The 125350-nt window shown below is 42.5% G+C and overlaps 1 protein-coding gene across 2 annotated transcripts; it reads right to left on the bottom strand.

The window, feature by feature from the left end:
* Positions 1 to 451: 451 nt before the first annotated feature.
* Positions 452 to 72609, bottom strand: LOC126235655 (cytochrome P450 9e2-like). 2 transcript variants are annotated; one of them, XM_049944371.1, is made up of 8 exons: positions 72222 to 72609; positions 67324 to 67461; positions 60090 to 60298; positions 59811 to 60003; positions 47678 to 47902; positions 38622 to 38891; positions 1164 to 1245; positions 452 to 518 (listed from the first exon to the last, which is right to left on the bottom strand). In XM_049944371.1, exons 1-8 carry the CDS (start codon positions 72604 to 72606, stop codon positions 506 to 508), a joined length of 1515 nt encoding a protein of 504 aa, XP_049800328.1. In that variant the 5' UTR covers positions 72607 to 72609; the 3' UTR covers positions 452 to 505. The 2 variants fall into 2 exon arrangements, with proteins under 2 accessions (XP_049800328.1, XP_049800327.1); XM_049944370.1 differs by lacking the exons at positions 452 to 518; positions 1164 to 1245 and adding an exon at positions 15303 to 17515.
* Positions 72610 to 125350: the final 52741 nt, after the last annotated feature.

Consider the following 125350-nt stretch of genomic DNA (forward strand, 5'->3'; position numbering starts at 1 on the left):
GCCCTTTATAGGAAGCCTGCTCACACTGACTTCTGCGGGGTAAGAGTTGTCACCATCTGGCTCAACGTGAAGGTGTACTTTTTACCTTGGTTAACAGAGCCCCTGTCACCTCGGACCCTGAGCGATTGTCAGCTGAGTCAGCTCATCTGGAGGTCACCTTTCGTCAGAACGGTTGTAATGAATGATTGATTGATTTTTATTGTTGTAGAGACCTCAGAGATCATCTGAGGCATTAAGAAAGTCAGTATTACACAGTATAAATGTTACACAAATAATTACAAAAACAAGAAAAATATTACACAATATAAATATTACACAAATAATTATAGTACCTTCACACAAATACAAAACAGAGAAATTTCTTGTGCAACTGATACTGCAAAGTAAATTTAGCCAATTACAGACTTACTCAGATATAGAAGCATATAGAAACTAATCACATAAAGTGTAGTCATACCAAATTCTTTGCTCTCTTAAAAATTCACCAGGTTCATAAATGCTGAGCTCAAGAAGAAATTCTTTTACTTTTTTTGACTTATTGAATTGAAAGACCCCTAATATGTTGGAGTAGGATATTAAAAAAAATTATGGACTCATGTATGAAGCACTTTTGTGTTTTTTTTATAGTTACATTGGAAAGGAACTATGTCCTGCTTGTTTCTAGTGTTATAATTATGTTGCATGTCATACTGTTGATAACTGGAATAGTTTCCCTTAATAAGCATTATACATTGTAGTATAAATATTGATGGTAGGGTCATAATCTGTAATTTTTTAAAGTTTCGCCTAGAGGGAGCCCTGGGTGCCAAGCTACACATCAGTCTTATTGCCTTCTCGTGTAGTTTGAAGACATTAGCAGCCTTGCTTTGATGTCCCCACAGTATTGTGCCATAGAAAAAGTGACTGTGTATTAAAGCAAAGTAAACCACTTCAACTACTAGCACATTGAGACAAAGACGAAGCTTCCTTAGAGCAAATATTCCTATGCAAATGTTGCTTCCCACCTTTTCTATATGGCTACCCCAGGATAATTTTGAATCAATTGAGATTCCAGGGATATTAACAACATTTGAGATCTGCTCAAATTCTGAGTTATTATTCCATGATACATACAGGTCTTGTACTTTTTTCGGTTGGCACAAAGGGAATCATCTTTACACCAATTTTCAACTTTGACAGTGCATTGGTCTGCTTCATATTTCACCTTCTGTGCTGTTTCTGCAGCTATACAGACTGCAAGATCATCTGCAATAAGTAAGCCCTAGTTGACAGCCTAACTATGTTACATGGTAAGTCATTTATATAAATAATAAATAGAATTGGACCAAGTACAGAACCTTGTGGGACACCCAAGCTTACAGGTGAGTAATCTGATTGTGCACCATTAAAAGCCACATTCTATAGATCAAGAAAAACTACTTTAACACAGGGAAGACATTAAATTGAACAACAGGGTGCAGCATTTCAGGATGTAAGGTTACACAGACTGTGTGGAAAGGGGCAGTTATTTAACAGTGATACATACTGTAGATACACAGTGAAAGAAGTTGCAGGTGAAAAGAAATCAAAGGGAAAGGAAATTCCAAATGGAAGAAGGCTGCTGTTAATGAGAACATGAGTTCTTCAAGTAGACAACTGCAGGAACATTACGCATTCAGCAGAATTGAACAATACTATTCAAAAATTTCGTCAAGAAGAAGTGAGAAACACAACATAAAATGGTAAGAGAATCGACTGAACTAACAAGGACATGAAGAATTCAACACAGAAATCACTGTTGGATAGAGACCACATTTCATCAGTTAAGATGGCAAATGCCACAGTAATTAACAATAGAAAGGAATTTATACAAACAGTCCAAGATTTTTAAATGTTTGTGTAGTTCAAGAGATGAATCACAAACACAAATAGTTAATACTGAAGATAAAGACATTCTTTAAGAAATGTCAGATGAGATATTTAGAGCCATTCAAGGTCTAAAGAATACCTCAGGAAGAAAATAATTCTCCTAAACTGAAGAAATACACTCCTGGAAATGGAAAAAAGAACACATTGACACCGGTGTGTCAGACCCACCATACTTGCTCCGGACATTGCGAGAGGGCTGTACAAGCAATGATCACACGCACGGCACAGCGGACACACCAGGAACCGCGGTGTTGGCCGTCGAATGGCGCTAGCTGCGCAGCATTTGTGCAGCGCCGCCGTCAGTGTCAGCCAGTTTGCCGTAGCATACGGAGCTCCATCGCAGTCTTTAACACTGGTAGCATGCCGCGACAGCGTGGACGTGAACCGTATGTGCAGTTGACGGACTTTGAGCGAGGGCGTATAGTGGGCATGCGGGAGGCCGGGTGGACGTACCGCCGAATTGCTCAACACGTGGGGCGTGAGGTCTCCACAGTACATCGATGTTGTCGCCAGTGGTCGGCGGAAGGTGCACGTGCCCGTCGACCTGGGACCGGACCGCAGCGACGCACGGATGCACGCCAAGACCGTAGGATCCTACGCAGTGCCGTAGGGGACCGCACCGCCACTTCCCAGCAAATTAAGGACACTGTTGCTCCTGGGGTATCGGCGAGGACCATTCGCAACCGTCTCCATGAAGCTGGGCTACGGTCCCGCACACCGTTAGGCCGTCTTCCGCTCACGCCCCAACATCGTGCAGCCCGCCTCCAGTGGTGTCGCGACAGGCGTGAATGGAGGGACGAATGGAGACGTGTCGTCTTCAGCGATGAGAGTCGCTTCTGCCTTGGTGCCAATGATGGTCGTATGCGTGTTTGGCGCCGTGCAGGTGAGCGCCACAATCAGGACTGCATACGACCGAGGCACACAGGGCCAACACCCGGCATCATGGTGTGGGGAGCGATCTCCTACACTGGCCGTACACCACTGGTGATCGTCGAGGGGACACTGAATAGTACACGGTACATCCAAACCGTCATCGAACCCATCGTTCTACCATTCCTAGACCGGCAAGGGAACTTGCTGTTCCAACAGGACAATGCACGTCCGCATGTATCCCGTGCCACCCAACGTGCTCTAGAAGGTGTAAGTCCACTACCCTGGCCAGCAAGATCTCCGGATCTGTCCCCCATTGAGCATGTTTGGGACTGGATGAAGCGTCGTCTCACGCGGTCTGCACGTCCAGCACGAACGCTGGTCCAACTGAGGCGCCAGGTGGAAATGGCATGGCAAGCCGTTCCACAGGACTACATCCAGCATCTCTACGATCGTCTCCATGGGAGAATAGCAGCCTGCATTGCTGCGAAAAGTGGATATACACTGTACTAGTGCCGACATTGTGCATGCTCTGTTGCCTGTGTCTATGTGCCTGTGGTTCTGTCAGTGTGATCATGTGATGTATCTGACCCCAGGAATGTGTCAATAAAGTTTCCCCTTCCTGGGACAATGAATTCACGGTGTTCTTATTTCAATTTCCAGGAGTGTATAATAACTGTTCACACTTCACAAAAATGGCCAGACAAGACTTATAGACGTATCAACCTTCTCTTCGTGCTCCGTAAGATATTCATCAAAATTATCATTTACCGTAATGAATAATCATTTGGTTTTGATAAATCACGAGGACAAGATGGATTACAAGTCGATATAGCACGACGGATCGTCTGCAAATCGTTACCGAATTTATAGAACCGAGCAACGATTTTTGAGAAAGATGTTCACTCAATTTTAGCAGAGCAGTAAAGAATAAAAGCTGTAAACAAGCAGGTTATTGATTCAACCTGTGTCAGTTCCCGTTAGACCTCAACATGATACGACGAACAGTCATAAATTTTTAGTTATCACCTCGAAAAAAATCAAGCTACGACAAGGAAACTAAGCAGTCGCGTTAGTTCTTCTCTGGTTACTCATCCTTCAATGCAACACATTTTTCCCAACGACTGATGACATGGCAGAGAAAGGTTGTAGAAATCTGCATTTAGGCTTGTGAGGAAGTATTCCACCCCGAATATCACATGTTTTTAATTATGGAAAATCCTGCATCGCTGTGGTTTCGTCATCCGAGGAAAGAAGAAAAATTCATTGGGTGCCGTGTTAGGAGAATACGGGGCGTAAGGCAGTATTTGACAGCGCAAAGAGGCAGCATGTATAACTGCTGTGCAAAATGAGTTAGGGCGTTGTGGTGCAGAAACATCCCACTAGACATATTCATGCGACGAGCTGATTCTGTGTCTGTTTGACCCTTACGAGCAAAATCTGTTAGAACCACACCATGGCAGTCCCAAAAAACACTGTGTACCCTGTTGCCCTGTAACGGTTCGGTCTTCGCCATTTTCGGCGGTGGTAACTGTATGTTTCCACCACTTGTTATGCTCCTTTGTCTCGGGCTGATAAGGACCCATCCAGCGCTCATCCAGAGAGATCAAGTTATGTGGAGTGTCCTGAGACAGCCGCAACATTTTCAATGTTGCCTTCGTTCAGCGGACTTCTTAAATGAGTGTGAGCAATCACGGAACCCAGCGGGAGGGGACTTTTGCCATGTTCAAAATGGTGCACAAGTCCAATCTCCACTTTTCCCTATCGCCTCGCGTGTGATACGCTGATCTTCAAGGCCTACGTCCATCACAGGAAGATGGCCTACCATTCCGTTCTTTGTTATACGGACTTGTTCGACCACAATGGAAGTGTCTGTTCCATTTACGACTGTGACATATTACTTTACCTTCGGTGTGCGGGACAGGACATCTGCACTCTCTTCTTCCAAAACTTTGCAGCTTTAATCCCTTGTCATTGCATGAAAGCAGGTTTTCCGCTGTGCAACCAAACTCGATCCTCGGCACATGAGTGAATGTTCAGTAGCCTGTGTTTCTCCGCATTCACTGATCATCTACAGAGTAGCCTCACTTAACGATTTTATTTTGCATTTTGCGACTCGTGTCCTTAATCTGTTCAGTGCTGTCCATGTACTATACTGTAGTTGCTGGCCTTGTGTGATTTCCGCTTTGGGGTGCAGATTTTTATTTTGCGGAGAGTCCTACTGTAATCATACTTGACGGATGTTAGGTCGGTGTTCTAGCGGTACTGCCCGCTGGATAAAGTTCTACCTTGACTGCGTGTTGCAACTGATTGGTGATTATGCATCAAATGCCGTTGCCGATTAGCTGCTTTTTCATTTGCTAATTTGTATCTGATATTTAGTGGTACTGTGGCCGCAAGTGGGTAAAGTTCGTGGAGAGGTGTAGGCGTCAGGCGTCTGGTGACAATCCAGAGAGTCTCATTTACGGCGACATCTGCTTCTTTGTTGTGGCCAGACGCCTCCCATACTGGTTCCGAACATTCTCCGGCCTGAAAAGACTCCCAGTGCCGATCGAAAAAGTTCTCGTTGCGCTTTCCTCTTTGAACTAGTTGGTTTACGTATAATATTTTTCCTTTCATAAATTTTTCTTTTTAGATTAGTGCAGTGTTCCTTAACCCCGCTTCCTTAAAAAAGTTATACACATATGCTCTTTCGGGTGTAAATGAACCGCTGTGATACTTAAAGGGCATAATTATTATAAATTGTTAAAATTATTATTTTAAATGTAGGTTTATTTGTTACAATATAAACAAGCCAACATTTAAATAATTATGTAATTTCTTGCCTTCAGTGAGCAGTTACGCAACAGTGTTTTACTTAGCGTACAAACTTCAATCACAGCAAAAATTAAAATAGTTTTACTTAGAATTTCACAGTTGGGACAGTGGTACCTAACGTGAGCATTAAAAAATGTTTATTACAATCTGAACACTTCATTTGTGTCTTGTCGTCACAACTTCAAGGACAGAATTTGCATCCGGAACCTTTGCAGTTTTGGTTGCCACCGCCTAGCTTGGTGTTGAGGAACTTCCTGTATGTATTTTTCTAACAATGGCCGATGACAGCTCATTTTGTGGCAGCATTTTTCTCACTTCAATGTAAGGAGTGACTAAAAGACTTCGCAATTGTTAAAGAAATATTCTTCTCTTGTAAAGGCCTTTTTTTCGCCCTGGATTTGTTTCGCTCCGCAGCACAAAAGAATAGTAGACAGAAACATCAATAATATTGTAGAAGATAATCATAGACCAGTGGTTGCTTTTCCTCTTGCATGTGTAGCTGTTATTAAGCTGATCCAATGTGCCAACTGTTCCCTTACTTGCCCTGTAGTCCAATATCATTTTTGGTTTCTTATCTTCTCTGTTGCTTATTTCCTCACTGTTGTGCTCTGTGCTCATCAGGACAACCTGTTTGTTCTCCCTTGGAACGGAAAGTACGACCGTGGTGTCCTGAGTAAAAAAGAACTCTTAGTCTGAACATCTTCTTTGCTTGATACACTCCTGGAAATGGAAAAAAGAACACATTGACACCGGTGTGTCAGACCCACCATACTTGCTCCGGACACTGCGAGAGGGCTGTACAAGCAATGATCACACGCACGGCACAGCGGACACACCAGGAACCGCGGTGTTGGCCGTCGAATGGCGCTAGCTGCGCAGCATTTGTGCACCGCCGCCGTCAGTGACAGCCAGTTTGCCGTGGCATACGGAGCTCCATCGCAGTCTTTAACACTGGTAGCATGCCGCGACAGCGTGGACGTGAACCGTATGTGCAGTTGACGGACTTTGAGCGAGGGCGTGTAGTGGGCATGCGGGAGGCCGGGTGGACGTACCGCCGAATTGCTCAACACGTGGGGCGTGAGGTCTCCACAGTACATCGATGTTGTCGCCAGTGGTCGGTGGAAGGTGCACGTGCCCGTCGACCTGGGACCGGACCGCAGCGACGCACGGATGCACGCCAAGACCGTAGGATCCTACGCAGTGCCGTAGGGGACCGCACCGCCACTTCCCAGCAAATTAGGGACACTGTTGCTCCTGGGGTATCGGCGAGGACCATTCGCAACCGTCTCCATGAAGCTGGGCTACGGTCCCGCACACCGTTAGGCCGTCTTCCGCTCACGCCCCAACATCGTGCAGCCCGCCTCCAGTGGTGTCGCGACAGGCGTGAATGGAGGGACGAATGGAGACGTGTCGTCTTCAGCGATGAGAGTCGCTTCTGCCTTGGTGCCAATGATGGTCGTATGCGTGTTTGGCGCCGTGCAGGTGAGCGCCACAACCAGGACTGCATACGACCGAGGCACACAGGGCCAACACCCGGCATCATGGTGTGGGGAGCGATCTCCTACACTGGCCGTACACCACTGGTGATCGTCGAGGGGACACTGAATAGTGCACCGTACATCCAAACCGTCATCGAACCCATCGTTCTACCATTCCTAGACCGGCAAGGGAACTTGCTGTTCCAACAGGACAATGCACGTCCGCATGTATCCCGTGCCACCCAACGTGCTCTCAAAGGTGTAAGTCAACTACCCTGGCCAGCAAGATCTCCGGATCTGTCCCCCATTGAGCATGTTTGGGACTGGATGAAGCGTCGTCTCACGCGGTCTGCACGTCCAGCACGAACGCTGGTCCAACTGAGGCGCCAGGTGGAAATGGCATGGCAAGCCGTTCCACAGGACTACATCCAGCATCTCTACGATCGTCTCCATGGGAGAATAGCAGCCTGCATTGCTGCGAAAGGTGGATATACACTGTACTAGTGCCGACATTGTGCATGCTCTGTTGCCTGTGTCTATGTGCCTGTGGTTCTGTCAGTGTGATCATGTGATGTATCTGACCCCAGGAATGTGTCAATAAAGTTTCCCCTTCCTGGGACAATGAATTCACGGTGTTCTTATTTCAATTTCCAGGAGTGTATATATGATTAGCGGGGTTTGGGCTTATTTTTTCTTACTGTCACCAGCATTGTAAGATGTCTTTTGATAAGTCCTCGGCCTAAAGCATATGATGTGAAGAAGTTGTCACATGTGACACTTTGTCCTCTTAGTTCATGTGTCAGATGCACGATAAACTTCATATTTTGATTTTTTCGGTTGCTTGTCCAGATAATTTTCCTGTATAGATCTGTGTCTTCAAAACATAAATAGTAGCACTACCACACAATGTCCATTCTTTACCCAATATTGAGGGTTTGCTCGGCACAACGTCCTCAGAAAGCCACCAGTTGTTCATGCACGGTTGCTTACGCCAGGATTATAAGGGACTGAAAGCATTTCCACCCACTTATCCGACAGAACTCTTACAGGTATCAACTCGTCACTTACTCTTCGTGCTCTTCGATCATACTTGTCATCGACACGTGACACACGTGAGATGCAATAGGACCGTTTCAGCAATATTACGGCAGGAAAGAAGGCTCTACCTTGAAAGTTCAATCTATCATCAAAAATTGTAATTATTAGTATTAGCTTGGGGAAAGACGTACGGGAATGTGTAAAGCTCCATCTCTGACAGGACACTTTTTCTCTAAAAAAACTTAAAGGCCATTTAATGAAACTTTACTATCGTTATCACGAAATCTGCTATGTAGCCGTACAACTTGTATTATGAAAACCCTTACTCCGACATGTCAATATTCTGATAGATAACAAAACAGAAATTAATTACTCTTCCTATACATCGGAAAAAATCAGTTCTCTAGTATCTGACTGTGACTTCGCGAATATTCTCTAACATCTCCAAACAGTTATACCGCACGCAGCAGACAACGTACCTTATCTTACCGCTGCAACTGCATGAAAATATCGGATCCAGCAACATGCTAAAATATTTCAAAAGAAATACTACAATCCATGCAGAGTGAAATGCTGGACGCAACTACTGATCACACTTCCTTTGTTTTAGTTTTATAGAAGTTAAATGATCAGAGGCGTTTAGTCAACAAGCCTTAAGCAGTGTAAAGAAATGAATGAAATCAATAAAAACTTTTAACTTGTTATATTCGGAAAATTGGAGATTGATAAATTGGCAGCTTTACTCAGATCTTTCTTCTCCTTGGACAGTTTGTTTAGCAAAAACTTTAATTATTCCACAATGTCTATAATCAATAAGCACGTACCTGGTCGCAACAAAGACATGATTACTTTCAATGTAAGCGTACACAAATCTGACAAAGTCTCTCCAGTGCGCAAGCTACCAACTACTACGCGCAGCAGAAAGGCAAAGCACCAAAAAATTCTCAATTAATATCGAAATCTCCTCTGGCGCCACTAGCAGGCTGCGATGTGTCCTGGAGCGCGGCTTTTCTCCAGGACAACTGCTAGCAACTGTTTGCTCGCTACCTCTCGCGATAATAATATCTCAGTCTCAGAGTTTGTGTTTACATGCAACAACAAAATCAATAGCCAACGGCCCAGAAAAATATGAACGTCTAACTTTCAATCTGTCTCTGGATACCACAGACTCTTTGTTGATTCACCATGTGACTAATACACCAGCCCATAATAACAAGTCAATATAAGCTTCAAGCGTAATTTCATCTAATGCTTCCCAGCTATCCCCATAAACTCTTCGACTCTCAATATTAGTTATTTCGACCACAATGCTCTGATTATTATCGTTCGTCATAACTTGGAAAAGCTCTAAGTGATACTTTGTCTTTAGAGTGAGTCAGTTGTACAGCTTACACATTGTCATTTGATGTATCAATATCTGAAATTTCTTCTGTATGAGATAAAGCACGAACGTTGTCATCACTGGTGTCATTTTATTGTTCTGTCAGATGCGTTTACTAATGCTTCCAAATGCTCATCGGAAAGTATTCGTTTTGTCATTGTAACAATAAAGAAATTACTACGATAGGTACGTGAACTACGTCTCCACAGAACAACTGACAAAACGTAACTGTTAGAGATAATGTGCTACAATGATTTGAATGCAGTGAGCGACTTGCATTGTTACTTGAGCTTCGGACATTCAACAATAAGGAATCAGGTATTTGCTTGGCTACAAAAACAGTTATGCTTATATGTCAGGCTTGTACAAATAAAACTTGACTCTGACATTTGCACATTCTGTGAATGGCCCCCCGTGTCGTACTGACCCAAAGAATAAAAGTCTAACAAATTAAGTTTTAGCAAGGGGACAAGTATTTTTTTAAATTTGAGATTTAAGGCATTTAGAAAGTTTAGAAAAACAGTCACCAGGCTTGTAGCAATACCATTTAAATGTTAAAAGGTTATGGAAGAACAAATTCCTTTTCAGGTCATATTGACCTGAAGATAACAGCAAGATTAAATGACAGTGTCCCAGGTATTTTGGTTAGGTGCAGTGTTGCTCTCTAACACCTCTCCATTCCCATTACAAATGTCTTGAGGCTTCTCGCTTATGCAGAAGACACATTGTTTTTGCACACTTCTACCAACTGAGCAATAAGTACTCTATCTTAACTACTTTAGACGTGAACTATTGTTTTTGTAAATTGCAATGAAGAAACTAATTAATAATAAGAAAATTTTGATGTTGTCAGACTATAAGATGCTCAGGCATGCAGCAGATATCACACTGTCTGCTAAAGGAGATGAATGAATGAGTTAACTAATAGTAAATACTGTAAATATTGATTAACATTTTATTTAACTGGGTGAAGACAGCTGTAGGAAGATGGGAGGAATGGGTTGGACTGCTGAGGAAAACGCGAGTAGTGTGTTCTATAAACTGGAAGTTGTCTTGACCTGAAGCAGGGGAAGAGCACAGGGAAACCGAAGAAGTACTGACTATTAACAAACTTGTTTTTAAAACAGGAAGGGTGAACTGATGTATATTTGTGTAAGAAGTAGCGAGAAGAACGTCTCAGCTGATCAGTGATGTCCGTGACTTGCATCCTCTTGCAACCGGATGTAATCTGTTGCGGCCGAAGTAACCTTGGGGAACAATTGGCAGGCAGATTATTTTATTGCTGTGACGTCTGGCCGTTGTGAAGGCACAATCGTGTTCTGACTATAACAACATCGACCCACGTCCTGGAGCCAGTGCGAAACAGGAAGAACAGGGAGGCCGGATTTAGGCGGATTTACATTCGGTATTTTTTAAATTTCTTTGGCTGGTTTTATCTTGTTTACGATTGTTTACTCTTATGACATGGTTACTAAAGTATAACTTGGTGTATATAATTCTCACTCAATATTTAAGAGTGCAAAATAATTTTATATAGACTCGAGTCGATGCGTGAGTACACCCCGATCATGGGGCAAGTCCACGCACCTATGTGAGCACGTTTACGCAGACATAGAACACAGCTAATGAGCAAATAAAACGCACTACTAAACTTTTCAAAATATGTTTTACTGGCAGGAAACAAAGTTACAGTCTTTCTTACACTAATGAACATAGTAAAACAATTTGTCTGGTACCAAACAAATGTTTTGGCAAACTTCGACCTGATAGCGTAATATGCCCTACACAAAAATTTTAATCTTAATTAAAACCCTATTCATTATCACTGTTTTAGATGCAATTTATACACACCAAAAAAATGTGTTTCCTGTGGTACAATCATCGTGAGCTCACTTTTTACAAGTAAAGCCCTAGACCAATTCTTGATGATTTATTTTTGATTGGTTGTATTGTTTCAGTCACTAAATACAAAAGCAATTTTCATTCTCTTCATCAGACTACTCTAAGCTGTAAGAGAAAGAAAGAAGAACTGGATGGGATTTTCTTTGTTGAGACAGGAGTGCTTCGTAATAGACGCTTTGGAAGGACTAGTTTGTGGGAGCAGACTGAGACTACGCAGGAGATACAAGATGAAGACGACATGAAGAGAAGCGGAAATTACAATAACCAGAAGAGTGTCGCTGAAGATAGAAGCGTTACGATTTGAAAACCTGCCTTTGGTCAGAACACTAATGACATCAGATGTAGACCTATCCACATTTTTCCTTGTTCTTACTTTCAGCAAATTCTTTCCCTTATCAGTCCATGATCCCGTAGAATTTCTTGTTTGAGAATCACTGGATTCAAATAGCGTTTTTAGCAATTGCTACCTTTTATTCTCATGTGACCTCACATTTTTATATTGCGTTTCCAACTGATATTGTCTTAAAGTTTCCTTCACTGGGGTATCAGTTAGGACCGCAATGCAAAACTGTGTGGAAACATTCCCACTCCGTGTGACTTTTTTCTGTGGGGACACATTAAAGATCTGGTGCATGTACCGCCTCTACCACGTGATGTAATAGAGCTCCGGGAGACAGTACGGGAAGCGACTGCCACAGTCGACGATGCCGTACTGGAACGAATATGGCAAGAATTCAATTTCCGTACTGACGTCTGCCGGGTCACTCATGGTTCGCATATCGAATGTTTACAGTGTTTAGTTCTTGTGCAATAAATAATTGAAAATTTTCCCGGGCTTTATGTACACCCATTAGTAGTAATGTGATCCGTGCGTAAACGTCTTCAATTACTTTGTGGATGTATTGCAATCTCTGTCTTCTTCTAGAGTTTTTACTCCTTTCATTTATCTGTCTGAAATGTTTACTGCTGTCTTTAGCGTACGTGACTCATGTTTTGCTTCTTACATCTGTAAACGGCTGGTTCTGGGTGGCCAGAAAGTAGTCCACTATTTCATTTCAAGAGCTTTACTGGCTTCATGTCAATTCAGACAAACCAAAATATCTGGATGATGAGACTTTGTTGAATGTCTTGACATCGAAAAAAACAGTTTTGATTCGGACTGCACTATATCTGTAGAACATTACCGTTGTATTAGCTTTATAAATTCCGTCGTGGTTTCCATCAGATAACTTCTTTGAATGATCGAATGCACTCTGTAAAGTGTCTTCCTATCCTTGAAGTATGCACAGAGTAAAATAACAATTTGGTACCTTTATGATTACAGATCCTACATCTATGAATGATATGGTTTGTATGAATTTTATGTAGTTGGTACTAGGAACACTTACAGCACGTCTTCATTTATTAAAATTAGTCTGTATTTGTGCTTTCTGTGTTCATGAAAGTCAGCGAGCATTGGCGGCCTCTATTAGGTTGTTAGGATATTTATAATTTCCATTGTGAATTGTGGCAGCAATACTTTGAGAAACATCTCTACGATTTCTTCGCAGCTTTTACAATAAATTCTATTCGCACGTCCACGAAACGAATTTCCTGTGGGCCCGGGGCTATGCTGATCACTTGGATTGTAGGAAACGGGAGAGGGCAAAGGGCGAGCTTGTGGTGCCTTGAAAAGGATAGTTCGGCTAAAGATAGGAAACCCCAACAGAAAAATCCGACAGGTGTACAGGCCTAGAGATGGCAGCGCTGTCGTTGAACTATCCTGGCGAGAGGCTGACGTTCTTTCCTGGCGGAACTTCACCGCAGTGCTAGAATTCATCACAAAAACAGCCAGACGGAAATCAACCAGATTTATCTTTAACCTATTACGCTGTTGAAGGCTTACCACTGTATTTGTGTACAATCGCTTCTCCGGGGCCTCCACCGTAGTGCTTTAATGAACAGGTGTAGCGGAAACAAAAAAACAATTACGCCTGGAAAGATCGTTTCTCTCTTTTCAGGTTATTTCCAGAACTTCGTACCATTCCAGTCCGTCTCTTGTGGTTGCCACAGAGGCTGTATCATGGACCAGACAGAGCACCTCAAGACGACTTCACGTGTACGGTCAGACGTCATTCGGAATGGATCTTCGTGATTCCCAATTTTGTTTTACTGGTGCACTTCGCTATCTCATGCACAGGGCACGCGAACGCAAACAGCACGGATATCTCTGATTGTTTCTTCGCACAGATTTCCCCCCCCCCCCCCCCCCATTCAGTTCGAGATAAGAGATGGAGACGCCCACCGTTGGCCCAGAAATGCAAACCGAGCCACGGGTCGCTTGGACGACCCGTCGTTGTTGCACGGACACCAGCTCTGGGTTTTCGTTGCAGATTAAATCTTGGCGAGACTCGAACCCAACACTTTTGTCTTTCGCGGGCAAATGCCCAGCACGTCGTCCCCCTCCTATCTGTTGCGTCACAGCTTTACGTCTGACACTAGGGAGACTCAGGCACAGTTGCGAGGATTTCTTTCGGAATCTTTTTTAAAAAATTGGTTGGATTTATCGTGTTTAAAATAGTTTAACTTTACATCACGATTTTAAAGTAGAAATTGGAATACATACTTCTGACTCACCATTACATTTAAGAGCGCAAAACTATTTTACATAGGCTGAGGTCGAGTGCGTAAACGTACATCGGGTATAGGGCAGGATTACGCACTTGTGAGAGTCCATTTACGCGTATCATAGAACACACTAATGAGTAAATAAAACGCACTAGTAAAGTTTTTAAATTTATTTTATACAGGTTTACCTACATCAATTAACACAAAAAACACAAAAATTATAGTGGAAATTTTTTTTCTGCGAAATTCCAGCTGTTAGCGTGCTATGGCGTACTCAGAAGTCTGAATGCTAATTGAACGACCATTCATTACCGTTGTCTGCGCTGCACACGAAAAATGTGTTTCCTGCGATACATTCGTCGTGAGCTCACCTTTTACGTCTAAAGCTGTGGAACCATTCGTGATTTTTTTTTTTTTTTGATAGGTTGTATCTTTTCAATCAATAAATACAAAGGCAGCGTTCATTCTCTTCACCAGACTACTACTGGTTGCAAAAGAAAGCAAGAAGACCTGTACGGGACATTCGTTGAGATGAGAGTGCTTGTTAACTGACGCTTTTAAAGGACTGGTTCGAAAGAGGAGGCGGAGATGAAGGAGGAGAGACAAAATGATAGACGACATAAAGTGAAGCGGACCCGAAAAAGGTGGCGGAAGACAGGAGAGCTTGGAGAGTTACCTCGTGACAGACCCGCCTTTCGACAGAATTATAGTGACATCTGGAGGAGGCCTACCCACATTTTTCCTTGTTCTTGCTTTTAGCAAATTCTCGCCGTTATCAGTCGTTGATCTCTTAAAATTAATTCTTTCTGCTTGAGATTCATTACGTTCAAATACCTTTTTTAGTAATTTCTATCTCTTATTCTCCTGTGCTGCCACTTTTTTAGATTGTGTCTGCAACTGTCTTGAAGTTTTCTTGACTGGCATATCAGATTGGACGGCAAACCAAAACAGTGCGTAAACGTGCCAAATCGTCATGTTAGAATTAGTTTCGAAACTACAGTAGTAACTCTGAGGCTTTCACGTTGTACAAATGTATCTTGTAATGTAGCATAACCTCCTGTATACGCAGATACACTAATCAGACAGAACATTATGACCATCGACCAACTATCGATATAGAGCAGTCCGGGCCATAGCAGCGTCTCCTGGCGAGGAATGACTGCTAGTTAGGCCCACGCACTGTGCATGTGGTATCAGTGAGCGTTCTGTCCGTGTGTAGAACGGGGAAAGCGAGCGATCTGTCTGAGTTTTACCGAGGGCAGGCTGTGGTGGCCTGGAGGCGCGGCACGAGTGGTGAGTGTCTTCAACACTTGGTGAAGTCATGTAAAGCTGTCGTGGGGTTGAGCGGCCAGCCCTCATTACAGATGTTGGACGTCGTAGGCTGGGCAGACTGGTGAAACAGAACAGCCGGCGAACTGTGGCGAAACTGGCATCAGATTTTAGTGCTGGGCACAGTACAGGTGTGTCTGAACACACAGCGCGCCGAACACTCCTAACGGTGGGAGTCCGCAGCCGACGACCCTTGCTTGTGCCAGTGTTAACACCGCGACACCGGCAACTACGGCTGAAATGGGCAGAAGACCATCGAAACTGGACACTGGCGCGGTGGCAGAGCGTTACATGGTCTAATGAATTCCGATGCTTTCTTGCCGACGGGAGGGCGCGAATCTTTTCTCTTCTAGGTGAACAGTTCTTTCACACCTGTACTGTGGGAGAAAGACAAGGTGGCGGCGGCTCCATTATGCTCTGGAGAACATTCACGTGGGCATCCATGGGTCCAGAGGAGCTCGCATAAGGAGTATCGTAAACTGTTTGCAGACCACGTACATCCCTTCATGACGATCATGTTTCCCGACGGCAGTGGCATTTTTCAGGATGATAATGCTCCATGTCACGAAGCCAGGAATGTGACGGAGTGGTTCGAGGAACACAGCGGAGAGTTCCAGTTGATGTGGTTGAACGTGGCGCCAGGGCTCATCGGCCTTCTCCCCGGAATTTACGGGACCTAGGTGACTCGTGTGTGCTACTGATGTGCCAGTTCCTCCAGCGACCAACCGAGGTCTCGCTGCTTGCATGTCACGATGCGCCGCCACTGTTATCCGTACCAAAAGTGGACACACCGGGTATTATATTAGGTAGGTGGTGCTAACGTACTGGCTGATCAGTGTAAATTCACCTATTGTCAATTCTAAAGGTGGTGCTCCCTAGGAGCTTCGATATTCGAGTAGCAGAATTTACTCACCTTGCTCATACAAATACGATCTTCACACTAAAATGTTCATTCCGCTGAAGCCACGAAGCTTGTGGCAGTACTTATCAACCATTATCGGAAGCGCTTCAGCAAGAATGATTCCCGAGAAAACTGCTCTGCCTGAACGCGGACCGTGCGTAAACGTGCCAAAATCTCCCCTACCTCTCTCCTATTCTGGAATACTAATTTTTCCTCACTCATTTAACGTAACTCAGCGAGTATAATTTCCTGAAACTTATATCTTCATATAGCTCTCGTTGTGCGGTCAATTGGTTGAGCAAGTCTGATAATTTCCATACATTTCCCTTCTCCTTCCATATACTTCCATCCTGCTTGCCAAATACCGATCATTAACTATTTTGTAGGTGTTTACTCTTTATTACTTTTTCCTGAAAATCTTCGGACTGTCGCTGCAGTTTTAGTGTAGGTGAATTTCTGTAATGCCGCCAGCATTACCGGTAATACAGGGGCTGTGACTGAGTCTAAACTAGGCCCTGAGGTGCCCACTGACTGCCCGTCCACCTGGTAGAGCACCCACTTTCAAGCCATCACTTTTCTATGTTAAAAGAGCCCACCAGTAAGTAACGAGACTGGTGGGCTTGTCCGCTAGCAGCACTCTCACGTAGCGAGGTAATCAACAGCCGTCGTGTCCCTCCGTTTTACGGAACCGGGTGACAGGTAGCGTCTCAACGCGACTCCCCATCAACTCAGCCACCAAGACAAAATCTGTGAAACTCTATAAACCAGTTTCTTTATTGACAAGATAGCGTAATCTGCAACATGTAACACATAATGTAGAAGACTCTAATTACAGTCATAAAACAGGCTAGAGATTAACAAAGATGTTTGTCAAATCAGGAATATCTCGTCTGGAAGCAAGAAAACTAATTACCTCGAAAACTCATCTGAGTGAATAATATGGCGGTATTCTATACTTCGAATATCCCTGGCTAACGGCATAATATGAAACTTTTCTTTGATCCAGCAAGTAAATATTTCAATAAGTGACATCAACTTTCGGTTTCTCTTGTACATTACGCTTAATGTGACACACTACTGAGGTCGCCATAGACTAAGTTTCGTTTCCGCACTCAATCAGTCAAGTTCGGCGTCGAAGGCCCAGCCAAGCGCCACCTTGGATCAAGAGATTTGGCTTTGGCTGAATTTTGAGCGGCACTGGAGTCTTGGGAACTATTTGCAGGCTGAATTTGGACAGCATGTGTAGCAGTACCACCTTTGTCTCCATCAGTGCGAACCTCTGAGCTGCAACAACAAAACATGAGGAAGCAGGTGAGAAATATACGTAAAAACAGGAAAAAATTTCGATAAAAGAATATCATTCTCTCAGCTTCTTCCAATAGGGCTCGTTTTGCACGCAGGCGTGTGTTTTGCCATACTGAAAGGGGGAGAAGAACTCCCGGCTTTTCTTTTTATTGGAACTTAGGTACTATATTTATTCTCTGAACGCCATCTTATGTCGTATGGCGGCTGATACTGTTTGTAGAACGGTGGCTGGTAGGCCCCTGTGTGAACTGTGTCTAATTTAAAAGACATGGTCCCTTCGCGAGACAGGAAGGAGCAATGTGGGTAACTTTCTAGGAAAGAACGATCTCGGAATTTTAATAGCAAACAGTACCGTGATGCAAACGGCCTCTCTTGTAACATCTATCACTATAGTTGGATGAGCATCGCCGTGACGGTTTCTCTTATTAAAGATACCTGTGACGAAACGCGTTGCTCTTATTTGGATCTTATTTTCTCTATCTGCCCTACCTGTAAAGGATCCCAGACTGACGAGCAATATTCAGATGACGGTCGAACGAGATTTTTGTCAGCTGCCTTCTTCGCGAGTGGACTACCCTCCCTGAGGATATTTCTAATAAATTCCAGTCTGACATTTGCCTATCGTACAGTTAGTTTTATGTGGTCATTCCACTATAACTCGTTCCGTACGCTTATTCCCAGATATTTAATGGGTTTCAGAGTGATTCCGCTACAAACTTTCAGGTACGATGGAGGAGGGCAAATGTACCAATTTGAGATAAGGCACCCTAGGCCGAAAACGGCCGAGTCGAAAATTATAACCAAAAATCGTTCTCATACCTTTGGAATACTTGAACTGGTACTGTTGTCCCTAAAATTGTAATTTAGGCAAATTTCAGAGGTGGTAATATGGACCTAAACAAGAAAAAAGTGTTAAATAGGGGCTCTAAAATACATAACTTTGACCTATGTGCACTTTTTCGTCTTAGATACTGTAAACCATATCCCTTCTTCTGAACGAGTGACCACAGTTTTTGACGTATGCATTTTAGTGGCGATGTTTACCGAAAGTTTTTCGTTTTTTCGTCCTCAGTGCCTCCTCCAAAAACATGGAAACCAAAGAGCTTGCTGTAGAAGAGATGTGTTTACAGTGTCCAAGATGAACAAGTGCTCTTAGCTCTAAACGTATGCATTTTAGAGCTCATGCTTACTAGGCATTTTTTAATGGAAGTTGCCTACCCACAATGCCGTTAAATGTATTGCACTCTCAATGGTGGCAGAACGATTTTTGCATATAACGTTCGAAACGATCGTTTCCGGAGCAGGGTCCCTTACCTCAAACAGGCACATTTTCCTTTCTCCATTACCCCTGAAAGTTTGTAACATCGATACGGAATCACGCTGTATACGTCTTTGAAAATGTAGTTATAGTCAGTTACGTACATGTACAAGTATAGAAAATGAAACGTGAATATTCACGTAATAAAAAATAATTTAACCTTTAAATTGAGTGCACGTAACAAAGTGAACATTCTGGGTACTAATATTGATAAAAGACCATAGATATCTGATAGAACTCGTAATATCTTCAAGGCAAACCTGTGTACTAGAAACCTGACCTTTGATTAAGAAACAGTGTAGCATCTGTCAGCCATGATATGCAACTGAGCATTAAAATAAACTTGAAGTTTCAGTCCTGTTTTCTGATGGTAACTCTGTTGCCATTATACTTTATTATTAATTATCAGATTAAAATTAATCAGAATTGTTTACTTGATTCTCCAATAATCCCAACTTTTTTTGTTCTGACACGCAATGAAATATGGGTTAATGAACATAATACATGGTGGTCATAAAGTCTCGATCCATTTCTAAGAAATAATGGCTGCATTACATAATACATAATTATAATATATTTCAGTGCCTATTTTTTCTTTTTAAGGGTAATCGAGAAGAATGCTTGCTGTAGAAGAATGTGTGGCTTTTGTTACGACGCGATTGCACAGTCTGGAGATGCAACCGGAGTTTACTTCGAGACTTCACAAGCCAGCACCAACAAGAGGTGAGTCACGATCCAGAAGGCCTCCTGAACCACAAGACACTCTTCAGCGTGTCAGAGAAACAACCGAAACAAATCCTAATGCATCAAATCACCTTTAACCAACGAGTTAGACGTGCCAAAATCAACAATTTTGGATGTTTTGCACTTCACGCTAAAGAAAAAAGCGTACCACTTTGAGGTGCTTCACAAGTAGGCCGCGAAAATTATGGAGCTTGCCAAACTGCTTGTTACGATTTGACAGAAGTTGCGCACAACGAACATCTAATGGGTAATTTTTTTTTGTTTATTAACGAGAGGCGTGAGGTCGGTCGCTTGACGGCGCGGCCCTGCCCGTTGCCGGCGCGCCGTAAGGCACGGAGGCTCGCACTGGGGCGTATCGCTTCTAGTCCGGCGTGCCGCGGCAGTCCTCACAAGGGGAAGTGATGCGTCTCTCATAGCCTCTCCTTCCCAAGTGGCTCTTTCTGCCTTCCCGTGGTGCCAGACGTTAAGCTCGGCATTCTGCCTTGCGACAAAAGGGAGAGCTGCGACCCAACCCGATGCGAAAGCGAAGGGTGCGTGGCACAGGGGGAGCTGTGTCGAGGGACCGAACACCAGTCCCTTCTGTTCGCAGGGCACAGACCAGCAGGTGCTCTGCATGCCGGCGACCTCGTTTGTCGGCGTGGGATCGCGGCGCGAGTCGGCAAGGACGCTTCGTCGCGCCCCTGGGTAACCGGGGCGTCTTCTGCCAAACCCAGGAGGTGGTGACATCGCCTGGGCCAGGTTCGATGGGTCCAGACCGCTGAACGACTGGGGGACCGACCCACCACCTGAGTGGGGGTGGGTCCTTGGCCGAGAGGTGGAAGCTCGGGCTAGTAGGCGGCGAAGGACGAGAGGTGCATCCGCCTTTCCAGAGTGCGGGGTGCAGTTGCCGAGAAGCGTCGGGTGAAATCGTCGACGACGGAGCCACCGTCGGGGCCAGTGCGCTGGCAACGGCGCGCTGAACCCAGCAGTTCGAGGGTGCCCTTGGCCTTGGGGCGAGGCCGGTGGGCGAGCTGCATCAGTCCCCTCCCCCCCCCCCATGCCAGAGGAGCCGGTCCGGGGCAAGAGACGGGCTCCCAACCTTTTTCACTCGTCAAATCAATCATGGCTGACCAGCAGACGAGTGATTCGAGTGGAGTGTTCTTTCGAGGTGTTCGACACTTACTGTTCCCACCCCTGAAGAGGGCCTGGGGCAGGGCGCAGAAAATGCAACCGAATGGCATACTAGAATCAACCAACTATTAGATTGTAGTACAAAAAACGGGAAAATTAGTAATACAGTAGTACTTTCCATCAAAAAAGAACTCGCCACCTGGGCTATCGCTAGTGCAAAGCTCGAGGGGCGACTAGAAGAATTTGGAAAAGAGAGTGAACGACTGCGAAAACAGCCCACCAAAACATGGGCTGGGGTGGTCGCACAGGCGGCTACAAAAACACATACAACCAAAGAGACCATTGCAAAGGTGTCCAAAAGACCTGACACGGCAGTCTTCCTAAGACCCGTGCCAGGTCAGGACATCAAAAAAGTACAAGAACTCTTCACAACTACTGTAAACCCAGCAGCAGACAGGATAAAAATAAACAAGGTTAAGGCAACAAAAAATGTTGTAATAGTAGATGTTGCCACTGAAGATGACAGAGTTAAGATACTCAATCACAACAAACTTAAAAAGGTTGTTAAGTATGAACCGCCCAAATAGCGGAATCCGTTAGTGATCCTGTATGATGTGCCCACTACAATAAATGAAAATGACGTTTACGAAAAAATAAATCAACAGAACTTTGAGGACATGAGTCTGGAGAACTTCAAAAAAGAATTCAAACTGCACTTCAGAACCGGACCCCGAGAGCGTGACGTTGTGCATCATGTAGCCGAAGTTTCGGGGAGTATGTGGCGTAAGCTCACCACTATGGGCAGAATATACATGGGGTTCCACTCGATTAATGTAAGGGACTACCTTGTAGTTCCCCGGTGTCACAACTGTGGAGACCTCGACCATGTTCGCGAACACTGTGAGCGAAAGCCGGCTTGCTCCAGGTGCGGCGCTGAAGATCACACTAGGAAAACCTGTGGCGAAGCAGGCGTATGTATCACTTGCACAAGGAGAGGAAAAAAGGAACTGCAATGCCACAGGAAAGAACTGCCCTACATATAGGGTACTAGAACAAAGACTAATCTCGAGGACTGATTATGGCTGAGTCCATATCAGGTAACAGGAAGCCTGAAAGAAAGTCCCCGAGTAAAAGGGTAAGGGATGCACTAAGGGCCAGCAGATTTAGAGAATTCTTACAAGGAGCAACCAAAACTGAGACCAAAAAAGTAGATACGAAAGATGCAGGTATACAAACTGACCCCTGTGGACAGATAAGTGCTCCCTCTCCCCCAAACCGGGGACTAAGGTCGCTTGAAGAGCTGGAACGACCAAAAGGGCATCCTGTGGCAAAACAACAAATCGAAACACCATAAAAACAAAAAATACAAGTTAACACCGTAAGTAGTACATCATCCTCTCCAAACCCTTTTACACAAAAAGGTTCGGGCTTAGATCCCAATAGGGTATACCCAAACCTAGAACACGCATTACAATTAGCACGCCTGGAGGAGCCGGCGGTCCTCACCACAGCCCTGAGACATATGGTGTGGGTCGGTCATGAATACGGCAGAGACGTCACCTTCTCGGCAATGGAGGCTGTTGATAAAATACAGCTGAAGGCAATGAATCTTCCAACTGACTTCGGAGCCCTGCGTGACCTAGTCAAAAAAGTCTTTGAGAGGAGAAACGAGAAATTCGACCTCGACGAACTTTACAGTCAATCTGTCATTACAAACGGAAGACTAGCTCACGACTGAATCAAAAATTGGCCTGAATCACACATTAGAACATACTTTGCACGTGAACCATTTAAAAGTAGGACAGTTTAATTCACACAACAGTAAATTAGTCATGCAGGAACTCGACAGAGTCGTGGAGGAGAGGAGTCTGGATATGCTCTGTCTGCAGGAACCATACTCCCAGGCTGGGCGAATCCCATTTGCAGCAGCAAATTGGCAAGTAATTCACAGTGGAGTAGAACCCAGAGCAGCAATAATGATCATTAATAAAGCGCTAAGAGCCACAGTCCTTTCTCAGTTCTCCGACAACCAGTGCAACGTCGTGGAACTACAATCACCAGCCGGAGTACTGTACATCATCAATATGTACTTACAGTACGGCAGGGCAATAGATGAACTCTTAGACAAACTCACACAAGTAACCACGGCGCTGCGGGGGCGTCGATGTGTCATGACAGCAGATATAAACGCAAAGTTTCCCTTATGGTTCAGCGGCACACGGGATGATCGAGGAGAAAAAGCCGAGGAGACCATCATGGCGTTACAGTTAATGGTCGCCAACAAACAAGGGAACCCACCCACCTACGCAGGAGGTGGGGGCGAGGGCACGAACATCGATGTCACACTGGTCACGCCAAACCTCGCCACCAGAGTAACAAATTGGATGGTCTGGGATCAAGTAACAACCAGTGATCATAACCTCATTACATTCTCATTGGGACATGGGGTGGGAGACACAGTTAAACTACAACAGGGCTGACTGGGACCGCCTGTCAAGGGAGTGTGAAATACCGACATTGCCAGAAGGTGATGAGAATGTCGAAGGATACGCCGAAGAACTGGTGAAAGCAGTTGTTAGGGCGGTGAAAGCTGCCGTACCAACCAGGAGGAGAGCCGTAGCGGCCTCTCCGTCACCATGGTCAACCAAACTTGGACAGATGCGCCAGTCTGTAAGGAGGGCGAGGAGGTACTACCAGCGGAGTGTCGTCTGGGAGGAAAAGCAACGCTGGTTGCAAAGATACAGAGAGGCGAAGGAGCACTTCCAACAGGAGCTTAAGGCAGCAAGGCTACAGAGCTGGGAGAAGTATGTACAAACACAACTAGCTACGGACCCATGGGGCTTGCTGTACAAGTTAGTACGGGAAAAGATCAGGTCACCCATGGTGCTGTCTACCGTCAGGGATCAGGGCAAGATGACGGAAACCTGGCAGGAAACTGCTGAGGTCCTCCTCCGTGAACTGCTGCCTGACGATAGCGAGAATGACGACTCTGAGGCACAACAACAAATCCGGAGACAAGATCAAGAGGAATACCGGAACAACAGCATGGTATATCCCTTCTCCGAAGAGGAAGTAGCCGCTCAGATAAAAGCCCTTAAAAGAGGCAAGGGTCCTGGCCCAGATTGCATCACTGCAGAGGTGGTGCAATTCCTGCCCCTCCAACTGGTAGCACCTCTCACAAAGTTATACAACGAGTGCTTGCAGCTCGGGAAATTCCCCCAAATATGGAAAAAGGCCACAGTAGTAATAATTACGAAGGGCCCAGACAAAGACCCCCAAGAAGCGAAGTCTTACAGGCCCATCTGTTTACTGGACACACTGGGGAAACTTTTTGAGAAGTTGCTGGCAGACAGACTGGCAGCACACCGAGTGTTGTGCAGGATGAGCGACAGACAGTTCGGCTTCAGGTCCGGGAGATCGGCGTCTGACGCCATCGCCCTGGCTGTGGAGGTCTGTGCCTCAACCCCGCACAAATACGTGGTCGGCATCATGGTGGATATCAGTGGCGCCTTTGACAACCTGTGTTGGCCCTCGCTCTTCTCCCGCTTGCGAGAGAAGGAGTGCCCGGGATCGCTATATGACTGTCTCAGGAGCTATTGTGAGAATAGGGAGGTTTGGCTATCGTCCCCTAGCGGGAGAATAAGTAAAAAGATCACCAAGGGGTGTCCACAGGGATCTGTCCTGGGGCCACTCTTCTGGGATATTAACATGGAACCCATCTTGGACAACCTACAAAACAGCGATGATGTGCTAGAGGGCATAGCCTACGTGGACGACCTCCTCCTGCTGGTTGGCGGCCGCAGCCGCGAAGACTTGGAGCCAAAAATTGAGAGGGCCATATCAATCCTGAGTACATGGTGCCACATGACCAAAATGAAGGTCTCACCAACCAAGTCCACGTAGTTACTCCTGAAAGGACTATTAGTCAGGAATCCAACCGTAAGAATAGATGGCTCACCAATTCTTCGACGCCATGAGGTGCGATACCTAGGAGTAGCCGTCGATGAGAGGTGGACTTATACATCACACATTGACACTGTCATACAGAAATCATTAGAAACACTAAACAATCTAATAGCGATTGGACATAAACGATTCTACCTGCCACCAGAACTAATCAAACTATATCACAACGACATTCTGACATCAATCGTAGGATATGGGTCAGGAGTCTGGGCCCACAGACTCACGAGGGTCATGCCTGCCATGGCTGTGAGAAGAGTGCGGCGGAACATGCTTCTCAGATCAGTAGGGGCATACAGAACAACCCCAGGGGGAGCGCTAACAGTATTAATGGGGCTCTGTCCGCTCGATATAAAGATCAGAGAGCAAGCGACGTGGTATTGGGTTAAAAAGGGAAACAGGGATAATTGATCTAATGGGGATTCACGTGGGAAACAGAATGGAAATCGAACGCAGGGGGGAAGAACTCTGGCAAGAACAGTGGGACAATGAAGAATATGGTCGCAGAACATACGAACTGCTGCGCAATATCATGGAGAGACTGCAATTAAAATACTTCACACTGTCACGAGGACTGTTGCACTTCCTCACAGGTCATGGACCCTACCCGGCATACCTATGCCGGTTCGGGAAACGGGCTACACCAGCGTGTGACTGTGGGGCCACACCAGGCACCCCAGAACACGTGGTGTATGAGTGCCAACTCTTCGACGACGTAGCGGCGCGATTACGCCACCAGCTACCCAACCACGACACGTAACACCTGCTCAGGCATGAGGACCATTTTTCAATCCTGAACAAACTAGCAAACGAGATCTCACTTAAAGTGATAAAGGAATTTCTTAGGAACAACGATTAAGACTTCATCACAACCGATCTGACTCCGCGCACCTGTTCCGTTTCCGCCGAGGCGTGGACTTGGCCAGCCGCCTCACGGCTGGAATCCGCCACGTCTGGGATTAGGGGGAGGGTGCGCCCTATTACCGATCCAGACACTCACCGATTTTGACATTAGGTCAAGTTAGGTTAGATGTAGGACAAGCTAGGATAGCAACACTAGCAGAGTACTGCAGCGATCAGCAACTCCGGCCAGCCCGGTGCCAGGGGGACGTTCACCGGGACTAGCTCGGTGAACACGGCCGACATCGTAGGTTTACACAACGCTGGCACGTTTGTAACGCTGCAGGTAGAAGTAGATTAGCATAAGTAGAAATAGAACAACATAGTAAAGACATAACAGTAGTGCCCATAGTGAGAGCAAAATAACTAACATAAAGTAAGCTGTAGTATTAACCTTGAATTGTATCAATTAGGACCCACTAATTGCATAAGGTGGTGGGTTGTTATTATCATATATATTGAAGAATAAAGATTTTTCTTAATTAACGAGACCACGTTCCACATTTGCGGAAAGGTTGAGAACGTTACTGCCACATATGGGATAACGAGCCACCACACGCTGTCACTGAACGGAAAATAGGCACTCCACAAGTGAATGCGTTATTTGGATTAATTTTTGCGGAAAAACAGTTACAGGAAACATATACCAGGATATGTTGGAGCAACTCCTGAAACCACGACTTCAACAAGGAGGCATTGCTCATAATGTTTTTTTTCCAACAGGACGGCCCCATTTTGCTGTCATAATGAATACGTAAATGGAAAACTCGCCAGCAGATGGACAGGTAAAGGTTCACCAAGACTTTGGCGATCGCGTTCACCTGATTTGACACCCTCTGTCTTCTCTGCTTGGGGGTACATGAATGAAGAATGAACGAAACAAAGCGATCTTTAGACTCTAAGTGCACGAAACAGGGATGCAGCGTTGGTTATTAGATAAGGCACGCTTCAGATTACACTCATGTCTGCTCCTCAACGAAGGAAGGTCGTATTGACGTACGATGAAAATGTATACACAGATTGTCAATAAACTTACATGTGCATTGTGTAAATTCATGTATTATTTCTTCGTTGGACCGACGCTTCACCCTGTATTATGTGACAGTCCTTACAAGCGCTACCAGTTTTAAAATGTTTAAGGATGATAAAGAATGACATGAATGATCTATATATTCTTTTTAAAGACACCAAACTCCAGTACTTTCAGTCTAAATACAAAGCCTGTAGAAAAACCTATAGGGAAGCACTTAAGACATTAAAGGCACAGAAGTATGCAGAACAGATGAGTCAAACCTGTAATGTTAGCAAAACAGCGTGGAATATAGTGAAGAAGGAAAGTGGGGGGAATGACAAGGCATTGTGTAACAACATAATAAGGGGCAATGAAAAATTGCTTAGTGACCCAAAAGAAGTATGCGAGAGATTCATAGATCAATTTAGTAAGGAGGATGTGATCGTCCCACCGCAGGTGCTAAATCCCAGTATTGTCTTCCTGAGGTGTGTTACAGAACAGAAAATCCTGAGAACCATTTCCAACTTAAAAGCAAGTACATCCAGTGGCTGGGATGACATCTCAGCCAAATTTCTGAAAGTATGCAGTAATGAGTTAATAAAGCCACTGCAACATTTAATAAACAGCACTTTCAGACAGGGGTCATTTCCTGACTTGTTAAAAGTCACTGAAATAAGACCAGTGCATAAAAAGGGAAAAACTACTGATGTACAAAATTATAGGCCTATTTCATTGACATCAGAACTTAGTAAGTTGTTGGAAAGGCTATTTCTTGATCAAATGGAATCATTTTTCTCTAAGTACAATATATTAAAAAGTTCTCAACACGATTTCAGGAAGGGCAAGTCTACAATAACAGCCATAGCCACATTTATTCAAACAGTATTGAACAAACTTGATGATGGAAACAAAGTTATTGGCACCTTTCTAGACCTATCTAAGGCTTCTGATACTGTAAATCACTCCATTCTTCTACATAAGTTGGAAACTTATGGCGTCAAAGGAGTGGCATTAGATTTGTTAAGATCATAACTTGCGGACAGGAGACAATGTGTTAAGTTGTATCATACAACCGCGGGACTTATACAAACAGTAAAATCATCTTATAAACTGTGGAGTCCCTCAGGGAAGTACTATTGGGCCTTTTCTGTTCATTGTGTTCATTAATGATACAATAATTCCAAACAATGCAGACCTTGTGAATTATGCCGACGACACCTCCTTCATAAGCTGGCGCCCTACAAAGCAGCTAGCAGTGCAAAATAATATGAAGAACACTAGCCTCATCACAGAATATAAAAATAAATTGGCATTAAATAAGGAAATGACAATTCTAATGGAGTTGATGCTAAATTACAAATCAAGACAAGTGGATACTGAGCCAGAGTTATCAATTGAAACAACTGATAAACATAATTTCTGGGTATTATAGTTGATGAACATCTTACATGGAAGGGGCACGTCAGCTACATGTGTAAAAAAATCTCGTGTAATACCTACCTGCTAAAACGCCTTTCTAGCATAATAGCGTCACCAATCTTAAGACAAATCTATTTTGGTATTATACACTCCCACCTACAATACGGTATTGAGATTCGGGGCGGGGCACCAACGGTATACATGGATAGGGCTTTTAGAGCCCAGAAGAGAGCAATTAGGATAATAGCGAATATTAGCAAACGTCAGTCCTGTAGAGAATACTTCATTATGTATGATATACTAACAGTGTATTCATTATATGTCCTAAGGACTATACTGTTTGTAAAAGAAAATATGGAGCACAGTATAATAAATAGTGATATCGATAGTTATAATACAAGGAAGAAAGAGGATTACCACATAAAATTCAGAAATAAAAAAGCAACCGATCATAATCCTTTTTCTGCTGGAAGATTTTTTTACAACTGACTGCCAAATACCATAAAAATGTCAAAAGGAAACATATTTAAAATACAATTAAAGCAGCTGTTAATTGCTAAATGTTTGTACTCCATCAAGGATTTTTAATGTTGTATGTACTTTATTTCTACTGCTAAACTATTATTATTGTTTCACGTATGTACTGACTGACTATGTCCACGACTGTAAAAGTTATTATGGACAAATAAACCATTATTATTATTATTATTATTATTATTATTATAAAATAAATTGGATAAACTATGCAAATCATTAATTTTTGCTCTCACAGAAATATCGTTTTGTAGATATGACATAGTGATAAAACTATGTATAAGGAACAGAGCTAGATGTAGAAGAGATCCCAGTAAATGAAAAACAACTTGCCACGAGATTCTGTGACGAGAAACAAATATGGGACTAAAGTAAGAAAGTTTTATAAATAAACAGTTAATTTTTTCATAATATAACAACCGTTAACCGTTTATCAAAATTATATGATCGACGATTTTTAAAGAAATGCAGACCAAACATATATATGATGATAAGTATTGCCTATGGATGTCTAAGGAGATGACTGAAATAAATTATTTAAATGAATTGTACCTTGTAGGAGAAAAAGATATTTGTACACGATTTTTTGAACTTTTGAATCTATATTAACACACTGTAGACTTTGTCAGTAATAATTTATTAAATGAAACTTCTTGTAATTTGCAACACTCTGAACGCAAAAATGCCACTTTTAATACGATCTTAGTACCGCGTGGTTCAAAATGAATGTCGGGATTTTAAGGCTTTGTAGGATTTATTACATTCAACTTCCAATTATAAGTAATACATCGATTGAAGGAACAACTCATACAGTTTTTCTTAAAAGCATTCAATGTGAACACCCTTCGTCCGCCGACACACATCGAGTCGATATTTGAGTTCCTCTCAAGCCCAAATCAGTGTGTCTTGAGTAACTGTTGCAGCAACTACTACAATGATGTTTCTGAAGTCGGGTCGATCAACTGCTAGCGGATGCTCATACATGTGATCCTTTATGAATCTCCAAAGGTAAAAATCGCATGGTGTTAGAGCGAGTGAACGTGGAGTCCGTGTGAAACAGGCTCTGTCATCCGGCCCCTTCCAGCCACTCCAGCGCTCGGCTACAAACAATGTCGTTTAACCAGTCGCGTGTTGAGTGACGGCAGTGAGGCGGCGCACCGGCTTGCTGCCAAATAAAGTTCTGTGGTTCAGGTTCTTCCCGTTGAGGCAGGAGGTACAGTTGTAGCGCATCATGTTAAGAAACACCACTGACAGTTGCTTTACAAAAAAGGAAAGGCCGATAAACTTTCCGTTGGGACATGGCACAAGAAACTTCCAATTTAGGGGAGTCTCGTTGCAATTGTATCATCTCGTGGGGATTTGTTGACCGCCATATAAGCAAATTGTGTGTGTTCACATTTACAACAAAGCGTAATGGCGATGCATCACTGAAGAAGATACGATCCAGAAAATCTTCATTGTCAAGCAGCAACGTTTCGTTTGCAAAGTTGGCATGCAAACTGCAGTCTGTAGGCTCCAGACCTGTTAAAGTTGTAAACTGTAAGGCCGTAGCTTAAGCCTCTCCTTAAAAGTCTCGATACAGACGGCACTGAAATTGCTAATTGACGACTTGCGCTCCGAGTCGGGTTCTTGCGGCTGCGCGCGAAAGGCAGCTCGTTCGATACATCCTTTTGTCATTCTTGGTTGCCCTGCACTCTTACTTTTGCAAAGACAGTTAGTGTCTTCAAAATAATACAATCTATGGATGTTATTGTCACCTCGAGGATTATAATGGAACTTAATACACAACGCACATTGCACTGTAACAACATATTCAGCCCTTGCAATCTGTGAACGACAAAAAGCTTTTTGTTCACTAGTCGCCATATTTGGTACTATCGCTGTCTAACGGAAGACACAGGAAATAATGCATGCACGTGTGCACAGTATGCAGAGAAAACAATGTTATACCAGGTGCTTCGAAATGGATTATTGGGGTTTTAAGGCTATGTGGCATTTATTTCATTCAACTTACAAAATACTACATCAAATGAAAGAGCAACTCGAACAACTCAAGAGTGGAAGAAAAATACCAGAAGATAAGGCGCCAATGAAGTTGTTTCCTTTTTAAATCACTTCATAACGGAATTACTGCACAGGAAAGTCAAACATCTTTAAGTCTTTTGTGATTTGTGTTCATGCCAGAACAAGAATTATACTGTACTAAGATCTCTTAATTATCTTGTGAGTGAACTGATAGTTTTGAAGACATTGAAAGTAGCTTCCCCTATTACACGATACTATTTAATGCATTGTGATAGGAATATTGGACTGATTAACACAAATTCAGTAGCTGATGTCCCAATAGACTGGGTGCGGATCATGCTTGAAGCTCAGTGTAAACTATTGATGTTATTGTGGTCAATAAAAATACAAGGCTGGAAGAGATTTGTGGAGAAGAAATATTCGTTCCTAAGAACACCCGCCAGGCAGGTAGTCATCACAAAAAACATCTCCGCATCATTCAAAATCGAGAAACTTATAATGGAGCTTCGATTTCATTGGTGGTAAGAGCTTGATAGAGACTTCAAGAGCAGAAGTCTGGAGAATATCCATCTCCTGCTTACAGATGTAAACTATAAAAAATATAGTAAAATACACTCCTGGAAATGGAAAAAAGAACACATTGACACCGGTGTGTCAGACCCACCATACTTGCTCCGGACACTGCGAGAGGGCTGTACAAGCAATGATCACACGCACGGCACAGCGGACACACCAGGAACCGCGGTGTTGGCCGTCGAATGGCGCTAGCTGCGCAGCATTTGTGCACCGCCGCCGTCAGTGTCAGCCAGTTTGCCGTGGCATACGGAGCTCCATCGCAGTCTTTAACACTGGTAGCATGCCGCGACAGCGTGGACGTGAACCGTATGTGCAGTTGACGGACTTTCAGCGAGGGCGTATAGTGGGCATGCGGGAGGCCGGGTGGACGTACCGCCGAATTGCTCAACACATGGGGCGTGAGGTCTCCACAGTACATCGATGTTGTCGCCAGTGGTCGGCGGAAGGTGCACGTGCCCGTCGACCTGGGACCGGACCGCAGCGACGCACGGATGCACGCCAAGACCGTAGGATCCTACGCAGTGCCGTAGGGGACCGCACCGCCACTTCCCAGCAAATTAGGGACACTGTTGCTCCTGGGGTATCGGCGAGGACCATTCGCAACCGTCTCCATGAAGCTGGGCTACGGTCCCGCACACCGTTAGGCCGTCTTCCGCTCACGCCCCAACATCGTGCAGCCCGCCTCCAGTGGTGTCACGACAGGCGTGAATGGAGGGACGAATGGAGACGTGTCGTCTTCAGCGATGAGAGTCGCTTCTGCCTTGGTGCCAATGATGGTCGTATGCGTGTTTGGCGCCGTGCAGGTGAGCGCCACAATCAGGACTGCATACGACCGAGGCACACAGGGCCAACACCCGGCATCATGGTGTGGGGAGCGATCTCCTACACTGGCCGTACACCACTGGTGATCGTCGAGGCGACACTGAATAGTGCACGGTACATCCAAACCGTCATCGAACCCATCGTTCTACCATTCCTAGACCGGCAAGGGAACTTGCTGTTCCAACAGGACAATGCACGTCCGCATGTATCCCGTGCCACCCAACGTGCTCTAGAAGGTGTAAGTCAACTACCCTGGCCAGCAAGATCTCCGGATCTGTCCCCCGTTGAGCATGTTTGGGACTGGATGAAGCGTCGTCTCACGCGGTCTGCACGTCCAGCACGAACGCTGGTCCAACTGAGGCGCCAGGTGGAAATGGCATGGCAAGCCGTTCCACAGGACTACATCCAGCATCTCTACGATCGTCTCCATGGGAGAATAGCAGCCTGCATTGCTGCGAAAGGTGGATATACACTGTACTAGTGGCGACATTGTGCATGCTCTGTTGCCTGTGTCTATGTGCCTGTGGTTCTGTCAGTATGATCATGTGATGTATCTGACCCCAGGAATGTGTCAATAAAGTTTCCCCTTCCTGGGACAATGAATTCACGGTGTTCTTATTTCAATTTCCAGGAGTGTATTATTTTAGAATAATTTTATATAAAGCTAATAATAATCGGGCTGGTAGGTAAGAAAATTTTAAGAGGGAAATGGATAGGTTGAAGTTAGATATAGTGGGAATTAGTGATGTTCGGTGGCAGGAGGATCAAGACTTTTGGTCAGGTTAATACAGGGTTATAAATACAAAATCAAATAGGGGGTAATGCAGGAGTAGGTTTAATAATGAATAAAAAAAATAGGAGTGCGGGTAAGCTACTACCAACAGCATAGTGAACGCATTATTGTGGCCAAGATAGACACGAAGCCCATGCCTACTACAGTAGTTCAAGTTTATATGCCAACTAGCTCTGCAAACGATGAAGAAATTGATGAAATGTATGATGAGATAAAAGAAATTATTCAGATAGTGAAGGGAGACGCAAGTTTAATAGTCATGGGTGATTGGAATTCGAGAGTAAGAAAAGGGAGAGAAGGAAACATAGTGGGTGGCTATGGATTGGGGGAGAGAAATGGAAGAGGAAGCCGCCTGGTAGAATTTTGCACAGAGCATAACTTAATCATAGCTAACACTTGGTTCAAGAATCATAGAAGAAGGTTGTATACATGGAAGAATCTTGGAGATACTAGAAGGTTTCAAATAGATTATATAATGGTAAGGCAGAGATTTAGGAACCAGGTTTTATATTGTAAGACATTTCCAGGGGCAGATGTGGACTCTGACCACAATCTATTGGTCATGAACTGTAGAATAAAACCGAAGAAACTGCAAAAAGATGGGAATTTAAGGAGATGGGACCTGGATAAACTGAATAAACCAGAGGTTGTACAGAGTTTCAGTGAGGGCATAAAAGAACAATTGACAGGAATGGGGGAAATAAATACAGTAGAAGAAGAATGGGTAGCTCTGAGGGATGAAATAGTGAAGGCAGCAGAGGATCAAGTAGGTAAAAATACAGGGGCTAGTAGAAATCCTTGGGTAACAGAAGAAATATTGAATTTAATTGATGAAAGGAGAAAATATAAAAATGCAGTAAATGAAGCAGGCAAAAAGGAATACAAACGTCTCAAAAATGAGATCGACAGGAAGTGCAAAATGGCTAAGCACGGATGGCTAGAGGACAAACGTAAGGATGTAGAGGCTTATCTCACTAGGGGTAAGATAGATACCGCCTACAGGAAAATTAAAGAGACCTTTGGAGAAAAGAGAACCACTTGTATGAATATCAAGAGCTCAGATGGAAACCGAGTTCTAAGCAAAGAAGGGAAATCAGAAAGGTGGAAGGAGTATATAGAGGGTCTATACAAGAGCGATGTAGTTGAAGACAATATTATGGAAATGGAAGAGGATGTAGATGAAGATGAAATGGGAGATACGATACTGCGTGAAGAGTTTGACAGAGCTCTGAAAGACCTGAGTCGAAACAAGGCCCCGGGAGTAGACAACATTCCATTGGAACTACTGACGGCCTTGGGAGAGCCAGTCCCGACAAAACTCTACCATCTGGCGAGCAAGATGTATGAGACAGGCGAAATACCCTCAGACTTCAAGAAGAATATAATAATTCCAATCCCAAAGAAAGCAGGTGTTGACAGATGTGAAAATTACCGAACAATCAGTTTAATAAGTCACAGCTGCAAAATACTAACGCGAATTCTTTACAGACGAATGGAAAAACTGGTAGAAGCCGACCTCGGGGAAGATCAGTTTGGATTCCGTAGAAATGTTGGAACACGTGAGGCAATACTGAACTTACGACTTATCTTAGAAGAAAGATTAAGGAAAGGCAAACCTACGTTTCTAGCATTTGTAGACTTAGAGAAAGCTTTTGACAATGTTGACTGGAATACTCTCTTTCAAATTCTAAAGGTGGCAGGGGTAAAATACAGGGAGGGAAAGGCTATTTACAATTTGTACAGAAACCAGATGGCTGTTATAAGAGTCGAGGGACATGAAAGGGAAGCAGTGGTTGGGAAGGGAGTGAGACAGGGTTGTAGCCTATCGCAGATGCTATTCAATCTGCATATTGAGAAAGCAGTGATGCAAACAAAATATAAGGATATAAAATGTAGACTGGCAATGGCAAGGAAAGCGTTTCTGAAGAAGAGAAATTTGTTAACATCGAGTATAGATTTAAGTGTCAGGAAGTCGTTTCTGAAAGTATTTCTACGGAGTGTAGCCATGTATGGAACTGAAACATGGACGATAAATAGTTTGGACAAGAAGAGAATAGAAGCTTTCGAAATGTGGTGCTACAGAAGAATGCTGAAGATTAGGTAGGTACACCACATAACTAATGAGGAGGTATTGAATAGAATCGGGGAGAAGAGGAGTTCGTGGCACAACTTGACAAGAAGAAGTGACCAGTTGGTAGGAGACGTTCTGAGGCATGAAGAGATCACAAATTTAGCATTGGAGGGCAGTGTGGAGGGTAAAAATCGCAGAGGGAGACCAAGAGATGAATACACTAAGTAGATTCTGAAGGATGTAGGTTGCAGTAAGTATTGGGAGATGAAGAAGCTTGCACAGGATAGAGTAGCATGGAGAGCTGCATCAAACCAGTCTCAGGACTGAAGACCACAACAAAAACAATAATAATATTAATCATAATAAGACCTTGGTCAGAACAGGAGAATTGGAGTTACTTTTAGTTTAATTCTGTGATGGCCCAGACCGGAAAAGCAAGCCCGGTGTATTTGATAGTGTATTTGTTTATGAGTATACAGGGTAAAGTCGGTGACTTGCCTTACCTGGGCAGTGTGCCAGCGTCGCTGTCAATCGTCTGCAATGGGAACAAGGAACGGAGAGTGAACCACATTAACTGTGGACAGCTGACTGAAACAGGTTCATAGTAAAACAAGTGGATAAATTACAGGAGCGATCGGATAGCGGCTGTCACTAAACCTGCTCGATCTTTGCAGACGTCAGTAGGAAAGGTACCATATGAAGACGATGCTAAAAGTTCTTGGGTATTAGTCCACGTCATTCTTGCAGTATCTTCCGATCCGACGTTTTGGCCTATCGTTAAGCCCCTTTTTCCGGGAACACGCTGCACACTTTTATCTTTTGAATATTGTGCAATCAGTTTAACCTGCATTGTTAACGAAGTAGGTAGTCATGGTTGATGTTATTATATGCTGGATGCATTCATTCAAGAGTCGAGCCAGCAAAATAAACAGTTCACCTTATTTGCGAATTACCGTTATCTAATAGCCAGTATCAGGTTGATCTTTGACTTTCTTTTTCCTTAATCGATAACCGTACTACAATGTCCCAGTTCGGAATAAACACACGAGACAAATATTAGTTATCCTCAGGTGACACCACATTATGTTGTGTGGTCTTCAGGCCGAAGACTGATTTAATGCAGATTTCCATGCTACTCTGTCCTGTGCATGTCTCTTAGTGCCGCAACCCACATCCTTCTGAATCTCTTCACCGTATTCATCTCTTGGTCTCCCTCTAGGATTTTTACCCCCTACATTTCCATCCGGTACTAAATTGGTTATCCTTTAGCGTCTCGATATGTGCCCTATCATCCGATACCTCCTTTCAGCTGGTTTGTGCCACAATTTTTTTTCCTCACCCGTTTCTATTCAGTACCTGCTCATTAGTTACGCGATCTAATCTTCCGCATTCTTGTGCAGCACCACATTTGAGTAGCTTCCACTCAGTAACCAAACAAGGATCATGGAATGTAGTCGAACTAGACCAGGCGATGCTGAAGGAATTAGATTAGGAAACGAGACACTTAAAGTAGTAGATGAGTTTTGCTATTTGGGCAGCAGGATAACTGATGATGGCCAAAGTAGAGAGGATATAAAATGTGGAGTAGCAATGGCAAGAAAAAACGTTTCTGAAGAAGAGAAATATTTTAACATCGAATATAGGTTTAAGTGTCACAAAGACTTTCTTGAAAGTACTCCTAGGGGAGTGTAGCCATTTATGGAAGGGAAACGTGGACTATAAACAGTTTAGACAAGGAGAGAACAGAAAGCTATTTAAATGTGGTGCTATGAAAATTAGATGGGTAGATCACGTAACTGATAAGGAGATACTGAATAGAACTGGTGAGAACAAAAAATATGGCACAACCTGGCTGGAAGGAGGGATCGGTTGATAGGATACCTGTCGAGACATCAAGGGATCGCCAATTTAGTACTGGAGGGAAGTGTGTGAGTGTGTGTGTGTGTGGGGGGGGGGGGGAGAGGGGGGGGGGTAAAAATCTCCGAAACCTACTGCAACCTGCATCATTCAGAATCTGTTTACTGTATTCATCTCTTAGTTCAAAATGGTTCAAATGGCTCTGAGCACTATGGGACTTAACTTCTAAGGTCATCAGTCCCCTAGAACTTAGAACTACTTAAACCGAAGGACATCACACACATCCATGCCCAGGGCAGGATTCGAACCTGCGACCGTAGCGGTCGTGCGGTTCCAGACTGTAGCGCCTAGAACCGCTCGGCCACCCCGGCCGCCATCTCTTAGTCTCACTATATAAATCAAAGTGATACTTGCTACTAGATAAGGGTAATTTGCAAATAAGGTGACTTGTTTCATTTTGTTGGCCCGACTCTTGAATAAACACTTCCATTGTATAACAACATCACCCATCACGCTTCCCGCCACCGTTCCAAATGGTGCCAGACATCGTCTGTGTGACAACGATGGGGGTCGTTGAGCGGGTTATTCGAAGGGCGCTGCGATGCCTCAGTGTTCGTCGGAGCAGGAACGTATTCGTACAGCCCTGTGAACGTGGCTGTTGTCATCTTGGAAGACTGATGTGTCTGCAGCATGCTCATCATGAAGATGCAGAAAAAAGAGTAACACCGGATCATGGACGATGTTAAATTGACATCCTGGTTAACCTGAATAATCCTGGCTCGAGTCTTGGTACGAAAAACACGTCAGAAGCATCATAGACTCACCGCCGCCGCGAACTGCACTCTATAAACGGTGGATAAAATGTCTCATTGGGTCATCGATGCATTCGACGTCGGGATTACATATTACTCCTCCTTTTAGCTACCGAACATGTTCTGTCCTGTTTGCCTGATGACGACGTGGAACGTTTTTTGGCAATGTGAGCATTGCTCTTTTGTGTGGTTCCCGACTCCAGACATCGATTTACATACAGGTCCCTTCACAGTGGCCGCTGCTTGAAAGGTACCCCCGTTCAGCGGCAGTAGCATTACCTGTTGGGTTTGATACCGATTGTCACGGTTGAAACATGTAACTAGTATCAAGTTCCAGTCGGTTGGAGTGTTCTTACGACCACTGTCCTTAGGCCATGTCGCGTGGTTACGATTGGTACATCAGCCCTTGTAAAGGTGTTGGACAGTCCGTTCTGATACACGAAGAAACCGTCATCCACAGTATTGTCATGGGTAGGTCCAAATACGGTAATTCCTTTCTGCCAATCTGCCACAAAGCGAGGTGGCGCAGTGGTTAGCACACTTGACTCGCATTCGGGAGGACGACGGTTCAAACCCGCGTCCGGCCATCCCGATTTAGGTTTTCCGTGATTTCCCCAAAATCGCTTCAGGCGAATGCTGGGATGGTTCCTGTGAAAGGGCAAGGCCGATATCCTTCGCCATCCTTCCCATTTCCGATGTGACCGACGATCTCACTCTTTGGTTCCCTCACCCGAATCACCCAACCAACCAATCTGCCACGTCGAGCCATGTTACTGCACTGATTCCATTCAGTCTAGCGGAACTTACATACCATTTCGTTGCCATTACCTACATCGGTGACGGGAGGTCATGTGACCTGGTACCTCTTTTACACCATCTACAGCGCTCCAAAGCGCCCAACGTACTCTTTTAAAGGAGTGACTATTAATTTGTCTGGTGAATTTACTAGACGGGTAAACTCGCACTGTGTGTCTTGATACACACCTGTCAGAATTGTAGGAGTCGGTTGTGCATGTCTGAGACGGCCCCAGTCGTATGTTACACGGCATGGTGCTTCTGGAGTCACGTATTGAATCTAAACGAACGAGATATAAAAACAGGAAAGCCAGAAAAAAAAAAAAAAACTTACCAATGCAGAAACGTGGTCCACAGCCGAACGGAAAGTACGTGAACGGTTTGATGAGGTGCTTGTTCTCCGGACTGAAGCGTTCCGGGTCGAAGCGGTCGGGATCTGGGAAGTACTGAGCGTCGTGGTGGATGGCGTGCACCGGCAGCCAGATCCCGTCTCCGGGCCGCAGCTCCAGCCCTGGACAGCTCCCCCTCCCCGCCGCCGGCAGCCTGTAGGGGCGGACGCACTGGCGGTCCAGGGACGGCAGCGGCGCGTACATGCGCAGGGTCTCTGCGGACATGAATTACACCCAGCAGCTTAGTAGCGCTTGCACAGAGCTTCCATTTGGCACTGATGAAGACAGCAACGAGACGCAGATTGGACTCCGCGAGACGCTGCAAGTGATGGTGAGGTGGATGGGGCCAGGAAACACCCTGACTCGTGGTCACGCAAAGGTCGCGCAGAACATCGGAGGGAGACGGGTCGACGAACAGTCGGAGACTGAAGACAGATTGTAAGACTGCAGCCCATTGCCTCACATACTTTTCAGATACTTGAATTGTCGAGTTTATAACCATTTTTTGTAAATATACCTATTAATGAATTTTTTTCAGTAAGTAGTGTTTATCAAAATGTAATTGATAGGATAAGTATCATTTTTCTCAAATCGCTGTAGTAAACACGCTGGGCATGTCGGTAAAGTCAGTTGGCGCAAGTGCGCGCAGTCGTAGAGATGAGGGAAGAGAAGCTATTGCGAAGAATCTACATCTACATCGAAATTCCGTACGGCACATGGCGGAGGGTACTCCATACCACTACTTTTGATTTCCTGGCGCAGGTGGTGAAGGCCTCTAGCCTTTCGCGTGGGGTGCTAGCAGAAATATCAGTTCCCAGCATTGTGCAGAGTTGATCGGGGTCCTTTGGTCTAGAGCAGGGCTTCACAGCATACGTGCTCGCGGAGCAAGCTGTGAGCAGCAAGGCGCGAGCACGGAGCAGCGCGAGCACGCTCTCCCCACTACCGGACCAGAGCGGAGAGTGGGGAGAGTCACGTGGGGTACACAACAGCTGCCGCCAGTCGATGTAAATCCGCGGCCACCTGCAGGGATATCACTCACGAATTATTACTGTGACAAATGAAACAAATAAAGGAGAATGTACACGTGCCACATAATTTTATTAGCTTAGTGTATGCCTCTACCATCTGTAGACACTGAAACTAAAGAATTCCACGACAATCCTATATTTTCAACACTTTCTTCAACACTACTTAAAATATCACCTCCGGTTGTAGTGTTCTTCATGGCTACTACATCGAGGAGCTCCTCCCTCACCTGAAGATCTCTATTAACACCTCTAATAAATATGACAAGCTGCGCTGTTCCAGTGATATCAACACTTTCGTCCAGAGCTAGAGAATACGCCATAAAATCTTTACAGATATTTGCAAGCTGGCTCTGGACGTCGTCTGCCATGTCCTGTATGCGATGCATAATGGTCATGTTAGATAATGGCACAATCCGAAACTGTTCAACTTGATGAGATGGACACAAGTGTTCCACTGCAACTACCAAACATTCTTTTATTAAATCGCTATCAGTTAAGGGGCGCAGGGATTTTGCTAAAAGCAAAGCAATTTTGTAACCCACTCTGAGAGCTGCCTCACTTGATTTTTCTTCGTCGTCCAGATCTTCTTCGGATAGCTTCCTTTTAAGATTAATAACTTTCTGTCCACGATCTGGTCAATCACAGTTTCTACGTCCATAGTCTTTCGCGTGGTACGACATATAATGTCGCTGCAAATTAAATTTCGTAAAAGAATTCAGCGTTTTGTGACATACTAAACATTTTGCAACACCATCTTTTTCAGTAAACAGATACAATTCCTCCCAATGGGGGTTGAACTGCGAAAGCATGGTTGGGGTTACACAACGGCGACTTCACATGATTCTTAACCAGCGAAGTGACTGTCAAGAGCTGATCGTAGTACTTTAAACGTTACACAGTCGGCGCGAATTCAATAGGCACGCTGCGGCCCTATTCAAACGTGCGCGCGCAGTTCCCCTCCCTCCCCTCCCTCCCTACTCCACGACCTTGCAGCTGCTCGCGAGCACGTGCCTGAGCAGACGCGAGTACTCGCGCTCAAAACTGGCCAGTTGTTAAGCCCTGGTCTAGAGCCAAGTGGAAGGGCTCAACCAAACGTTTCTTCGAATCTGTGACTGCCTTGGACGCAAATTTGTTGGCATGAATTATGGAGTGCGCAAATGTAGGACTTCCCCTGACAGGTCAGCGGTGCGCTACTCAAAGGAAGGAGCTACTCAGGAAGCAGAGTACTTCCTGAAGGCACGCGGTTCTTTTATGTTAGGCGGTAGTTGGAGGTGTTCTGATCAACAACGCCAAACGGCACGCACGTAGACCACGTTGACTGTCAAAATTTTATCAGTAAATTGTCGAAGTATTCGTACAAAATTACAGAATTTACTGCCCTCCAAGAAAGTTCTCGCCCTCAAATTATTCTAGTGACTGAGAGCTAGCTGGAATACCAAGTGCAAAGCTCAGATATTTAGCGAGTCATGGATCGTATATCGGAAAGACAGTTTAGAGGCCATAGAAGGGGGAGTGTTCATTGCAACAGACAAAAATACTGTCTCCATTGAGGTCTAAGTTGAGTGTGACAGTGGAGTTATCTAGTCACCTATAATAGGTCTAGCTAAAACCAAGCTGATTGTTGGATGTTGTTACCGGGCACCTGATTCTGCTGATACGTCTAGAGTCATTCAAAGAAAAGTCTACGGTCACATCACGCAATATTGGTTGGAGGCGGCTTTACTCTACCCAGTATAGACTGGAATGTCTATGGATTCATTGCAGTGGGTATAAAGAGACAGTCGTGCAAAGTACTTTTGAACACGTTTTCCGAAAACTGTCTTGAGCAGGTAGTTCAGCAGCCCACACGCAAAGCAAATATTTTATACCTTGTAGCAACAAACAGTCCGGACCTTATCGACAACGTCAGTATAGAAACGGTGATTCGCGACCTTTATGTCATTATAGCAACTATGATTACGGAAGTTAATAAATGATTTAAGAATGCTAGGACAGTGTTTCTGCTAGAAAGAGCAGGTAAGCAGTTGTCAGCAACTCACTTAGACAATGGACTGGCACTACTTATTTCCAGTACGATAGTAGTTGAGAAATTACAGGTTAAATTTATACAGAGTGTAAATCGTGGACTGGAGAATTATGTGCCTAGAAAGTGGATTAAGGACGCAAAAGACTCACCATGGTTTAATAGTGAGATACGGAAGCAGAGGCTGTAGGCTGTTGCACTCTAGGTTCAAAAGAGAACGCGTGAATGCCGAGAATCAGATATAGGTAGAGATTCATGCGTCTGTGAAAAGATCTATGCGCGAAGCATATCATAACTACCACCGTCATACCTTACCAAAAAATCTGGGAGAGAACCCGAGAAAATTCTGGTCCTATGTAAAATCGGTAAATGGGTCTAAGGTTTCCATCCTGTCATTTACAGACCAGTCTGGTGCCGCGGTTGAAGATAGGAAAACGAAAGCCAAAGTTTTATGTTTCATATTCAAGACATCGTTCGCGCAGGAGAATCGTACAAAAGATACAGTCGTTTGACCATCGAAGAGACTCCCGTACGGACGATATAGTAAGAAGCATCATTGGCGTAGAGAAACAACTGAAAGAGTTGAAAAGAAAGAAGTCACCAGCTGCGGATGGAATCCCATTTCGGTGTTTCGGGGAATACTAAGCGCTGGCCCCTTAACTTAGGTTGCATTTACCGCGAATCTCTCGCCCAGCGCAAAGTCCGAAGAGACTGCAATAAAGGGCAGGTGACAGCTCGTATAAAAAGGGCAAAATAACGGACCCGAAAAATTACAGACCAATATCTCTAACATAGTTCTGCTGCAGAATCCTTGAACACATTCTCAATTCGAATATAATACGTTTTCTTGAGACCGAGAATCTTATATTCACGAATGAGCAGTGCTTCAGAAAGCATCGCTCGCTCGAAACTCGGCTTGCCCATTTTCACATGACATACTGCGAACTATGGATGAGGGGCAACAGGCAGATTCCATATTTCTATATTCCTGGAAATCATTTGACACGTAGCGCCATTGCAAGCTGTTAAAGAAGTTCCGAGCATATGGAATAAGGTCACAGATATGTGAGAGGCTCGAAGACTTCTTAAGTTATAGACTCGAGTATGTTGTTCTCGACTGCGAGAGTTCATCAGAAGCATGGGTACCGTCAGGAGTGCCCCAAGGGAAGTGTGACAGACCGCTGTTATTCTCTGTATGCGTAAATGATTTGGCGGAGAGGGCGGGCAGCAACCTGAGCTTGTTTACTGATGATGATTTTGTGTACGGGAAGGTGTCGGAGGTGAGTTAGGTTAGGTTAGTGTTGTTTTAACGTCCCGTCGACAACGAGGTCATTAGAGACGGAGCGCAAGCTCGGGTTAGGGAAGGATGGGGAAGGAAATCGGCCGTGCCCTTTCAAAGGAACCATCCCGGCATTTGCCTGAAACGAGTTAGGGAAATCACGGAAAACCTAAATCAGGATGGCTGGAGACGGGATTGAACCGTCGTCCTCCCGAATGCGAGTCCAGTGTGCTAACCACTGCGCCACCTCGCTCGGTTCGGAGGTGAGTGACTGTGGGAGAACATAAGATAACTTAGGAATATATTTGGCGCTCAAATTCTAGAACTCTAAGATTTTGGAAGTAATGAAGAATGCAGACAGAGAAACTTCATTGGCCCGGGTCGTTAACCATCACAAGGGTTTTATTTCTTCAGCATAAATTCTGAGGTAGTCCCAAGTGAAAGAAATAGTCAAAAGAAGCCAAAGGTGGTTAAATTTACAGTTGATTTTCAATCACTTATTGTGTTCAAAAGCAGTTGTAACTAAAGAGATTCAGAGAGTATTGCACTACTACTGCAGATAATTAGCTTAAATTAAAAGTGATTTAATTGAAATTCATTTTCAATTGCTGAAGTATGTTGGCTTCCTTGTAGTCAAGGTAGTTTTAGAATTTTATGTTGTATTTTGTAAATGATATTATGTCTTCGTCTAAGCAACTTTGGTACCGAAAAATAGCCATTGCCATGAATGAAAGTAATTAGGGCATTAATCTAAGACGCAGTCACTTGCAAAATAATAAGTAAAGAGTGATGAACAGTTTTTGTCACGTTCAGCTGTTGTTTGAGAGATAACAATCATGAATTACATAACACAGTACAGTTTCCATAAAGTGTTGCTAGTCATTGGTGATTACTGGTTATGGCTAACGGTAACTAACATCATTACATTCCAAATTGTCTCTTGTGTTCATGGCACATGTGTCTTTTACAAGTAAGCTAACGCATGTGCATTTTGTCAAGTTGCTACTTTCCTACATGTTTTTAGAGTCATTACAGTCCCTTACGAAAGATAAGTTTTTGCTCGTTTTGGAGCTGGCGACCATCTCATTCTGCAGTCTAAATTCAATCAGACCAAATTCTGGCATTCAAAATTCGGCTAATTACAGTGAAACTTTAATTTATTACCATTTTTTTTCCTTTAGGTCATTGTTGTACGCAGTAACCCGAACGATAGCGATCAGGCTGTGAGTATATGCGTTCTGTCAGTAAACACTGATCTTCGGATACGACATCTTGTCTCCACTAACCGCGTGACATTAGACACATGTGTCACAGTAAAACCTTACATACACCTTAATTCTAATAGGTACGTTATAAGGTGAACTAAAAGGCAAAAAGTAACCCTCATTTCTTTTGTTTGTTGCTCATACCATTATGACACGATTCGGTAGTGATGGTGTCGTGAATTGACAGTTCGTGAATGACGTAACCAGCGAAAAATACTTTTTTGAATGTTTTATTTTGTTCCCTTAGCCGGTTTAGGCCTATCATGCCCTTCTACAAATGGATAATATTTTTCATTACATAGATGTTTTGGTCAACAGCTTGTCGTCTGCTCCAAACTGAACAAGAATATTTGAGTATTTAGTGCCACTTTATCTGTTGTTTCGTTAATAAAAATACTCGTAAGTGCTGCAAAATAGTTTTCTTCGCTTACATATGTTGCAGTAGATGATAGTTCGTTTTGTGGTGTTCCATGTGGTTTTCTAGCTCGATGTTTATGTTCTTGAATTCCACCTATTGTTCTTTTTGGCCGCACGAAGTACTCTTGTCAAATTGTCTTTCAAGCCAAAATAATAATCATAAAACTTCTCTGGACACTGAGCCTTCATTCCGAGTAGAATTTCCTGTTTCTTTTGTTACGCTACCTTTCATTGGAGCCGGTGGAGTTTTGAGGACACTGTTGATTGGCGGCAGTGATTTACTCTGCTGAATTCCATCATGACTGATGAGAAAATCAGTAATTTTGTACTGATTCACCACTGTTTGCTTCGCTTGGTACGCTAGAAGACATGAGCCTATTATCCTGGAGACCACCAGTGTCCTAGTCTCTGCTATCACTTTCATCGAGGACAGCTTCATCTTCAAGTCACTCAGTAACGGTTCATTCAAAATTTCGATCACTTCGCTGACTTCAGATGATACGGATAGTGTGGTGTCCATGTTATAAATGAAGAATAAAAGTTACTATCCTGTTTATAAAAAAACCCTAACGCTGATCTGAAAGTATTTCGGCATTGACAATGAGGAATACACCTACCTTCAAAAGAGCACTCGGTTGTAGCTTTTACAATACCTTTGACCTCTCAGCAAAGAGTATAACTGTGCCTAACTGATAGTTGTCATCAGAAATCCAGCTACTTTAACGCACTATTCAGGTAAAAGGTATATAAACCTAGGAAAGACACTTAGTTTGCTGAGGGGTCTAAAAGACCCTGTCACGCGTTAGACGTGTAGGATTACTAAATTCAAAATGTAAATAAATTAATTGTGCTACAACAAATAATGCTTTTTATGAAGAAAGTCTATTGTCTTTCCCATGACTGCACTGGACATAAACTACAGTATACATATTTTAATACTTTTTTTGAGAAAATGAAACGTGGCTAGGTATAAAAGATGTTTTTTTGAAAACGAAACGTTGCTGGATCTAAAAGGCCCATGTTATGCATCCAAGGGCTAGAAAGACGAAGACCCTATGATATTTACGAGAGACAAATCCTCAGAGACACTCGCAAGAGATGTACAAATATCAGTAATGACGTAAGGCAAGAACTTCCGATGCGTAAAGCAGCCCGGGAGGGACTCACACACAACCACACCCGACTTGCTGGAGCGAAGAACAGATGTTGAAAGAGATTCACGAAACATGTTGAAGGCACACAGAATATGAAATGATGGGAGTTTGAATAGAATTGTGTAACTTAACAGCGTGTAAAATCAGCGAGCAACAAACGCATCTACCGGGCAGGATTAGCCGAACGGTCTAAGGCGTTGCAGTCATGGACTGTGCGGCTGATCCCGGCGGAGGTTCGAGTTCTCCCTCTGGCATTGGTGTGTGTGTTTGTCCTTCTGATAATTTAGGTTAAGTAGTGTGTAAGCTTAGGGACTGATGACCTTAGCGGTTAAGTCCCATAAGATTTCACACAAATTTGACCATTTTTGAACAAACGCATCTACACTGAAGCGCCAAAGAAACTCGTATAGGCACGCATGTTCAAATATGGAGATACGTAAACAGGAAGAATACGGCGCTGCGGCCGGCAACGCCTGTATAAGACAAAAAGTTTCAAATGGCTCTGAGCACTATGGGACTTAAACATCTGAGGTCATCAGTCCCCTAGGACTTAGAAGTACTTAAACCTAACTAACCTAAGGACATCACCCACATCCATGCCTGAGGCAGGATTCGAACCTGCGACCGTAGCGGTCGCGCGGTTTCAGACTGAAGCGCCCAGAACCGATCGGTCACACAGGCCGGCAGACAACAAGTGTTTGGTGCAGCTGTTAGATCAGTTACTGCTGCTAAAATGGCAGGATATCAGGATTTAAGCGAATTTCAACGTGGTGTTATAGTCAGCGCACGAGCGATGGGACACAGTTTCTACGAGGTAAGGATGAAGTGGGGATTTTCCCGTACGACCATTTCACGAGTGTACCGTGAATATCAGGAATCCGGTAAAACACCAAATCTCCAACATCACTGCGTCCGGAAAAGATACTGCAAGAACGGAACCAACGACTACTGAAGAGAATCGTTCAGTGTGACAGAAGTGCAAAACTTCGGCAAATTGCTGCAGATTTCAATGCTGGGCGATGAACAGGTGTCAGCGTGCCAACAATTCAACGAAACATCATCGATATGGGTTTTCGTGTACCCTTCATGACTGCACGACACAAAGCTTTACGCCTCGCCTGGGCCCGTCAACACTGACACTGGACTGCTGGTGACTGGAAACATGTTGCCTGGTCGGGCGAGACTCATTCCAAATTGTATGGAGCGGATGGAGGTGTACGGGTATGGCGACAACCTCATGAATGCATGGATCCAACATGTCAGCAGGAGACTGTTCAAGTTGTTGGAAGCTCTGTAATGATGTGGGTCGTGTGCAGTTGGACTGATATTGGACCCCTGGTGTGTCTAGATGCGACTCTCACAGGTGGCATCCTGTCTGATCGCCTGCATCCATTCATGTCCACTGGGCATTACGAGGGACTTGGGAAATTCCAGCGGGACACCCCACAGGTCCAGAATTGCTACAGTGTGGCTCCAGGAACACTGACTGATTTTAAACTCTTGCGCTGACCACCAAACATCTTTCCAGACATGAACATTTATGAGCATATCTGGGCTGCGTTGCAACGTGCTGTTCAGAAGAGCTCTCCACCCCCCTCGTACTCTTACGGATTTCCGGACAGCCCTGCAGGATTCATGGTGTCAGTTTCCTCCAGCACTACTTCAGACATTTGTGGCGTCCATGCCACGTCGTGTTGCGGCACTTCATCGTGTTCGCGGCGATCCTATACGATATTAGGCAGTTGTACCAGTTTCTGTGGCTCTTCAGAGTAAGATAAATGTTTAAGGCACAAGCTGCAGCCCATGACACGAGGCTTCTGCGAGCAGTGGCTTACCGGAGAGGACCATGTCGAGGTACTGGCATGCCAGGACCTCCTCGTAGCTGGGCCTCCCGCCGCTCTTCTGCATGACGTCATCCACTTCTCTTTGTAGGCGCCGCTGCACGTCCGGATGCGTGGCCAACAGGTAGCTGCTGAACACCATCAGAGACGAAACGGTATCGAAGCCGCCGAAGAAGAATATAACCGCCTGCGCCGTCACGTCTTCATCGGTAAGGGGTGCTGTTACAGACAGAAATAAAAAAAAATGTGAATAAATAAACGAACTCCTCATCCCAACATTTCCGCTACAGCTTCCAGACTAAAAAAATTGAAATTTTAGACAAATGTTATTCATGAGCAACTGTTGTACACTATTTGATATAAAGTATCTGGAGATCCCTATGTGAGGCGGAATTGACCACTAGACGTCACCAGAATTGGTTCCGGTCGTGTAACATGATGCGGGGAATATTATGTTGTGAGTGGAGAGGCAGTGACAGCAGAATGGGTCAGTCGGAAGAGCTCAGTGGCTTCGAAAGTGGGTCAGTCATTGGATTCACCATGGAGTTTTAAATCATTCTAAAATTGCCCAATTCGACTGAACAGTGATGTGACTGTGAGGTGGGAACTCGAGGGAATGACTGCAGCTGAACGAGTAGGCAAGGTAGGCCAGGTAGGCCAGCTAGGCCAGGTAGGCCTCCTGCACAGACAGACAGGGACCGTCGGGCGTTGAGGAAAGGTGAAAAAAAAAAACGAATGAAATCAGCGGAAAGAGTTACTCGTGAGTTCTAAAGTGCTACCAGCAGTCCAGCACAATGACTGTGACCAAAGTTAAACAGAGTGAGGTACAATCATCGGACATTTCCTCATAAGCCATAAATTTCTGCAGTCTGTGTTAAGCGACCCTTGAGGTATTGCAAAAAACGAAGCTGCTGGACAACGGATCAGTGGAGACTAGTGATTTGGAGTGATGAAGCACGCTGTACCACGTGCCAATCCGAATGCCTGGAGAACGTGTCCTGCCGTCATGCCGTCCGGGGTAGCTGCGCGGTCTAGGTGCCTTACCACGGTTCGCGCGGCTCCGCCTGTCGGAGGTTTGACTCCTAACTCGGGCATGGGTGTTGTAGGGAAGCAGCATACTCACGCCTTATAAAAATCACAAAAGTCTTTCCATTGTGTGCCAGCCAGTCCGCTGTAACTAGCTCTGACGTCATAAATATTGCGCAATAAAAAAACTTTAAAACGAAGTAAATAACCTGAAACGTTTCTAGCATGTCAGGAGTAATAAAAAATCAATATGTGTTGGATATCAGTTCAATAACTTTAACCATTTTCGAAATTTGGATGTTTTTCTGTAAAAATCATTGGCGCAACAGAAAAGAGCTAGAAACTTAAAAAATTATATTTAGATTCCTTTTGCATAATCATTTAGTAGAAACAGTATTCTGGACCTCACAAATTAAAATTTTAGTTGAAATTCATGATTTTCTGGTTTTTATCTTAAAAATTAAGGAAGCAAGATAGATTAAGTAGGCGAATAAATAAAGCTAGGATGTTTAAATTTAAGTAGAAGGGAGATCCGCTATAATCATAAAGATGTGAGAAGTTTTAACTGAATAACTATAAAACTATAGCGATAGCGTATCTCCAAAGGACAAGTTCAGAGCTCGTCTACTGTGTGTAGTGTAATTAAATTAATTCTCTCGCCCAAAACATTTAACTTAGCCACGTCAGACTTTTATTATGATTACTTACTTGTGTGCTGATTGCACAATTAAATTGAAAGCTTCATCGGCCATCAGAAAAGGAAGCAATGATTTATTCGATAACTTAAAGTGGTGCATTACTACCCCAGAGGCTAGTCAGGAGAGCAGATTTGATCAGGCGTTCCCTTAGCCGTCCGCACCGCAGCTTTATATATAAAACGCTGCGCGGGAGAAGAAGGCCCCAGTTCTCTCCAGATGTTGATTAGTGCACCACCTGCGCCGGGAGTCGCGTCGCGTCGGTTTCGTTGATATAAACAGCCTCGGATGCAGTAATACGTTACTCGGGACACGAGAAACCATGAAATCGTTTTCGAGTGAAGTGTTAATTTTGAGATGACGTTAATGATCTATCTTTAGTTTGCGTGTGTAGTATTTTCACGTGCCGCCGCAGGACAGACATTCTACCATTATTAGCGTGGCGTTTGATGAACATTATCATCAAATTATGGCGAGCATTCACTTAAACATTTAATTTGAACAGTTATAGTTGCATCAGCGCATTCGACTCCGAACTGCTCTGGTAGTTGGATTGTGTGGATTCTTTTTGGTCTGTGGCTTTCAGAATATAGTGAACATTTTAGAGAGAATGGTTTTTGATTATGAATCCCAGACAATCTCCTAAATCCTCAGAGCTATAAGCTGTAGCTATAAATGTATTTCTCAGATGAAATGGGCACTAGGAATTCTAATTACAGGCTTCACGTTTTGTAGTTAGAGAGCCAGTGTTGAGAACGGCAAACAACAGCATTAAATAAATAATAGGAACATTAACAATTATTCCACCCGCCGCCCCACAGTGTGTGTGTTGTCCTTACAGTAAGTTATTGTTAAGTTAGATTAGCTAATGTGTAGGCTTAGGGACCGATGATATGAGCAGTTTGGTCCCACAGGATCTTACCAAATATTTCCAAATTTTCCTGCCGTCATGTACACTGGCAACGGTGGAGTATGGAGGATGTTGTCTTACGGAATGGGGGTGTTTTTCGTGGTTAAGATGCGTCCCGTCATTACACTTAGGGTAAAGCTAAATGCAGAAGCATATGAATTCAACTTACAGCACTGTTTACTCCTTACAGTAAAGACATTGTCATTACACTTAGCGTAAAGCTAAATGCGGAAGCATATGAATCCAACTTACAGCACTGTTTACTCCTTACAGTAAAGACATTGTTGGTAAACGATTACTGGTTGTACCACCATAATAGTGCACCTTGTAATGAAGCAGCATCTGTAAGGTAAAGGTTCTTGGATAATAACATCCTTGAAATGTACTGGTCTGCCCCAGACCCCAGTGTCCAACATCAATACCTTCTCTGGGTTTGGGTGTTGTGGAGGAATGGGCTGCCATACCTTCACAGGCATTCAGACGCCTCATTGAAAGTGTCCTCAGCATAGTTCATTTCACTATCGATTACCTCTGACGACGTCATATTTGGTTTATGTGTGTGTGTGTGTGTAGGTGTGTGTGAGTGCGTGCGTATGTGTCATCTTTACGGAGTTTCTCTGAAAACTAAGATTTTAAATTCGCTGCACAGCGCGTACTTGCTGCAGTTTCGCCTTGAAAATGGCAAGGTGTGCTCCTGTCGAAACATCGGCTGTTGCCGACGACTTCACCCGGCTGAATTCCCATAAGTTATTTGCACAGAGATGAACCCTTCATAAAGGCGAAGAGTGGACACACCGCATATTAATGTCCACAAATAGGTGTTTGGACAGTTTTGTTCGAATAGTGTAGCTCTGTATTACTTCGTTATACGCAGAAGATATTTTACGACATTATCTCTTATATCAGACCCAGTGATCAGTTTAATATCAAAATTGGTGTTACGTGGTGCTTTCATAGCAAGTATCTCTCCCCCAAGTAGATATCCATGGTGTGTGTCACGGCGTCCCCTCTCTGTGGCCAAATGGAGGACCACCACGGCTAGACTTCCGGTTACACTGGCTGTAGCTTGTTGTCCGTAGCTTCCAGCCATTCATCCCCCCCCCCTCTCCCCCCCTCAATACGTCACCAGGTGACTGTTTTAGCAGCGAGGCAAAGTCTTGCAAGTGTTCGGCACACTTCGTACAGGGTGACCGCAGCAAATTTCCTTGGCTACTACATCAAGTTTCTGATTACTGTGACTTCCGACATTCACTGGTACAAAGTCGGTTGTTATTTCGTTCCCCTGCTGCACATTTTTTTCCTGAATCGCTTGAAATGAAGTCCACTGAGTAAGTGAAGCAGAAGGAAAAATTTTTCTCTCAGTCACACCTCCCGCTTCCTTGTCTTCACAACCACATACATTCTGGAGTGTAACATTTAACTCGGCGGATGGATCGACCAAGGTGGTCCAGTCACATGACTCATCCCATCAACGGACATCAGCCCCTTAGATCTATACCTGTGGGGCCCCTGAAAGAAGTCGTGTGTGCAGAGACCACCTCAGGTGCAGAGGCCATTCTGTCCGTCATGCCAATCAGTTGCAGGGTGGACCATTTGAACATGTGCGCGAGTTGCTGTCGCGTCGTGTTCGTGTATGCTCTGCTTTGCAGCCAACAGCACCTGGTCTAATGATCGTCTCATCGCAGCACGTAGTGCACTGATTTGTACCGTACATGTATGAGACATTAATATATACCCTATAGAATAGACACAATGTATTTTCGGACGCATATGGCGTGGCAGTTGAAGGTAGCAAAACGAACTGCCTAAACTTTGCCCACAATTCCTCTTCGTCCACCTTACTGGAACTAAATGATGTCAATTCACTGTATAGGTGAGACGTTAACAACTGCTTATCTGCTCTATCAAACAGAAACACTCCCCTAGCCTTCTTAACTGATGTACAAACTTCCGAAAGCATAGCTGCCATGACGACATCATGATCGCTAATCCCCGTTTCTGTACTGACGTTTCCGATAAAGCCCGATCTATTTGCAGCTGAAAGTTCTAAGATTCTAAGATAGATCCATTGCGTGTGAGCTCCGAGCTAGCTGCTAGAGACAGTTTTCAGAAAACACGTCCACGTATTTTGCGCGACTGTTTGTCTGCACCCCCCGCAATGAATCTGTAGACATCCTGCTCTATACTTGGTAGGTTAAATTCGCCTCCAACTAGTATTCCTTGATCTGGGTATTTACGCGGTACTGACCGTAGACTTTCTTTGAATGACTTCCGAGCTGTCACAGCGGAATCGGGTGGCCGGTAAAAACAGCCAACAATTAACTTGGGATCAGTTACACCTGTTATACTTTTCCAGATAACTTCACTATCACACTCAACTTCGACCGAAATAGAGACAATATTTTGTGAACTGCAGTGAACACTCCCCCTTCTATGGCTTCTGACCTGTCTTTCCGATATATGTCCCACGACTCGCTAAATATATCAGCGCTTTCCACTTCGGGTTTTATCCAACTCCCGGTCCCAAGAATAGTTTGAGCGCAAGAACTTTTCTGGAGGGCAGTAAGTTTGGGAACTTAATTAAAACTTTGATAGACACAGTTTCGTTACTCTGGACGCCATCTGACTTCCCTTGCTGCTTCACAGTAAGCACGTCTATGTGGATGTAAGTTACAGTTGTTATGTAAAGATGAAGAGCGTTTAACAGGACCGACTGCTATGGGGAGCTGAATCAAACCAATTTGCCGACTGAACAACATAAACAACAGCATGGAATGTGTCAGTAGAATTAATATTCAAATCTTCAATAAAATCTTATTTGTCTTCCTGTTCTAGACGTGTTTCCACCTCCACAGAATCGACCTGTGGCTCCCCAACACGTGGCCCGCTGTTGTCATCCAAAACTTGCTGACGGTGTCTAAGCATTGTGGTGTTGCACAGAATCATCCTGGTAAGCATTCTCACACAAGAACAGAAACTGTCATTGATTTAATTCTACAAAGAGCAAAACGATCATGTTAAACCTCACTCTATTCGCAAGTAACATAGCGCTACGTTATGGCACTGTCATTGGACTTGAGTTGATGACAGTTCAAATCTTCTCCCATGATCGAGATTTAGGCTTTTCTGTTGCTTCCTTAAATCGCTTCATCAATTTCCCGAATGTCTTCTTCGAAACGGATGAGGTCCATTTTCTGCTATGTCCCTCCCTCTTCTGAGCCTGTGGTGCTCACACAGTAAAGTACTCGTCCCTTTATGTCCCCTTACTTACCTAAAGTATTTTTTCAGTATCAGGATGAGTTTACGACCATGTGGCGTAGGAGACGACATAATACGATCTCTTACGCGTGTTTTAAACTTATCATTACCAAGAAAGAGGAATGGTTCAAGATCTTCTGTTGTGGACACCCTCCCGCCATTGTTCCCATCTACTAGGACCTGCAATCATCCTAGCTACTTTCATATCCGTAACCTCAACCTTATTAATAAGGTAACCTGAATCCACCCAGCTTTCGCTCCCATACAACAAGGTTGGTCGAAAGATTGAACGGTGCACAGATAACTTAGTCTTGGTACTGACTTCCTTCTTGCAGAAGAGAGTAGATCGTAGCTGAGCGCTCACTGCATTAGCTTTGCTACACCTCGCTTCCAGTTCATTCACTATGTTACCATCCTGTGAGAATATGCATCCTAAGTACTTGAAACCGTCCACCTGTTCTAACTTTGTTCCTCCTATTTGGCACTCAATCCGTTTATATTTCTTTCCCACTGACATTACTTTCGTTTTGGAGATGCTAATCTTCATACCATAGTCCTTACATTTCTGATCTAGCTCTGAAATATTACTTTGCAAACTTTCAATCGAATCTGCCGTCACAACTAAGTCATCCGCATATGCAAGACTGCTTATTTTGTGTTACATATCTTAATCTCACCCAGCCAGGCTATTGTTTTCAACATATGATCCATAAATAATATGAACAACAGTGGAGACAGGTTGCAGCCTTGTCTTACCCCTGAAACTACTCTGAACCATGAACTCAATTTACCGTCAACTCTAACTGCTGCCTGACTATCCATGTAAAGACCTTTAATTGCTTGCATAAGTTTGCCTCCTATTCCATAATCTCGTAGAACGGACAACAACTTCCTCCTAGGAACCCGGTCATATGCCTTTTCTAGATCTATAAAACATAGATACAATTCCCTGTTCCACTCGTAACACTTCTCCATTATTTGTCGTAAGCTAAAGATCTGGTCCTGACAATCTCTAAGAGGCCTAAACCCACACTGATTTTCTTCCAATTGGTCCTCAATTAATACTCACACTTTCCTTTCCACAACGCTGATTAAAGAGATACCTCTGTAGTTGTTACAATCTTTTCTGTTCCCATGTTTAAAGATTGGTGTGATTACTGCTTTTGTCCAGTCTGATGGAACCTGTCCCGACTCCCAGGCCATTTCAATTATCCTGTGTAGCCATTTAAGACCTGACATTCCACTGTATTTGATGAGTTCCGACTTAATTTCATCCACCCCAGCTGCTTTATTGCACTGCAATCTATTGAGCATTTTCTCCACTTCCTCAAATGTGATCCTATTTCCATCGTCATTCCTATCCCATTGTACCTCGAAATCTGAAACATTACTGATCGTATTTTCACCTACATTGAGCAACTCTTCAAAATATTCACTCCATCTGCCCAAGGAATCCACAGGATTCACCAGCAGTTTTCTTGACCTGTCCAAAATACTTGTCATTTCCTTCTTACCTCCCTTTCGAAGACTGCTAATTACACTCCAGAATGGTTTTCCAGCAGCTTGACCCATAGTCTCCAACCTGTTTCCAAAGTCTTCCCAAGATTTCTTCTTGGATGCTGCAATTACCTGTTTGGCTTTGTTTCTTTCTTCAACATAACTTTCTCTGTCTACCTGAGTTCTAGTATGTGGCCATTTTTGATACGCCTTCTTTTTCCTTTTACAGGCTGCCTTGACTGTGTCATTCCACCAAGCTGTTTGCTTCATCCTACTTTTACACACTACTGTTCCAAGACATTCTTTAGCCACTTCTAGTACTGTGTCCCTGTACCTTGTCCATTCCTTTTCCAATGTCTGTAATTGACTACATTCAACTAACTGGTACCTTTCTGAGATCACTGTTATGTACTTGTGCCTGATTTCCTTATCCTGAAGTTTCTCCACTCTTATCCTCCTACATATGGACCTGACCTCCTGCACTTTCGGCCTCACAATCCCAATTTCACTGCAGATTAAATAATGATCAGTGTCATCAATCTACAAATCTGAATAATCCATATTAGTTATTTTGTTCAAATTTGGTGCACAGCCTTTTGTTATTAATGGAATGATGTCAAAATTTCAGATTTTTCTTTATTATAGTCCTGCAGATAAAGAGAATTACCTAAAACTCCTAAAACCTACGCCTGTTTTTTAAAATCTAGTTAGGAACAATGACAGATGGACTTTCATTATCATTTGAAGGCATTCCAAAGTTATCAATGCATAAAAATCAATTAATTAGAATTTTGTTTTTAAGACTTTAGTCACTGTGTATTACGTAATACAAAAAACAGGCAAAATTATTATTTGATTATGTTTTGCCGTGAGAATTACTGAGAGAATTATTGAGAGAGTGTATGTGGGACATACGTTTAAATTTAATATCTCATTTTTCGTAAAACCTTGTGCAAACGAACTGTGGGAAAGTTATGTTGCAACCACGATTCAGGTGGTCCATGTCGGTGTACGCTTTCTTTTGTATAAAAGTACCCAGAATGGAAGGTAGAGGTGGAATAAGTTTACTTCTCAAATTGAAGAATATTTCACACTTCGTTTATTTTAATTAAATAAAATACAAGAATTTAAAGTTTTGCTGATATTAATTACTATCAAGTTAGTGATTGGATAAGACAAGATTTGCCGCGAGAATGATCTGGAAGGAAGAGTTCGTTTCTACAAGGAACGTTTAGATCAACAGCCAATCAGAATTAAGGTATTCCCGCGCGAAAAGAGGAGTGTGCATATAGGAGAGTACCTCAAGAGGCGTCGCTTGCTAGCCGGTCTACGAATAACACGATGTCAGATCGCTCTTAACAAATACTCTGTGAGATGAGGAAATAGTGAGCTAATTTCGGTTTGAACATATCGTGACTGAAGCGACTGGAGTTACGAACATTTTAATGAAAGTGTGGTGTTTCAAAGTAAAATAGTTTGAGAGATATGAGCGTGTGAACTTTCTGGTCGTAGTAACAACTCCGAGTGTCGTGTTTCGTGCTCTGTACTGAATACTTTGGCGAGCACCTCTTACGAAGAAGACCACTGAAACGACCGAATGTTTAACTCGCGAAGAATTGTGGGTCTGTGACTGGTAGAACGTGAAAATTGTCGGGTCGGACTTAACTACAATTCTGGCTGCTTTCCGAGTGAATATTTGTTATACAGACAGTGAACCTCGAATGATAACGTTTTACCATATTAAATAAGGACTTGATAGCCATTTCACGTGTTTCAATATGAACAAAAAGCAGAGTTAATTTAATGTTAAACGCTTTTCTGTAAGTAGACCGAACATCCCGAACGCCCCATTTTCTGATCATGAACTTTCAAGAACTAACTTTCAGCTAGAGTTACGCGGCCTGTGTGCGGTAGGTGTTAGATGGTGGTTTCATGAACGCTGCTTTACACTGCCTAGCACGTATCTGCTACCACAGAGTGAAACGACGTCGGCAAGAATCCTGTCGAGGTAGGATAATAGCGATAACAAAAACTTTGGCGGCCGACCCCGCCCCGCAACTGGCAGAAACCTGGAAAGACACTGGGGACAGTGGATGAACTGGACAGGCAACTGAGCGAGTCTGAGAGGGGTCAAATTGTGGGCTTCAGAGTGGCGGGATGATCCTTTTGGAGAACTGTCACAAGTTGGACGATGTTGGTATCAACGGCCACTCGAACGTTTTCACACCCGTATACGTGATTCCGGGCGTGCACAAAGCACAGACGCCCGCAAAAACCGCCGTATTGTAAGGACAGCAGTGGCAGGTCGTACGGCCGTCACAGCACAGATAAGAGGCCTTGTGAGCCCAGACACGTCAACACGAACTGTGACGAGCCAGTTATCAGGAGTGGAACTGCGGGCGTCCTCCACTCACGTCACCGAACCGACATGCCTGAATCTACTGGTGCCTCAGAGGATCACTTGGAACCGCTCACCGTGGTCTTCAGCGATGAAAGCAGATTCTGCCAACACGAAACTGGTGGTGGTTGGGGCGTACTGCGGAATGTCGTTAGACCTGCTCTTTTGCCATTCTTGCAACAGGATGGTGATGCGTTGTTCCAACAGGATACTGCTCGCCCACACACTGCCAGTGAAACTCAACGTGATCTGCAAGAAGTGCAGCAAATTGTCACCAATCGAGCACGTGTTGGATACGATTAGACGAGAAGTGAACAGGTGGAGCTGGCGTGGTGTAACGTGTTCCAGGACACACTGTTCGCAGTCTGTACGATCCAATGGACGCCAGGGTCAGCGCCTGCATTGCCACCCGTGAAGGCCACACCACATACTAAAAGCACTACGGGGGTTTCAGCGTGGGTCGATACCTGGTATCTCAGAACCGCTCGTCCTGTTGGTCTGTAATTATAATTGTTTCTTGTACTCCAGATATAATGTTACAACAGTAAATACTGAGTGAATCGGAACCCTCTATAAGGGTTTACTAATTTAACTGAATCCGAATGGCAATCGCAGACTCACAGGATTAGTGAAACCTAATTACATTGCTTATAACTATTTCCTGAGATTCTCCACATTTACCTCATACAGAGCATGGTAACAGCATAAATGCATAATACTGATTACGGTTCTGACGTTCCACAGACGCGAGTAATACCTTTCACATGCGCACTGACCCATGCGTGCACCCGTATCGATTCTGGACGCTGGTTCAACCTCTGTAGTTTCGTTCCGCAGCGACCGCCTTTTTGGCGTCTCGCTAGGGTCAGCCTTGCAGCGGCTTGAAGAATTTTAACACCACGAGTGGATCTCTGAGAGTTTTGGTCTCGGGTACTCTCCCGCACGCTAAGGAGGTCGCTCGCCGGGGACCAGGTGGTGCCACAGTGGCCGAAGGCTGCTTACCGTCGAGAGTGCGTGGATGTCTCTTGAAGATTCAGCGCTCCCCGTTTGTCTTCATGAACGCGTGTGTCCAATTCCGATTTCTGGTGCCTTGGTGAATGATTGTGATCTTGCCAGCCTTTGTTCGGCCACAGTATCCGTCGTAGAAATAAATGGTGAGATCCTCATTTCGGTATGATTGAGAGTTGAGTGCGATTTGTGCTTAAAGCTACTATTATGCTAACTCCTGATAAATGAGAGTTGTTCTGGTTTCACGCCTAGTTTTCTGTTGGGTCCATTGTTTGCAGTGGGCTTCAGAAGTGGATCAGCATCCTTGGTAATGAGAACATGGTTGAGTTATTTTTAAGACAGTTGTAAAAGGGATCACAGGTTGACTGGCTATAGTTCCATTATTACTCCATTAGGTACAGACGTTGTTCCCGTAAAATCTGAACCCGTGCCTTATTTTTAACCACTCGGGGGCTCAAACCTTATAATATCTATTGTGGTTTGTTTATATCTGCATGATATGACGTTCAGATGGTTTTAAAGTATTTTTATCTTCAATTGGCTATTCGTGTTTGTGGTCTAAATTGGCGCAGTCCCGTCGACCTGAGGGCAAGCGCCATTTTACGCTCTGCAATTTGTATGTACGTCTTCACAGTTCGAGCTGAACTAAGCAACAGTTTGGTGGACGGACTGAGCTTAAGCTGTCGGCCTTTCACTGGTCAATTAATTTTCGGCCCGCTTTTAATTGTGTTATGAATCAGTCAACGCATTTGTTTTCCGCTTTGTGGTTGTTTGGTCATTTAAAATATTTTTTCAACTGAATTACTTTTGTTCTCTTAGTGAATTTAAAGGATTTGGAATCTAAAGGTTTTTTTAATTGTTATGGTGGTTAAATAATTTTGAAATCATTATTAACGCCTGTATTATGTTTCTTGTAACTACCTTTTAAAACTGCAAGCAAATCCTTCTCATTTTCTTCTTTGGTGGATTACCTTTTAAGTGCATATTTTTTTAAATGTGTCTGTCTTACAACTTTTGGGTTTTAAAGTGTTATTCACGCGATAATCTTGAATGCCACTGGGACAATTTTTTAAATATTTGCTACATTTGAGAAAATTGAAAAGAAAAAATACTTAAAGCATGGAATATTTCTCTTGTGTGCTTAGCACTTTCTCACTCCCTGCTTCAGGCCCGCTATTATGTCATTAACAAATAAATAACTTGTTAAAAATTTTGCTAGTAAGACCGACTTGAATAAAAAATCTGTGTTGACATATATTGTTAAAAAGAGTGGGAAAAATTTGTAATCTATGATGCTGTAATAATTAACAACTCTCAAACGTGTAAATTACTTACGCTTTCCTTTGACTTCCGTGGTTCCGTTTACCTCTTCTTCCTGCGATGTTAGTTCGCCTCGTCGCGCCTGCATCATTAGATGGATCATATCGTGGCGAATTATTCCGTGTTTCTCTCTCGTCCGAATAGTTTCTGAGATTATGGACGTGAAGTAGTCCACGACCTTTGGGTCCAAGAATGGTATGCGCAGTAGCTACAACACGAGGAAAGCCATAAACAGCGTCTCTATTTGCTAAAGAAAATAAATGCGAATTTGTGTACTCTGCACAAGTTACTCACTTCCATTAGTTTCGGTGATATCAGATATCCAAAAGCGACCGTCGGTCTGAAGGTGGTGAGATCACGACCCATCGTGTAGAAAGAGTTATTGGGCTCCGAAAGCGAGTCCACCTTGACTCCAAATGCTGTGGTTGCAATAATGTCGTTGGTCATGCGTGTGAAGAAGTCCTTCATCTCCAGTGTGAGGATGCTTTCCCCGCCAGAAGAAACTTCAGGAAGAGAAATAAAAAGCGTGTACGTTATTATTTCTATGACAGTGGGTAAATGCTATTTTTATAATCAAAGCAGTACTCCATCACTCAGGAGAAGAAAATACTACTGCGTTTACCGACTAAGGAGGAACCGCAAGTAACGGGGTCGGTTCTGCCTCTAGATGTCCGTGCTGCACGATGTTGTGAATAAATTAATTGTTACAGGGTAGAGACGGGTTGGTGAAAGGAGAAGTTGCCACATTCATGAGAAATTTTCATGTATTGAAGGATGCACATATTCATAAATTTTGCTTAGAGTAGGATATGGGAGCATGAGCGAAAGAAGTAGGATTTCATAATAGTCCTTCATGGTAGAAAGTACATATATACCGAGCACTCACAGTAAAAACTAACGAAATAGAGGTTACCAGCGCTTTTAATACAGATTATCTTAAAGATTTCTCTAGTACGATAACTTTTTATTGCAGTCGGTAACATTGTCATTAAATTAATTCGTACCGTAGAGTTCTCAAATAGGGTACCTAATTTCTCATTGATAATATCTTTAGAGAATGGTCTAATGAACAAAATTATATTACGAAACAAACAAAACCGTTAGTTAATGGCCTCTCAGACATGACTTGAGTTTCTTATGTTAAACATTAATACCGATAATACTGATTAGGGTGCAAATCTACTACACCCGAGTTCAGGAGGGTGGTCAGTAAGCCATAAACAATCTTATGAAATTCAGCAAAGACATGAATTGGAGCTCATAACATGAAAGAAAAATGTCTGTTCATCCAAACGTGCAGGTAAAAATATACAATTACAAAAAATTAAACACTTCCAGTATTGAAGTCCTTATGTTATAATAGCTGTTCACCCCCACAGGCTACAGCCAAAACAAAGACAAAAAAAAAAAAAAAAAAAATTGGTTCAAATGGCTCTGAGCACTATGCGACTTAACTTCTGAGGTCATCAGTCGCCTAGAACTTAGAACTAATTGAACCTAACTAACCTAAGGACATCACACACATCCATGCCCTAGGCAGGATTCGAACCTGTGACCGTAGCGGTCGCCCGGCTCCAGACTGCAGCGCCTAGAACCGCACGGCCACTCCGTCCGGCCAAAACAAAGACATTGCTTACTCAGAAAAGAACGGTATCTTTTATGACATAAGGAAACTGTAACTGCCAAGTTGGGTGATAGAGGTAAAATACAAGGAGAGAAAGGCTATTTACAATTTTTACAGAAACCAGATGGCAGTTATAAGTGTCGAGGGGCATGAAATGGAAGCAGTGATTGAGAGTGGAATGAGACAGGGTTGTAACCTATCCCAGATGTTATTCAATCTGTATATTGAGTAAGCAGTGATGGAAACAAAAGAAAAATTTGGAGTGGAACGGACAGTGTCTTGAAATATGGGTATAAGATGAACATCAACAAAAGCAAAACCAGCATAATGGAATGTAGTCGAATTAAATAAGGTGATGTTAGGAAATTTGATTAGGAAACGAGAGACTTAAAGTAGTGGATGAGTTTTGCTATTTAGGGAGCTACATAACTGATGACGGTCGAAGGAGAGAGGATATAAAATGTAGACTGTCTCTGGCAAGGAAAGCGTTTCTGAAGAAGAGAAATTTGTTAACATAGAGTACAGATTTAAGTGTCAGGAAGTCGTTTCTGGAAGTTTTTATATGGAGTGTAGCCATGTATGGAAGTGAAACATGATCGATAAATAGTTAAGACAAGAAGAGAATAGAAGCTTTCGAAATGTGGTGCTACAGAAGAATGCTGAAGATTGGATGGGTGGATCACGTAACTAATGAGGAGGTATTGAACAGAAATGTGGAGAAGAGGAATTTGTGGAACAACTTGAGTAGAAGAAGGACTCGATTGGTACAACACATTCTGAGGCATCAAGGGATCATCAATTTAGCATTTGAGGAAAGTGTGGAGGGTAAAAATCGTAGAGGAAGACCAAAAGATGAATACACTAAGCAGATTCAGAAGGATGTAAGTTGTAGTAGTTGCTCGGAGTTGAAGAAGCTTGCACAGGCTATAATAGCATGGAGAGCTGCATCAAACTGGTCTCTGGACTGAAGACCACAACAACAACAACAACTGCCAATCAGAAACAGCTCTGATGTTGATGTTATAGTACGTTAAAAGATATGCTGAAAAATACTCAAGATATTAATACATTCATTAAAGCAAATGAATTACAAGGAACATATAGTCATAACACGTACCAAAATAAAGACACTGTAGGATATAGGAAGAAAGTGATTAACACAACCAGAAGTGAAAAGCACCAGCTAGAATTAACAGTAACTAATACGATGGTGACAAATATGTGCAATGTAGAGAAAATTTTTAACAAGCGTCTTATCAATGTTTCTGAAAAGTTATGGTTATCAGTTTCAGTAGATGAAGCCAAGGAATAACTTGGCCCAGCCAGTTCAAGTAACTTCTGTAATAGGAATATGTCCGTCTCTATATATGGCTGACGTAAGCCATTGTATAAAAAAGACAAAGGAATATCGACAAACTTCACCAGGTTCATCTTTGTCTGAAATCTCGAACATTTTAGAAAAGGTAAAAGCCCAGTCAACAAATATAAGAAGAAGGCGAACAGGAGAAAAAGAATGGTGTAGTCGCTAATTTTTGTACATTGGTACGAGGGAGTGTCATAAACAACATACTAAAAATCCGCACTGGTGGGGTGTCAACGTCACGGTGGGTCACTTCTTTATGTTTTTCTTGAATAACTCGGAAACCGCGGTTTCGAGAAAAATTGTTTACCAGCTAAAAAAATAAACTACATTAAATTTGCTGTAAAACATCCTATTCACTTTTTCTTTGAGACTAATAGTTTCCGCTTTGTAGGGGATGTAAATGTCTCAGATTATTAAAAATAGTGTATTACTACCATGAAAATAGGGTTTAGTTAAAACAAGTAGGTCTAGAGCAAATATTAAATGTGTGTATCACGTACAAGTGCAGTAGAGCTGTGTTAGGGATAAATTATGTTATCAGGGGTATAACAGGCGGGACGAGGGGCGACGTGTGCCGCCTGGAAATGGGAGGTAAGGTAGAGTGCTGGATTGTGGACATGCAGGCCCCTTCTTCACAGGTCTGCAAAATGAGAGCGAGCGGGTGATTCCGCACCCTATCTACCCAAGTACATCACAAGAAGCAAAATATAGGATATTTAACAAATTTATATCGACTCTCCGAAGCTTGCCTAATGAATCACTGGTGACGCAGGTGTGTGTGTGTGTGTGTGTGTGTGTGTGTGTGTGTGTGTGTGTGTGTAGGGGATGGGGGGGACAGGAAGGGGATATTTATTTTCCACAAAATACGTTAACACTACATGGAACACAGATAGGGGTTACTAATAATTGTAATGTGCAAGAAACGCATACTACATAAATCTTCGGAAATAATTGCCGTTAAACTAGTTTTATACCATTAAGACACTACTTCTAATAATTTGAAATTCTTCCGTTCCTTGCAACACGGAGACTAAGTTCTAGAGAATATATGAGTAGGTCTTTTGTAGGTGATATGTTGTAGTTTAATGTTGCACTGGGAAATATTTACGTTAGAAACCGCGATATACGAGTTATTCAAGAAGAACATGGAAAGTTATCTTTAAACGCTCACCCACCCCTACATTCACACCCCATCGGTGGGGATTTTTAGCAAGTTGTTAATGACACTCCCTCTTACCACTGTACAAAAATCTATGACTTTCATCTTGAAAGATCATGCATCTAAATTGTTGACCAGAATAATACACAGAATAAAGCAATGAATCTGTAACATGACGATCAGCTTGTCTCCAGAAAAGGTAAATGCACCGGAGAGGCAGTTCTGACCTTGCGGTTGATAATGGAAGCAAGATTGAAGAAAAGTCAGTATACGTTCATAGGATTTGTCGACCTGAAAAAAGTTTTCGACAACGTTAAATGAACCAAGATGTTCGAAATTCTGAGAAAACTGGGATTAAGGTACAGAAAAGATAGGCCACACACAATATGTGCAAGAACGAAGAGGCAACAATAAAATTGAAATACCAAGAAGAAAGAGCTCGGATTAAAAAGGGCGTAGGACGGGGATTTAGTCTTCCAAACCTACTGTTCAATCTGTACATTGCAGAAGCAATGACATAAATAAAAGAAAAAGTGAATGGTTATCAATGATAAAATTCGCTGACGACATCCTCAGTCAAAGTGAGGAAGAATTACAGGATCTGCTGAAAGGAATAAACAGTCTAATGAGTACAGAATATGGTCTGTGAAGAAATCAAAGAAAGACTAAAGCATTTGAGATGCGATACGGCAGAAGAATGTTGAAAATCAGGTGGACGGATAAGATAGGGAATGTGGGCATTCTCTGGAGAATCAGCGAGGAAAGAAAATATGGCAAACACTCACAAGGAGGAGGGACAGGATGCTATGACATCTGTTAAGACGTCAGGGAAAACTATGGTAACAGAAAGAACTATAGAAGATAAAAATATACAAGAAGACAGATTTGAATACACCCAGCAAATAACATTTAGGACGTAGGCTGCAAGTGCCACTCTGAGATGAAAAGGTTACCGCAGCAGAGGAATTCGTCGCGGGTCGCATCAAACCAGACAGAAGATTGAAGACTAAAAACAAAAACTTACGCATTATTAACAATTTCTGGGGAACAAATAAAACCTCTTCTTTGCCACGCATCATACTGAACAAATGTGTGGTAGCTCCTGTAAATAATAAAATAAAGATTTTGTTTTATTTTCAACTGTTTTGGAGAGATTGTACAACTGTTAATTTGCTTCAAACATCTCAATTTTATGCGCAATATTTTATCGCAGTATAGTTCACTTAAGTAATATTTTTAATAATGCCTCAATTTTTTTAAACCTACTTGCAGTGTTATACTGTTTGCTAAATATGTGTAGCAAGATAGTTTGTTGTGTGTGTGTGTGTGTCTGTGTGTGTGTGTGTGCGCGTATCGGAGAGTTTGGGAATTCTGCCGAGGACAGAGCATGACCTAGGCACTCCTGAGAACCATTTCGCTTTGAGATCTGTGAAAGCATGTACACATTACCATATCTTTTTTTCTTTTTCGTAAATGTGCATTAGGTACTTTGTCTTATGACATATTATAAATCCTTGAGGATAACGTCAGTTTGGATTTATGAAACATGTAGTCCATCTAGTCTATAATGAATCTGACCATTTGCGTACAAGCAGTTGAATACGAAGTCGCTGTCTCATGAGTTACGATATTTTCACGTTCCGATCATCACAGAACAATGTGATAGCTTCGAATGGAGAACCGGGGCGTTCGCTGTAGTTTTGCAGAAGGTGGTCTGTTAAGAAATGACGAGATTTTCTACAGAACTAGCGAGAAGAGGAATATGTGCAGAACACTATATCAAGAAACAAGATGACGAGACGTGTTATAACATCCATGATTAACTTCCACGGCACTAGAGGGAACCGTAAAGGGAATCAAGCTGTACGGTAAGACAGGGATTGGAAAACACTCAACAAATAATGGAGGACGTTGGGAAGAGATTGGCGCAGGAGTACAAGTTGCGGCAGGCTGCGTCACATCAGGGAGAAGATAGATGATCCGAGAAAAATAATGAACAGCAAATTCAGTTCCACACATTGTCAGTAGGACGGAACCAGTAATTTTCTTGACGCAAATTGCGATTACGGAAAAAATCTTGGTCGCACAATTCTTTATTAAATGTTACGCGTTTCAAAAAATCATCGGGAGACGTAAACAGTGAACAATGTACAGAAATTATGAAAAATACGTAACACAAACCAGTATAACGCATAATCGTGACAGACACTGTTTGAGTAATTATTTCAATACTTAATCTAACCCGGTCTCAACAAACTGAGCACATGAACTGTATATAGTATTAAAGTTCTCATTTCATAAATATTTCACAAAGAGCAATCTTTATGAAATGAGAAATGCGTTGCTATATATAGTCCATACGCTCAATTTATTGAGCCTAAAACTAGATTCATGTGTAAGTACTGAAATAATTGCGCATACAATGTTTGTCACGATTGTGTGTTACTTACTTTTCATGATTTATGTACATTTTCCACAGCTTATGTCTGACGATGATTTTTCTAAACCCGTAACATTCAATAAAGAATTATGCGATAAAGACTTTTCCATGATTGCAGTTTGTATTAAATCTGAATGGTTGTCTACCTCTACCATGGAAGAATTCCGGGATCGAGTAATGGAAATCAATTTTTCCTAATTTCTTAAAAGTACAAGTAAAAAAGTCTCTTTTCACATTTGATTTTACAATGTCGAAATTTTTTGCTGCTAGTGAACGATTTGTAGTGTTTAAACCTTGTTCCGCTAGAATTATTGGCATTCTCAGTATGACAGGTAAATTATAATCCTGTCATGTATGATATAACCATAATTACTGATAGATACTACTCATAACATTTTTTCCATATTTGCATGTAACAATGTGGTGATCCTCACGCTTCATCCAAAACAGAGATTTAGCATACTCTATAATACTGTGATTGTTAAGAAAAACACAACTAAAAAGATTTTAACGAAAGAATGTCTGCAGTAATTATTGTATGCAGGAGGATTTGCGGTAAGTTCATGAACCCACAATCCTTACGGGAAGTAGAGGCGATAATTAGGCTATATTTATTTGCATAAATTAATAATCCGGTTAACACTAAATGAACCAAATAATTTTGCAAAAAGATATTAAATGAAAGTGATTGGTGATGTTAATACAAAGGGAAAAAATGACTGGTGGGCACAGATAATCCTATACTTTTTCATGGTAACCCACATTAAACATATTAGTAAGAACATATACTACTATTAACCCATGTGAAGTGTGTTTCCTATTATCATGTTAATTAGTACATTTCGTAAGTCCAATTTCCATCTCAAAGCTGCACCTGGTTAAAAGCGGGGACATCCGTTCGCATGTCCAAACAGATTTTGTTTATTAGTCTCACATACTCACTCTCATGCTCCGCTGTTTTCTTCGTCAAATACTCGACCATCTGATGTCCAATCTCGGTCATTAGTAAGAACATGTTCTTCATCTTCATCGAAGAGAAAGCTGGGCTCAGGGTGCATCGCATGTCGTGCCACTCTTTACCTAAGGTGGAAAAATGACGTGAAGATTATGCAGTGCATTTGTTCCCTACAAAATGGGCAGAATTGTAACTGGAACAAAAGATTTGCATATTCTACGCTGCTCTTAGCTTTTAGCATCTGATTAAGGCCATGATGCTCTTTCCTTAAGATACAAAAAAATTTTGTGATTGCGTAGTGCATGTGGATTCTGTACAAAATAGGCAGTACCTAAACTACTTAGAGTAAGTTGTGATATCTGATTAGGATGTATCATGGAGTGTAATTAAAAGAAGATACGAGACATGCCTTGTTAACTTTAATTACGCTGAACAAAATTTATGATGTAGTATAGTAATAGACTGAGAGAAAGCTTTTCACAATGTTGACTGGAGTACTCTCTTTCAAATTCTGAAGATGGCAGGTGCTAAATATAGGGAGCGAAAGGCTGTTTACAATTTGTACAGAAACCAGATGGCAGTTATAAGAGTCGAGGGGATGACAGGGAAGCAATCGATGGGAAGGGAGTAAGACAGGGTTGTAGCCTATGCCCGATGTTATTCAATCTGTATATTGAGCAAGCAGTAAAGGAAACGAAAGTAAAATTCGGAGTAGGAATTAAAATCCATGGAAAAGAAACAAAAACTTTGAGCTTCGCCGCTGACATTGTAATTCTGTCAGAGCCAGCAAAGAACCTGGAAGAGCGCTTCAACGGAATGGACAGTGTCTTGAAAGGAGGATATAAGATGAACATCAACAAAAGCAAAACGAGGACAACGGAATGTAGTCGAATTAAATCAGGTGATGCTGAGGAAATTAGATTAGGTAATGAGACACTTAAAGTAGTAAAAGAGTTTTGCTATTTGGGGAGCAAAATACAGAAATTTGTTAACATCGTGTATAGATTTAAATGTCAGGAAGTCGTTTCTGAAAGTATTTGTGTGGAGTGTAGCCATGTATGGAAGTGAAACAAGGATAAATAGTTTAGACAAGAAGAAAATAGAAGCTTTCGAAATGTGGTGCTACAGAAGAATGCTGAAGATTAGATAGGTACACCACATAACTAATGAGGAGATATTGAATAGAATTCGGGAGAAGAGAAATTTGTGGCACAACTTGACTAGAAGAAGGGATCGCTTGGTAGGACATGTTCTGAGGCATCAAGGGATCACCAATTTAGTATTGGAGGGCAGCGTGGAGGGTAAAAATCGTGGAGTGAGACCAAGAGATGAATACACTAAGCATATGTAGGATGTAGGTTGCAGTAGGTACTGGGAGATGAAGAAGCTTGCACAGGATAGATTAGCACGCAGAGCTGCATCAAACCAGTCTCTGGACTGAAGACAACAACAACAACATGGTAATAATTTCAGAAACAAAGCCATTGCTCAGTGATAAGACCATAATTTGACGTAAATAGCTTATAATAGTTTTGCTACGGTTGGAATCTCCTGTCGACGATTTTTTCCGTGTTTGCGAGTTAAATGTGGGTTTTTAAAATTCAGGTTCTGAAAATCACGCTTTTTATGTTTACACCAACATTATTCGACACTCATGTATCACCTTCCGTATATCTCGATTTATTTCTGTAAAAAAATTAAACCAATTTAGTGGTGGTTTTTCTATTTAGAAACTAAAAACTGTAGCATTTGCATTTTGTTTATTTTGTTTCGATTGCTCACCTGAAAAACCACACATACCCGCCGCAAGTTGCAGTCTGGCAACTAACATAAAACAGGAAGATTGTGGGTGAAGTAAATTTTGTTTGTTTTCTTACATAACAGATGCATATAACGTAAGCTAGCAAATTTTGTATAGCCACGTGACGTGTGCATATGTCATAGGCTGGTATATTGAAACAGAGTCAAAGAGATTCCTCCATCATAAAACAAATTAAAATACCGTAAATAATCCAGGACTAAAACATATGATCATGAAATTGATTTCCGTATTATGATGCATCATACAAAATATATATACATAAAGCAATATATGTCACATCATACATACAGAAATCTATTTCATGAACATGTGGCCGGCCGAAATGGCCGAGCGGTTCTAGGCGCTACAGCCTGGAACCGCGCGACCGCTACGGTCGCAGGTTCGAATCCTGCCTCGGGCAAGGATGTGTGTGATGTCCTTAGGTTAGTAAGTTCTAGGGGACTGACGACCTCAGAAGTTAAGTCCCATAGTGCTCAGAGCCATTTGAACCATGATCATGTGACTACAAAAAATTTGACATATGCACGTGACTACAATAATTTTTCCCCGACCCAGAACCTGTCTACGAGTATAAAGACAAGGCTTCCGATCCAGATTCTATACTAGTCAGGTTCCTTTCAGACTATGCTGATACAATAGCTCCCGACTTAGCAATCAGATACAACCGCTCGCTCGTGAAAAGATCCGTACCCAAAGACTGGAAAGTTGCACAAGTCACACCAGTACCCAAGAAAGGAAGTAGGAGTAATCCGCTGAGCTACAGACCCGTATCGCTCACTTCGATTTGCGCTGGGATTTTGGAACACATACTGTGCTCGAACATGATGTTCTAGCAGACGGCATTTCCCGATGTAAGCGAGAAATCAGCCGAAAAGTCACAGTAAATACAAAAATACAAAAAATGCACAAGTCACACCAGTACCCAAGAAAGGAAGTAGGAGTAATCCGCTGAGCTACAGACCCGTATCGCTCACTTCGATTTGCGCTGGGATTTTGGAACACATACTGTGCTCGAACATGATGTTCTAGCAGACGGCATTTCCCGATGTAAGCGAGAAATCAGCCGAAAAGTCACAGTAAATACAAAAATACAAAAAATGCACAAGTCACACCAGTACCCAAGAAAGGAAGTAGGAGTAATCCGCTGAGCTACAGACCCGTATCGCTCACTTCGATTTGCGCTGGGATTTTGGAACACATACTGTGCTCGAACATGATGTTCTAGCAGACGGCATTTCCCGATGTAAGCGAGAAATCAGCCGAAAAGTCACAGTAAATACAAATCAACCTATTCTTAACGAACTGTTTTTCGATCTTAAAAGCAAATCAAAATGTAACTAACTTAATTACAGACCACTGATGATGTTTTACCTCAATAAAGCGAAACGTATCTGGTGAAAAAAACACTCATTTTTGTATTTGCAGCGACGGATCAAAAATACCATCATGAATTATGAATAACCTCGGATAAAAGGATTTATTGACAAACAGCCAACAAGGATTCAGAAACCATCCTTCTCCTGAAACACAACTAGCTCTTTATTATCGCGAGGTAGTGATTGCTATCGACAGTGGACGTCAAATTGATTCCATGTTTTTAGATGTCCAGAAGATTTTTGACACCATTCCTCACAAGCGGTTTCTAATTAAATTGCCTGTCTATGGAGTATCGTCTCAGTTTTGTGACTGGATTCGTGATTTCCTGTCAGAAAGGTCACAGTTTGTGATAACTGACAGGAAGTTATCAAGTAAAACGGAAGTAATATCTGACGTTCCCCAAGGGAGTCTTGTAGGCTCCCTGTTGTTCCAGATCCACATAAAAGATTTATGAGACAATCTGAACAGTCGTCTTATACTTTTTGCAGATCCTGTAATTTACCGTCATGAAAAGTCATCTGATGATGAGAACGAATTGCAAAATGATTTAGATAAAACATGTGTGCGGTGTAAAAAGCGGTACTTGACACTAGATGATGAAAAGTGTGAAGTTATCCACACGGGCACTAAAACCAATCCGCTAAATTTCAGTTACACGATTAATCACTGAAATCTAAAGGCTGTAAACACAACTGAATACTTAGGTATTTCAGATACGAATAACTTAATTGGAACGGTCACATAGATAAAGTTGTGGGGAAAGCACAGCAAAGATTGTGATTTATTCGCAGAACAGTTCGAAAATGTAACTAGTGCACTAAAGAGACTACTTACATTAAACTTTTCCGCCTTCTTCTGGAGTATTCCTGTGCGGAGAGGGATTGGATCAGGTAGGATCGATGGAGAACGTCGAAAAAGTTCAAAGAAGGGCAGCTTGGTTTATGTTATCACGAAATAGGGCAGAGAGTGCCACGCTTATAATACAATTTTTTTTTTGGGTCGCAATTATTAAACAAAGGCGTTTTTCTCTGCGGCGGGATCTTCTCATGAAATTTCAATCATCAACTTTCTCCTCAGAATGTGATGATGTTTTGTCGACGCCCATCTACGCAGGGGAAATCACCATCATAATAAAATAAATCAAATCTCGCACGGAAAGATTGAGGTGTTAGTTTTTCCGCGTGCTGTTCGAGAGTGGAGCTGTGGAGAAGTGGCTTAAAAGTGGTTCAGTGAACCCTGCGCCAGGCAGGCACTCCATTGTGGATTGCAGAGGAATCGCGTAGATGTAGATTTTACGTTAGTTGACAAACTGTACTTTGCGGCGCCTGGTACGAGTGGGTTCTTATAATGTTTCGTTGGTAATTGTGCAGTCTGTGATGATTGTGTTACTAACGTCACATTTTTGTAACCATTTGCAGTTGCTTCTTTTACCTGTTCTAATTAAAACTGAAGATGGCGTGCAGCGCAGACTGAAACTGGTAGTCGGTAGTAAAAGAAGTGGTCCAGATGGTGTTTATTTATTATAACAACAGACATAACGGTTTCCTACGACACAGTGTCATTTATAAAAATACAATAACATTGACGCAAGCAGCTAATCACGAAGAGAAATCACGAAGTAAAACATTCGTAATCTGTAGTTCATTGTACACGGAATACCCTTTTGTACCAATGAGTTCCTCTTACCTTTCAACGAAAACAGCATCCGCCGCAACATTGGATTATGTTTACTGTTGCCGAAAAGCACAAAGTGGTCTGTGAAGTGGTCAAAATCTTTAACAGTGACCGTCCGTATGATTTCAGGGTCTCTTATCATTACGAGTGGCACAGAAAACAGGAAGAATCCTCCGTAGGCGTTAGGGTCGAGTTTCTGGTACAGCTGGATGACGACGTCGTGCATGGCCAACTTGCGGAACGCCAGTGGCAGCATGTTCCCCACGAAAGGCAGCGGCCGCAGGGCCGGAGCGCCCTGCCGCGCAAAGTGTCTGCTCCAGCGGCGCCACCACACCACCACCACCACCACCACCACCACCACCAGCAGCAGCGGCAGCGTCCACCAGTCAGCCGACATCCTCTGCAGACAGCAGACACGCATGGAGCAATTTGTGAGAATAATCTGGCAATGTGGAGGTGCTATTGATATGATCAAAGAATGATTCACTCGAGACAAGATCAGAATCAGTGAAGATCATCATTATCAGTAATTGGACATCAGTTGCTGGATAAAGGTCTCCAGCAGATTTTCTGACGTATTTTCACCTACAAGTGAATATGATACTACTGCATATTTTTTAATATCATTAGGCTGGGCGAGGGATAACGTCTTTAGTTACGAATCCAAAGGACGCTGGTCTTAGGTTCGAGACCCGCCCGGGTAGCCGCGCGTGTTAACCTGACCGCTTCTGGCAAGGGCAGGCATGACAACGCCGGATCGAATCTGCTTGATGCCCCTTGTACAAGCTAGTTTCAAAACCTGGACAACATTACACGAGTGTCGTTCAATAAGTAATGCCCACATTTTTTTAAAAGCCATTTATATACATAGACTGCCTTCCAATGCTGCGCCAGCATTCCAGTCACAAACTGGAATGGTACGTGCCGGTAAACAGTGAACCGGACAAAGACGCATTTTCCAGCTACTGTTTGTGTGGTCTGTTTAGCATATGACGGTGATCTTGTCCAGATTCCAGAGTAAAATAAGATGGGCAGCACTGCAGGAGGTGCGTTTTACGATACTTCAGCCGCTCTAATGACATACAGGGCGACCATTATTGACCTATATGAAATAAAATCGTCACAGCTTCTGAACGGTTTGCGTTAGCACGTTCAATCTGCACCGTTGGTTGCGAGGCATGGTGCGAATTAGTATGCGAAGCCCACTTTCATCTGGATTGATTAATCAATAAGCAAAATTGGCCCATTTTGGGGGACTGAGAATCCGCATTTTGCGATCGATAAGTCTCTTCACCCGCAATGGGTGACCGTGTTGTGTGCCACGGAATAATCGGTGTGATATTCCTCGATGGCGTGGTGACTACCGAAAGGTGCGTGAACATTTTGGAAGATGATTTCATCCCCATTATAAAAAGTGATCCTGAGTTCGGCAAGCCGTGGCTCGTGCAAGACGGAGTTCGACCCCATCGAAGCAGGAGAGTGTTCGATGTCCTGGAGGATCACTTTAGAGGCCGCCTTCTGGCTCTGGGGTACCCAGAGGCCGCTGGCACGGACCTCGCTTGGCCGCCACATTCTCCAGATCCGAATACATGTGATTCTTTGTTGTGGAGCTACTGTATTGAAGACAAGGTGAAGCAATAACCTCAAAACCATTGCTGAGCTGGAAACAGCCATTCAGGAGGTCATCGACAGCATCCACGTTCCGACACTCCAGCGGCTCATGCATAATCTCGCTATTCGCTTGCGCCAATCTCCAATGATGGCAGGCATATCGAAGATGTCATAACCTAAATCTGAATATCTCGGTGACGTTTACATGTTGAATAAAGTGTGTGTATGCCGTAGTTTGTAATTAATTTACCTTTTTCTCATATAGTTCAATAATTGTCGCCATGTATATCGACTTAAAACTGAACTGCTGCGGATATTGTCCGAAATCGTTGGCTAAAAAATTTCCTGTGCGTGGCTTCGCATTTCTAAATCGCTCTCTTACTACCTTAATAGGATAGCTGACGAGTTCAGACGTATTTGCTGGCGCGTATTTTTGCGATTTTAGTGGTCGATCATTTAGCTACAGCGCAGCAGTACCACACGGTAGACGATTATTGCAGAACAATTCACAGTATTCTGCAGTACTGCCTGATGGCGGCGTCTGTTCACATGGTTTTGATGCACAGACATGCCATAATCGAAGCTGATCCGTTGCCGATTAGTCGTCTGTCTGGAGATACACAGGAAGCCCGGAATAAGGGTATCTGGCGACGCCGAGATTTAGGAGCAAATATTCCGGCGACAAAACGATGTATGGTATACTCCGTCGGCTTCTGGCATGTTCGGACTCACACATCTCGAGTTCAAGGAAATGACAGAGAAGATAAACATAGGCAACCTGAAGTGAAAGATCTGCCTTTCGAACCATCTCCCAGTGGAAAACCGGACAGCGACTCTCCTGATAGCGCTGTTGAGGCAAACGACGAATTTTATTACGATTTTGACTGAAAAATGTGAAATGGCGAATAAAATGTTTCAAAGTGGCAATTTTGACCTCTACTTCGCCATCAGTGACCTTAAAATACGTTATACTCAAAGTTTTACTCGAATCTGCTACATTTATGGTTTCCGATCAGCCAAAATATTCGCCATTTGGAATTCTGCAATTCCGACATCGGATTCGTAATCAGTAACCCCAGAAATCCAATAAGAACGCAGTTTTGTAGAATTTTATATCCAATTTTCTATTATATCTAGGTTTCGAATCGAGATGGCCCACTGTGCGACGGGTTAACGATGAGAGGTGAGCATGCCGGTCAGCCTGGACATGGTTTTTAGACGCTTTCTCACATCCCAGTAGGTGAAGAACAGGCTGTTTCCCATGTTCCGCCTCAGATACTCGCTACGCAAACATTTAGTGCACTTTCTCATACTTGCACAAAGAGTTCAATCTATACGCGTGTACACTGGGTATACCTCTTCGGCTCTGTTTTCATTTATTTATTTGGAACATGCTCCGTTACAATATTTGTTATACAACTTGTATTCACTGTGTGTGTGTGTAGAGTGTAGTGTAACATTTATCTTATGTGATGATGACGGTGACGATGATGATGATGAGGGAAGGGAGAGGGTGAAGCCCGCTGCGCTGCCAGCACGCGGCCCCCTGCTCGCGAGTAACACAGAGGGGGGGCCTCCGGCTTTGCGACCCCATCCGACGAACGGGTCACCATCAGTGGCCTCATAAGCACCTCACGAGGCACTGCGGAAAGGTGCAAAGGACTGTGGCGCAAAACCTGGCGACCAGGTTCTTAACGCCATCACGTCCCGTCCCCTTTCGGACTATCGATTAACTGGTTAATTACCTGCTAGTTTCTAATGAACGTATTATTCTAATCTCATGACTGTGTGATATAAGGACCATTCTAATCTTCATAGCTCTGATTTGATAACAATATGAATTTTTTTTCTATTGCAACTAATGTTTTAGTTCGATAAGTACAACTGCAACGTGTTAGGTTACCAGATAATTCGATGATTACTGTCATGATTGCTTTTATCATCTTCACTTTACTGCTACTACACATGTGACTAAAGGAAAGGCATATGTTCGTTGATCATTTTTAAAACCATCTGCCCAAATATAGTAATTATGTAGTTCCTTCCATATATAGGGAATACTTTTAGATTTAATGTCAGAAAACTCCAGTTTGTCGATAATCACTTTAAAGTTAAGTTAATTGCTGAAACCTTTATTTGAGAGCAGAAATCGTGTTACCTTTATTTATTTATTTATTTGTGCTTAGCAACGAGGCTCGTAAAATGTGAAATCTGGAGATAAAACACTATCCAAAATGCAGGGATGTTAAAGTCTGCCGTTAAAATCCAAGTGTACACTTTAGAGATGACTTGGTCAGACTGTTGTGAATCATATGGGAGTTACATTGCTTCTGATTAATATCTCCCTCATTTTTGTGTGTCGTGTTTAATAAACTACCGGAAAGACCGTATGCAGTATGCAATACAGTAATAAAAACTGATAACTTATCATGGTAACAGTACAAAAAAGTCTGCCTTCTTAAGGTAAAATACCCCAAATCGTTACTAATTAGCAAGAGAAAGGTAAACACTCATTCAGTGCCACACTTAAGTCAATATTTTTGACAGAAGCAGAAAAAAGGGATTAATATGTGCGCAATTCTGTAAAGGTTGTGTCTATACATCCACTGACTTGGGAATAGAAGTAGCGATATAATGGTGGAGAGATTTTCATTCGATGTCTTTACTGATTGTTGATCTGCCTTCGAGATTCTAGTTACAGAGGAGGGAGAAGTACTGTCGCCACCAGTATTTGAACGGACAGCAAGCACAGTTTGCAATTTCATGTCCAAACACTTCACCCCTACGATAGCAGCAATCTGCTACAAACCTTTCCTTCCTGTCGCCTCAATTGTAGATTCGTCAGCTAAACAGTGATGTAAACAGCGAAACCAGCTGCAGTTTTTGTTGAAAATTATTGATTTCATTCCTTCTGTATCATCCTCTAAGGGAGAATCATTCAGGACATTTAATGAGAATGATACGATTTAGTGAGTGAATTTTGAAGGAAACTTTTCCACAAGTCCAGGAAGTAATTCGAAGGCCACATTGCGGCCAAATGTATGCTGCAATGTTGCCAATTCTCCATTAGACTGCTGACAGGCAGAAGACACCTGCTGACTCGAAAAGTCTCTTCAGCTTCTAACTATAGGACAAGCTAGCCCCGGTTGCTACTACTTTGGCGGGGATCTGAATTGACAAACGTAAAGGCCAATTAGCCACCGATTGCAGCCTGAACATCAGATATAAATATCGGGGGAATAATTTACGGGGCCCTCCTTTTAAGTAGCTGTCATAGCAATTTTTGTTATAATGTCTTATAAGAACTGCTAACTAAAAAAAGTTATTCTCCAGAAGCGATTAGGTTCTGTAGTACCATCTGACGCCGTTAACAGAATGAGTAAATAATACCATTTTTGCTATTAAATACGTGAAAATAATTTTTATGAAGTACGGTTTCTTTCGCACTACTGCTGACACAGAATAAAACAGATGAAACCACAGTATAACATTGATTACAAAACACGAACATCAAGAAAGACATCTCATAAACTGCTAATAACACAGTGTTCATCTACATCTCGCAAGCCGTGTATTAGTGTGTGATACAGGGCAGTTTCTACATCAATATCACTTCTCCAATTGTTTGCTCCAGGCAGGATTGTTTCGTGGGTAGGTCGATTGCTAGTAAGTATCTATGTACATTCTTATCTCTCTAATTTTATCGTCACAGTCTTTCTGCGAGATATAAGTAGGAAGAGGCAATTTATTGCCCGACTATTCAAGTTACCTACGGTGTAGGTATTAAACTGTAGACCATACCGCCGTGAAGACTGCCTCTTTTGCTGCGCCTTCACCTGGAATTGAATGAGCAACTCTCTGACGCTTTCGTGCTTACTAAATAATCCAGTATCTAAAGGATTACTTGGATCTTCTCTATTTTGGCTATCCTACCTGATGCAGATCTCAGAATGGTGAGCAGTATTTAAGTATTGATCAAACGAATGTAAGAAGTCAAGATTGTAAGAAGTCAAAAAACATTGCAACTATGTGGTCACTTGGTACTGTTTTCTGGAATCTCGTGGGCGAACAGAGCGTTCTGAGTTGCACACAATCATTGTTTATGGAAATCGTGTTGATTCTTACAGAGATTTTCAAAGTCCGAAACCTGTTTAATTTGCGAGCATGAAACATATTATGAAGTTCTACAACAGTGGACGTCAGAAATGCAGACCTATAGTTTTGTGCAATTTTCCGACGACCCTTCCTGAAAATAAGAATAACCTGTTCTTTTTCCAGTCATTAGGATGGCTCATCGCGACATCTACGGTAAAATGATGTTAGGAAAGGAGCAAGTTCTTTCGCATACTTTGCGTATAATCGAGTTGGTATACTTGCAGGTGCAGTGCTTATTCTTCTGATGAGTGATTTCTGTAGCTTTACTATCCCGTGGTCACGTAGTTCTGTATCTTTCTTGTCGTTCATGTGACGATTTATAGGGGGGACGAAGTTTCGTTGACAGAAGTTACTTAAGCCCATATTTAGTATGCACTATATTCAGAAAAATGAAATACAACTTATCACGATGAAGGTACAAAAACGTCGGTCTGATTAATTCAAAGTACCCCAAATCGTTAAGGATTATCAACAGATTATGTAAATTCGGCAGCGAAATGCTCTTTGTCTGTGTTCAGTCCACAGTCATACAGGAGCTTCACATAACTACCACAAAAGTTTGGAATTTAGCAGTGTGTGCAGATACATAAAGAAATAAAGTACAAATAAAGGAATAAATCCGAAAATTGTTGATTTGTAGTGATACGGCATGGAAAAATACATTTTCTTTGCCATTTGTTACCCATCTCTCTGTCTTTCCGTCTGCTAAGTCCTCTTGTTCTCAGGACATGTAATGGTATGAAGTAGAAATTTATGCCACGTGCTAAGGTCTTCGGTCCTGTAGCCGTGTAAATAAATTTAAGTTCCTAAGCTATTTCTCACGAAAGATACAGCCTGGTATGTCCAACGTTCTGATACTCGCAAACGCAATCCATAAAAGCTACAGACGAATGTTTGTCGGAAGTATTGGGCCTGTTGGTTTAACGGTAAAGTGCGCACCTGCAATGGATTTTTCAGGTTTCATTTTAACCTCGTGTTCACCTCTCAATGATGTAACGATTGGCCAGTAACATCGCGTGTTTCGGTTTACCAATTTAACTGTACTTGGCTTCTCCCCACTTGGATGACTGGAGTAGTTTAGGGACACACAAGTCACAGACGTTGTGTCCAATACAAAAACTTGCACCAGGGCATTAAGCAAAAGGAATTACTGTTATCTGAGAACGTAATTGTGTTTGTACAATACTTTTCAAATTATTCGCTTTCGGTATTGTGTTTTCCACTCAGTTTTAAATAAAAATAATCTCTGTTCTATGCTCCTGAAGGTACTGGAGTCCTGCCTGCACAAATAACTCAAAGTAATATGCCTTCTCATTGATGTCAAACACATTCACTTTGATGGCGTCATCGGATTTGACATTTGCCATGTGAAAAAAAATATTTTCCCATAGTCGTCTTGATCTTCTTGATGAATGATCACAAAATAATTTAAAATCAATAGTCCTTTGAATGACTGAAAAAGAGTGAAATAGACTAATTGAGTTATGTGTATATTATGGCTTTCTTCTTTCAATTAAATGTCTTAGCTGGTGATGATCAGTGGTTTTCGATTTATTTATATTACACCTTCATTGAGAAAAAGTTTGAGGCAAACACAATTTCCTTTTGTTCATAGTAACGTAAAAGCTTAATAAGAGTAATCGAACGGTAAACAAAACGTCCTTTTGTCATAAAGTTTTCTCCCTAATGGCACAATGGATTCAGTATCGTGTCCAATTTCCATCCTTCACTATAACAGAATTTAGCCGCCAGGGTACAGAGGCAACAAGTTTCCGGATGAATCTGTTATTCTGCGACAGCTCTTCCCATGAATCATGAACTGCTTCGGACAGCTATGCCTCGGTTGTTGGTGTAGGTCTTCTACACTTAATAATTTTCTCCATCTCTGCCCACACGTGTTCTACAGGATTGAGGTCAGCACCTTTTGGACGCCAGTCCAGGAGGTCGATGTCTCCATTCATTTGAAACCATTGTTTTTCACAATTCGCAGTATGGACTGGGGAACTGTCATGTTGGAATATTATACTGCCTCCCGAAAACCTCTGACGAACCGAAGGAAGCAGTTGTCTTGTGACAGCCAGAGCGAGAGCACCAGCAGCAGCGAGTACTGTTTGTATAAAGCGTTTATTTTGCACTTTGTTTACGACCTTCCACTAAGGAAGGGATTCTATTTGTGTTTATCTGCTCTGCATAGTAACTAACAGTTCTTGATAAAACTTTACGTAGTTTTCGTGTTAGATTTCTTAGTGTTTTCTTGATCGTTTAGAACAGAAAGCGCCCTAAAACCGTCTTTTGTTTGTTTCGCGGCCGTTAGCCACTAGTCACTTGAATCAGCAGTTGTCGTGTGACAGCCAGAGCGAGAGCACCAGCAGCAGCGAGTACTGTTTGTATAAAGCGTTTATTTTGCATTTTGTTTACGACCTTCCACTAAGGGAGGGATTCTATTTGTGTACTATAGCACCAGCAGCAGCGAGTACTGTTTGTATAAAGCGTTTATTTTGCATTTTGTTTACGACCTTCCACTAAGGAAGGGATTCTATTTGTGTTTATCTGCTCTGCATAGAAACTAACAGTTCTTGATCGCTAGGAGAGAAATTTATTTTGTACTTATTTGCTGCGCTTAGCTTTTAAATAGTTTTTCTGGGAAAACCTAGCGTAGTTTTCGCGTCTCGTATTTCAGTGAGTGTTTCTTGATTATCAGAGCAGCTCATAAAAAGATTATCTTGGGAATTTGTCACCGTATAGAGTAGGGTAAACATAGTCATGTGTAGGGACTGTGGTTGTTGTGAGCGGACGCAAGGAGAATTGGCCACTCTTCGGGGGCAGGTGGAGGCTCTGTCTGTTAGGCTCATCGAGCTCGAGGCGCAGGCGTCGGCTCGTAGTGGCGTTGGGGCAACTGTGGTGAGACCTATGCCTACTTCGGTGGCCTTGGAATCACATGGAACCCCTGATGTCGCTGCGTCTTCCGGCAGTGAGCATCTTACCGGTCAGCCATCACTCCAGGGTGAATGGCGGACAGTGGTGGGCTCGCGCGAGCCTGGCCGAAAGGCGAAGGTGGGATCTGGCCGCGTGGCGGCTGCCTTACCCCTTTCCAACAGGTACGGGGTGCTTCCTAGTGGTGATGACATCGTTTCCGAGCCACCACAGGATGCCTCGCCTGTTGGGCCAGTGGCCGATTCTCCGGCAAGGTCCCGACAGTCACAGAGGGCGGGCCTATTAGTTATAGGGAGCTCCAACGTTAGGCGGGTTATGGAGCCCCTCAGGAAAATAGCGGGTAGGTCGGGGAAGAATGCCAGTGTGCACTCGGTGTGCTTGCCGGGGGGTCTCGTCCGTAATGTGGAGGAGGCCCTTCCGGCAGCTATTGAACGCACTGGGTGTGACCGGCTGCAGATAGTAGCACATGTCGGAACGAATGACGCCTGCCGCTTGGGTTCTGAGGCCATCCTTGGTTCCTTCCGGCGGCTGGCTGATTTGGTGAAGACAACCAGCATCGCACGCGGAGTGCAAGCTGAGCTTAATATCTGCAGCATAGTGCCCAGAGTCGATCGCGGTCCTCTGGTTTGGAGCCGTGTGGAGGGTCTAAACCAGAGGCTCAGACGACTCTGCGACTATAATGGTTGCAAATTCATCGACCTCCGTTATTGGGTGGAGAACTGTAGGGCCCCCCTAGACAGGTCAGGCGTGTACTACACACCGGAAGCAGCTACTAGGGTAGCAGAGTACGTGTGGCGTGCACACGGGGGTTTTTTAGGTTAGAGGGACCCCCCCTTGGGCGAAACGGTAAAATACCTGACGGCTTACCAGAGAGAACATTATCATCGTTGATAAAGATCGTCCGTCCTCAGAGACCAAAAACAGGAAAAGTTAACGTAATATTGGTAAACTGCAGGAGTATCCAGGGCAAGGTTCCTGAATTAGTATCTCTTATTGAAGGAAATAGTGCGCATATAGTATTAGGAACGGAAAATTGGTTAAAACCGGAAGTGAACAGTAACGAAATCCTAGACACAGAATGGAATATATACCGCAAGGATAGGATAAACGCCAATGGTGGAGGAGTATTTATAGCAGTAAAGAATTCAATAATATCCAGTGAAGTTATTAGCGAATGCGAATGTGAAATAATCTGGGTTAAGTTAAGTATCAAAGGTGGGTCAGATATGATAGTCGGATGCTTCTATAGACCACCTGCATCAGCAACCGTAGTAGTTGAGCGCCTCAGAGAGAATCTGCAGAACGTCGTGAAGAAGTTTCGTGATCATACTATTGTAATAGGGGGAGACTTCAATCTACCAGGTATAGAATGGGATAGTCACACAATCAGAACTGGAGCCAGGGACAGAGACTCTTGTGACATTATCCTGACTGCCTTGTCCGAGAATTACTTCGAGCAGATAGTTAGAGAACCAACTCGTGAAGCTAACGTTTTAGACCTCATAGCAACAAATAGACCGGAACTTTTCGACTCCGTGAATGTAGAAGAGGGTATCAGTGATCATAAGTCAGTGGTTGCATCAATGACTACAAGTGTAATAAGAAATGCCAAGAAAGGAAGGAAAATATATTTGCTTAACAAGAGTGATAGGGCACAAATCGCAGAATATCTGAGTGACCACCATCAAACGTTCATTTCTGAGGAAGAGGATGTGGAACAAAAATGGAAAAAATTCAGAAACATCGTCCAGTACGCCTTAGATAAGTTAGTACCGACTAAGGTCCAAAGCGAGGGGAAAGATCCACCGTGGTATAACAATCATGTACGAAAAGTACTACGGAAACAAAGAAAGCTTCATCATAGGTTTAAGAGTAGTCGAATCATAGCTGATAAGGAAAAGCTGAACGAAGCGAAAAAGAGCGTAAAGAGAGCAATGAGAAAAGCATTCAACGAATTCGAACATAAAACATTGGCAAACAATCTAAACAAGAACCCTAAAAAGTTTTGGTCATATGTAAAATCGGTAAGCGGATCTAAATCCCCTATTCAGTCACTCGTTGACCACGATGGCACCGAAACAGAGGACGACCGTAGAAAGGCAGAAATACTGAATTCAGTGTTCCGAAACTGTTTCACTGCGGAAAATCGTAACACGGTCCCTGACTTCAGCCGTCGCACGGACGCCAAAATGGAAAATATTGAAATAAACGATATCGGAATTGAAAAACAACTGCTATCACTTAGTAGCGGAAAAGCATCCGGACCAGACGAGATACCCTTAAGATTCTACAGTGATTATGCTAAAGAACTTGCCCCCTTTCTATCAGCAATTTATCGTAGATCTCTGGAAGAACGTAAAGTACCTAGCGACTGGAAGAAAGCGCAGGTCGTTCCCATTTTCAAGAAGGGTCATAAATCAGATGCGAATAATTATAGGCCTATTTCGCTTACGTCAATCTGTTGTAGAATAATGGAACATGTTTTGTGTTCTCGTATTATGACGTTCTTAGATAATACAAATCTCCTTCATCATAACCAACATGGATTCCGCAAACAGAGATCATGTGAAACTCAGCTCGCCCTATTTGCCCAAGAAATTCACAGTGCCGTAGACACTGGCGAGCAGATTGATGCCGTATTCCTGGACTTCAGGAAGGCATTTGATACGGTTCCGCACTTACGTTTAGTGAAAAAAATACGAGCTTACGGAATATTGGACCAGGTTTGTGATTGGATTCAGGATATCCTAGAAGAAAGAACACAACATGTCATTCTTAACGGTTCAAAATCTGCAGATGTAGAGGTAATTTCGTGAGTACCGCAAGGAAGCGTGATAGGACCTTTATTGTTTACAATATACATAAATGACTTAGTTGACAACATCGGTACCTCCGTGAGGCTATTTGCAGATGACACGGTTGTCTACAAGAAAGTAGCAACATCAGAAGACTCGTACGTACTCCAGGAAGACCTGCAGAGGATTAATGAATGGTGCGACAGCTGGCAGCTTTCCCTAAACGTAGATAAATGTAATATAATGCGCATACATAGGGGCAGAAATCCATTCCAGTACGATTATGCCATAGGTGGTAAATCATTGGAAGCGGTAACGACCGTAAAATACTTAGGAGTTACTATCCGGAGCGATCTGAAGTGGAATGATCACATAAAACAAATAGTGGGAAAAGCAGGCGCCAGGTTGAGATTCATAGGAAGAATTCTAAGAAAATGTGACTCATCGACGAAAGAAGTAGCTTACAAAACGCTTGTTCGTCCGATTCTTGAGTATTGCTCATCAGTATGGGACCCTTACCAGGTTGGATTAATAGAAGAGATAGACATGATCCAGCGAAAAGCAGCGCGATTCGTCATGGGGACATTTAGTCAGCGCGAGAGCGTTACGGAGATGATGAACAAGCTCCAGTGGCGGACACTTCAAGAAAGGCGTTACGCAATACGGAGAGGTTTATTATCGAAATTGCGAGAGAGCACATTCCGGGAAGAGATGGGCAACATATTACTACCGCCCACATATATCTCGCGTAATGATCACAACGAAAAGATCCGAGAAATTAGAGCAAATACGGAGACTTACAAGCAGTCGTTCTTCCCACGCACAATTCGTGAATGGAACAGGGAAGGGGGGATCAGATAGTGGTACAATAAGTACCCTCCGCCACACACCGTAAGGTGGCTCGCGGAGTATAGATGTAGATGTAGATGTAGATGTACTCCAGTATTTGGCAGTAGTAATGACTAGCAAGCGGACGGCCCAGTTCCCACAAAACGCCAAACCCATCTGCTGATATCCATCCCCAAACTGTGACAGAAGTTCGGCCACACCTTTTCCTGTGATAAACATAGTTTCTGTCAAATCTCACTCCACGTGGACGGTATACAAGGACAGAACTATTTGGCGCAGTGGTAAACACCTTCTAGTCCGTAAATATAACTTGCTTCCAGTATAAAAGTGACTTATTCCTGTACTCCAGAGCTTAGTTTAACCTGGCAGCCCTACGTTGCTCTTTCAGCATTTCCATAACAGCAGATTTTCGTCCACACCTTCCCTTCTCGTTGAGACGTCGTCTTATGGTCGACCTGCTCACGCTTAGCTCGAGGATGTTCCTTATTTCTGCGCTGGTCCTGAATGGGTCGTCATCACTGCATCTGAGTCTTACATTCTGCAATCGGTATGCATCCATTGCACACGAAATTACTGTTACGGTATAGTGGTGGATCCTGGTTTGATAATTGCGTGGTGCGGGTTCTATTCTCAAATAGGTCGTTCACTCACTAACGGATCTACTCCATCTCTAGTAACGCCAAGTGAAGAATATTATGTCACACTGTAATCTCCCCACGGAAAATTACCCTCTACCACGCCATAATTAATAATGGTCAATCAAATCATCCACATTTATTTACGTTTGAAAAGTATCTGATCAGATTTCCTAGTAATATATGCGCCGACAGCTCGTCGACGCCAAGGTATTTTTCTAGTACGTTTATTCTTTGGAACAACAGAGGTACAGATATGTATGCTCCATGGTTATTATAGAGGGAGAAAGGAACAGCTTCGGAAAGTATCGGTTGGAAGATTATCGGATTGCTAAAAGAGATTTATTTACTCTTCATCGCGCTAAAGCGAGTTAGAAAGAGTTTGTGCCGCTAGCGTGATAGATAAAGAGAAAGAAAAAACCTGTAAAAGAAAATTACATGAGACTTGGAACCAACACAAAACGGAACATGTACGGAAATGGATTCAATATACAATTTTCCTCAGAAATAAGGTTTGTGACCATTTTATTCTAGAGTGAATGACGAATGAGTTCTCTGTCTGAACCATTGATGATTGTCTGGGCCCTGTAATTAATTGGGAAGTTTCAGCTGTGACGAAGAGAGCCTGCAATCTCTGAGTTTTTTTGAAATCGTCCAAAAAGGCTTCGTCCACATCTGAAATTTTAGATCTGTCGAAACTGAACGAATTGTTCAAACGATCGATTTTCCCAACTGAATGCAGCGCTTAATAATAATAACAAATGTAAAGATCTTTTCTAGCAAGCCAGCCGCTGAATATTAAGACGAAGGACTCCACCAGAGATTCTACTAGGCTGATTTCACGTAAATAATATAGTTAAACTGTACACAGATAAAGGACAGAGAGAGAGAGAGAGAGAGAGAGAGAGAGCGAATGAAATCCTAGCAATTACTCAGAATCCTCCATTAGCATAATTGTTTGTCTGTCTTTTCACGGATCAGCCTAATTAGAAAACACGAAGCCCTGACTTTATTGTACCGATTTAGGTGTGAGAGTGAAAGAGCGATAAAGGCGACAGATACACTTCTGTACAGACAAAACATTACACCAAGTTAGCGGCAAGCTGCATTCACACATAGACTTTCATCATTTACAAAGTAGTGAGAATTCATTATAACACCATAGTTCAGAATCCGCATAAACACCATATCCCTTTGCCAGCAACAGGGTCAGAGTCTGTTTAAACTGCGCCACAAGAAAGGCGGTAGTCGCAGAAGACAGAAATTCTGTTCGAGTAAACATGCATTAATTTTTTTTTCATTTAATGACCTAATGGGCATTGCGTTCACAGTGCTCATATTTAATGTAAATTTGAAACATAGAAAATTTTGGTGATGGAGTGGAGTTCGAATGCGGTTCTCTATGGATGGTACGTATATGGTTGGAATCCTGGTCCAGTACAAAAATATAATTTCCTTGTAAGCCATAGTGTGTGCACACTGAAGTATTAGCGAAACATAATTTTCATTTTTAATGTCGCTTCATGGATTGTCAACAAGAACTGTCATTATTTATAGTCAAATATGTGAGCATCTTACTATTGGTGAGCAAGCAGTTAGTAGTTTACATTTATTTATTTATTTATTGTTCCGTGGGACCAAATTAAGGAGAAGTCTCCATGGTCATGGAACGAGTCAATACATGAAATTATAACACGATATTAGAAACAGATAAAATGAAATATAAAAAAACATATTCAGGTGACAAGTCGTAAGTTTAAATAAAGAAAATCAACAATGTAACACTGGAATTTGCTTAATTTTTTAGCTCTTCCAGGAGCTCCTGGACAGAATAGAAGGAGTGAGCCATGAGGAAACTCTTCCGTTTAGACTTAAAAAGAGTTTGGGCTACTGCTAAGATTTTTGAGTTCTTGTGGTAGCTTATTGAAAATGGATGCAGCAGAATACTGCACTCCTTTCTGCACAAGAGTCAAGGAAGTGCAATCCACATGCAGATTGGATTCCTGCCTAGTATTAACTGAGTGAAAGCTGCTAACTCTTGGGAATAGGCTAATATTGCTAACAACAAACGACATTAAAGAAAATATATACTGTGAGGGCAATGTCAGAATTCCCAGACTATTGAATAGGGGTCGACAAGAGGTTCTCGAACTTACACCACATATAGCTCGAACAGCCCGTTTTTGAGGCAAAAATACCCTTTTTGAATCAGAAGAATTACCCCAAAAAATAATACCATACGACATAAGCGTATGAAAATATGCGAAGTAGACTACTTTTCGTGTTATAGTGTCACTTATTTCAGATACTGTTCTAATGGTAAATAAAGCAGCATCTAGTTTCTGAACAAGATCCTGAACATGGGCTTTCCACAACAGCTTACTATCTATCCGAACGCCTAAGAACTTGAACTGTTCCGTCTCGCTTATAATGTGCCCATTCTGTCTGATCAAAATATCGGTTCTTGTTGAATTGTGAGTTAGAAACTGTAAAAACTTAGTCTTACTGTGATTTAGCATCAAATTATTTTCCACAAGCCACGAACTTATTTCATGAACTACATTATTTGATACTGTTTCAATATTACACACAAGATCCTTCACTACCAAGCTGGTGTCATCAGCAAACAGAAATAGTTTTGAATCATCTGTAACACTAGAAGGCATATCACTTATATAAATAGGAAACAGCAGTGGCCCCAGCACCGACCCTTGGGGAACGCCCCACTTAACAGTACCCCATTGGGACTGAACATCACTGCCACTCTCGATATTCCGGAGAATTACCTTCTGATTTCTGTTCTTAAAGTAAGAGGCGAACCAACTGTAAGCTACTCCCCTTACTCCATAATGGTCCAACTTCTGCAGTAATATTTTGTGGTCAACACAGTCAAAAGCCTACGTTAAATCAAAGAAAACACCTAGCGTTCGCAACCTTTTATTTAATCCGTCCAAAACCTCACAGAGAAAAGAGAATATAGCATTTTCAGTTGTTAAACCATTTCTAAAACCAAACTGAACATTTCACAGCAAATTATGTGAATTTAAATGCTCCAGTAACCTTGTATATACAACCTTCTCGATAACTTTAGCAAACACCGATGGCATAGAAATAGGTCTAAAATTGTCAACATTATCAGTGTCTCCCTTTTTATAAAGTGGCTTCACTACCGAGTACTTTAATCGGTTAGGAAACCGACCACACCTAAAGGAAAAGTTACAGATATGGCTGAGAACTTGGCTAACATACATAGAACAATACTTCAGTATTCTGCTAGATACCCCGTCATATCCATGACAGTTCTTGGTCTTTAGTGATTTAATTATTAACTCAATCTCCCTCTTGTCAGTATCACGGAGGAGCATTTCAGGTAACAGTCTCGGAACCCTTTTTTCTAGGAGCGCTATATGATTCCCTGTTGGGACTAGGTTTCTATTTAGTTCACCTGCTATATTCAGAAAGTGATTATTAAATAGTGTACATATATGCAACTTATCAGTAACACGGACATTCCCACTATGCACTGATTCTATATCCTCGACCTGTCTCTGCAGACCAGCCACTTCCTTTACGACTGACCATATGGTTTTAATTTTATCCTGAGACTTAGCTATTCTATCTGCATACCACATACTTTTTGCCTTCCTAATAACATTTTTAAGCACCTTACAATACTGTTTGTAACGGGCTGCTGCATTTAGATTTTGACTGTTTCTAACGTTTTGATATAATTGTCACTTTGTTCTGCAAGATATTCTTATCCCTCTAGTCAGCCACCCAGGCTGCCTGTTTGTGCTAGTACCCTGTTTTGAACGTTCTAACGGAAAGCAACTTTCAAAGAGCACGAGAAAAGTCTTGAGAAAAGCATTATATTTATCGTCTACTGTATCAGCGCTATAAAGATCTTGCCACTCTTGTTCCTTTATAAGGTTTACAAAGGTCTCTACAGCAACTGGATTAGTTTTCCTAAACAGATGATGACTATATTTAACACGTGTTGCAGCACAAAAATCTTTTAGAGTTAAAATTTGTGCATCATGATCTGAAAGGCCATTCACCTTTTTGCTAACAGAATGCCCTTCTAGTAATGAGGAGTGAACAAAAATTTTGTCTATGGTTTTTCTACTGTTCCCTTGCACTCTCGCTGAAAAGAATACGGTTTGCATAAGATTATATGAATTAAGGAGGTCTACCAGCATCGTCTTCCTTGCACAATCACTTATACAGTTAATATTGAAGTCACCACATATAACTAACTTTTTGTATTTCCTATAAAGTGAACCAATAACTTCCTCTAGCTTTAGCAAAAATGTCGTGAAATTGGAGTCTGGGGATCTATAAATAACAACAGTTAGAAGTTTAGCTCCATTAAATTTAACCACACCTGCACAACATTCAAACACCTTTTCAGTGCAGTACTTTGAAACATCAATGGACTCAAATGGGATGCCGTTTTCACATACATGGCTACTCCCCCACACCGCAAAGAGCTCCTAGAAAAGCTGCCAGCCAACCTGTATCCTGGTAAAGGAAGCCTCTGAATTATCTCCTTATTTAAGAAGCGTTCAGATATACCAATAATTTCAGAGTCAACATCTATAAGCAGTTCACTAACTTTATCTTTAATACCTTGTATATTTTGATGAAATATACTAATTCCCTCATTAATCGGATACCCAAGATTTGTAGAAAGTGGTTTCTTTGTTAGAGAGACTTCCCTTAAGCAGGAATACCTATCAGCTGACTTCAATCTAAAAAAGGTACAGCTCTAACACCCACAACTACCGGAATTTTCCCATGAGTGATCCCACCAACCCCACCTATGCTGTCACCTATAAGCTTTGCCAACCTCCCCTTCCCATACCTGTTGAGGTGCAGGCCATGTCTAGTGAAACCCGCCCTGCTGATAGACTCCACCGACACCACTGAAATGTGACCCATGCTTTCTGTCATCAGCGCACCCCCAAGTCTCATGTTATTACGCCTGACGGCTGTATTAAGATGAGGCCGATCGTGACGCTGAAACAGTTCCACGAAACATCTGTTTATGGATGTATAAGGGCGACAGTGGGTGCCGGGTTCGTTTCCAGGGCAGAAAATGAGTGTATCGTTATTACATATTGATAAACCGCTCTGCTGGTGAATTCGATATTTAACATTTGATTTTACTTTGTTACCCATCCGCTAACGTGCTGGGTACAAAATGCTGTCGCAAAATTTTACATCACACCATTGCAATTTTCAACACATACTCAGGCAGATACTTCTGAAGAAAATTATATTAAATGGCTTTCGTAGTTAGTTAACAGGGAGATAAGGGACTTCATTTAGCACGAAAAATTCAAGTTCATGTGTGCTAACTGATGGCTTACAAATCAATCGTTTGACAAATACGTGAAAGCTACTCATCATTCTAAAAGCCAAACAAGAGCAACACCGTTAGTTACACGGTTATTTAGTAAGCACAAAGGCGTCAGAGGGTTGCTCATCCAATCCCAGGTGAAGATGGTGCAAAAGAGGCAGCCTCCACGGCGGTATGGTCTTCAGTTTAATACCTACACCGTAGAAAGACCGTGAAAATGAAATTAGAGAGATAAGAATGCACATAGATACTTACCAGCAATCGTCCTTCCCACGAAACAATCCCACCTGGAGCAATCAATTGGAGAAGCGATATTGATGTAGAAACTGCCCTGTATGACACACTAATACACAGCTTTTGAGATGTAGATGAAACAATGTGTTATTCGCAGTTTCTGTCTTTCTTGATGTTCGTGTTTTGTAATCAGTGTTATAGTGTGGTTTCATCTGTTTTATTCTGTGTCAGCAGTAGTGCGACTGAAATCTTACGTCATAAAAATTATTTTCACGTAGTTAATAGCAAAAACAATATTATTTACTCATACTGTTAACGGCGTCAGATGGTACTACAGAACCAATATGCTTCTGGAGAATAACTTTTTTTAGTTAGCAGTTCTTATAAGACATAATAACAAAAATTGCTATGACAGCTACTTAAAAGGAGGGCCCCGTAAATTATTCCCCCGATATTTATATCTGATGTTCAAGTTGCAGTCAGTAGCTAATTGGCCTTTACGTTTGTCAATTCAGGTCCCCGGGAAAGTAGTATCAACCGGGGCTAGCTTGTTCTATAGTTAGAAGCTGAAGAGACTTTTCGAGTCAGCAGGTGTCTTCTGCCTGTCAGCAGTCTAATGGAGAATTGACAACATTGCAGCATACATTTGGCAGCAATGTGGCCTTTGAATTAATCATCTTGTGGAGCAGTTCTTCTTGTTGTCTCCGCGCTTGCTAAGAAAATGGGATGAGAAGTTCCGCCTTATGCAAGACACCTTTTTTATTTTGTTTCACCCACACATGTTTCAGCACTTTTAAGCTATCGTCAGTGTGTTCTATTTTTATTTTTAAATGTAAATTTGTTGTTAACGTATTAACATTTGTGTTGTTTACAGTATTATGTAAAAGTTGCATTTATAAATTAATTGGCGAAAAGTAGGTGTAAGCATTAGTTAGGTACTATTATACAAGCCAAACATAGTTTCGAATTACTTCCTGGACTGGTGCAAACGTTTCCTTCTAAATTCACTCTCTAATATCTAATCATTTTCATGAAATATCCTGAATGATTCTCCCTTAGAGGATGATACAGAAGGCTTCAAATCGATAATTTTCAACAAAAACTGCAGCTGGTTTCGCTATTTACGTCGCTGTTTAGCTGACGAATCTGCGCTTGAGGCGACAAGGAGGCAAAGTTTATTGCAGATTGCTGCTATCGTAGGGGTAAAGTGTTTGGACATGAAATTGCAAACTGTGCTCGCTGCTGGTTCAAATACTGGTGGCGACAGTACTTCTCCCTCCTCTGTAAATAAAATTGCGAAGGCAGATCAACAATCAGTAAAGACATTCAACGAAAACCTACCAACCATTATATCGCTACCTCTATTCTCTAGTCTGTGGATGTATGGACACAACCTTCACAGAATTGCACACATGTTAATCCCTTTTTTCTGCTTCTGTCAATGACATTGGTTCAAGTGTGGCACTGAATGTTTTTTTAACTTTCTCTTGCTAATTAGTAACGATTTGGGGTATTTTACCTTAAGAAGGCAGACTTTTTTGTACCGTTATCATAATAAGTTGTAATCAGTTTTTATTACTATATCGCATACTGCATATGGTCTTTCCAGTAGTTAATTAAACACGACACACAAAAATGAGGGAGATATTAATCAGAAGCAATGTAACTCCCACATGATTCACAACAGTCTGACCAAGTTATCTCTAAAGTATACACTTGGATTTTAACGGCAGAAATTTACATCCCTGCATTTTGAATAATGTTTTACCTCCAGATTTCACATTTTACGAGCATTGTTGCTAAGCGCAAATAAATAAAGAAAGGCAACACGATTTCTGCTTTTAAATAAAGGTTTCAGCAATTAACTTAATTTTAATGTGACGAACTGGGGTTTCCGACATTAAATCGAAAAGTATTCCCTATACATGGAAGGAACTACATAATTACTATATTTGAGCAGATGGCTCTAAAAATGATCAAAGAGCATATACCTTTCCTTCAGTCACATGTGTAGTAGCAGCATAATGAAGATAATAAAAGCAATCATGACAGTAATCATCGAATTATCTGGTAACCTCACACGTCGCCGTTGTACTTCTCGAACTAAAACATTAGTTGCAATAGAAAAAAATTCATATTCTTATCAAATGAGAGCTATGAAGACTAGAATTGTCCTTATATCACGCAGTCATGAGATTAGAATAATACATGCATTAGACACTAGCAGGTAATTAACCAGTTAATCGAGAGTTTCGGATCTTTTCACAGCTTCTAGGCGCATTGTTGGACACAACAACACAATCAGGTCTTTGCCACCTGGGAGTTGCAGTGGTCTGCTGGGATGATCGTAGTTTGATAATTGCGGGGTATAGGTTCGATTGTCACTCATGGCGTCCAATTTTAACATTCACGAAAAGATCTAATTCACCTATGGTAACGCCAACGATAGGTCGCACAGTAGTTCAGAATCTGCATTAAACACAATATCCCTTCACTACCAACAGCATCAGAGCCTGTTTAAATGGCGCCATAACAAAGGCGGCAGCCGCCGAAGGCACAAACTCCGTCGCCAGTAAACTAGCACTAAAAGTTTATTTCATTTAATGTTGGAATGGTTATATCGTTCACAGTGTTCATATTTAATTTGAACTTGAGACGTTGCAATTTTCTGTCCTCGACTGGAATTCGAATTCGGATGTCTAGGAATGGAACGTATTTGGGTTGCAATTCTGGTCCAGCACAAAAAAATCCATAATTTCATTTTACGCCCTAGCATGTGCACACTAATCTACCACCGAAAAAAAAAAATTGCGTAATTAATGTCTGTTCACGAATAGTCAACAATAACGTTAGGTACTGTTATTTCTAGTGAAACATGCGAGCATCTCGCTACTGGTGAGCAAGCAATTGATACTTAACGTTTATTTATGGATGGGAAACAGCGACACTATACACTGGGTTCGATTCCCGGGGAAGCAAAACAAATTGTACCCTCATCTCATATTGATGCAGCTCGCTGCTGGTAAATAAATTCGATTTTAACATCTGATTTCACTTAGTTAAGAATCCGATAACGTGCTGAGTAGAAAATCCCGTCACAACATTTTAAATCATACCTTTTCAATTTTCAGCACATGCATACTTGATCACCTGTGAAGGAAAGTATATTAAACGTCTTTCATAGTTAGTTAACAGGGCGATAATGGTTTTGATGTAGCAGAAATAATTTCGTCATTTCTTTTGAAGTTCACATATGTTAACTAATACTGGTGAAAACCTTTATATTTCACGCCTCTTTACGGCTAGTCAGCATTGATGATCGTTGCCTTGATCAAGTAGCGGGCAGGTGCGAAAGTGTATTTTAGTTAGTAGTGGCTACGTCTGCTGGGTTTCTGTCCAGATCTATGACAAAACATTTCATCATGTCATTTATAGTTCAAACATGTGGCCAAATAATTCTTCATGAATAATTAGTGCAGTGATGTTACTGATTATAATCCATTAATATTGAGGTTTCTTTAGAGCGTTTACAGCTGTTTGTCGTGTTTTCTTTAACTAGGTTCTTTAACGACCAGTTAATGCAAAAACCAATCGTCACTGGGACATTTAGCAGGAGCGGGAAAACCTTATAGAGAGGAAAAATACTTCGAACTGTCATAGACCTTTATTAGTCCAGACATTGTCTCAGAATATCTTGTTCATTCAAACATTTACTTTGTTGCTACATAGTTTATGTGCATAGTCAATTGTTTCAGATTGTAATGAGATGGTAATACTTTTGAAAATTATTGTAACCTGTACAAGCGTTAGGGAATAACTCATCTCTAATTAAGTGTTTTTCTAGTTTTTGCAGTATCATGGTGTGATGTTACATCGCGCTGATTGCCTTAAAGAACAGTGTTGTCTAGTGGTCTCTCGTGCTATCCATTTTGTGTAGTCGAACGACTGTTCAGCAAAGTGATTAGAGGACCCGCTAGACAGCTATTTTATGTTGGTTGCATGCAAATCAGGCGGATAACAATCCAGGTCGTTCGGATACTTTTGCGCATGATAGTACAGTCGGAAGCAGACCGGGCTGCGGACGGTCACGTGGCACTACCGACAGCGAAGACCGTCGTGTTCGGCGTGGGGCCCTGAGTCTGCGAACTGCTTCTGCAGCAGCAATTTGAGCTGCAGTTGGCACCAGAGTGACACAACTAACTGTTACAAATCGGTTACTTCAAGGATAGCTCCGAGCCAGACGCCTTGTAGCGTTCATTCATCGACCACAAACCACCACCGTTTGCGACTTCAGTGATGGCGAGGGAGAGTTCATTGTTGGAGGGCAGGGTGGAGGTCTGTTGTATTTTGCTCATGAAAGCTGATTCTGCGTCAGTGATGGCCGTTAGAAGGAGGTCAGTTGAGGGCCTGCACACAACCTGTCTGTATGGTTGATACACTGAACTACGCCTCGAGTTATGGTCTGGTGTGCGATTCCGTATGACAGCAGGAGAACTATTTTGGTTATCCCACGCACCATGGCTGCAAAATTATACGTTAGTTTGGTGATTCGACCTGTCGTGCTGCCATTCATGGACAGAATCCGAAGGGGTGTTTTCCAACAAGATAACGCTTGCCGACAGACCGCTGTTGTAACCCAACGTGCTCAACAGAGCGTCGATATGTTCCCTCCGCTTGCTCGATCACCAGATCTTTCTCCAATCGAGAACATAAGGGACATCATCGGACAAAAACTTCAGCGTGACCCACAAAAAGCATTAACCGTTCCTTTATTGACCGACCAAGTGCGACAGGCGTGGAGCTGCATCCCACAAACCGACATCCGGAATCTGTACAACACTATGCATGCACGTTTTCGTGCTTCCATTCAACAGCCTGGAGTTACTGATGTATTAGCATCGCGTATTTGCAATGGCTTACCTCTCGCATACATTAACCTCTGATCTTGCAGTGTTAATCACATACGTATGTTAACTAGTCAAATGTATTCTAGAAATTTAATTACTCTACATTAATCATTTTTTGGAGTTGGGACTTTTTCCATCAATGTAGTTTTCGAACTGAGTGTTCATGCTCCTTCTCTTTGTGTAGGTAACCTCGGTGTAATTTTCAGGTGGTATTCCACTCTTTACAGGTAAACATCGAACTGTTTGGGTGGAACAAAATATGGTGCAGGGTTCCAAACCACAATTCTTCTAATACCAATTTTACTCTCCAAATTTGCTACAATAAATTTGTGCAGTCGTCGTATTGTATTGAAATCTTAATTCTTAGCCTATTCTTGTTGTCGTGCTCCTCATACTCCTTTGCTGCTGCCCTCCACGCTGGTCTATCGTTCGCATTGTCCGTCATCTCTGCATATCGACTGCAACTTATTTGCATTTTATTCTGTTTACTGTTGTCTAGCCTTTTACCACTCCCCCTCACACACACACACACACACATACACACACGACTATTCCCTCAAGTCTCAGTATGTGTCCCGTAAATTGATCCCTTCCGTTATTTAAGTTGCGCCTTACATTTTTTTCCTTTCCGAGTCGATTAATTATTTCTTCGTTGGTTATCCGATCTTCCGTAATTATCTGTACGACTAAATTTTGCAGTATGGTATTCGTTTCATGCCTGTGTTGTTCATCGTCCGCCTTTGACTTCTGTACAAGGCTACTCTCAAAAGAATACTTTCAGGAAACACTTCCTAACACTTGAGTTAGTTTAGACGTTGACGTGTTTCCATTGCTCAGGGACGCTTTTTTTGCCGCAGTCAGTCTGTACTACGTATGCTACCCCGCCATCGCTAGTTATTTTAACCCCCAAAACAGTTTAACTGGTTTACTGTTTTCAGTTTCTAATTTCATAGTTCCCTCAGCATCGCGTGATTTAATTATTAGCCTAACCCAATAATGATTAATAAGTCAATGAAATAAGAACGCTTTGATGATTTCACAAATTTTCTGAAACATGTTTGGACAAGAAAAATGACATAAAAAGTTGTAGTTTGCGTAAACATGTGGAAACCAATACCATAATAAGTTAGAATAAGAATACACGTAGAACAAATGTCATACGAGTTGCAGAGAGACGATGCACCCGGCTATCTTCATTGCGAGTGATTGATGCCTGGCTACAGAATTGAAATAAAAATAGACCCGAATGGCTACTTGCTCGCCATTAGCAAAACCTCATTATGAGCTACAGAAAGGGTTGATGGGTGAAGCGCTGAACCGCCTAAATTCGATAATGAAGGTACATGCTGACAAAGATAACTGGTGTGCTTCAAGAAATTACCTTGAAACTATCTGAGTAACCGACCTTGCCTTGGTATTCATTCCAATTCTGTACTAGTCCTCGTTCACACCCTCTCTGTCCTCCTCCAGCCCTCTCTCTGTCTACCACCTCCACCTCCTTCTCTCTCTGTCCATCTATTCCTCACACCTCTGTTTATTCTCTCCTTCCTCCTCATCTATCTTCTCCTGTTCCCCTCTAATTCCATCTTCTCCTTCCCTCACTTGTCCATCTTCTGCTCCCAACTCTCTCTGTGTATCACTTCCTCTCCCTCTCTCTGCTCAACCCTCCTCTCCTCTCTCTCTGACGCCCCCCCCCCCCTCAACCCTATCTGTCCATTTCACCCATTCTCGTCTCTGTCTGTCTCTTCGTTTCCCTTTCTCTCTCCGCATTATCACACTTACCCCAATATGAGGCTGGTAGTTCTTATCCTCCCCCCCCCCCCCCCCCAGAGAATTTATTTTTCAGATCTTAACTAAATGTGTATAATTTGGTTGAAATAATTCTGTGGATCTCGGACAAGCCTTTTTACCCATGGCTTCACTCACGTACGCATATGTCAAATATATTCCACGTATTTTAACACATTTCATACGTAAACGTAGACATATTTCACATGTACCTCCAGCGAATGCAGTTTCATTTTCGCTCAACTCTACTGAACTATATGCCATACAAATAATATAGCTTGCAGGTACATCATGTGGTATATGTGGATCCTATACGTGAAATGTATTCTGAGTAGAGCTGGTAGTAAGGAAGTAATAAATGAAAACGTCGTGCATGATACAGCAGTTTTTCATGCATCTCAGTGCCTATGACGTCATATTTCTTGCACTATGTGCCGTATACTGATATAATTTTGTTGGTACTTTTAGTACTACATGTGTCGATTAGACCGTCAGCGAAAGCGCACCGCGAGTTCCTGCTACTAATAAGGCGAGTACAACGTTCGCTTGTTACATATTTTTACGAGTTTCAAACAGGAGCGACTTATTTTCAATTATCTGTGTAGTTACTAGTTTATTTTTGTAATTTCTTGTGTGTTCGAGTGCTTACTAGGCACAACCTTTTATTTCAATAACAGTATAGTGGACAGTACCGCCGTTGCAATCGACTCTCGTATCGTACAGGCTTTTGTCTGTTTGGTTAGAACAGCCTAGTGTCGGTTAGACCGCCAGTGAGGGAGCACTTCGATATCTCGCTGCTAATAAGGCGAGTACACTGTTCGTTTGTTACGTATTTTTAGGAGCTTCAAACAGGAGCTACTGAGGTAATGGACAGGAACTGTGATTGCTGTGTACAGATGCGAGATGAGTAGGCGAACCAGCTCCAGGCTGTGCTGGCTTCCGTAACACAGCTTGAGGTTGCTGCCAAGGGGCGTCACTGTGGGGGATCGAAAGCGGGGAGGCGAGGGACATAGAGCACGTCTCAGATCGGTCCACTGCTGTGACTGCCCTGGGTACTGCCGTGCACGGGTGGGACATCATTCCAAAGTCTGGCAGGCAGCGAAAAACTTTCCGAGGGGCCAATCGTAGGGCCTCCCGGGTTCGTTTGATGAACAGATTTCGGGCGTTATCTGTGGCTGACGATGTCTCTGAGCCGGATCCAGTCGTCCACAGAGTTCCAGAGGAAGCTTCTCGGCCCGCAAGGTCTGGGCATTCACAGAGAGTGGGTTTGCTGGTAATTGGGAGCTCCAGCGTTAGACGCGTAATGGGGCCCCTTGGGAACATGGCTGCCATGGAGGGGAAGGAAGCCAGTGTGCACTCCGGTGCATTCTGGGGGGGAGGGGGAGTCATTCCAGAGGCGGAAAGGGTGCTTCCGGATGCCATGAAGAGTACAGAGTGCAACCAACTGCAGGTTGGAGCAGTTGGAGCAGTTTCTGTCTGGTTTCGGGTGGCTAGCGGAAATGGTAAAGATTGCCAGTCTTGCTTCCGAGATGAAGTCGGAGCTCACCATCTGCAGAATCGTCGGTAGAACCGACTGTGGTCCTTTGGTGCAGAGCCGAGTGGAGGGTCTGAATCAGAGGCTCAGGCGGTTCTGTGACCGTGCAGGCTGTAGACTCCTTGACTTGCGCCATCGGGTGGTGGGTTTCCCGGTTCCGCTTAGTAGGTCAGGAGTCCACTACACACAGCAGGCGGCTACACGGGTAGCGGGGGCTGTGTGGAAGGGACTGGGCGGTTTTTTGGGTTAGATGGTCTCAGGGAACCACAGAAGGGGCGTCCGTCTAAAAGTGGGCAGGTAAAACACAGTAAGGTAGTTGTAGAAACGATAGGTATTGTAGTTATAAATTGTCGTAGTTGAGTCGGGAAAGAACCAGAGCTCCAAGCCCTAACAGAAAGCACTGAAGCACAAATAGTTATAGGTACAGAGAGCTCGCTAAAGCCAGAAATATGTTCAACCGAATTTTTTTCAAACGATCTAACAGTGTTCAGAAAGGACAGATTAAATACATTTGGTGGTGGAGTATTTATTGATGTCAGGGACAATTTGCCTTGTAGCGAAATTGAAGTAGATAGTTCGTGTGAAACAGTCGTGCATAAGACTCACCAGTGGCAACACACAATCAATACTTTCACTGCGCGATAACAACGGTGAAGTCACAAATGACAGTGCCACTAAAGCAGAGTTATTAAACACGGTTTTCCGAAACTCCTTCACCAAAGAAGACGAAGTAAATATTCCTGAATTCCAATCAAGAACCACTGCCAAGATGAGAAACATAGAAGTAGATATTCTCGGTGTAGCAAAGCAGCTTAAATCACTTAATAAAGGCAAGATCTTCCGGTCCAGATTGTATACCAGTCAGGTTCCTCTCAGAGTATGCTGATAAAATAGCCCCATATTTAGCAGTTATATACAACCACTCGCTCACAGAAAGATCCGTACCTAAAGACTGGGCCGGCCGGAGTGGCCGAGCGGTTCTAGGCGCTGCAATCTGGAACCGCGTGACCGCTACGGTCGCAGGTTCGAATCCTGCCTCGGGCATGGACTTGTGTGATGTCAGGTTAGTTAGGTGTTAGTAGTTCTAAGTTCTAGGGGACTGATGACTTCAGAAATTAAGTCCCATAGTGCTCACAGCCATTTGAACCTAAAGACTGGAAAATTGCTCAAGTCACACCAATACCCAAAAAGCGAAGTAGGAGTAATCCGCTTAATTACAGGCCTATATCACTAACGTCGATTTGCAATAGGCTTTTGGAACATATACTGTATTCGAACATTATGAAGTACCTCAAAGAAAACGATTTATTGGCACATAGTCAACACAGATTCAGAAAATATCGTTCTTGTGAAACACAACTAGCTCTTTATACTCATGAAGTAATATATGCTATCGACAGAGGATGTCAAATTGATTCCATACTTTTAGATTTCCAGAATGCTTTCGACACCGTTCCTCACAAACATCTTCTAACCAAACTGCATGCCTACGGAGTATCGCCTCATTCGTGATTTCCTGTCAGAAACGTCACAGTTCCTAGTAATAGACGGAAAGTCATCGAGTAAAACAGAAGTATTATCCGTCATTCCCCAAGAAAGTGTTATAGGCCCTCTATTGTTCCTGATCTATATTAACGACATGGGAGACAATCTGAGTAGCCGTCTTAGATTGTTTGCAGATGATGTTGTCATTTACCGTCTTGTAAAGTCATCAGATGATCAAAACGTCTTGCAAAATGATTTAGATAAGATATCTGTATGGTGCGAAATGTGGCAATTGACCCTGAATAAAGAAAAGTGTGAAGTTATTCACATGCATACTAAAAGAAATCAGCTAAATTTCGATTACGCGATAAGTCACACAAATCTGAAGGCTGTAAATTCAGCTAAATACTCAGGGATAACAATTACAAGTAACCTAAATTGAAACGATCAAATAGATAATATTGTGGGTAGAGCAAACCAAAGACTGCGATTCATTGGTAGAACACTTAGAAGGTGCAACAGGTCTACTAAAGAGACTGCTTATATCACGCTTGTCCACCCTATTCTGGAGTATTGCTGTGCGGTGTGGGATCCGCATCAGGTGGGACTGACGGATGACGTCGAAAAAGTACAAAGAGGGGCAGCTCGTTTTGTATTATGGTGAAATAGGGGAGATAGTGTCACAGACATGATACATGAATTGGAGTGGCAATCATTAAAACAAAGGCGTTTTTCGTTGCGATGGGATCTTCTCACGTAATTTCAATCATCGGTTTTTTCCTCCGATTGCGAAAACATTCTGTTGGCAGCCAACTACATAGGGACAAATGATTATCACGATAAAATAAGAGAAATCAGGGCTCGCACAGAAAAATTTAAGTGCTCATTTTTCCCGCGTGCCGTTCGAGAGTGGAACGGTAGAGAGACAGCTTGAAGGTGGTTCATTGAACCCTCTGCCAGGCACTTTATTGTGAATAGTAGAGTAGTCACGTAGATGTAGGAATAGATGGATAGTATCCGCAAAATGTGTCGTGAATACAGTTAGCAGTATTAAATAAGTAATAAATTAAAATGTCATGAGGCAGGTTTACTGTGTGAACAGCGAAAATGTGGCAAATGTTCATATTTTCCCTTTTATCGTTTTGTGAAGGTTTGAAATTATGTGTTAAGTTTGTAAAGTTTGTTGCAAGTCTCTGTGTGCTCTGATTCTCAAATAGTGGATGACTGAAGTACAGGTATTCACAAGTCGTGTTCGACGCTGCCTTTTCACTCTCTCCCCCCCCCCCCCCCCCACCACCACTTTGATAGGATGGTGGTTCTTACCGCACAGTGATACTTAACAGACAGAATGTGGGATGTGTACCATGTTTGGTTGAAATCGGTCCAGTGGTTTATGAGGAGACGTGTAACCTACATATACACTAAGAAAAAATTACCATTTCAGAAAAACTGGATGATTTAAGAGAAAGAGCTTTAGAACTGAGCAAGTCAATGACACGTTGGTCCACCTTTGTCCTTCATTGATGCAGTTATTCGACTTGGAGTTGTTACGTACCCTCCTGAGAGGTATCGTGCCACATCCTGTCCAACTGGAGCTGCGGGATTTGGTACGACAGCCCTCAGGGCATCCAACAACTCTATTGATCAAAGCCAAGTCGAATAAATGCTTCCATAAGGGCCAGAGATGGACCAATGTGTTATTGAGTTGCTGAATTTGTGAAACTCATCCTCTTGAATATATTATCCAATTATTCTTAAATTGTAATCATTTGTTTGTCTGTATATGTACATCACAGCTACCCATTTCCGTCCCATTCAAATAATTCCTTCGTATGCGTCTGTCTTAGAGTGTACATACATACACACATATATGCGTACTCACGTTATAATACTTATGGACTACAAACTTACAACAAAATTGTGAAAATATGTTTCGTACGGAGTTCTAACTCAAAACTAAGGATATGTCTTGGAAATGACTCGCCTTACATCTTCGATTTATCCATGAGAACGTCTGTGAATTTCGCTGCACATGGTGAACGTTGCATAACGGGCTCTCAGCTCGTGTGGGGAACAGTACACCAGGAGGCAGGAGTCGTTTGCCTTGAAGGCCTGCCGCGCCCAGGAAGCCTTGACCGACTGTCCGGCTGTCAACTGGCATTTCTTCCCTGCAAACACTATTCCTTCTGCTGTGATGCGTTTATATATGTCCATACCAATCTCATCAACTATGTATAATTGCTACATCCAATATCCTTAATAGTAGTTGGCGTATGTACAGCAAAATATAGTCTAACAGTCGTTGAGTAACAAGACATTTCTTCGTTGTATGTTAGTTCACAGAAAAATATATACGTCAATACTAAACCTCCAATCAGACTTCATCAGAATCGTGGGAAATTCACAACTGAAAGTGGAATAAGTAAAAAATATCCATAACACCAAAACGGCACTCAGCAGCCATAGTTTTTAGGTTCTAACTGGGTAAAGGAAGAAGAAATACTTGTTAGTGGACATAGCGAAATTACCTTCAACTTGCTCATGAAACTGTACTATTTAAATCTAGTGCAGATAAACGACAACATTGAATGGAGGAACTTCAGAGCCAAAATCTGAAAGCACACCTGAAAATCAGCTATAATGCTGGTACAATAATGATTCACCTGACAAATCGAGAACAAAACAGTAGGAATTAATAACGAAATTATAGAAATAGCTCATGACTCTTCCTATGCAGGTCAGATGAAGACTATGACTGAATAGTTGGCAAAAGAAATAAACAGGGGGGTTAAAAATTAGTATGGAGTGATTTCGGAAAGTTGAAGGGGTCGGCGAAATGAAATGGTAACTAACAAGTAAGTCTTTTGAGGTATTGCATGTTGTATGTTTGGTTAAATTCAAAGGTAAGAATACGAACGCAGTAAGCCAAAGGAGACAGCGTTTTCTAGCGGTACATATGGAACTATTTGTTGGCAGAATGTGGAGATAAACTGATCAAACTAACCCTTACTAAATTTATGGTCAGCACTTCGTTCGTGATTTAAAACAAAGCTTTTGATGTCCCTTGAAATGAAAGTAGATCTTGCACCAATTGCCCTCAATTATATGCTGGATGTATTCCAGTCTCCGTCCTCCCCTACAGTTTCTACCCTCTACAGCTTCCTGTAGTATCATGGAAGTTATACCTTGATGCCTTAAGACATGTCCTATCATCCTATCCCTTTTTTATTGTTGATCTTTTTCACACGTTTCTCTCCTCGCCGATTCTGCTCAGAACATACTCATTTCTTATCTTATCTGTGCGGTCCTAAAGCAACGACTGCACACCGACCAGCGCAGCGCCGCCAAACTGCATGAAGGAGGGGCTGACCAGCCCGACAGTGGCAGCAGCGGGCAGCGCCAGCCACGCCTCCAGGAAGACGAGGGCTCAGCGCCCCCCGTCGACGCTGACTTAGCAGCCACCCATCGCTGGTAGACCCAGTTCGGTCGCAGACTTCGAGAGCATCAGCACTGAGTAATAGGAAGACCATACTTAGCCTTCCTTCTGCGTGTAGTAATAATAGATAAAAGTAATCTGCACCCACTCAGGCCCCCATGATGAACAAAGAGAAATTAACATTATCAAAGAAATTGCTTGTATAAATAGATATGGGTACAACCCAGATGTAATTGATAAACTTAACATCAAGATCAAAAACAAACAATTCACACCTCCTAAATCAGATTCACAAGAAGGTAAAACCACAATTGCTCGCGTACCCTTTATAGGTAATTCCCATCCTCTTTCGGAAGACTGGTATTCAAATTTCTATCAGCACTAACAACATGCTACAACAGCACATCATCCAAAAACTAAGACAAGTAACCAACGCCAACTTAAATCAGATATTTACAAACTCTTATGTGACAATCGCCCACAGTTCTACATGCGCCAAACTGGAAGGAGTTTCACTACAAGAGACTGTGAGCATATGGATGTCTTCTGGCTAAAATACTTTAACAAATCCACTTTTTCAATGCATCTAAAAGACCATGGTCACTCAGCTACAGCCATTACAGACAACCAACGAACACTACACACACTCAACAAAGGAAAGAAAATGAATCTGCTCAAAGAGCTCGAAGTTTACATCCACAGCTCTAATCACCACACCTTATTCTCAACGAATTAGTGGAGCTTACAATTTCAAGAAATATTCAGAAACAAAAACTCATTATCCTCTGATATCTAATAACAAAGTAATATTTTATGGAAATCCGACGTAGCAGTCATACAACAGTTCAACTCTCATTATCGTAATTCGTAAAAGTCATATTGTAAACACAAGTTTTAACTGTCGTTTTCGCGATTTGTAATAGCTTTCAAAATTTCATGTGTTGAACATCATTGTACTTCCTAGATCTAAGTTCTCTGACAACAGTGTAGCTCAAAACAGTTCTGTCATTTTCGTCATTTGTAACAGCTCTCAGTAAATTCTGTGTATAACATCATTGTACTTCCCATGTCTAAGTTCTGACAAAAATGTGGATTAAAAATTTCGCAATTCATAATAGCTTTTTAAGTTGCTATCTGCGCAACTTCTTTGCACTTCCTATGTCGAAGTTCTTTAACCATCATCTACATGTTTGAATTTAAACACGGGGTATATCGAGTTCATCACACAGTAGTGAAAAATGCAGCTAAATTTAAAAAAACCGAAACATGTAAGTGAAAATGGTAAAAAGTGTACAACTCAATGGAAAAACTGTCGCCACAACATAATTATAATAAGGATACCGATGCTTGATCTTTATGTAAGTGCAGATACATTTTCGACAGATACTGCTTTGCAGTTAACAATTGTTCCACTTGTATCTGATTAGTCACCAGTAAATAATTTTCTTTGTATTCAGTGATATCCAGTAATATGAACATGTACATGAAAGTATAAACACCTGAGGATAGGCACAAGCCCGAAACCGGTCGTGTAACGAATAAATAGTCTTATTGTGACTGGTAGCGGAAATTTTTCTATATCCTATAAAGTATTCCATAATTGGAAAGTGTTATGCACAGATCATTTTGATTCCTGCCACTGGCCATGGCCACTTTTGTCCTTCCTTTCCTGTGTCGGTGCTGAATCCCACAGTAGCCGACACAACATTATCAGTCCACATAGTTTTCAACATCTCTGTGGCTAACGAAAATGAAATGCTTGTGAGTGGGACATGAAGCGACGCTGATTGATGGAAGACGAATGAAGTAAACTCTTTGCTGAATTAAAAGGGGCAATAACAGAATCAGACGGAGGCCTAATGGATGGTAAGTAGGTGCCATTATCAATCATGCAGGAGCGATGCGAACACGTATAAATCTTGTGACAGAAGAAGACATCGTCCAGCGTAGGAAGTCAAATCGATGATGGCAACGATGGTGTTTTCAGGCCTGGTAGGCTATGGAGTGTGGTCATAAACATTCTGGAAAGCTTGTAAGGGTGTTGCAGGATGGGTTGTGCAGAGAAATAAGTGTTAAGAAAAAACTCTATAGTTGCGCCGTTTCCGAGCTAATTAGCACTGAAGTTATCAAATCAGGCCGTTGCGAGAGCAAATTCAAACGCCCCGCCAGAGGGGGTGTCGCCAAACGCATTATTCGCTTGGTTGCCTAAAGGCGAACAGGAGAGAGATTAAAAAATTGGATATGGGGAGGTAGTAAGGATCGAACCCGAACCAAAGCCAGCAGTCTCGTGTGCTGTCATCTACGTTGTGAGAACAACTGCCACTAACAACTGTATCCAGCAGGCTGTTTGAAATGCGCGCGCAACGACGTTATTGACTAACTTCAATGTTAATGGAAACGGCGCAACATATCGCCTTTTTTCCTTAATTATTTCTGAGCACAATCTACGCTGCACCCTTACAAACTTTTCAGACTGTTTCTGACCACCCTTTATAAGGCACGTGAACAGCTTCAAATGTCGACGGACCACTGTGGAGGACACAGAGAAGCTTGTCCACGCCTGCCACGTCTTCCGTAAACTATCTATCGGCGTGATGTTGAGATACTCCATTGGCCAGCAAGCACCTCAGACCTGTTCTTGGATAGAACTTGTGTGCGACTAACTCGGACGCCAACTCCGTTCAGTCCCAGTACATACGATACCAACGACCAGTTACCGCAGCTGTGGGTTAACTTGCCTCGTGAGAGAATAAAACGGCTTTGTAACTCCCTTCGCAGCTAAACCAGTGTATGCGCATCGTACTGACAAAGGGCTTCATACTGCCAAGTTCTTTGTAAATTTGACTCGATTTTTTAAGCACTGAAATAACATGGCACACCCTCTCAACCGATGAAGTAATTTCGTTTCCTCCTTCCCATCTCGGAGCGTCATGTTGCCTGGTAGTGTATACTGTCTGATTACACTATCACAATCAAATGTTTAGAGCTCATCACGACATTCAGATAGACAGAGGTTACCGTCTGGATTGGAAAAGATGAAACAGTCACATAGGTATAGCTACTGCGAAATCAGTTGTCGAGATTCATCTGAAGGTCTATCAACAAGTACTGCTGCTATTCAAAACACTTTGTTTAAGCATACTACCACCAACACATTTACGAAATTTGTTCCTAATCTCTGCAAAGGATACCGAACATAACATAAAAAACAAAGAACTTTGAACCAGGGACAGCGCTGTTTAAAATTGGTTTCTTTGTTCCCAGTCGAAGATTGTATCAAATGTTAGAGTGGTTTACTAGGTATGGCCTTGTTCGTAACTGATATGCCCTTGCCTTTATCTGACCTTTGAAATGACTTAAGTAGTGATTTACAATTGGACCTACCTTTTGACGTGAACTCTGAACATGTGGTATTTTTCACTCTAATAAATCTTTGATAGACAAAAAAGTCTTAGAAACGACCGGGGGTCGATTGCCACGCCTATGGATTTGTAATCTGGCACTTACTGACATCTTCAACTTTCGTAGTCCTGTCTTCCTCAGTTGCGTGTAATATTACGGTATACTGATAATTTTTACTTATGGACCGTCTGACAGCAACTGAATAAAACACAATTTTAGTGCCATACCCGTTTCGCCTTTATTTTCTGCAAGTTCATAGTGCTGTGGAATGTGGGAAAAAACCGCAAATCGGCATTCATAAGAAGAAGAACAACAACAAAAATGCAACAGGAGCGTAATATGTAAGAAATTGTCAACGCAACCTGCCACTGATGATGCCTTGCAGAAAATAAAGGCGAAACGCGTATGGCACTAAAATTGTGTTTTATTCAGTTGCTGTCAGACGGTCCATAAGTAAAAACTATCATCTGACACTTATTCTCTGCGTCACTTCAGTTAGTGTGAAAAACAAGAGTGGGATGTATTTCGGTGTAAGATAGTGTCATCCCCTAAAACGAATTACAGCATTTAAACCAAATCAGAGGTTCCATCACCCTGAAGAGAATCGCTTCTGATCGATAAAACTTCGGATCTAGTTTAATAGTTCACATAGAATGATACACTGTTCCGTACGAAAGAATTTAATTCTATTTGACGTTGTCTGTGCAAGCCTAAGCAATTGTGCAAAAACAAGCTCACTGTAGTCCACATTAACTCTAAGAAAAAAAGATGTTGATGTCTGAGGAATATCTTATTGCTCCGAACCATACCGGCATTCACGAACAGATATGTGGTGCATCTGAGGAATATCTTATTACACTGATCCAGATCGAATTTCAGAAACAAATAAGTAGGAAACTGAGGAATAAGTTACTGCACCGATCGAGACCGAGACTCAGAAACAAAGATATTGCGTTCCTGAGGAATATCTACCTGTAGAGTGGATTTCTATTTGTGCTATCTGTGAAGATTTCGTTTCTTGCCACCAAATTCTTAAGAACTAACTCATATTAAATTCTAACGAATAATGTAAGGGCTTTCAGTGATACCTTCCTAACTATCCTATGAAGTATATGGTGACACCCCAAAAAGCAGCGATGAAAATGAGAGGAGAAAGTAGCAGCAGCTGAGGATATTCCAAACCGCTTACAATATCTGATGGACATCCTTACGCTTAATACCAGTAATCTTTAGGAAATCAGGCACTGTAGAGAACGATAGGCTCTTTTTCTTCAGAAACAAAAAGTAATGAATTAAAAGAACTGATATATAATTTATAATGGAAAGCTCACTTTCACTCTGTCTCATAATAAAGTCAAATTAAGAGTATTAAATGATTTAGTAATGTTTCAAACTGAAGTCCTGTGGAACGCAATGTCGTGGCGCTCTTGCTCTAGGAGCGGCACAGAAGATGCTTGCGGGCCGTGTCTGTTTGTTTGGAATTCCTTTCACGAGCTATTTCGGCCTGTGAGGGAGCTTGGACGGGTTCTGAGAATGAAGAAGTTCTGGCAACGAAAATTCTGTGCTGCATGTTAAGCCTGACTGTAGAGCCAATCAGGGGGTCAAAACTCCCGTTGGTGAATTTTTGTTGTCGTTCAATCAAATTAGACGTTAAGTTGAGCACTTACACAAAAAAGGGAAACTTGGCGAAAACGTTCAGGATAATGTCCACATCAAAATACCACAAGTCTCAAAAAATCCACTTTGTGGAAAATCCACCATCTTGAAAAGATCTCCGCTATAGTGGAATTTTCGAGCTTTAAACATAGTAACTGAACCAAGCGTCCGATTGGGTTAATTTTTGTGCCAAATGAATGAGTTCACGCATCACTATCTACCAAAAATTATTTACTATAGTCCATTTTTGCTTTTCAGTTATATTTCCTTTAACTCAACTAGCGCTGAGAAAAATTGAACTAAAAGATTGCACTTTTATCACACTTCGCTGATTTTTTTAAAATTACAAGTAATGTTGTAACGTAAAATAAAAACAAAATACAATGTAAATAATTTAGGCGAGAGGGAAAAATTGCAACAAAAGTACATTGTTTTTCATAAAAGTAGGCAGAGTTGCTGTAAGCTGAAATGGTTCACTCACTGGCCAAAAATTAATGATAGGAGAACGTTATCTGAAAAAAAACTTCGACACTTTGGCGTACACCACAGCATCATTAGCAACCATCTGAAGATTGCTGATCACCCTGTCAGCCAAATCATTTATGTGTATAGGGAACAACAGCGGTCCTGTTACACTTCCCCGGGACACTCCTAACGCTACCCTCGCCGTAGCGAACAACATACTGGATTCTATTATTAAGAAGTCTTCGAGCTACTCACATATCTGTGGACCTATTCCATATGCTCGTACCTTCGTTATCAGCCTGCAACGTGGCACCGTGTCAAATGCCTTTCGGAAATGTAGAAATATGCAAGCTACCTGTTGCTCTTCGCCGGCCGGAGTGGCCGAGCGGTTCTAGGCGCTACAGTCCGGAACCGCGCGACCGCTACGGTCACAGGTTCGAATCCTGCCTCGGGCATGGATGTGTGTGATGTGCTTAGGTTAGTTAGGTTTAAGTAGTTCTAAGTTCTAGGGGACTGATGACCTCAGAAGTTAGGTCGCATAGTGCTCAGAGCCATTTGAACCATTTGTTGCTCTTCATCCATAGTTCTCAGTATATCATGTGCGGAAAGGACAAGCTGAGTTTCACACGAACGATGTTCTCTGTACCCACGATGATTCGTGGACATAAGCTTCTCCTTCTCAGGAAAGTTTATTGTATTCGAACTGAGAATATGTCCAAGGATTCTGCAGCAAACAGAAGTTAGGGATATTGGTCTTTAATTTTGCGGATCCGTTCTTTTTTAGCTTTCTTATACATTGGAGAAACATCCGATTTTTCCAGTCGCTTGGGACTTTGTGCTGGGCGAGAGATGCAAGAGAGGTAACGGGTCAATGTCGTAGAGTACGCTTTGTAAAATCGAACTGAGATTCCATCAGCACCTGCTGATTTACTTGCTTTGCAGTTTTTCAGTTGTTTCTCTACGCCAGATGTGCTTATTACTACGTCACCCATACGGGGAGATGACATCATGATAGCTAATCCCCGTTTCTGTACTGACGTTGTCGATAAGGTTGGCCTATTTGTAGCTACAAGGTCTAAGATATTGCCACTGCGTCGGAGCTGCCAAGCTAGCTGCTCAAGACAATTTTCAGAAAATGTCTCCTAAAGTATTTTGCATGATAGTGTCTGTACCCTCCTCCTCCTCCCCCCCCCCCCCCCCCCCCCCAACGAATTCATGGACACTCCAGTCGGTACTCGGGAGGTTAAAGTCGTCTCCAACCAGTACTGCATGATCTGTGTATTTACGTATTATTGACCGTAGATTTTCTTTGAATGTCTCTTGTAGGTTACAGTACGCTTGTTCGCCCACTGCTTGAATACTGTTCAACAGTGTGGGATCCGTACCAGATAGGATTGATAGAAGAGATAGAGAAGATCCAACGGGGAGCAGCGCGCTTCGTTACAGGATCATTCAATAATCGCGAAAGCGTTACGGAGATGATAGATAAACTCCAGTGGAAGACTCTGCAGGAGAGACGCTCAGTAGCTCGGTACGGGCTTTTGTTAAAGTTTCGAGAACATACCTTCACCGAAGAGTCAAGCAGTATGTTGCTCCCTCCTAAGTATATCTCACGAAGAGACCATGAGAATAAAATCAGAGAGATTAGAGCCCACACAGAAGCATACCGACAATCCTTCTTTCCACGAACAATACGAGACTGGAATAGAAGGGAGAACCGATAGAGGTACTCACGGTACCCTCCGCCACACACCGTCAGGTGGCTTGCGGAGTATGGATGTAGATGTAGATAGAACTGTCACAACAGAATGGTGTGCCCGGAAAAACATCCAACAATTAACTTGGTTGCACCCAGACCTGTTACACGCGATCAAGTGACTTCACTGTCACACTCAACTTCGACCTCAACAGAGACAGTATTTTTGTGAACTGCAGTGAACACTCCCACTGCTACGGGCTCTGTCTTTCCGATATACGTTCCACGACTCGCTAAATATCTCTAAGAGATCCTCCAGTCCGCTTCCTGACAATTGCCCCACCGCTTCCCAAGAACGACATGAGCATGTGAAACCCACCGAGACGCGGAACACAAGACAATGGGCTGGCTGGCTTCCCCAGCTGAAAAAAAAAAATGTCCAAGAAACAATGTTGATCGAACGTCACCACACATCGTGACTGCTTTCTACCTTTTCACATCTCGAAGACAGAAAGAACACGGGTATGAGCGATGGTAGGGTTGGAAGGAGCTAGACTGACGAGTGGCAATGGGTGAACTTTAGACTTTTTGCACATATATTAACCGGTATTAATAACTGCATCTATTAATCCATTCCAGTAACATCCTGGCGTGTTATGGGGCTGGCACCGCGACATCCACAGGACGTTAATGAGACGAGATTTTGTTATGGGTGCTGGAATTGTGGTGCTGACGTTTTGCACAACAATGTGTGCAGTCCCGAGTCTGAGGTTAGGGCTGTTGATATTTTATAAATATCGGAAATCCGATACATCGATATTTTACGAAGTAGTACAATCGGTCATCGATAAATTGAAAATTAATGTCGACATTTCGACGGCAAACATATTGACGTACCGGCCTGTAAAAATACTAGCCACACATAAATATATTACCAGTTTTAGTGCTGTATTTTTAAGTATTGATTCATTATCAGATATTCTGTACGTTAACAAGCTAGCAGCCTGCTTATCCTCCTTAGAGCAAGAGTTGAAAGGAAAACGAGGCACGTTCACACTACGCGATAGCCACTTTGCTAACAGTGGTTGTTGCATGTAAGTGGCACAGTGAAAGACGTTCGGTGGGTCCGTCGTTCGGTTTCGTCACATGTCGGATTTCTCCTATATACTTCATGTCAACATACCTGTTTTTTTTTAATATTATTTCTGCAAAATCCAGAGACCTGTGTCAAAACTGCGTGGTGAATTTAAACGTTGCTGTTTCTGTTGGTAGCGCCGAACACTGATTACGTCAGAGTTTCTCCTCACACGTCTCCAACCACGGCAAAGAGCAGTCTGGTCATTTAGATTTCTGTTCATAATTTTCAGCAACTGTTCTTGAAGAATACCGACGTGAAGAAGTAGCACACTAGCTGCGATAAAAGTAGTTTTTTCACGCGTCTGGTATCCTATTTCTTCACGTATTCTACTACAATTTCTATATTTACCGAAAATTGCGAAAAAATATAACAAAATAAAAATATCGGTCCTCGATGTTGCATTTCGATATTGATACATCGATATCGATATATATCGATATTGATATATCGATTCTCCAAGAAGAATATAATAATTCCAATCCCAAAGAAAGCGGGTGTTGACAGATGTGAAAATTACCGAACAGTCAGTTTAATAAGCCACAGCTGCAAAATACTAACACGAATTCTTTACAGACGAATGGAAAAACTAGTAGAAGCCGATCTCGGGGAAGATCAGTTTGGATTCTGTAGAAATACTGGAACACGTGAGGCAATACTGACCTCACGACTTATCTTAGAAGAAAGATTAAGGAAAGGCAAACCTACGTTTCTAGCATTTGTAGACTTAGAGAAAGCTTTTGACAATGTTGACGGGAATACTCTCTTTCAAATTCTAAAGGTGGCAGGGGTAAAATACAGGGAGCGAAACGCTATTTACAATTTGTACAGAAACCAGATGGCAGTTATAAGAGTCGAGGGACATGAAAGGGAAGCAGTTGTTGGGAAGGGAGTAAGACAGGGTTGTAGCCTCTCCCCGATGTTATTCAATCTGTATATTGAGCAAGCAGTAAAGGAAACAAAAGAAAAATTCGGAGTAGCTATTAAAATCCATGGAGAAGAAATAAAAACTTTGAGGTTCGCCGATGACATTGTAATTTTGTCAGAGACAGCAAAGGACTTGGAAGAGCAGTTGAATGGAATGGATAGCGTCTTGAAAGGAGGATATAAGATGAACATCAACAAAAGCAAAACGAGGGTAATGGAATGTATTAGAGTTAAGTCGGGTGATGCTGAGGGAATTAGATTAGGAAATGAGACACTTAAAGTAGTAAAGGAGTTTTGCTATTTGGGGAGCAAAATAACTGATGATGGTCGAAGTAGAGAGGATACAAAATGTAGACTGGCAATTGCATGGAAAGCGTTTCTGAAGAAGAGAAATTTGTTAACATCGAGTATAGATTTAAGTGTCAGGAAGTCGTTTCTGAAAGTATTTGTGTGGAGTGTAGCCATGTATGGAAGTGAAATATGGACGATAAATAGTTTGGACAAGAAGAGAATAGAAGCTTTCGAAATGTGGTGCTACAGAAGAATGCTGAAGATTAGATGGGTAGATCACATAACTAATGAGGAAGTATTGGATAGGATTGGGGAGAAGAGAAGTTTGTGGCACAACTTGACCAGAAGAAGGGATCGGTTGGTAGGACATGTTCTGAGGCATCAAGGGATCACCAATTTAGTATTGGAGGGCAGCGTGGAGGGTAAAAATCGTAGAGGGAGACCAAGAGATGAATACACTAAGCAGATTCAGAAGGATGTAGGCTGCAGTAGGTACTGGGAGATGAAGAAGGTTGCACAGGATAGAGTAGCATGGAGAGTTGCATCAAACCAGTCTCAGGACTGAAGACCACAACAACATATCGATATACATAAAGCTGAAGTGACATATCCGATATATATAGCGACATAGCCGATATGTATCGACATCTGCTATTTATATCGACATATCCGATATGTATCGACATATCCTGTAAAAAATATCGAAATGTCGATATTTTATTAACAGCGGAAGTACCGGTAACAGATCGAATAAACTTCAGACGCTCTAACTCTGCTGTCGAAGGTGGCTTGTTGCTTCTTGGGACCGGATCGCATGCTTCAACAACCCTTGCAGGCGTGATGCAGCAAATGCCTCCCTTTAGCGTGAAAGGTATTGTGACCATCCAATGCCCTCAGGATGTGATATATTCTTTCACTTTGGGTTGACTCTGCTGCGCAGTGGCGGTCTCAAAATGTGTTTGAGACTGCAGCAACGGGCGTACACCAAGTTCTGAAAGCACATCAGGCAAGAGCTTCGAGCCACAGCGTCTATGAAGAATTATCCCTGTTCCAAATTGCAATCGAGAAATGAACGAACGAGGGCGGGCAGCAGCAACTATCGAATGAGTGACGGTTGTGGCCTTTCTTTTCGTAACAGTGCCTTCTTCCAATGGTTTCCGAGTTTCAAGAACAACTTTCAGGGAACTCTGAAGGGTCGGCGGTATCTGTTCTGCATTTCCAGATCAAATTAGTTCTACCGTTGGATAGGTGACACACTCGTTAACTTGGGTGCAAATGTCCTCACAGAAAACTGTTACCGCTGTTTCGACGATTCTCGTTTGCACCAAGCTTCATTGAAAACATGATCATTTTCTGTAAAACAGGTAATGCTTTTCCTTTCAACTACTCGGGAATTGGGCGCAAAAATGAAGCCAATCGCACACTTCATCAGTTACACAGGTTAAAACGAAAAAATTTGAAGATGGCGGACTTTAGGTAAAGTATATTTTTGGGGATCATTGGGATTTTGATCTAGACATCATCCTGAGCGTTTCTGCCAGTTTTCAGCTTATTTTTTAAAAGGTCCATCTTGGGAAGATTTTTTGTTTAATTTGACTGGACTGTGTGAACTGCAAATGAAATTAACAGGGAATGTTTTCTTTATAGAAATCTGCTAGGAAATAATTTGTTACGCGATAGATACTGATACGGCAGAAGCGTGGGTGGTGGGAGTGGAGCGTGATGGTTTTACTGGACATATCTTTAATTCACCATCAAAAGCGGAATCTGAACATTGCACTTCATTGTAAGAGCAATTTCACTATAGGTGATCATAATGCGGGAGTGACAATAAATACATATCCTGACGACATTTTCATAACAAAGAATTTTAGGACAAATATCGAAAGATACGGTAACAGCAACCTCGCAAAAGGTAGTACTTTCTGCTTAAGAATCACGAAAGACATCTACAAGGAGTTAGCAATGTCCTTAAAAATAAATGTTTGGCACAAAACTCTCTAAATAAACAGTTATCTTGGCACACATTGAAGTCTTTACATAACCTTACGCAACTGGAACACTTAACTTTACAGAATTAAGTGCCGAAAATCTGAGATCAGTAGCTTCACATATTTCGAACCATCAATGTCTAACAAGGTAATCTCTGTGCTACCATTACAGTAAACATTTAAAGGCAACCTAATGAGGGCAAGCTTCATAATTTAATTTCTCAATAAAAATCACTTAAAATACCTACGGTTACAGACATGTAAACAAAAGACAAGCCAAACTTAAAACTAATTTTAAAACGAGAGACGAACGAGAAGTAAACTTGACATTGCAAAACAAGAACACAACTCGTATGAAGAGGCAACAATAACTCGACCCACCAAATTATACAAACATGCCTAACAGACACAACTAAAAAGACAACGCCGTAACGAACCACGATGACAGGCAAAATAATGTCGCCCATATAAACGTCGGTCATCCACATGATCAACCACAATGTATGACCAGCGATGTCACCCAACTAACAATCAACGAAAATGTCTAAGGAACAACATCATGCAAACGCCAAGGAAGAGAATTTTACACCAGTCACACTGCTGCACCACCCCACGGCAGTAAGGAGCAAAACACGGTAAGTAGCCCCTACCGTTACAGAACCCACAGTGAAGCACTGCGAACAAGTAGACAGTCACTTAAGTCCGGTGACGTCAGTCTTCTGACTGGTTCAATGCGACCCGCCACGAATTCTTCTCCTGAACCAACCTCTTCATCTCAGAGTAGCACTTACGTCCTCAATTCATTACTCGATGTATTTCAATGTCTGTCTTACTCTACAGTTTTTACTCACTACAACTTCCTCTAGTCCCACGAGAGTAATTCCTTAATGTCTTGACAGATGTCCTATTATCCCGTCTCTTCTTCTTGTCAGTATTTTCCATAAATTCCTTTCCTTTTTGCGGACGACCTCCACATTCCTTACTTCATCAGTCCGCCTAATTATCAAAAGTCTTCTGTAGAATCATATCTCAAATGCTTTGATTCTCTTCTGCCCCAGTTTTCCCACAGTCAATGTTTCACTACAATTCGATGCTGTGCTCCAAACGTACATTCTCAAAAAATTCTTCCTCAAATTAAGGCCTATGTTTGATGCTAGTAGGCTTCTCTTGGTCAGGAACGCCCTGTTTGTTAGCGCTAGTTTGCTTTTGATGTTCTCCGTGCAGCGACCGTCATTAGGTATTTTGCTGCCTACGTAGTAGATTTGCTTAACATCATCTACTTCGTGACCATCAGTCCTGACATCCAGTTTCTCGTTGTTCTCATTTCTGCTCATTCGCATTACTTTCGTCTTTCTTCGATTTACTCTCAGTCCATATTCTTTATTCATTAGACTGTTCATTCCATTCAGCAGATCCGGTAATTCTTCTTCACCTTTCATAAAGCCAAATTGATAGCCATCTAATAGTTCCTCAATTTTTTCCCATTCATCTGTATATTACTCTTGTCAGTATCTTGGATGTATGAGCTGTTAAGGTAATTGTGGGATAATTCTCGCACTTGTTGGCTCTAGCATTCTTAGGAATTTTTTAGATGATATTTTTCCGAAAGTCAGATGGTATATCACCAGAGTCATACATTCTACACACCACTGTGAACAGTCGTTTTGTTGCTACCTCCCCCAGTGACTTCAGGAATTCTGATGGAATATTATCTTTTTCTTCTGCTTTATTTGATCTTAAGTCTTCCAATGCTCTTTCAATTTCTGTGTCTAATACGGGATCAACCATCTCTTCCATCTCGAGTTCCGTTTCTTCTTCAATCACTTCGGACAAGTCTTTCCCTTCATAGACGCCTTCAATGTACTCTTTTCACAAATCAACTCTCTCCTCTGCATTTAACAGTGGAATTCCCATTGCACTCTTATTGTTATGACCCCTTGTTTGTAATACCACCGAAGGCTGTTTTGACTTTTCTGTATGCTGAGTAAGTCCATTTCTTTTTCGTTTACTTCACATTTCTCATGCAACCATTTCGCCGTATCTTCCCTGCACTTCATTTTTATTTCATTGTTAAGCGACTTGTATTTCTGTGTTCCTAAATTTCCCTGAATATTTTGGTACTTTCTTCTTTCATCGATCAACTGAAGCATTTCTTGTGTTACCCACGGTTTCTTCGTAAATATCTTCTGTGCACCTACGTTTTTCTTTCCAACTTCTGTGACTGCCCTTTCCAGAGATGCCTTTTCCTTTTCAGCTGAACCGCCTACTGAGATACTCCTTATCACAGTATCTAAATGGTTCAAATGGCTCTAAGCCCTATGGGACTAGAAACTTCCTGGAAGATTAAAACTGTGTGCCCGACCGAGACTCGAACTCGGGACCTTTGCCTTTCGCGGGCAAGTGCTCTACCAACTGAGCTACCGAAGCACGACTCACGCCTGGTCCTCACAGCTTTACTTCTGCCAGTATCTCGTCTCCTACCTTCCAAACTTTACAGAAGCTCTCCTGCGAACCTTACAGAACCAGCACTCCTGAAAGAAAGGATACTGCGGTGACACGGCTTAGCCACAGCCTGGGGGATGTTTCCAGAATGAGATTCTCACTCTGCAGCGGAGTGTGCGCTGATATGGGACTTAACATCTGAGGTCATCAGTCCCCTAGACTTAGAACTACTTAAACCTAACTAACCTAAGGACATCACAAACATCCTCCCCGAGGCAGGATTCGAACTTGCGACCGTAGCAGCAGGGCGGTTCCGGACTGAAGCGCCTAGAACCGCTCGGCCACAGCAGCAGGCTATCGCAGATCTATACCCGTGCAGAACTTCAAGAGTACTTCTTCATTCCATAGTACTTCCGTATCCCACTTCTTTGCGTGTTGATTCTTCCTGACTATTCTCTTAAACTAAAGCTTCAGCCACCGCGTAGCATCATGATAATATGATCCTGTCACTTCCGCATCCACAATTTTCGGAACATGACAAGCATAGCCCCTACATGGGTGGCATACTCCATACACGGCAGACAAACTGCACTCGTTTTCTTAACTCCGCAGCGCCCGTCTCGGCGGTGTACTCCATAAGTGGCAGCGAGAAGTAGCAAACAGCTTGCACTCGATGCCCAGAGCTCGTCTCTCTCGTCTCTGCGCTCATGGTTCTGTGGTCACACCTACGTGATTCTAGTACACAGGCTGCCTACTACCAACGCACTCCGGCCCACCGTGTGCTCAATTCCTCGTCCCCAGCCAGTTTCGTGAGATCCGACATTAGCTGACGATGGTTCACTTCCTAGTTGACCACAGATAACATGAGCCACATCACACACTTGGCAAGCTTCTCCGCTATCAGCTGTGAGAGATGATCCTGGCATGGTTCAGGTCTGAGAATGAAATACGAACTACAGCTGATCTAATGTTTTCTCCTTCATTGCACGCTGAGTGGATAAAGGTGTAGGAAAGCTACTGGGTGTGACGTCACGTCGCTCATCCAGGAGTCCTCAGAACTGCAGTAACACATTGGGGCAGGGATTATAAGAAGTGTTGGAAGATATATTGTTCCACATACGTTTGCCACACCACTCAAATTATTCTTGTGTATTTAATTTTCTATTCATGGAGCATACAGGTTCATCCACAGTACGGTCGTGAAGGGTCGACTAGGTTAAGATCGAGTGATCTAGGTAGGAAATATCAAACTGATTGGAGTGTTCATCAGACCACCTACATGCACAAAACCACCAGTGGCATGTCGCATTTTCCTGTTGAAACATGGACTGTTCATTGGGGTGCTCTCATCCAAGAAAGGGACGCAACTGGTCTACATGATTGTCCACATACCATGTAACTGTCAATGGTCCCCGCAAACGCTCTGTAGGGTCAAGTTGAGACATGGTGAGGACAAATCAGACCATAACTAAGCAACCTCCTGCCTAGAAAAGACCTTGTTGACACTCAAGACCCACTACATCATAGGGTATTCACCACATTCTCAAGTGCCTCTCAGCTCAGTACCTCTAAAAGCAGGATTCATTGCCTCAAACGAAACACTGCCATTGTACCATGGTCCAACGACAATGCCCAGTAGCCCACACAGCTCTGTCTAGAGGTGCCCTCGGACGGACATGAGGCAGTCGTTGGCTGCTGAAGCCTGTGCACCGTACAGTCCTGGTAGAAACTGGTTCCTTATACCACACATTGAAACCGGTGGCTATATCACCCACAGTAGACCATCACTCGCCCCGTGCAGCTCAGTGTAGGAGGTAAGGTGATGTCCTTTCGTCAAACACTTGTGGTCTTCCTGTGCTGCGGCGAGGAAAAATCGTCTCCGAGATATTCAAGATCAGTCCTAGACGCTGTTAATGTCGGAAGCCCTATACTTGCGCTATCTTAGATACGCTAATAATCCTTCCCATAAAAAGTAATTTTTGACAATCATTCATTTCAATTTAAAGAATTTACTAATTTCTCGAATCCTTGGTCATCCCGATTATTGCAAAGAAAAACCAGTTGTTCCTTTTATAAATGACAAATCCATCGGCCAGCATTGCACTGGGCTGTGCCACAAAAATTTATTGTAAGAGCAGATATATATGCGTTATCCGACGACTTCATTGAGGTAAGAATTTTCTCTTTTTTATTCAGAATGATCTTTCAGGGCCATGACGCAGCACTGCTGACGTCCAAAATTCACCAGTTTAAATTCACAGTCATTATTCAAAGGTTATAAGTGAGCGACAATTGAGAGATTAGTCACATTGTATTATTGGTAGATTTCGGAACTTTTACTATTGAGAGGTTACACTAAATGTGAATATTATTCATATTATTTTTTTATTTTTTGTGGGGAGGTTACACTTGTCGCTCACTTATAACCTTTCAATAATGACTGTGAATTTTAACTGGTGAATTTTGGACGTCAGCAGTGCTGCGTCATGGCCCTGAAAAGATAATTCTGAATAAAAAAGAGAAAATTCTAACCTCATTGAAGTCGCCGGATAACGCATATATATCTGCGATTACAATAAATTTTTGTGGCACAGCCCAGTGCAATGCTGGCCGATGGATTTGTCATTTATAAAAGGAACAACTGGTTTTTCTTTGCAATAATCAGGATGACCAGGGATTGGAGAAATTAGTAAATTCTTTAAATTGAAATGAATGATTGTCAAAAATTACTTTTTATGGGAAGGATTATTATTAAGAGATTTTTAAAAACATTTACATGGGACTTGATATAACAATAATACATATGCGCGAGGCTGCTTTTACCTCATATTACAACGCTCAGGCTCCGCCATCGCTCCACCACGACCGGCCCAGCCAACACGATACACCAGACTAGACTGCTCGCTAGCAACTACTTACTGCCACTGCTACACAGTTCCTACTGCAGTCAACCCTGCTCTTTGGTCTGAGATTCTCTTATACCTTACATATCGCAGGCAGCGCGTGAGCAATCCATCGAAATTACATCTGCTCGAATGCGCTAACAACAAATTCCTTAATCATGGACCTCTTACAACGTATAGTATCACAACCTATTGATACTTCATGGAACTTAGGGGCAGTTTTCCACGACGTTCCACTAGAATTGCGCACTTTCTTCAACTGGACTTGGCCAAGAGAAAGATGTGTTTCATTACTTACTGAATGCCCTTCGTACCATATTCAGAAATGCTAAGGGTTTCCCTCTGACTGAAATGGAATCTGTCCGTGAAGGCCTCGGGAAGCCGAACAGTACCGACCGACCGCCGTGTCATCTTCAGCTGACTGGTGGATATGGAGAGACGTGGGGTCAGCATAACGCTCTCCCAGCCATTCTCAGTTTGCGCGACCTGGAGCTACTATTGCTCGGTAAAGTAGATCCTCAACTTGCATCGCGGGGCTGAGTGCAGCCCGATAGGTCATGAGCGCGTGGCGGCCGATATGTCACCCATACAAATGCAAATCATGCCCGATACTACTTAGCTTTGGTGATTTGACAAGAACCAGTGTACCCACCACGACACGGCCGTTGACCTTTCCTCTACCACACAAGGTTTATTCATAAAATGTTGAAGATCCATAAAATCCATACAAAACACGTAAGTTTACTTTCACAAAATTTTATTAAACACATGACGAAGTAACTCACTCCTAAGAATATAACGAAGTATTAAATTTCTTCACGACTAATATAAAGGCATAAATGTAAATGTCTCTTCTTTTCCCCCTCAAACCTCCACTGCGTTTTCTTCGGTGAACTCACTGAGGGCACCCCCTGTGCAGCATCCAGCAGGAGTCAGCTGTCAGGCTCGCATCCCATCGGTCCTGGTTCTCTCGATCAATTTGTTTCATGCCTTGATGAAACGATTCTCCCTGTTCCTCACTCACACCACCTTGGTTTTCGAAGAAGTATACGACGCGGGAGTCCAGAAAGTGCAGCTACAAGCTCTTCGAGGCATCCAGTATCTCGATGTTATCCAGTACAATACACTTCTCTGAGAAAGTCTGAGATCGTCCACTGACGTTTTTTCGCTACAATTTTGCCTGCTGAAAACAAACTTACAGATCTCAGCATTACAACATCACCGAAGTATGTAAGTTGCAGTATTACAAGTTATAAAATTAAACATCTGCTTGTAGCATGTTACATTCCAAGCTTTTACAAAACAATGGGTCTTTATAGTAACGTTTATAGAGCTGCATTTTCCATGCTGTACAGAAAATATAAATTTGTGTCAAAACTGCACGTGATTGAACATTCTAAGCACCTTACGTGAAATCAGTGCCCAAAAATACACCACGAAACCATTTTCCTTTAAGAAAAAAAATTCGTCGTCAACCAGTGTTATAATCCATGTTGATAATGACTTTGCGACGTACTGCTATGTTCGCTACACGTTTTAGTCGACCACAGTATTTTTGCACCTGTGGGTGACGATACTTTGGTCTTGAGCTCCTATCGGTATGTTTTACTAGGACACCCTGAACCATTTGATAGTATACGCACAGTTGTCTTTAAATCATTCACAATGCGATTTGTTCTCTTTAGTTTCCCATAACGGCCATGGGACACAAATGTCCGTAACAGAACAAGGAGATACTGTGTCTGCACTCAAGTCCTACACCGCGTCTAGCTGCAGCACACGACCGTCGTACGCAGCACATCTTCAAACGAGGCAACCGTTTCTGTGATTGTGGAAGACTTTGGTTATAAGAGACTCCAACAGGGCTAATGAACAATGATAAATTATGATACATGTGAGGACCAACAACTCTACCTAGCCGGCCGCGGTGGCCGAGCGGTTCTAGGCGCTACAGTCTGGAACCGCGCGACCGCTATGGTCGCAGGTTCGAATCCTGCCTCGGGCATGGATGTTTGTGATGTCCTTAGGTTAGTTAGGTTTAAGTAGTTCTAACTTCTAGGGGACTGATAACCTCAGAAGTTAAGTCTTATAGTGCTCAGAGCCATTTGAACCATTTGAAGCCAACTCTACTTAAATATAGTGGTGAATTTCAGTGTCTAGTGTATACCACAGCCCGCAATGAAGACACTCCTTCCCACAATTAATCATCGGCCACCAAGGTTACTGAATTCTAGGGGCAACATTAGTGTGGCTATTAAGTGAGAAGCAGTGTTGAGAATTGGCTCCCAAAGCGCCACGGAGGTGGCCGAACTTTGAGACGAGTGGGACAATCGGCCGAACTTTGAGACGAGTGGGACAATGGGATTTGTAAACAAAGGAGTGTGCGCGTCAGCTCTAGCCAAATAACGTCCAAAGGAATTTGAGCAGCACACTTCGCTAGGCTGAAGCAATGCATCGCCTGAAAGGTTGAGAGACAAGTGGTGACAGGTGGTTCAAATGGGTCTGAGCACTATGGGACTTAACTTCTGAGGTCATCAGTCCCCTAGAACTTAGAACTACTTAAACCTAACTAACCTAAAGGCATCTCACACATCCATGCCCGAGGCAGGGTTCAAACCTGCGCCCGTAGCGGCCGTGCGGTTCCAGACTGTAGCGCCTAGAACCGCTCGGCCACCCCGGCCGGCGTGGTGACAGAGACGCCGATATAGACGACTCAGCGAAGTGACACGACCTGGAACTTTCTGCATCTGTTTGCAGCCAGAATAAGGAACAATCTACAAGAAGAACAGAGACTAAGAACAGAAATCATTTTACTACAGCATTTATGATTGACGAGGACACCAAACACTGCTGTCCAATCGCAAACTTCAAGCAAGTGACATTATCGTATCATTTGCAGAATAGAATTTGGCAAAATGATACACAGTTTTCAATCGTCCTTGTACCAGACTCCTCTTTTTTTCTTTTAAAGAACGACGAATACTGTATTTATTAGCTAATGGGTAATGAGATGTCTTAAATCGAAGTTTTTTTATAGTATACAATATAATTCTGTTTTTCAAGTTTCATACTTAAACAGATTCCGCTGCCATTGTAATTTTATCTGCGCTGCTGTTTCTAATGACCTCATAGTTAACTGCGTATTACTTTGGTACTGTTTTCTATGCTGTCCTGTGAACTAATGTGTTGTAATATAGTGGTTGGTTGCATTAATAGATCGTATTTCATCTTTTCTTTCAAATGAAGTTTTGTTTGCAAGCATAACAAGAAGCATTCGAAAGTAATGAGAAAATTGTTTAAATTATTAATCTGATTCAGTGTCATTTTAATTTTAAAACGTAGCGCAATTCCTCTACTAAATATGTTCAGCTCATTCATATCTTTAGTTTGATGTATCTTTGTAGCGACTTTAGTTGTTAAACATACTCAAACCACGATTTTTGATATGCCATAGCTCTTGATGTTCACCTGAGTTCCTACGCCAAGCTGCCAGAGGAGAAGTCACGTCGCACACAATCCAAGCGGGCCGTTGGATTCTCACGCACACTAATTTCGTCGCACACTGATTGCATAATTTCATGATTAAGAAAATGCTTTCAGTGACTCGATTTATTTCTACAAATGAAGTGAGATAAGGAAAATACACACAAACTGAATTGACTAGACAAGTCAGAAAAACCTTCACTTGGCAAGTAGTTTGAAGTGAGCCTCTTTGTAAGTCACTTACCTATTCACTCAGAGTTTCATATTTCTATGTCGCCAGTAAGGCCCACAATCGGGTATGATGGTGGAGAGCCTTACAGGATTGGGGTTGTACAAAAGAGTTTCTTTTGCTTGTCATCTGGTTCTGAAGTTATCTTGACATTGCTGTATACGACCCTGTAGCGCTGTCTGCAGTCCGGTATTACATAAATGTTTCGGATCTGTACCCCATCTAGATTATACTATTGCCTCAAAGTCTTGCTGACATAGGAAAGTTTCCAGGCACGACTAACTGACTCAATGCTACGAATGTGTTTCTGCGATATGTAGATAATTTTAGGCAATGGCTATAATTGATGTTGCACCTACAGATGAATCCGTATCTCGCCTTATTTAATATCGTCCTGCTCCTTTTAGACACGCTCATATTGCCTAATTACATTCTCACTAACGATCAACTGCACTGTGAAATCAGTGTAGGTAGACAACTGTGTGAGCTCCAAGTAAAAGTGACGCAGAATTACGGTATTTCTTGAGTGGGATGAACTGTTAGTGTGCACAGAAAATGGACTGGAAGCAAACCAAAGAAAGGCGAAAGTAATGAGGCGTACCAGCAATGAGACAAGCGATAAACTTAACATAAAAATTGGGGATCACTTAGAAGACGAAGGGAAGGAATTGTGCTTCCTTAGAAGCAAAATAACACATGGAGTACGAAAACAGGAGGGCATAAAAAGCAGACTAGAATAAGCAAAGAGAGTATTTACTGTTATCAAACATAGGCCTTAACATGAGGAAGAGATTCC

Source organism: Schistocerca nitens, chromosome 2, assembly GCF_023898315.1.
Source record: "Schistocerca nitens isolate TAMUIC-IGC-003100 chromosome 2, iqSchNite1.1, whole genome shotgun sequence".
Classification (NCBI taxonomy): domain Eukaryota; kingdom Metazoa; phylum Arthropoda; class Insecta; order Orthoptera; family Acrididae; genus Schistocerca; species Schistocerca nitens.

Excerpts from the sequence above, each read along its gene's own strand:
- LOC126235655 (XM_049944370.1), bottom strand. The coding sequence starts at position 72,606 with ATGTCGGCTGACTGGTGGACGCTGCCGCTGCTGCTGGTGGTGGTGGTG. Across the intron at positions 67,462-72,221 it reads GATGCTGTTTTCGTTGAAAG|GTAAAGAGTGGCACGACATG; the intron begins GTAAGAGGAACT and ends TTTCCACCTTAG. Across the intron at positions 60,004-60,089 it reads TATCACCGAAACTAATGGAA|CTACTGCGCATACCATTCTT; the intron begins GTGAGTAACTTG and ends CTCGTGTTGTAG.